This window comes from Trachinotus anak, unplaced genomic scaffold (genome assembly GCF_046630095.1).
Source record: "Trachinotus anak isolate AG129_WGS33_773 ecotype Australia unplaced genomic scaffold, CSIRO_AGI_Tana_v1 ptg000021l, whole genome shotgun sequence".
In the NCBI taxonomy this organism is placed as follows: Eukaryota; Metazoa; Chordata; class Actinopteri; order Carangiformes; family Carangidae; genus Trachinotus; species Trachinotus anak.
The window spans coordinates 19,780,447-19,919,072 of record NW_027273872.1 but is presented as its reverse complement, the minus strand read 5'-3'; the positions used below and the strand labels follow the sequence as shown (position 1 = coordinate 19,919,072).

The following is a 138,626-nucleotide window of genomic DNA, read 5'->3' as shown; positions in this document are numbered from 1 at the left end:
CAGAGCAGTCACCTTCACGTCCTGCATCAGTTATGCAACATAAGTTTAATAGTGGTCCTCACAGCAGTGATTCAGGTAAATAGTTGTAAATTGTGGGGAGGTTGTTTTGTTAGTTTGGCAGAGAGAATAACATCAGTTTTCATCAACTTATTGGTAAAATTAATGCTTGTTGTGATGTTTAATAGGTAATACTCAATTACATAGTATAATTCAGTCTGTTGTAAGATTCCATTTCACATTATGTTTGAATATTTTTTACTATAATTCATCAGGTTATGCTGTAAATTTTGTTGGTGAATGGTGTTTTGAAGCAGTGGTTCTCAAAGTGGGGTCCCCAACCAAAAGGGGAATAATTTATTTTCACTGTAAGTTTCATCCATAAGTAACATAATGACAGAATGTATGACGATTTTGCTCATGTGTTTCAAACAATTAGTCTAAATAAACATTGAAAAACAAAAATGTTATCAGATGGAGGTGTGTGGTCTAATTTGTGTCTGTTTAGGGGTCTTTGATGTGAAAACTTTTGAGAACCGCTGTTTTAAAGTATTGTTCCATATGCCCCATTTAACTTTGCACACCATACCTATATTGTGCTAAAACGCTTTTTGTGCACGTAAATGGTCCACAAAGTCACAAGGCTCAAAGTACACTCCAAAGGGAGTATCTCTGTCAGGTCAAAAACTACTTTTCTCATTTGCTTGAAAGACCTTTTTGGGGGTCCAGGCCTTACTTCCTAGATCTACTGATGTCAGTATGTCCCACAGTGCTGCCCATTAGCATCCTACAAAGATAAATTATCCACAATGTAGCACAAAAGCTTGCTAATTCAGATTTACCAGCATCATAGAGACATAGAGAGCCCCGAACTCTAACAAAGCACCTCAGAGAGAGTGAATAGGAAGCATAATGACTTGAGGAAAAAAAAACAAACAAAACAGCAGATTTTTTTTTAATGAAAACTTTTTCTCAGAATTCTGAGATAATAATCTCATTAATTCAGAAAATCAGAGCAGCTTTTTTTTTCTCAAGTGAATGCATTATACTTCCATAGAGTGTAAGATATGAAGACCAAAAAATGACATAACTATGAATGTAAAAAATGAATAATTGAATACATAAGAAAATACAAAATAAATATATTTTGGTCATGAAAAATGGTATTTCTGTGTTTATATCCTTCATATAAGATATACACTATAAGAAAAATAATGTGTTTTTGGAACACTGAAGCAAATCTGTTTTAGTAAACACCAATAATAACATATCAAACGCTAAAAATGGCCACAATGTGTACTTTTTAATACAGTTATTTAAAACCCTAGGCATAAGCATGAGCATGTCTACGTAGGTAGACAAGACAAAATGTGTGAGGAAGAGAAGAGAGAGCCTACAGAAAAGTAATCAATTGAACAGAAAAAAACAGAGATAAATCTCTGTTATAGGCAAATACCCTGAATAATTCATGTTTTATATGTTTTTATGTATTATAAACATGGGATTTTGGAGTTTTGGAGTGAAATGAAAACTGTTATCAGTGGATTTTTCTGAGACACATACAGGTAAAAGTATAAATCATATCATGGATCCCAAGGGAGCACAATGCCTCTTGGACCTATTTGTCATTTTTTGGGTTTTTGTGGTACTTCTGCATTATCAGTTCACAAAAATAACCAGAAAAGATGTGAGAGCACTTGAGCCAACTGAGTCTTGAGGACAACCAAGCAGTTGCCCTTTTAGGGAACTTTGGCCCCGCCTCTGTCAGAGCCATGGTCACACCACTACACACAGTCAAACCTTCCAGAGTTGTTTAGGGGATGAGTAAAATAGCCAAACAGAGCCCTAAGTCAAAAAACCCATACACTCAGAATTCAATAGTTTTTTGCTAAAAAGGAGAAAAGTGTGTAAAGTTTGTAAACCCATACGTACACTTTTTCACGGTGAATCTGTAGTGGACCTCACACTGATCTGATGATCAATAAATACATCACACAAGAAGAAACATTTTCAGTTATCCGTCATCCTTTCACATCGGTTCCTCCAGAGTCAATAATCACTCAGTTATTGTATGATAAACATCTTCCAAAGATGCAGATTGCAGTCCTCTTGTCAGACACCGAAAAAGAGGTTCAAAAACTCCCACAGCACCTCTGCAGCCCCTTAATCGCATTACACAGTCGCAAGATAACACATTTGTGTTGTTAATCTAAGCAGAGTTGTTCACTTACTTGTCAGCGCTGAGAGGTCATTTAATCATCTTGACAAAAAAACCCTCTCAGTGTTGAAACTGAATGCTTTGCTGTATGATTTAGGACACACATAAACAACTCTCAGTCACACTTTTCTACACCGCCCTGTCCTTCTCCATCACTCCTCTCATTCCCTGAGGATAATAACTCTCTTCTCTGGCTACATTATCCTTCACTGTGTTAATACATGAATGATTTATCACATCCACCGCAACAAACACACACGCTGCATCATTTTCCAGTGTGTTCCATTATGGGAGACTGTAGAGCGGGCACGCTGTAATATTAAGGAAAAGTTACTGTCTAAGGTTGACTGCTCCAGTGAGGGCAATCTCACAGCAAACTGAAACATTATCGATGCTGTCAGAGCCCGCTTTTCACCTCCACAATGTCAGGGTGAATAACTAGAGCAGCTTGTGATGAAAGTTTGGCCAGCGGGATTAACTCTGGTTTCCCTCCATCTGTACAGATTTTCATTAAAAGAGGTTCAAGTTGACAGTATCTGTCTCTACTCATTGGCCTTGAACTACATATGGAGCTGTAAATGTCTTTGATGGTGAATGGTTTTGATAACAGGTCTTTCATGTTCCTTGGATTTGAACTGATCTGATCATAAAAAATGCATATTTTTCATATTCAATTAAAAAAAAATCTTTATTTCATTGACACTGAGCTAGTTTTAACAATCCTAATCAAAAACATGGGACCTTGCAAGAATAATGCCCTTTGTCTGGCTTTCTATTGAAATAAAAATAAATAAATGGTGGAATTCTATTGTTTTTACACTGATTTTCTTTCTTTTACCATGACAATCATTGGGAAACGTGTAAATGAAGGTGCGTGTGTGTCCATTTGCCTGATAAAGTGGCAGCTGCTGACATGAGTCTGATGGAACGCACTGCCCACGATACCGTACGTACTTACTGTTGGCCCAAGATGTGTTTTAAATACAATTCATAGCTTCCATTTCATATGCTGTTCTCCTCCTGTTGGGTCAGGACTTTGTGTTGGATACCTTTTCTTACCAGACATTAACCATAAGCCCATAAGACCACACACATACACACTCACTGAGACGCATTTGTTAGTTTCCTCTGCTTTCCGGCCTCACATTATATCCATATCTGCAGCACCATATCAGGCTTCCGTTTACTCAACTGACAAGCATCTGTGTCTCATATTTAGAAAACACTGGGTGCATATCAGGGAATGCTGGAGGATATCACTGTGGTGTCACACAGATAAAGAGCATTTACATGGGGACTAGTAGCGACGAGGCCTGACAAGCCTGGCTGTCATGGGTAACAGTCATTTCTCCCTGTGTTTGTGTTTATTTATTTAACCTGTGAGATTTCCAGTTACGTAAAAAGGGGAACAGTTTTTAATGGAGCTGACCTATTCATGCACATTTAACATTAAGTGACAATTTTTGTCAAACGGTTACCGTAGTAGTTTAACAGTCTTTTGAGTTGTGATAACAAAGGGGATGGTTAATGTACACTTTCCATTTTAAAAGTCCTGTTGATGACAGTACTATACAGTAGTGAAGGTGCTGGTTGATAAATACATTCCCTAAAAGTCAATTCCTGCTCTCTTGTACACAATATGCATCACTGTGTAAATTCACCCTCCTCCAGGACTTTGTTTCAAACCAGACAGACCCATACTGCAGTGTTACATAAGGCACTGGTCTGGCTTTAGAAAGGTAGTAAAAATGATACTTGACAAAGCCACCAACAAATAAAATAGCTTACCATTACGAATACAATACACTGGAGCTGGCTCAGAGTCAAATTGATGACTTGGAGGCAAATTATGACAGTTATTTTGTCAGATAATTGAGGTATTAGGAGAGACAGAATAGACAGAGCTGAGGCACATTTTAAGTGGTATTATTACACTACATCCTCTTTGGCCTGTGTAAATGTGCCGATTTATTCCAATTTAATCCAAAAGTCATCCACTGGCAGCAGCAACGTGAAGAAAAAGTTAGATACAACCAGAAATATGAGGCTGACACTGGAAATTAAGGAGTAGCCTAAAAGAGTCCCTGCTGACTGTAAGCAGTTAACTTATTGTTTGACCACCCGCACACTCAGTTAATAAAAACCTTCTTGACCTCCTTTAAACCGAAGCCAGAATGCACTTTTCATCATAGAAAAACTCAAACAGATGTATGCAGTTATGAGTGTATGTCTGTTCAGAGTAGACAGTATGTGTTGTCCTCATTTGGTCTCTGGGAGAAAACACATCAGGAACCACTTCAACCTCATAGTCATTAATTTACAAAAACCAGCAGCCACAAGTAGGTATGAGAGAAGTAAACAAAACCAGGAGATTTAAAGCACTGTACCAGCACCAGCTTTCAAAAAGCTCATCATGAAATGAAATCTTCTTTATGGAATCACCACAATCAATGAATTTGCATACATTTCTTGGGTCAAGTTCAACTTTGACCACTGTCCAATAGTAAGCAGAGGGAATGGAGAATCAAGAATGAATGAAAATATTATGGCTGATTAGCTGTGTTACACCTTTCACTTTTATTTAACCACCTTCGAGTTCTCCACAGCAGGACTGGTTTGCAGAGAGTAATGAGACAGGAGCTGATGATACAAATACTGTATGTGTCTTGAATAAACTGTGTGAACCATTGTCTCATTAGCGACTGAGTCAATTAGCTTGCTAACTGTCAAGTTTCCAAGGTCCATAAAAACGACTCCATGTCATTGTGAAAGCAGTTTATGACGACCCATAATTACATTTTACTGTGAAATCTACTGGTCTTTTTTAGACATCATCAGTCTTTTTATCCAAAATCCAAGCGACAAAGCCCTCTAGCGGCCGCAGTAGTCAGGTGACTTTGTTCTATAGCGACAAACTCCACAGAGGGAGGAGCTTGGGGTGGATGGATGTGTGACTGCTGTTCATTTCCTCCTTCCAACCATGATCATTATATAACTTAACCATGTTTTTATTACTGTAACCATGACAACAGAAGTTATAAAATGTTTAATCCTGAGAACATATTTCCACAGGTGAAAAAAGGCAGTGCTAGCATCTTCCTGGCTTGCTAACATGTGAGATGTTAGCTTGGAAGCTAGAGTTTCACGGCTAGTGAGTAACTGGGATGAATTTTGCTGTGCCACTCACTGGTGTGACTGAGCCTGAAGAGGAAATAGAAGAAGAGGAAAAAATAAGGGGCATGTGTGGGACGAACTTACGTTCATGTGTCCCAGAGAGCTATTAAGGCATCATTCATTATGTGATTAACCCTTGACCCCCATATCCCATATTGGGTTCACATCACTAATGTCACATCCATCTCATTAATATCTTGGTATTTTGCCAATTGATTTGCACTCCCTGTCATATGAACATGGATGTGTTTCTTTAACTATAATGTATCTCTTTGCCAAAGCTCCTGTATTTAAGGAAAGGACTCGGAAAAGAGCTGACACTGTACAAGCCAGTCTTCATCTTCAAGGTTTGAGTCTTACAGAACATACAACAGCATAAATCATCTGACAAAGGCAATATACTCTTATATTCTGAGCCTGCATATGGCTGACTCCAGACAGAAAACAAAAATTAGCTTGACACAATGATAAATTATGTTCTTCACTGATCTCCTTCATTTGTTAGTCGCTTTGGATAAAAGCATCTGCCAAATAAGTAAATGTAAATGTAAATGTAAATGTTAATGAGTGCTACAGGATAACTGCTCTGTGGTTGTGGTAGTGACAAATAGAATCTATATAGCACATTTGAGAAGTAAAATATTTTTGAAGACGTGTTTTATTGCATTTTCTTTGGCCTTGAAAACCAAATGAGGCACATCTTTTGAGTTCATATTTGCTTTTATAACCTCAGGTCGGGTGGAGCTAGTTTTTCAGAGGGGGACAAGCTATGATTTGAGATGCGCCTATGCATGCGCATGTATCCACACTCACAGACACACACACACATGATATTTAGGCCCTGGGGAGTAAGGGGACTGCAGACATTGTGGTGCCTTGGTCATAGTAGTCACCAGAGTGCCAGGGGACTTATCGATCTATCAGAGTCAACATTTTCACATGCTCACACCCTGCATGCAGTATGTCACTGCCATGATTAACATATCTGAGAAAATAGTTATCCAAACCAAAACAGACCCTTTCTTTCCAGAGAGATTTCCCTCTTTGGTCCTTCTTAAAATTTTAACTGTGACTCAGACAACATGTTGGGTCGAGGTATGGGAAAATTGCCTTTTTATCATGCTCTTAAAGATCTGAGTCTTTGAAGCCTAATGATAGATATTACCATGCATGGGCCTTTTTGAAGGCCTCAACAGACTGTTCGCAAAATAAGCTGAGCATGATTTCTTGAAGTTTTTCTGTCAGTATTGAAAATTGGCCATCAAGGTCCAGAGAGCATGTGGCAGATTTTGCAGACTTATGTCTGCACACGTCCCTGTGGATCAGCCTCAGTGCACATCTAAACCCCTGAAAGACATGGAGCATTTGACACAACTTAAACTGAAATTCCTGTCTAACACTACAGGGGAAAACTTGGGCTCTAAAGGATTTAAGAGTAAGAGGAGGTGAAGACCGGGAGGGGGGCATGAATAGTGAGCTGCTTTTATACTATTTACTTAATCAAAAGTAAACTCTATTATTATTATTATTGTTATATTAGATTACTATGGTGACATTGCCAGATTAAAAACACATAAAAATAAATAGTAATCTGAAATTACAGATGTTGTTAGATTTTATCACCTGGGGCTAGCCAACTAGCTAACTAAGATAGCTAGTTTGTTAAAAATTACTAGCTGAATTTTTTTATGTTTCTAGCTGACTCATTTTAAAACAAGAACCCTGTAAAAGAATCTGATGCATTTGATGGATACATACAGGATATCAATGCTAAACGACTGAGAGCAAAGCTAACTAGGTCCCTGGTAACACCTTCCTCATAGCTGATGATCCATGAAGAGGGAAATAAAGAAAAACCATTGTGTTTGTTTTACAACAAAAAGCTATTTGATAAGACACGGAAAAACTGTTGCATTCTAAAGTAACCCTGTAACATAACACTATGCTTTACTTTCAACATTATGAAAGAGGCTTTAAGGACGAGGAGTTAGTGTACCTGTTTGTCTGGTAAATGTAATGGATAAGTTTGCCTCAGGTTGCTGGAGTGTTAATTGTGCATATCCAACAACAAGCAGAGCTGCTAGGGTTAGCTGACACAGTGTAGAAATACAACACGATGAATTGTAACAACATAAACTAATATAGTATGGCATTTCCTTGGCTTTGAAAGTAACTGTTACTTCTGTAAATAATAGGCTAGTTTAATATTTGCAGCGGTGTGATTAGTCCTCACTGCTGGTTGGGAGTCTCAGTGGTCTAAATTCACAACACCGTTTTCAGTCTTGTGAATATGTGTGTTGAAACTGTAGGAAGAGTGAGGTGGTCAAAGATAAAGAGATGGAGAGATATTACAGGATGTGCAGTATGTTCACAAACAGAGTATATCTTGCTAAACTACCTCCTTTTGGACCTCACTCTGTCACATAAGGAAAAGGAAAAGAGCAATGAACCTGTTGAAAGCACATCAGGACCATTTCATTTCAAAATACAGTGTCCAGTGTTGTCTGTTCACCATGAAATGTATGAACTCATTTACAAAACTCATTAGCTTTAGTATGTTGTTCGTTTGGTTTCTATCAAACTGCATGCATAACCATGACAACTACTCTGAAGGGTTATGCTTGAAAGAAACATGAGAAATGCTCTCCATTGCAGCTAAATGCCAAATATGAAGACATTTTTATGGCTCAGTATATCTCCACTGTCCTCCTCCTTTGGATTTCTGGGATAGAATTAGGTGCTCTGTAAAATCCATGATTAGTTGGAGTACTGCGCAGATATGAAGTTTCAAAATGAGAATGGAAACATTTTCATAATATCCTTTTCTGTCTATCAGTCCAGCTGGATCATAAAATAGACTGAAACTGCTGTCATTGTACAGGGCTGATGCATTCACATATCTCATCTCATATCTTATTCCTCAGGTTGTTTTTCATATTCCTCTCACTAATGATCATTAAGGACACATCAATGAGGACATTACATGCAACATGTACATAATTTATTTCAATACAAATGTTACGACACATACACTTTCATAAATACCACAGGACACCACATGTTGTAACAGGTTTCATTACCTTAACAAACAGTGAAAAAAAAAAAAAAAAAGACTTGTGCGAAAATAGCTTGCAAACATTTAGTAAACATTCAGCTGAGTGACGACTTTTTCACTCTGGCCACAAAAAGACGTTCACATATGATAGGTCTACTTGTCATATGACAGCTGAAGCAATATTTTAGCTTTCATCAGAAGATTCACATTTACAATAATCCGCCTTCATCAGCATCTGTGCTGAGATTCCACAGCGACCGTTTCTCACGACTCTTCATTTCGAGTCACAAACAGGAAAAGGAACTTCCACACAAATATTATGGTACAAGTTAATGGGCGTAACTCTTCAGCCTTTATTTATTTATAGCTTGTGAACTCAAAGGTGGATTCAGTTGTTCAAATAATTCTACAAATGTTTCATGAAAGTGCTATGCAGTGCTGCTGCAGGTAAGTGATGGACCTAATCTGTTCAATAGCAACAACAGTGGATCAGTGAGGACAGCATTAGCATTAGCCCACCTGAGCCCTGATCATATCAAAATGTGTCATAGATTCTTTTCTTTTACACTGAAGATGTATGTGACACATTTTGTTATACCTTCTAAGACTTGTCTGTAACCCAGAATCCACTTTAAACATTTTATTTTACCAGACCAGTAACCTGGGTCCAAACTTTGTTGGGAGAACTGACGTTATCGTATGCATCAGTAGGAATTGTATATGGTTCAAACCATCAGCTGTACTTGGAATGTTGTAGTGCCAGCTAATCATTGAAGACTCATTGCACATAACTGTTGTGTCCTCCGGCAAGGGGAGGTGAAGACATGAATTACATTCCTTATTAAACAGGTGTATTGATGAAACAGTAACCATTAATAACTCTGAGACAGCTGAGGTGCAAGGAGAGGCCACTGCCAGGAGGGAGCAGTGTGGATATATAGTTCACAACCTATTCCACTTGGAGAACAACAGATCACTTTGAAAGGAAATGTCACCAAAATCCACGAACACATCACCACAGATATATAGCAGACATGCAAACCATTACTTGTGAGGCTTCTGAAAATTACAGACGGCTTAAATACAGACCTTTTTTGTAATCCAACAGTGAATCATTAACACAGTGTCAACGCCTCCGTTTTCTAAAAATGAATAAATACAATAGATCTAGAATCTGGTCTACAATCTTCAACTGTTTTGTGCTGTACAGTAAAAATGCTGAAAAAAAACCCCTGGAAAACATTTGTTATGACATTCAACCCCTGCATTTACTTTGCTGTAAATCCATGAAAAAGAAAAACAAAAAAAAAGTCAACATACTGGAAAGCTTGTTTTTCACATGGCAAATACTGACGTATGATGACACTGTATTTACGTCTGTCCCTAAGGTCTGTGACAACAGCGCTGACTAAACCTAGCGATACAGTACATAGAGATTCCTCTGAGGGAACAAAGTTCACAGTTTTGACGGTGTCAGTCGACCTTACTCCAGAGGCAACGCCACATGCACTAAAACACAGGTCACTAACACCGATTTAGACTGGCAGAGAATCCCTGCTCCCCCTCCTGCCTTCAGTAGCCACATTTAGCATGCTGTCACTTTGATCAGAACATACTAGAGATCGCCAAACTGACTGAGTAAAAAGAGGGTACATCTGTGCAACACCTTCATTACTTCTCTTCTAATGATGTTGCAAGCCATTTAGTGTGGGAAAATGGGATGAATTCTCCAATAAAAGCCCAGCATGCTAAGTGCTCATTCTCCTCTCCGGGAGCCTGTGATCTTATGATGGGTGATAAGAAAGAAAGTCTCATCACAACATGCAGATTGGGAACTGTACACTTTGAAATCAACTTATCTACTTCAGTCTTGTTTTTAGTCAGGAGTTATCTGATTCTCCAGCTAAACAGGAGACATAATTGATTTATTCCATTATTGGGCTGGACTCAGCTAGATTGGGGAATTTCCTGGAGACTGCAAACTAATAAGTGTTTAAAGGTGAATGACTGAAACTGACTGAAACAACTGGAGCAGCTGAGACTCTGCTCTGCGGAGTCCTGAGCGTCTTATTCAAATGTTCGATTGATTTTGTTTACAATGAGGGGACTCTGGGAATTGTCAGGCAGCAGTGACGAAAGTGCACTGCTTTTCTGTTTTCCTGATGTCTGTTTATTGGCCTGAGCAGTCACCAGCAGCGCGTCTCAGGCCTGGAACTGTTATCGCTTGCCTATTTCGACGCACTGTTTATTATTTTGTGTGGCTTGTATCCTTGTGCCATGACTAAGGAAACAGCTTCTCTGATTTCAGTAAACACTGTACATGCTGAAACACAGCAACCACAAGATGTAATAAACAGACAGGGTTTGTGCAACAATAGGAACAACTGTTGCTGCTACAGTGCTACTGGCACAAAGAGTGGCCAGGAAAGACTAATAATTTGCCTTGCACGTTGGTAATGGCTATATATTGTACCTAATATTGGTTTACATGACGCGCAATAGCAAGTGCATTTGAAACTATACGTATAACAGTTACAGCATCTAAGTTATATACCCAGAAATACCCACATTGAACAAACAGTTATTTTCTTCCCCCTAAAATATATTACATATCTTTGATAATCTGGCTGACGCAGCCTATACAAATTTGCAGGTTTTCTCATGTGTCTCACACAGGACGGCCCCAGCAGTTTCTCAGCTTGCAGCATTGCAATGTAGATAACTGGGAACATTCATATCTCTGGTGCTATCTCCTGGCAACAGAAACTCTCATGCAACAGGCTGTAAAACACTAGAGCCGGGAGCAGGGCCTCACAACATTGCTGAGCAGTGAGAAGAGAGAGAGAGAGAGAGAGAGAGAGAGACAGGTTCTGCCACACCTGTTGTTGATCATCATTCACACTCAAACAATACATTAAAAAAAAAGAAAACAATATGAAGCCAAATTATAATTTTGGTTGAGCTGGAATGTATTTCTTAAAAAAAAAAGCACCAAAGAGACATCACATTTGATCCTTCAATATTTCTCATCCATTTTCTGGTGGAAATACTTCATATCCGTGCCAAATTGACATGTTCAAATGGATTTTGAACCATATCTAAATGATTTTCAAAAACATTTTATGATAAATTAAAAAATTGTGGGTTCTTTTGCCAAGAAATCTGAGATTTAAAAAAAGCCAGATAATTAGGAACTATATAATCCACAGACCCTTTTCTCGAGTTAATGAACAGCTGTGACACTGCCCTACAGTGCAAATCCTATGGACAGTGAGTTGTGTGAAATAGTTTAGATAGTCAGTTAAGAAATATTAAAGATGTGATGAGGTAGATGTAAATCAATATGCTAAATGTAACAAAAGGAAAAGTGATCCACCTAAAGTATCTATTCACTGTATTTGAAGAGAAAAATACTTTCCTCAGCTGGTCATGATTATGACCGTTTCTTTAAAGCAGTCTCTAGATACTCTGCCAGTCAGTTCGACTTGCCTTACCTTCATTAGTCAATTGGAAAAAAGTTTATGAGAGCAGTGTAAACATGTATGGACCACCCTGTTGACAGATGTCTCAGGACTCCAAGTTTAATGGACAGTTGTCACAGTCGTTAGACTTTTGTTGCAATTCCCGTTAGGGTCCACTGCTCTGTCCACAACACTGCAGACCGCCGCTTCTTTTCCCAGACACCCTTCATTGGCATCACTGTCCTCTGAGCTGCCCTTACTCCTCCCTTGCTGCTCGCTCTGCCAGCTGTGCCTGCTGTAGATGTATCCATTCACGGGCCCTGCGTTGCTCAGGTGGTTCCTCTTCATGCAGAGGATTTCTTTGAAGGCATACCTGAACTCAGGACTCCGGCAGTAAATGAGCGGGTTGAAGGCAGAATTTGCATAACCTATCCAGTTGAGTATCCTGAAGGTGATTTCAACGCCCTCCACCTTCCATATGGCCACCACAACGTTGAGCAGAAAGAAGGGCAGCCAACACAGAGTGAAGATCCCCATGATGATGCCCAGTGTCTTTAGGGCTTTGTGTTCACGCAGGCAAAACTTGGCTTTCTTGTGGGCGCGCCCGTTACTGGCCTCCAGAGATTTGAGGTTGCTGTTGTCGCTGTTATGAAAACGTCCAACACTTTGGTCAATCTTCTTCAGCTGGCGCTTGGCCTCCTGGAAAACTCGGCTGTAGACAAAAACCATGATGACTAAAGGGATGTAGAAGGAGATGATAGAGGAGGTGATGGCGTAAGCCATGTTGGTGTAGAACTCACAGCAGTCACTCTTCTTGATGCACTCCTTAGCCTCATCATCATCTGATATCCACCACTTCATGTGGATGGGCAGGAACGATATCAAAGCGGCAATCACCCACACCAGCACAACCACTATGCGAGCCTTGCACTTGGTCAGCATGGACTGGTAGCGGAAGGGAGATGTGATGGCTAAATAACGGTCTATAGCTATGACACACAGGGTCTCGATGCTTGCAGTCACACAAAGAACATCAGTCGCAGTCCAGAACTCACACCAGAAACTACCAAAATGCCAGGTGTTAAAGATGATGTAACAGGCACCAAAAGGAACCACAATGAGACCCATGACCAGGTCAGCACAGGCTAGGGATGTGATGAAACAGTTGGTGACATTTTGGAGACGCTGGAACCGGGCGATCGCTGTAATGACCAGGATGTTCCCAAAGACAATGCACAGGACAAGTAGGGACATGATCATGCCCAGCAGGATCATTGTTGAGTCACTGTAGCCCTCCTCATGCTTAGCAGGGTCTGATGACGAGCTGTTCATCTCAGCACTCGCATTGAGGTACACTGGGGGGGTTGTGCTTCCCATCTGAAGAGACCATATGTGGAAAACACACACACACATACATGCACACACACACACAGAGGTGAAGATGTAAGATGAAAACAGTTTAAATCTAAAAATGGCCTGATTAAAAAAAGCATCAAGAAAACTAACATATGTTCATAGAACTCATATGTGCATATAAAATTGGCACTAGCAAATTTGCACTCATCTGTCTGAATAAACAAAATGAGAACAGGAATTACAGCACCAACGCCACAAAACGCTTCAGCAAGCACCGCTTAAAAAAATATGTCAAACAAGCCAACCAAAAATAAAAGTACAAACCTCCACAGGTAGTTGTTTCCTACCTTCCACATAAAATAGAAATGTGACTGTTCAGGTAGTTCCTGTAAAGTATTCAGTGTCACATGTCCTTCTTTCTACTCTGTTTTTCTTAATCTCCGTGTGCCTCACTCACTCAGTGCCTTAGTTGAGCAGTGTTTCCTCTAATGTGTCTCCCAGGCTATTTGTCAGAGCCCTTATACCGTGCAGTGATGACATCATGGTCAGTGCTCAGCCAATCACAGAGCCAGCCTGCGGAGGGTGCTGAGAGCTCCCAAGAGTTTGAACACATTGTCCCCTCGGTTGCTGCTGCAGGGCTGCATGAGACAAAAGCTGCAAACACAACCAAAGACTTTTCCTGACTGTTTTTCCTTCACATGTTTTAAAAATATGCATAAAATTATCTTAAATGTCATGCATATATACACACACATTTTAGAACGAACTTATCCTGTTCAAAGTTGAGGTAAAACTTTTAGTTGAGCAGTCCAAGCACTGAGGGGGTTTAACAGCTCTTGCTTGTTAGTGGGTATCTGGATCATATTAAAAACAGGTGAATCTTTCTCTGACTCTCTAAAGTAAGGAGAAAGTTGGATGCACAAATGATCCAACTGGAAAATTAAACCAACTACATTCTATAATCTTTGACAGTGTGCTCTGCAGGACAGTAGCAAACTCTCAGAAATATTGCATAACAGTAGAAAGAAGAAGTTGTTAGGATTATGGACAAATTTGCATTTTTGTAAAGCTCACAAGGTCGATGCAAAGTCACTAACATAGCTATTCACTGAGAGGTTTTTGTTCATGTATGTATCTGAAATCCTATTCAAATGCTCAGACAGAATGAACTGTATTATCTGTGCATTTGTTAAACAAACATAGAGCTTTGTGTAGGTGCCGAAATGTAGCCAGTGACCTATGAAAAGGGCAGAGGGACAATAACAGATCAGCCACTGTGTGGTGTAAATGTTTTTTCATCATTTTATGCTTGTGTGATTGTATTGAGTCAGCAAGATGTCTCCCCACTAAATAACTATCACTCCGAGTAAGAGTTGTCATAAGTTTTGAATACAAGCATAAGCTGAGAGTGTATTTAAAGACTTAGCAAGTTAAGAACTACAGTACATTATCCTATTGAAAGCAATATAACTTTCAGACCACTTGGACTGGGGAATCATTAGAGAACTAACCTGCCTGTGGAAATATTGCACATCAACCGTTCACAGATATACTCTATGGCTGGTTCTGAAACTTTTTCATATCAAGAACCCCTAGACTCAGATAAGTTAGACCACGAACCCCATTTTGATAAGATTTTTGCTTTTAAATGTTTTACTACAGAAAGCGTTTGAAACCCATGACCTAAATAGTCATTTACATTCTGTCACTGTGTTACCTATGGATGAAATTATAGTGAAAATAAATTATTCCCCTTTTTTTGGGGATGCCCAGGAACCCCCTCAAGGATCCCTGGACACCACTTTGAGAACCACTGCCTCAGATGAAGAATTATTAATGATTAATTATGAATTATTAACTACATTCCACCTCTTGTCATGGGCTCATCTGTCTTTGCCTTTTGCTGGCTCCATTCCGAATTTTGTCCCAGTCATGTTAACACTAGATTACAGCAGTAGCATGATCAATACTCTGTCAGACATCTGTCATCAACAGATAAACATATGTTCTTCAGTCATTTTGGATGTGTAAAGATTTTGATGGATTTCTCTTTCTCTTATCACGAGTCGGGGAAATTTAGTTGAAATACAGTTTGTGGGAGGTCAAGCTTGTGAATAATATTGCCTTTATGATAGAGCATGGAATATAAAAAGGCCTTTGAGATAAGTAGGCGTTGTTAGTTCTCTCTGTCTCACTCCCCCGCTCTGTGTGTGTGTGTGTGTGTGTGTGTGTGTGCTTGTGTTAACCTCACTGGGGGAAGTGACGATAGCTTCCAGAGTTCTGACCTTCAGTGAATGCCTCATCCATGTACTTTACAATGAGCTCTCACACAGTCCATATGACTGTTGACACAACAACAAATCCAATCAGTAAATCTTTATGTTCCAAACTCAATAGTAAGCATTCAAGCAGATGTCGCAGATCATATTCTATATCCCACTTTTCATAATAAAACAAGACAGGTCAAGCGCCTGCCTTACTTCTCACTGATGATTTCTTAGATTTTGAGGCCTACAGACATTTAACTTATGTTGCCCCTCTTATACAGATTAATCCAACTCTTCAGTCAAAATCACACTGGGTATGGATTTCTAATGATGGTGGACTGATTGGCGACCACTGAACCTTTTGTGTAGTAACTTTGTTCCATGTCAACTTATCTTGGCAGGTTACCAAGAACATCCTAGGATGAATTCAAATGTTTTGATGATGATTTGCACTTGTGTCCAAGAAATATCAAAATCCTATGCATATAAAATTGACAAAGCACATTTCTTCTCCTTAAAGGTTGAGCCCTTGCTATTTTGAACATTCCCCCAGCTTTTCTCAAGCATCAGTGAGGTGCAAATGTCAACACTGAAACAAAGATTAAGATGAAACTTACTGAGCACATTAATGCTCCTAGTTGAACTAACGCATGTGATTTTAGTGACCCCGATGGTCTTATCTTTTGCACAACCTACAGGACAAACCCAACATGTTAAGCCTCACTCCTGATAAAGCTCTAAGAATAGAAAAACGGTCAGTATGTTGTCCACACCCTCCAAAACCCAGTATGTATTATGAACATTTCACCCTTTGCACTCTTTGCATGGTTGGTTGTACATTGCAATCTAGAAACTTTGCATTTCTCTGCTGCAGTGCTACATGAACTTCTTAATACTGGAGACTTGTATACATTACTTGTATAGTCGACTACTGTCCTTCTTAAACATTACTCTTGTGAACTCTGACTTAGAGCTATGTATATACCTTCAGCATAATGTAAATGTAATTTCTATTCAGTGTCCTGTTTTGGAAAGTGGGAGTCTGCATGTTCGATTAATCATGACTGGTTTCCTCAGTCTATGACATCTGTCTTCCTGTATCCTGTCAGTCCCAGGCAGAGCCAATTCACGTTTGGATAACACTCTCACTTGTCTTGGAACCTGTCTGCACTTAGATATTGTACATTTCTCTTTTTTGTCAAACACAGTTACAATAAATCTATCTCCTCTCCTCCACACCATCTGCTCTTGGAGTCCTACATTTCTTCAGAGAAAGTTGTGATGTTGATATGTTGACCCAACCTGCACCTCCCACCCCGACTATATTTTTCCTGTAATCTGTAAGGAACAATACCTGGAGGCATTGTTCATCCAGGGAAAGTTTTCATGAGCATGAGAGGAAATGAGAGTCTAAATACTCTCTCTCACTTGTTCTCTTAAATATCAGTTCACTTTGCTGGCATTACATTTGCCGTATTGCCACATTTGGAAAAATAAACAGAACCAAGGAAAGCTAACTCAGCTTCGTGCTGAGACTTAGATGAGAAGATTGATGTCATGATTAAATATGAAGCTTTACCCAGTGGGTAACCAGTTCTAAGGAGCTATTTGTGACTCTTGCTATTGTTACATAGCCAGCGTTAGCATTAACAGCTGTTTACATACCTCTTGCCAAGAGCTTCAGCCATTGTTGCGTTTACAAGACAAAAGGTTATAATAGGCTATGCCCTCTAAACAGCACTACTTATTCAGGGCAGTTTGGACACTGCAGTGACTCAGTGTCAGAAAGTGACGAGACAGTCGCCATGGTTAGCATGCTAACTTCAGTACAGGAAAAGTAATAGAAATAGAAGCTAAATAAGAGTTATCATTGGTCTGCCTTTCCCCCGCAGGGGACAGCTCTTGGTGAGTCAAGGAATAAAGTTTGATGCTGCACTCAAAATGTATCTTCTAGACTGGTAAGTAAACAGCTGTTAATGCTAACATTAGCCATGTAGCAGTGGTAAAAACTCACAAGTAGCGTCTTAAAATTAGGACTGAAACAGCTAGCCTGGCTTTGTCCACAATTAAAAATAAATTTGACCACCAGCATCTCTAAATGTGACAAAACAGAAATGTAAAATGACACATCGCAATTTTTATAAGGAGGAACATAATACAACTATTTCTAGGACAGACAGAGCAGGGCTAACTGTTCCCCCCACCTCCAGTTTGCTAAGTTAAGGTAACTGTCTCATGGCTGCAGCTTCATATTTGGTGTATATACGGAGGCTGTCTATGTTCTTGTTTAAGTCTCAACAAGAGAAAGAAAGAATAAGAGTATTTCCTAAAACATTGAAACTTTAAAGTTTTAATATTCCATGCCAGGAGAGTTAATTGAACACATTTACAATATTACATATCAGTTAATATTAGTTAAATGAAGATTTTTTTTTTTTTTGGACAATTTAAGTAAATATCAACAAATACATAAAAAAGTTAATGTTGTGTGTGATCGTATGTGCTCTGTCTTAATATTGGTGGCAAATATGCAAATATGAATGAAAACATCAGACAATGTTTTCAAATTAATTGTGATATTAATTGTGATACATACAGTAGGCTGTCTCTCTGCTGCTGACTGTTCTGTCATGTCCAATCCATTCGATCTCTGTCCAATTCAAAGAATTATTGTCCAGGCAAATCATGCCCCTATTTAATTGATTGGAACAAAGACATTACCCTTGGGATTAATCCAGAGCCTGAACCATTAATTGGGTCTCTTGTAAAGTCCCTTGGGGGACTGTGGGTGCGGTCTGGCCAAAAACAAATGGGTGTATGACCATTAAAGACCAAAAATGCAACACTGTTTGCAAAGCCATGCAACTGCAGTGTGTTACTGTTGCAAGTGAAATGTATCCAAGTTGGTATTACATGCGGTTTGGATAAACAGAAACACTGGAACAAAACTATTTTGTAGATTTCAATTAAACGCGACCATATATAGACTAAGCAGTTAAGGAACGGGTGTACGAGTCATTGTTCACTCAGTTTACCCCTGATAAAGTTCAGGCGGAGGAAGAGGTTGTAAAAACACTTTACTGTACTATTCAACAACGTTTGGGCTGTGGCTTCCAGAAAAAGCTCAGCATATACAAAAGATAAATAATGAAATGTCATTATAAGGGTCTGACCAATGTAACACCTATATTACACAGGATGCTGTCATGTTTTAGCGTGCGAACACAACAGATGACACTGTTTCAGAATGTAGATATGTGCAAGGGTTGAATTTGTTTTACCCACATCCTCTTCTGCTCTCTTCTTGTAGGAATGTCAAAATAATTCACCATCACAAGTCACCAAACATTTCCCTGCATGGCATTAATAGTAATGAAAATAATATCTATGCCAAGTTTCAGAAAACTCTAATGTAGTACACTAATGTAGAGGGCAAGGTCCCGATGTCTTTCTGTGCTTGGCAGGAAAATGACTGGTCTCATGAGAATCATTTAATTTATCTGTCTTGTTGATTGTGACACACAAAGGGAAACACTCACAGATAGTATTAGACTTATTATTAGGCATGTTTGAAAAAGTTAGAGGTTGAGTGTTGGGACTGGCCCAATGACCTACTCAGTTTACCAGAATATCCTGTTGGAAGAAAGGGATTCTGTGTTAACTTGCGGATGCACAGCAGGATTAATAGTGTGAATTAGGTAGTCAAGACCTGAGCTGAATTATGACCTTTGTTTGACCCCTATGGGAAGAGGCAAGAAAAGTAATGCCTTACTGTCCTTGTGAGGTTTTAATTAATGTATCAGTGCCATTCAGCAAAAAGGTCCCTCTAGACCTCTGGTCAGCACTAAAGGGAATTATCATCCATCTTTAAAAAAAAACAAAAAAAAACACCAGTGATTCAACCCTGAAATACTTAAATGCAAATAAAAGTTCAAAAATCCTGGATCCTCCTTTCTCTAATAATTAAACGGAATTTCCACAGAATCCTGCAGGGCTTATACTCCGAGGTCATGGTGCCATTTGAATGCTGATTGTTGTGCTGTCTCATTTACTGTTCATGGTAGGGAGTATAGTGAACGTCTGATGATAGCGGTACAGTAAATAGAGATATGAATAAAAGAACAGCTGCTAATATGTCTCCCTGAATGAAAGTGCTGGGCTATAGGCATCTGAGGGTCAATCCTGCAAATGATATTAACCGCCTATATGAATTTGTTGGAAACCAGTTAGTATTCATGGAAAGGAAATAGGGATGCATGGCCATTTTCTCTTCACACCTGGGTTAGTTTGTTGCCCCAAGATCATACCAATCCTTTCAGATATGTGGGGCACACTGTATGCTTTCTACTTGATCCTATAGAAAATTAATAATAATAATAATAATAATTTCTGGCCTGTTGTAACCCACCACTTGTAACTTTTCAGCATAAGGTTTGTGTTCATTTGCTCTGCTAAATTAGGAACTATTGTATCTTCGATAGTGTAAAAATCAACATAACTGATACAACTGGGACTAAGAGTTCATCCATAGGATTACAGTGTTTTGGTCTTCCCACTTCTACAATGGTTTATTCTCTGCCACCTTCATACTTGTGTTACAGTGATTAAACGCACAACAAAGTCAACATTTGACCTTTTCCACGCCAAAAGTGATATATGAAACTAACTACAGTATCTCTGGGTTTGTTTCTCACCGTAACTTTGGCAGGTGTCCAACTGGTATAAATAGTTTCTGTCTTGAATAGTCTCTATCCACTGAAGCCATGAACTGGGAATGAGACATATTCACAGGGTGCATTTGGTGTGAAAGAGAGAGTGGCAGAGCATACTGGTTGCGATAGGATCTGTATGTTTCAATGACGATATTTAAGAGGAGGGATTATCATTCCTTTGGCAGATTGTAAACAGAAAACAGATGAATGGAATCACATACACAAGCTCAGTAATTTATCACTTATTTATCGCTCATTTATGACTCTGTTAGAATGTACCACCCTTCTGTCTGACTGGCTGTCCCTGGCAGTCTGTTGTTTACAGCTGCAAATTATTAAAACTGGACTGCAGTGAGAAATGAAAAAGCCACATTTAAATTAACTTTGAAAGATTTCATGCCACCTCTCCGCACAACCCATCATTATCTTCTGATGCTGTTTTTAGTCAGTGCTTGTGTGTGTGTGTGTGTGTGTGTGTGTGTGTGTGTGTGTGTGTGTGTGTGTGTGTGTGTGTGATCGTGTATGTCTGCATTGCAGCTACAGTCATTAAAATGGTGTTTTTGCAAATTAAATCCTAACATTACAAGTCGTACATCTCCTGGCAATGTAAACACTTCTATTAGCTCATACAGACTTGCAGATGCAGTCAGAGATCAACTGAGGTTATATCAATATTAACTTAGTAATAATCATGTTATTATCTGATACAAAGTTTTAACCTATGAACTGCTGCTTTATTTTTTCTTAGTCAGCAAAACTTAGTGAATCTGAAGTCCACTACCAGGCCTTTTATGTTCTGTTCTCAACCATTATCAGGATCAGCCAGTTTGTCTCGCAGCTACATGTGTGATAACAACACAAACAGGCTGAAATTTGAGAGCTGGATTCAAAATATCTTGAAGCTTTACCCAGAATCCAGACCGTTAAAGACAGTCTGTCCCAACAGGCCTGATATCAAGTCCATATTTCAAAGGATTTATCTTTACTCTGTAATACAGTAAGCTGCATTTTATTTCACTCTTCTACTTTTCTGGAGATAATTACAGTCCAGCGGAGGCACATTTTGTATTTGCCTTGATACAAAAAGCAAATGGACTCTGGATCGAAGTTAATCATTACAAAGTGAGTCCCATTCTTTTGTGGCTTTCACTGTTTAAGATTACAAGAAATTTTGAAGGGTATCCATGACTACATGGTAAGACCAAAAAGATATCATACACATTACACGCATCTTAATTCCACTTTTCAGAAGCCTTTAAACTTTGTGTTTTTTTCTACCAGGTAAGTAACCTGTGTGACTTTCCAGTTCGTTCCAGTTGAAGCATGAAATTGGCCACAGGCTACAGGTGATCCAGTCATTTTGTTCAAATGAAGAGTAATGTGTCAGAAGAAGCATGAAATGTGACATTAATAATGTGACATTAATAGAATGAACTAGGAATATAATGACAGCAAAAAATTGTGAGAGTCGCCAAATACTTTATGTTGTTTTAAACATCTTGAGTCCTTTTTCCACACTTTTATGCCACTCACATGATACATCCAAAGGAAGTACTGTGAATATAAAGGGGATTCTTTTGTTTGGAATATCTCTGTTTTTCCCCCTGCTACATATATTGTTGGCCTTCATTACATAAAGCCTATTCATTTCTGCAGCTGTGGTGACAAGTTTTGACATGCTAACACAGCTGTGGTGGATCAGCCACATGTGTGAGCTATGTGCACTGCACATTCAAGAACATCCATGACATCCAAATCTGATTTACAGTGAACAGTTAAACTAAAGAAAAGTAAACTTGTGTTTTATGAGGATCACAATTCTTTTCTTTTGAAGCTTCTAAAAACCATTAGAAAATATTTGTTCCTCTGAGGCCCTGAAGCACTATAATTGCCATTGTTGAGTAATATAGCAAACAATGGCATGTCAGGAGCACACCATGAAAATAAGCATGGAAATGAGAATAACTTTGAATAAGGACGAGACAACAATTATGTAATTGTATTAATCTCAGAAACACTAGTTTTTCTATTGTCCCTTCTCTGCTTTTATTTTGCTTATATCTTGGATTCATGGTTATAAGGTGACGTGTTCTTAGTTAAACCTTTGTAAATCCTTTAGAGGACATAATATTTTTCATTCAAACGTCTGACAGCTGCTTCAACAACTCAATCATAGAGATTAGTCACATGACAAGAGATGTTTGCTGCCCTTTCACACACATTATGATGGAGATGTGGTGTGGGAACAGATGAAACCTGAAACACGAACACACAGGACCTACACACAGATGTGCACACACTCTCACGTGTCATCCTGCACAACTCTTTTCTTTCCTCCAAACTATTTTATTCAGATGCTGTCCATTTTTGCAGTTCAGGGTGCTATGGAAGAACAAGTCTGAACTTTCATCTTAAGGTTCATAGAAAAACTCAGTCTATACCCAGGGGAATATTTCCCTAGTGTCCCCTGAAGTAGCTTAAGTCTGATCAGTTTTCAGCACTGACAACTCTGCCTGTAGAGAGCTGTCTCCACTCTGTCTCTTCACAATGAACTGTTGTTGCCAGTGAGCCGTACTCCTGTCTGCCATTAAGATCAAAATAAAGCACCAGGTCCTTCCATTCAAAAAATACATAATTTCAATAGCTGCTGCTGAAGTTAAGAAAAAAAAAGTGATTGCTTTTCTGCAGGCTTTGTGCTATAAAGCCGGTGGTCATCCAAAAACTGAACTTATAATGCATCAGTGCAAATTAAAAGGCTGTCAGTGTAGAATGTCACTAACAGACCTCGAATTTGTGATGAGGGAAAGAGAGGAAGTGCGAAGAGTAAAGGTTCTTCACCAAATATCTACGTTCAGGTTCAAGTTAGGGACTGTACACAAATTATTGGGGTGGGAACACTTCAGAAGTGTTTATGAATTTTACAGTGGACTCTTCTCTTGAGCAAGAGATCAGTTGTAACAATCAACCTGTAATACATATTTATTTCACTATTAATAATGAAAAAAAACACCAAGAGTATAATATGGTGTATCCCAATTTAAACCTAAAAGTGAGATTATATAACTTTTGAGAGCAGGAATATCACATACATCCTGTTACAAATGAGAAAGTGGAATTCATTAGGAATAAAACAAACCCTTCTTCAATACAGTACCCTCAAGGGTTTGGCTGCTACAGCCTTATTTGGTCTGGTATGAGCAGTAGTTTCTGGTGGTTAATCGTAGCTACTGTTAGCAAACTTTAGATAGATAACACTGATATGACTGAGTTAGTCCACTGTATGACTCTGTACTTGTGCTTTTGTTATTATACTATGTTTTAACATGATCCGTTATCATGCAATTGTCACATGTTGCCAAAATGTTCAGGAAAACTTACATCCTGACTTTGAAATGTTAATGGTACATTTTTTCAGCACAGCCACCAAATGCTAAAATTATGAATAGATTGTTGTCTGTATATGGCCAAACACACATAAATGGCCTGTGGCGCAGACAACAGCCATGTTTTTACATGTGAACAATGAAATAAAATATTAATTGAGAATGAGAAAATGAAAAAAGACTAAGACTAGAAAAAAACAAAACAACTTTCTGACCCTCCACCACACATAAGCTAATTACTTTTCACACAATCCCTTATTGGTCTAAAGTAAGGGTAAAGTCTATGTTAAGGCTTTTGGATAGGCCAAATGAGACTGGATCTGTCACTATTGCGTGAGTGGCTAAATTGAAGCCAGTGCATGAGTGATCTTATTGACAGTAAATACTACATGTTAGTGAGAGTGAGACTCTTGATCATATCACACATACATCAGCCTTTTTGAATAAATCAAATTTCCCATCTACATTACAACACAAGATCGATGTTATAAATCATATTCAAATTTACCTGTTGACCGTGGAAATTGTCACACAGCCAAATGGTAATCTTTGCTGCATGGTGGGGCGAGCAGGGTCGACATTGTTTGTGCTTTCACAGCTACCACTTAGATGCTTGTCTGCGCCAGGTCAGCAGCAACCACGCACGTTCATGCTCAAAGCAGCCGTGAGAGGGGGTGAAAATTGACTGAGCAGCCAACACACGTGAACGCACACCCTGACCCCAGCTCTGCAGGTCAACAACCTCATTTGGCCTTTGACAAAACTGGTGATAAAAGCCGTCTCACTTCACTGATCCTGTCTCAGTAATGCAACAGAGATAGATGTAACATAGCTGTTCTCACAGTGATGAACCTCTGTAATCTTAGCCTGAGGGGGATGGGACAAGCCTGCAGGAGGAGGCTAATTAGAGGTCATTATCAAACTAATGACTTTATGGCACAATAACACAGCCTTGCAATTGTACAAAATAATGGGTTAAACTAGACGGGGCTTGTGTCCTTGGCTCTGTTTTAATAGCTGAGTGAAGCCAACCATTCTGCTAAATTTATGTTAATATTTCCTGTCTGAAAAAAGACAGCTTTTTTTCATTTCCTGCAAAACAAGAAAACAGCATGTTGTTTTCCTCATCATAGATACCATCAATTAATCTTTGACCCATCTGACAGCAGACACAGAGAGATGAGGAGAGAGCCGCTGCATTGATTTGGTTATATTTGGGGCTAAAGGCAATCTGGCCCACAATGAAATAAAATACATGAGAGAAAATAGAGAAAAGAGCAACAGGGCTTTAAAAAGTGGAGCCTCAGTCAGGCAGCTCATTGGCTGTGCATGTCCCTGGACAAGATTTAAAAGTTTTATTCAGTGTGAGTACAGCTGGTGACCACCAGAGTAGAAATATCTTTGTTAGACCTCTGAGCTTTTATTTCAGGGTAAATGAAATGATGACGTTTTGACTTTTCTGTAAAGATGCCAAGGAGGGTTAAATAAAACTGGGTTAGATAAAATTGATGAAGGCCACATTTAAATAAAGCAACTAACATGTTATCGTCTCATTTTACCAAAAGAGTGCTCTAATCATCCACAATCTTGACACAGGAAGGTTTGACTTTCTCTGCTACGTTCAGTGAGAGAGATCAGTTAGCTAGATAGTCACAAGCTACCAAGCCGCTGGGTCATCACCTCTGTGTTGGATATGCACCGCTTCCTGTGTTATCTGTCTGTCCTGTATGTGTTGTGAATTTTAGTCACAAACGGTGGCCCCCATCACCACCTGAGGAAAAAAAACCACTGAGAAATGCTTATAAAAAATGCATCTTAAAGTTATCAGAAAGGTACATAAGTTCATTTTTTTGTGAAATCATGTAACACCACTATTAAGATGGAAATGAATAGATCATCTACCATGCTCAAAAACAACACACTCCTTCACACATGTTAAACACAGTTATGTGGCTAAGAGAAGAGGTAATGAAAATGACAATGAATGAAATGAAATCGAATTACAAAAGACTATTGTATTATTGAGGATTGTTTTCTTTTTCCTCACCAAGAGCATGATGCACTAGTTTTCTGATAGATCTTTGAAGACGGCTTTGTTGTCTTCAAAATTCTGAGGTTCAGTCAATGTATGATCAACATGCTTTACAAAATAGGTAGTTCAAAGGTAGTTTACTAAAACTACTACTAAAAATAAGCCCCTTTATGTTAAAAACAAACACAAAGGAAGAGACAAACACAAATGTTGGGGGGTGGAGGGGTCCATGATGTGCATATATGTGTGTATGATCTTGATTGTGTGTTTATTTGCTGCATTAAAGGCCATTATAACATGTTCTATATTGTTATGTCTACATTTGAATCCTCTCTTGTCATGTGATTCAATGTCCAGTCTGATCTTAAAACATACAACTTTACACTCACTTTTTTTGTGCATCTGGTGAGGGGAACTTCAGTATCAGCCTCTGACGAATGCCATATGATTGAAAAAAATGCATGATAAAAAAAAAAAAAGAAAAAAAAAACTTTGTTCCCTCCAAAGGCACACAGGAAGTGTTGATTGCTAATCTTAGGCTGTTAAACCATGCCACTGGGAGGTGTTCTTTATTTTTTCTGCTTCGCCCTCACTCCTAGTTCCTCTTTTCTGCTGCCAGGAGACACACTGTTCAGCACTTATCAGATACCACCCAGAGGAAGAAGCAAATTGAGGTTGCATAACCACTTAGGAGGCAATGAGGTCAGTGACTTGCAGCTATAGCTTGGCTGTTGTCAGTCACCCGCGTTTTGTTGACCATTGTAAAACCCAGTCCGTCACTCAACAGACTAGTCAGTACCTCACTGTTTAGTGTGTATGATTCCTATTGTTTTTTGTGAGAATACTAAATACTGACCGGAGGAGGGGTGTACTGAGGTAAGTGTGAGTTTTTGAAGTCCGTCCTAAACCTCTGGACTAAGCGCTCTTCACCCAAAATAAACCTGTCAGTTTGCTGGCAGGTTGTTGCTTGGTAAAGAACAAAACATGGCATACCATAGTAACACGCTGACCTCACTTGCGAAACCACAATGGTTTCAAATGGTCTTGTACCTACAATAGCACTCAGAGATTTACTGGGCAACACCACCCCATAAAAACAGCAATTATAGTGAAATCCAGTGATCTCAAGTCTCTTATTTATGGAACATCAAAGAGTTGTAACATTTATTACAAGATGGAAATGTCTTCTTCTTCTTGCCTGGGTATTTGCTCAATGTTTCCCTATTATACTGTGCTAAAATGACCTTTAACTTTCTGCTCTGTACCTAAATCCAATATTATGGATTTTTTCAGATACCTACCACACACAGATTCCAATACCCACCAATTCTGCAATATTAATCAATCGCGTGGTTAATCTGGTTCTCTTCTTACATAAACACGTTCCTATACAGTAATTTTATTATATGTGCTGTAAATTGCAGTGATGCCATCAACTCTCCACATCACACGTCCTCAGCATTTAATCATTTTGTTACACTCTATTGATCACATCAAGATATCCTCTCTTGTCACTGGCATGGTCAAAGACTATGGTCAGAGAGAGCACTGTCTGCATAGCTGATAAAGATTTAACGCATTGCTCAAGGACACTTGCAAAATGCTTTTTTTGCATAAGGTCTCAAGAGCAGAGAGGCCCTCTCCCGACTCGCGTCTTTTTTAATTCTACTTTCATTTTAATCGACCAAATTACCATATAAGTGACTGGGCAGCAACATAAAGTGATGTACTTTACCTAACTATTCATAATATATGAGAAGGTCAAAGTTTTAAAGGAAATGATGAAGTAGATGAGTGACTGTCTGCTTAGAACATATTGTTCACATTCTTAACAGCGTGGACGGCAGTGAGGGCCGTGATCTGTGTCTCTAATTTTAAACATTTTATATAACAAGGCTGAGCCATTCAGTGGCTCTGTGGGACTGTCTTAGTTACATCAGCACTGAGACTAATGGGACTGTCATTTGATTAGCAAGACATACACTGAAGTACTAGAAAAATGGAAACTTTAAACTGATGATGCCACTAAGTTAACGGTAATTCATCCTGAAGTGAACACAAATGTGTGTACCAAGTTTCATGGCTATCCATCCAATAATTTTTGAGACATTTCCCTAAAAATGGTGACGCTAGAGAAGAGGTCAGAGGTTTGACCAAAGATCAGGGAATCATAAATATCTGTACAAAATTTCATGTCCATCCCTCCTCATGTCAGTCCCCATAGTCCCCCTACAGTTGTTGAGATACTTCAGATTATAGCCTGCCTAAAAATAATAAATCATTATCATGTGTTTTTCATTGCTTTTATCGCTTTCATGCATGATGCATTTTCGAACCACAACAGTATGAACAGATACAGATGCAGGAAGGAAGCATCAGACTGTGACATGGCAGGTGAGAACCACAAGGAAACTGTGGTTAAAGAGAGCAATGATTCAATTTGAACGTGAGTTCTCAGTGGACAGGGTCAACTGGGAAAAAGCTTGGAAAATATATGTCTCAGTATAAGTATAAGTGCATTTGGTCTTAGACAAAGACACTTAGGAAACTTTTCAGTCACTTTGTTTTTAGTTACTTTGAGTTACTTTTCCACATTTTGCATGTATCATACATGTATCACCACATCAGTATAAGCACTGACACAGTGTGTGTCACCTGGTCCTGCTTATGAACTTCTCATTTCCTTGTTTCTATACCATTGCTTCTACAGTTTAGCACAGCTATTCGTTTGTGTCCTAGCCAGCCAGCTGATTGTCCCATGGCATTAGAAAACAGAACAGAGAGCCCTGGAAACTCTTGGCTTTGGGGCGGAGCTACAATGTGTGTGTGTGCAAGTGTGTGCGCATGTGAAAAAAAACACAAAGACAGTTGGAGGGAGAACGAAAGACAAAAGAAAAGAATGGAGGGGTCTTATAACTCATGTCAGGTTTCAGTACTCGGGGATAGCAACACAACACGTGCCAGTTATTTCACCATTCCTTGGGGAAAGCTATGAACACCCATTGCAACACATTAGTACCACTTGAACCTGTATTTCTCTGTTGCACAGCCCCATCTGGTTTGCACACTGACCACAGCATAATTATTCTCCTTGTTTGGAGAGAGATAGGGTACAGTTGGAGCCTCACATTAAACCGTGACTGTAGCCAACAGCCTGGGTAATTGGAAACCTCATTTAGCAGAATGGTGACGTACAACAGTTAGTGCAAACGCTGACGTGCCTACGAGTCGGAAATATTCACACATGGGCACGCATATGCCAAGACACACACACAGTCATAAATCCTCCCCCTAGGATCACAGTTAGCTGGTAATGTTAGTACTGGTGAGAGGAATGGCAGTGGAGCAGTACATTAACCAGGACCCAGGACAAGGTTTAAAAATGGTCACTTCCTCTCAGTCAGTCTATTCCATACACACATAGCAAGCAGTTATTCTTTCGATAATGTAAGCTTCACTACCAGTCTGCTTAACTTCATTTATGAAGCATATTTCATCCTAAGAAAAGTTATTCACAAAAAACCATATCAGGCAAACCATAAACAAAATGGTTCAATAGATAGGAACCAAGGGAAGTCACAACAGGACACATGATACAATAATATAGGAGGAAAACAACTGTGTGCTGCTGTCATAGGATTAATAACCTTTAACACAAAAAAGAACATCATTGTGTGAAAAGAACCATGGGTCAGGTTGTTTTATCATTTGTATAGCAGCTCACACTACCAGTTACTGCCTCTGGCATTTCATATTACTGTTCCAACCATGTTGATTTAAAAATCTTGGGTTGAGTGTTTAGGACTAGGTCTGAATTTGAACTGGCTCTAGACACCCAACATTTTCATTTTGATGGTGATTGTTTTTTTTTTTATTTTGCAGCATACTGACTATATAAATCTGAAAATATATCGTATATATGAAAACATACTTGGCAATAAAACTGATTCTGATTCTGATTCTGATTCTGATATATAAAATAAAAATATCAATACCCAAAGCAGCCACCAACCCCATATTCTTAACACATGGTGTTCAAGTTATTTGCAGTCAGGTGGTGAATACACAGTAGTAAATACATGACATGGACAGGACTAACAAAAATGCCACTGCAGTGTCTAAATAATGAAAGCCAGACATAAACTCCACTGTGTGTCGTTGTGAAAAGTGTGAATATGTTATAAATCACTAAATGCTGGTTGTCATTTGCACAAATTATGACAGAAACATGGAAGTTAAATGACATGTTGAAGGGAAACATAATCATTCTTACTGTTACCTCATATAGTATATAGCTCTCCACAGCTAAATCTGCCAAACATTAGTTTTAGGTTTTGTGAGGCTAAACAGGCACCGGTTCAGCCAACTAACATTCAGTGCCACAAAGGCCATATCTCTGGGGGCTGCATCCTTTGAAAGAGGGGTCATTTACTGCAATTAATACATTGCTGAGGTTGCTAAATGTTGCAGGGTTAAAGACAAAAGCAAAACTGATACTCCAGTCTGGTCTTGGAGCAGCAGAGCCCTATGGTTTTACCCACTGAGACAGATGACCATCCTTTATACCTCACTGACATGGTCAATACTGCTCTATGAGACAGCGCTTTCATACAAATCTTAACCATTCATCAGATAGTGTGGCCTTTCATCCGCCCCTCTCCTATTACAAAACTCATCTCTCCTCATTATAAACACTGCTTGCATGAGTTTTAGTCAGAGCATCGTTCTTAATCTTCAGTGAGCTGTTTTTCAAATGAGCAGCTAGTTCTTTAAGATTTATGAGCCCTAGAAGCCAGACTCCAGGTCCTTTATAAACAGATGTTAGTTACTTTAGATGTTAGCATAACTATATGAGACTTAAATATTTGCCAACATTAGTGTGATTTATAGGAACTTTTTGTGAATGAATGGCACCCAAAAAAATCCATATTCATGAGAAGATTTTAGCCCTTATTTAACTGCACATAACCTGTTTCAAAAGCTTCTACAATAAAGGCAGGTAAAAGTGTTTTAGTGTCTTAATTTTAATTGGTTTGTTAGAAAACAAAAGGTAGAAATGTCTATTGTCATTATTCTCATTTTTACATTTGGATACCTATAATATAGATCATTCTAAAGATGTGAGGGCAGTACAGCAGGACGTGTGTTGATTACACAACATAGATAAATGGTTTCATTTAAGCAGGTTTTTCGAGTGCATGTTTCTCACATAAGAACACACTATACAAGTGTAACTGTCAATCATACAGTGGACAACAGGATGACAGTAGCAGCTACAAATCTGAGGAATGTTAAAACTGTGAAAACTGGCCTGGGTTGTGCAGGGTGCAGAAGGTCAGGGGGGTGGCACAAGAATGCCACTAACATAATTGTATTCCTCACAGTTACAGTAGCAACATTATCAACAAAAACAGCCTTTTAATTACAAGAATAAACAAACCGCAACCCCTGATCTGTCAGTCAGTTGACACTGTGCACTGCTGTGCACTGAAAGTGGGGGGTGATGTGTATTAATTGAAACGCAGTTGTGCATCATTCAGCCTGAGACCAGGATGTAGCTCTGACTGACTGATGATGGCTGATGGCAAAGGCTAGACTGGATCAGCTGGAGGCATGCTTCTATTGTTATTGGCTCAAATGATTTCATATTGAAGAGATATGATTAATGGGGAAAAAGAAAAAACAAAGATCCGGATAATTAGTTATCTGGATAACTGCTATACCTCCTAGAGCATGTGGGGTTGAGATGAAATTTGCTGATCAATAACAGTGGTAATGGCTAAGGCTGTAGCCATTGTAGCTAAAATGTGTGAAAATTTGCAGTGGTTAAACTTAATTATTTAAGTTTGAGTGAGCTTGCAGGCTTTATAAATCCAAATCTGCACGTTCAGGATTCTGTCTGAGCTTTGTCTATTTTGCAGGTTTGCATTCGGTACCAGGATTACAAGCTGGAAGGTTGAGAAATGTATGCATCGGTGTCTGTCTGCATGCAAGCTTATCTGCTCTATTCTAGGTTAAAACTTATTTGTAATCTCCTGTGATAGTAATAGTAATTTTTTTCTTTTTAGGTGTCAAAGATCATGATGATTTCACAGCCAATGGTTTTGAGTCTGGCTTTCACTTAGGTTGCAGAATGAAAACTTGTAGCTACTGTTGCTGCTGCACTTTGGCATGCATTTTTTTCCACATGATCAACTTGTCTGTCACACACTCTTGAATTGCAAAAGCAGGTACATGTCAACACTTGGAATTGTTGCCCAGGCTTACATACTCATCTGTCAACGGTGACTAAATTTATGCTTCCTAATATCTTCACAGGTTAGTGTTAAATAGCATGTTTCATAATGAAATTTGGAAATTAACTTAATTTTTCAAATACACACATGTTCATTGCATGTACCAACATCAACAAAAAATGATCATGAAATAAATGTTCTCTCATAATTATCATAATCATCAATCATATTTTTTCAGCCAAAGCTCAGTATTTCATATTTACTCTGTATTTGGTAATTCTATTTTGCTTTTCCTTTAAAATTGGCTATCATGCATTTTTTTAATAATTCATAGCAGTTTTATTTAGAAGGACTTTTTCATCTCGTGTGAGAATGCTTCAACTAATGTTAGGCCATATTCCCAAAGTTGAAAATTTATCACATCAGGTTGTGGATGTTGCAGATATAAGTGGAGGAATCAAGTATTAGAGGTGAACCATTTCAGAGCATTAATACCCCAAGGTCAGACACTAACAGGTCAGCATTGTATGAAGCATGTGGTATTACAGACTGTGTGAATGGTATTCACCCTTTTGTTCACCCCATCGTTTTCTCATCAATTTTTCCATAACCTTATTTCCTTTAGGCCACGGTCAGTTCCTCAGACCCACCCGTCTCTCTTGTTTTCTGGCCTCCATCATTCACACCCCCCAACCAGGTCACAGTTCCTGTCTGGTCGCCCGAGCTTGTGAATGGGTAATATAACTTGAACTTCTACTGACTCTGTATTACGCATTCATGGGTCAAACAGTAACTACACTAGATAGACAACAGATAATGTTGTAAATCGCAAGACAGTGCGCTATGTTAACCCTAAAATAATCCATACTGGTTTCAACACTTTATCCTTTGCTTGAAAACAAAACCAGTTACACAGACACAAAACAAACAAACCTCTCTAACCCTCTCTGTCACTGCTGCAGTGAAGTCTGCCTTATCTGAATGCGTGTTTGCACCTAGCCAGCTAATTAGCAATTCAAAATCTGTGAACATGATGTGCTGATGTAGATACAAAGCTTGGGTTCTTGGAAAAACCAATAAGAGTTAGTATCTATTAGCAAACTGTACTTTCCACAGGCCCAATCACATCATCACACATAAATTACGTAATGCATGTGATCAATTCGTCACAGTTATGATGTGTCTCACTCCTCCAATGTGAGGAGCTACAGTGTGAAGCAAAACGCAAAACTGGCTAATGGTAATTAATTATCCATGGGCTATAAGTTTGGGGGCCTGGGCTTCACATGGAAAATGTATCTGAGAGAAACACAAAGCTACAACAAAAAGACACAAAACAACCACAAACAGATGCAAAACAACTGATGAAGAGACACAAAATCACCACAAACAGCGATTCCTTCAGTCTGGGGGTATGAGGAGGGGCCCTTTCCTAGTGTGTTACCGAGGGCTCATTGTGCATCCATCCATACATGGATCAGATATATATTTATTGAAAGGAAACATGCACAAAACACAGCACAGAAAGAAAATTCAAATTAAAACTCCATTATTTTCCTAACAAGCCCCATAACCGATTTAGTCCCACAATATTATCTCTTTATCTAAAACAGGAGAAAACAGAAAACAGTCTCTGCCTTTGTGATATTTCCAGACTTTCATCATATCCTGACTGTCATTAAGAGTTCGTAATATCCGTAATCCGTATTATCTTCAACTCGACCTTATGAATCAGAAAGACTAATTGTATCAGAGGTGTAGGGAAACAGCAGATCAAATGACCTCACCTCCTCAGGAACTGTACAATCTGTTTCATATATCATTAACCTTTTCACTAGTTTCACAGCAAATGTCACAGTGCAGCAATTCACAATGATGCAGGAAACACTCGGTCAATACATGTGAAGACCAATAGCATCTGAACCTCTAATAGAAACACTTCTTACAAGTCAAATCATCTTTGAGTGCTTTACAAAGTGCTGTATAAATACATTTTTACTATTATTATAAGATGACCAAAGGTTTATTATAGCCTTTAGAAATTTTGTTTAGGTTTACGTTTTACTGAAAATATATATAATAAATATATATAAATAACCTCCTTGTTGCTATAGCTACCATGAAAAAAGTTATACTGACTATTAAATAGTGTGTAAATTTTAAGCTGCTCAAACATGTTTAATGAATTTATCACTTTAATTTTGATAAAACTATCATCCACGGTTATGAATGATAAATAATATCCCACTGATAGGACAAATAGTCTGGTAATCTCTTTATATTATTGGCCAAGTGACATGATATGTTGTCAAGACATGAGGTTTAAGTACCCACTCCCTACAATAAAAGAGCATCAACATTTTCCTATGCTTATAATTTTCCACTTACAGTACTCTAAACATTTCATGAGGCATAAACCCCATTGCAGAAGATAAGATACGATAAGAGTGTCTCCTCTGGCAGTAAAGATGATGGTGGTTTAAGAATGGGAAATGGGCTTCAATTGAAAAAATATACCCAAGTGGTTACATATAAAGCTCCATTCACACATTCGCTCCTTCACTGTGGGTTTTATCAGATGTAACTAACCATTCACTAAGCCCTTCCCCCTTTCAGCATGTGTGCAGTGTACAATGTAAATGGGGGGTAGATTTGTGTAAATGGGGACACCTGTAGTGATGAACCTATGAAGAACTATCACCTAAATCTGTTGCTGCTTTTGTTTTGCTTGTACTCACAGCTTGTTTCCACTGCTTGTGAGTTGCAAAAAAAAGTTGCTGGCAAAAAAAAGAAGAGAGAGTGAGAGAGAGAGCGAGAGAGAGAGAGAGAGAGAGAGAGGAGAGAGAGAGAGAGAGAGAGAGAGAGAGAGAGAACCAGGCAGGTTTAGAGTTTCTATCTTACTTTTATGAAAATGAAAACACCTGCAAAAGGGTCCTCAGGGTTTATGACATCTACATATACATTATCATGCTCCTCACTTAGTACCATGTAATGGTGCATCTCCTTATCCATTGACCATCCACATAGAATACATTGGCATGTACTGCTCTAACAATTCCAACATGTAAACCAATGAAATGATTTTGACTATGCAACACTAATTGCATGCTTCCCCTTGGCCTTGGCAGTAATGGGAGGTTACTACTGAAGGTAATGTGAGTAGGCTAGTTTGACAACAACAACAACAATTTAACTTTCAGGTTTTTAGTCTTAGAAACACAGAAAAATATGACAATACTCCAAATTAATTGGACACAGAGTATCACACTTATCAGAGCCCCATCCACACTGCTTTGGCATATTGAAATAGCAGTTTTTAAGATATGACTGGACAGTCACTATTCAAAGGTGGGGTTTAGCAAACTATTTAATAAATGCAGTTATTTTACGATATAACAAAGATTACAATTTAATGAATTCATATCCTAATAATTATCTCTTAATCTGCTTTATAAATCATCCTTTAGGCCAGCTCTCTGTCACTTTGTCTTCCTTCCCATTTTTTTGACAAGGGCCAAGCGGAAGCCCACCCACAAGTCTTTCAGCAGATGGAAAAAACCATACCAGATTGTTCCCACTGCAGATTTAACTATCACAGCAGCCCTGGCTGTTAGTGGAAATGTTCAGCTGGCCCCTGAGTACCGTGCCAGGTACCTCTGTGACACTGGTTTCCCATGGCTGCCCATCATTACAGCAACATGCAAACCTTGAACAGGAAAGGAAAGAAATATGGCTCTTGCTCACATGCGTACTCGAGGTGAGTGGGAGTCATAAGAGTCAACCTACACGCTGGCAAAAGTACAAGGTACCACTGATGAGGGTCTGGTCACAGTTGTGAATCACTCTCCCTTCTTGTTATGTTTGGTAATGGTGATTCACCACTATGACCCTGAATCATGCTGATCCGATACTTTCCACAAGGAGAATAGTAGATTGCCATACCGAAAAAGAAAGTTTACAGCAAAAGGCAAGAGATACTGTATTCTGCCACTGCACTCTGGACCTGGAGGTGAACTTCTGGTGACAATAGTGTGCCAAGCAGCTGGTTTGAAACATGACAAGTTTACACAAAGACACCGACAGATGGATGGGCAGCTTTTTAATGAGCTCTCTGCTAGCAGGGGTCCTGAAGGGGCTTTGTGATGGGAATGCATGGATACTGAGTTTGAGTGAGAGGTGAAAGGGCCTGTTTTAGTGTGAGAAAGGTTCTTTAAATGTGAGGAGAAAGAAACACTGTTAAGGGAGAAAGCAGTGAGACATGAGAGAGGAAAAGAGGTGCCGGGGGCGAATGCTGTGTATTCATTCCCTGGATGTAGAGTGAATATGAAGTGACAACCGACTGGTTTAAAGGAGTGAGGAATTCTTGTGTTGGGGAATTCATGTGGACACTTTAACTCTTTGCTTCTGTAGGTCTGCTGATGCACATAGGGTCCTGTTCAGAAGAGTTCCTAAGAAACAGGAATAAGACCCATTACATTTGTGCTATGTCTGTATCCACAGAAAAAGTGGTTCTTTATAACCCACATGACAAGTATGATACAACACTGGCATTGTTTAAAGTCTAGTGCTGGCTAATTCATCTGGAGCTCTGGAGCACTCTGACAAGTTTGGATCATGCAGAAAAGGAGCACTGTGTACAATCAACATAAAGAAACATTTATCTCATAAAATAAAGAACACTTGAAAATGTTTACAGAACGTCTGTCAGTTTTCTGTTTGTTACATTCAATGCAAGCTTTTATGTAAGCCTGGCTGATGCCATATGACTTAAACCCAGCGGCATGCAGTGAACTTTAGAGATAGGCAAAGCTGGAGTACCAACTACAAAGAAAAATATCTCAAAGAACACCCACTTCTATGGTAACTTTCAAAATATTTATTAAATATTATTTGAGTCCCATTCCCATTGGTCGAAAATCCGCTCACACATCTGGCTTTTGTCAGCGATGGAAAAGGATACAACTGGTATTCACTCCCAGGTCAAATGACTTGCAGGTATATATATCCTGCCGCTGATTTGCATTGATGTAAACACAACACCCAGGTGTGCACACAAATTTCCATCCCTCACCATGCTGTGAGGTCAATCACCGGCTCAGACACAGGAGCACCAACCTACCAATGAGACTCAACAAGTTAAATGCAAACAGCTAATATCACATCCTTTATTGGACAGATGTATGGAGAGATATTGCTTCCACTTTGGTATCCTTCTAATGGATGTTTTTTTTTTTAGCTTTAACTGGTCAGGCACTGCTGACCTTGCTTATCCTGATGGCACACCACTGCTTAAATACTGCATCAAAAGAGAAAGAGTGTATTCAGTTCTTGTTGTCACATTATGCTGCCTTGTAGAGGGTTTGAAATTCGAGGCAGAGCTAAAGACAAATGCTGCATGTGAAGCTCTGGCTGAGCCTACTGAGACTTTCGTGTGTTTGTGTGTGTCTGCCAGCTAATGCAAATTCTGCACACAAGCTTGGCTCCTGGATGAGTGTTGGTATGTCCATGTCTCTGGATGCCCGCATTTGAATGGTGTATAGCACTTATCTCCCCGCTCCTGGGCACATGATACCAGTTCGTCACCAGCAGACACTATATGCATTTCGATGAAATGAAACCTTGCACCCCTGAGTGTTCCTGATAGCTGCCAGTTCAGACTGGGACAGCAAGGGGCCAAAATTACTCCCAGACAGACAGACTATTTATACCGTGGGCTACTTCCCTCCTTATCACATGAGGGTACTTGAGAAATTACAATCACTGAGTTTAAAACCTGGACATACAGCACATTAGTTACGCATGTACCCTGTTTAACATTATCTTCTGCAACATTATAATGGATATACAGAATAAGAGAAAATTAGTTCCAGGTTTTTAGATTCATCATGGTTTATCTATAACAGTGGTGAAAAAGTAGACAAGTAGGCTAGAGCCTCAATGACAGAAATGTGTTTTGTCCTCTCTGAATACATTTCTAAAAGCACTTCATCGGTTCTGGGTCCTTACTCATACACTGACAACAAAAGCAAGAGTGACATGGTCAAGAAATGTAAATAGAAATGTCTTAAAAAAAAAAAAAAAGGAAAGGTTTGGCACTAAGACGTCAGCTCATGGTCTGTGGTGCAGTTTTCATGACTGAATGTTAACAACACATTTTTGTGTTGATGTCAGTCTCCTCAATACATTTTTCAACAGAAATGGTCCGACTTCAGAAGTCTTACATCAGTAGATTATCGATAAAATTTAGAGCTATCGGCATTAACGCGTTAATCGTGATGAGATTAAGGACTGAGCTGCCATGGATTCAACACCGTTACTGGTGCTGTTACCAAAGACTCTGGAGCGCTAATCTTTGGCTGCTACTATTTTGACCCTTTGACTCTCCCTTACTTGTTGTCAAGAAGCCAGAGACACTTCCTACAAAGATTTTACATGGTGGAGCAAGATACTTGCAAGTCATGTCTATGTGTCGCCCCTCTATGCAGACCTAAAGTGTTTAAATCCAATGCCTGAATCGTCGACTGAATGAGTTGGAAAATAAAAATATAACTTACCCAGAGCTCGTCTACGGATAAATAAATGATCAGACATCTTCATAATTACACATCAGACATGCTAACGTTAGCTTCTAGTTCAGACAGACTGACGGTTATTTGTTGTCAAGCAGGAGAAAACTGTTCTGAAAAGCAAAATAATTGGTTTTTAATCATGTGATAAAATATGTGATTAGCACGCAATTAACTATTGAAATTCAGTGATTAATCGCGATTGAGAAAAAATGAATCATTTGAAAGCTCTAATAAAGAATATATCTGTCATTCACCACCTCTGTCTGAAGGCGTCACTCCAATATTTATGACCTAGAACACTATGTGAGTAGGCAGCAGGCACGAATAGAAAGGTGTGAACAGGTCTGGCTGGTCTGCTGAGTTCCTGCTGTCTGAAACCAAACTGTGAACTACTACTACAAAGCTTTCAGGAAACTTACACCTCTGAAATAATCCACTGTGTGCACATGGGACAAGCAGGCATTGTACATATTTGCATCATGCATGTGCTAGACACATGCAAACATCAAAAGATTTTAAATGTGTTAAACGTGACATCGTTCTCGAATTCATACACAGCTGCAGCTCCTAAGGTACAACAACTATGAGTTTAAAGAAAAGCTGTGTTGGAAAGGTGGATTTAATGAAGCCAGTTTTGAACATATGCCTGAGTGAAGCTCTCAAATTGGAGAGTGCTCTGGTAATTGCGTTAGAGACATGCTCTTTTACCACGTGCTATCTCACTTCCCGCAGGTGTCAAGCAAGGCAGCCTTAAATTGCTCACATTTCTATTCGATATGAATTTTCTTTCAATAACGAGCAGAGCCCAGAAGTTCTCTAACTCAAAAAGAGTCAACCTTAAAACTTAGCATAAGAAAGTTACCCTAATAGATGTGTTCATCTAAACAGATATGAGTCATAAAAAGAAAGTTAGTTCAGTGTGGGTGTTTTACTGCCTCTCGGGTGTTCTGATAGGAATCAGCTGCTGGCAATTCTTACTCTCTGCACACATTATCATTGAAACAGTACAAACAGTACAGTAATGAGTGGAAGGATTTCTTCGTGAGAGAATTCAGAGTACACTGCCATTCTCTCACATAGGGAATAAAAAAATAAAACAAAATAAATAATAACAAATAACATATGAAAAATGTGTCCTAAATGTGTATGTCTGCACTGGTGTTGGGATCTAGCTGCTCTACTACTCTTCCACAAGCTTTTTCTTCAAATTGATTCGTACATTTGGATGTGGATGAAGATGACTCACTCCTTTCTTTTTCACTCACCTTTATTGCTGTTTTGCTTGGTTGCCATGCCCACATAGATGCACCCAGAGAGCTGGGGGTTCAGAAGAGACAAGCTCTGGTCTTGTCATCCACGAGGCTAAAAAGGAAAATGACAAAAGAGCAACAATTAAAGACTCCCTGGGCAGAGCAAATGTTACGTGCAAGGCGAAAGCATGGCCTTTCCTTATATTTTAAGGACATTTTCTCTTAAATGCTGCCATTAGCAGCAGGATGAGAGGCACTACATGATTCACCAGTCTCTCTAACTGCCTCACCAAAGTGTTGCATTGTACACTGTGGATGAAAGAAGTCACTGTGTAAAGCTGCAAAAACAGTTAAGGACTACATCTTCTTTTTTTCACCAAAGACAAGAGTGATTTTCATTTTCAAATCATAGCCCAGGATAGTAAAAATTAACAGATCCCTTATTTCAGGAGCAGACAGAGAACACTATCTACCTTTTAGGCAACCATGGAGAACCTACACTGCCATCGTGCAGACAAAGACAAAACACACATACACACACACACACACACACACACACACACACACACACACACACACACACACACACTCACACACTTTTGAACATAATGCATTCCCTAGCCCCTTGCCCTAACCTTAACCATCCCAAATGAATGCCTAACCCAAACCCTTACCCTAACACTAACCCTCAAACAGCCCTTTGAACATGTGTCGGAAAGTAAGGACTGGTGAAAATGTCCCCCGTTTCCCAAAATGTCTTCAATCTGTTCAGAAAGTACACACACACACACACACACATAAAAGAGTATATTATGCAGTCTATTATGCATTTGATTGAATTGTGGTCCATTTTGACCTATAAGACATACACCAAAGTGAAGAAAAAAACAACTTTCTGACTTAACCAATTACACACCTGAGTTGTTCATTCAGTGAGTTGTTTCTTTCAAAAGCTGTGGGGCAACTTGAGTCGCAGTAAACATACAGTAAATGAACTAAACAGTACAGTATGTGTAACAGAAAGCATTGAGTTAACTCTCTGTGGCTTATGTGTACCTCTACTGTACCTGCAGGTGCTTCACACCAAAGTCTTTCCTGAAATATCTCCTTACTTTCTGTTCTTCTATTCAGCTAATCCACGACATAGAGTATAATGCAATACAAAATAATTCAGGTACCACTGTCATCTCTATAAACCAAAAGCTCATAATGCTTTTGATATACAGTACGCCAAAGTCAGACTGGACTTGAAATGAAGGAAAAGTTTAGTCACCAAGGACATACTGATCGTTCTTTTTTTTTTTAAAAGTCTGGTCTATCTAGATTTTTGTACATTTTTCAGCGCTTTGTGGTCCCACTTTCAAACCTTGCATAACGCACATTTCAGCACAGGATGGACGTCATTAGAGCTCTGACAAAGCATAGAAAATGGGACCTTGTCAGAGAGGCCATGCTCCTATCTGTTTGATGAATAGTGAGAACAGCAACGTAGGAGTAGGAGAACATTTCAAATGACGGCGAGACCTACAGTTACAGTCATTGTTTGCTATTACATCCAGCATGTTGGAGTACAGAGCCAAAACAATAGGAAATGTGTCACCGCCTGATGCTGCACTGTTGATTTACTTAGTGGATATGTTAACCTGTACTGCTGAAGGACACGGGAGAAAGCAATGGTTCATTTATAGGATAATTTTGGTTCATTACAATCTGGATTACACTTACATAGTTCTGGCCTTTACTCCTATAACAATAGAAAAATAATAAGAGGATTGGATAGGTTTTAAACAAATCACCAGGTTAGTCAAACTTTTTTGGAAGAGAAAATGAAGGTATACAGACACAATTTCCCAAACTGGTTGCAAACATCCACCACAATTTACAAACAGACATACTGGCTCAACTGTGACCTGCTGTACTTGTACTGCTGTACTGCTGTAATTGTGCATCTGTAATCAGTTTGACCTACATAGTGTCTTTTATAATCAGGTTTATCTGTTGGCATATTTACAACTTTGACCCATACAATTTATTTGTGCTGATAACCAACAGGAATACTTGCCAAAACTTCAAAAATAAGACCCGGGTTATAATAAACTGGATGACTGTCGAAGTGTTACTCCCACTGTTGGCTAATCTGAGAATCTGTGGACATTCCTGTTACGCATGAGGACATTGAGTTCAGTGTTAATTCTCACACAGTATATTGTCGTCTTATCTTATTCATGAACAGATCGTGATTTAAGAATCATCAGGGCAAAGGTTCAGTCGTTAAAACCTCTCAGTTCTGCTCTTGCTTGAAATTGTTTTGTAGAAACAACTTAGTAACACTATCAGTGCCGGCATTGCAAAGAGACACGAGTGTTTGTGCACGTCGCCCATTCAGGAGAGAGGCATGAAACAGAAGAGTGGAGGAGGCCAGACGTGATAGAGAGACTGAGAAAGAGAGGTTCTGTTTTATGGTTCAGATAAGCAGAGTCCTCTGTCATTAACAGTGAGGAGCTGTTTTATTAAGCCGCCATCAAATGTGACCTTGCTGCTTGGACTTAGTTTGTGCTTAGAGAGCTGTCGTGTGTGCAGCTGCGCACCACTTAATGAAAAAGCACTGAAACATTTTGTACTCGTATACTGCCATATTGTTTTGTATATCAAGAGGACTGCTTTTCTTAATGTGTTTTCTAAAATTTGTAAAACTGTAATTTTAGCTTGACATATAACTGTGTTTAACAATCTAGGCACTAATTTTCATCCCTTTCTCTTTGATTAGATATCAATTAAATATTAATGAGTTTGGTGACCTGGCGGTCAAGCCTCTGCCGTTGCATTGCTGAAGTTGTTTCTCCTCAGTTTTATGGTATGCAGACATTAGATCATTCCACAGCTATCACATGAATATATTGTTTCCAAAGTGATGGAGTGAGCCAACATTAGCATAGCATTGGTGAGTAGGTGTGACAACTGTGAGAAAGCAGCTGTTAGCTTGGATCTTGACAGTTACAATAAAATACAAGGATGACAGGTTTTCATGGCAGAAAAAGTACCTTTCTACAGAAACTTTTAAAATGACTCCAAAGTCTAGCACATGTAAGGCTGTCCATCTATTTTACCAAAATGTGGGTATTTACACTGCTCCTGTGCTGTCGTCCCCCACAAACCTCAGACTGGAGCTCTGTCACAGCTCTTTAAGACTTTGAAAAAGAAAACTACAAACATTTTACAGCCACATTTCAGTCCAACATCTGGCAAGTGTTTGAAGCAGAGGCAGGTTTCAGAGGAGAATTTCACTTCTTCAATTCCTCAGTTCTATTTGTGGGTACAATATTGTTGCTAAGCAAAAGCTTGTGTTGGGCGTTTAACTTAAAGCATTAACAGATGGTATTTCTCACATTTTATTCCATGTGATAAATAAATGGTAATAATGTCATGGCCCACACCTAAATGCCATACAAGTACATAACAATCAGTTGTGCTTGTAAAATTGTAAAGTTTTTTGTCTCAAACATGCACACGTACACAATTTATAACATAAATAATATAATATAAGATTAAACAGGCTGACAGAATATAGCTCCACATTCATGTATTTATTTTCATCTGGCTGAATTATATGCGCAGGTTGTCATCCTTAGCTCAATTGTTAGTGTCTTAGCCCTCCAAAGACTGCTGCTAGCTCTGCTTATTTTTCTATAGCAATTAGCAAGGAAATGATCAAACCTTTCACTTGGACCAGTTAGTAGCTAAAGATAATGGCTAATGCAGTAGCTACTGACCTTGTGAGCACTGTTAGCCAAAGGACATTGTCATAGTCAGCCACGACTGCAAAGATACTAAAGTACCTCATAGAAAAACGTCACCCTGAAGGAATAAACTTAAAAACCACAAATCTATGCAAATTGTAAAGGTACGTTTTTTCTTCATATTTCTTTCCACCATTAACTAATTCCTGCAAAAGTGATAAATGTGAAGGGCAGCTTTTACGACACGAGAGGTAAATTTCCCCCCAAACAAAGCTAAGACTGAACCACAAGCCAAACATTTAACTACAGAGGGTATCATAGTACACTCTAACAAATGATGTGCTGGCTCAACTCAAAATGTAACAATTTCCATGGATATTTTTAAGTTATTTCAACTTAGCTAGTATTAAGTACATGCGACAAGACTTCTCTAGTTAGGCCAACTCAGTTACTTTAATACGATCAACATGATTTGCCTATTCCTCTACAAACTTATTTAAGTTAAACCAACTTAATTTTAATTGTGTTAAAATTACTCCTTTTAGCTAATCTAACTTATTTATTTATTTATTTATTTATTACTTATTTCCTTTCATTCTACTCAGAAATGTCCATGGAAATTGTTACATCATTTTTTTTATGTTGAGCCAGCACAATTTTTTTTTTTTTTTTTGTACAAGAACTTATTTATCTAAGTCAGAATATATCACACATTGAAATTCCAGTTTTATGATCTGTTTATTCAAACAGTCAGCATCTCACTTAGATGTGAACATTTTGGCAGTGTGACAGTTTCAGTTATAGCCTACATTGCTTTGAACTAGGTGTAAACTCAACAGTACACCTACATGCAGAAGGCCTATGTAAACAACACATTGCAAATAATGCAATATTTCCTCTTGCAGTAATTTGAGGATGGCATAGATGTCTAAACTCTCAACACTACACATACAGTACAGTAATTAAACAACACATTGCAAATACTGTAATGCAACATTCCCTCTTAATTTGAGGACGACATATATGTCTAAACTCTAAACATTACTATACAATATTAAACAGCACACAGTAATCAACACATTCCAAACAACATGGCAACATTTCTTTTTTAATTAGAGGACATCTTAGATACCTCTTTAACCCCTGACATTTTCTTTTTTAGCACAGCAGCTTATTTTTAAGTGTCATTACCTTAGGGCTTGCTTTGAGATCATCCAGCTCGAGCTCAAGACTTTGAAAGTGTTTTTTAGTTCTTTTGGGTAGCTGAGGTTGAGTACATATATTAGCCCCATTAGCAAGGCACAGGCTCTGGGAACATCCACGTCATCCATCAGGACCTCGGTTCCCTCCAGGACAATCTTTGCATGGGTTGCAGGTATGCCACCTGTTGGAACGAACTTCATCACTTCGCCTGTGATATCCCCATCACCATCCTGGTAGGTCAGCATAAATGTTTTAAGTTTTTTTGTAGAGGGAAAATTTCACATGCACACAGTTCTTTTATGTAAACACACCGCTTGCTATTTGTTTGTTTAATTGTAGAACACATTACACAGCACCACAATTGAGTCCTAAAAAAATTCACATTTATGTCCATAGATGGTGCTTTTGCACCACTGTGGGTCCACAAGGGGGGAGTAGCTGCCCTGCTCTGCTCATGCGCAGCTCTGTAAAAAGCACACTCTGTCTCTGTGAACTCAAAGTATCTGATTTACCCCCTCTTTAAAGAGCTCCTCCTCCTTTTCCCTAAGGTACACCATTAAGCCGTGGATGGCAACTTCCCTCCTTGCCTCCATAGAAAGAAAACAAATGTTGAACAGGAAGATGTGTTTTTGGTAGTTACATAAAGACAGAATGATGAGGTTTGTGAGGCCTAATGTTTTTATTTATATTTTTTTCCTTAGACTAAGGCATAAACAATTATCAGACATTATATTCCCTCATATGAAATAGAGTTGTCTACATCTAGAAAACAATAAACAATCTCACAATTGATGTTAAATTGCATTTTTGGTCACTTGTACAGTCATGTTCAAAAGTCTAATATCACCTTTATGTAAGTAACTTCATTTCATTTATTCATACCTTTAGGAGGATGTTCTGTAAATGCTGAATCTTCATTTTTCCAAACTTTCCTCTGTTTCTCCTTGTGGGTGAGGGGGTAAATAGTTCATTTCTGACTTTTTCGGCTTTTTGATGTTCTTTGCAGGCGCTTTGTCATGTGGTCTCTTCTTTCTGAGAGAGTCGACATCAAGTTCAGGGCATCCAAGCCCTCTGAGTTTGGATCTATAGTTCCCCATTTTATATTTCAGTCACTGTTGCCATCCATAACATCTGTTGTATGATCCTGCTTCTTTAAGGCAAGGATACTTCAGAATGAATGCTTCAGCAACATCTGCAAACTGTGAGCTTGATGGATAGGCTTTAGCAGATCTGTCTTTCTTGGTGATTCAAATTTGCACATTTTACTGGCCCACTTCATTTTTGAAAACTAGCAGTTCTGTTTAAATAACTTAAATTAAGGTCAATCAGAAGGCTATGATGCCTGCTACTTGAGAACAATAAATTTGATTTAACCGTTATTTTCAAGATGGAAAACTAAATAAAATTCACACAAACTACTGCAACAAAATGGGCAGTGGGCAATACACATGCGCTGTTAACAACCAGGTAACATTAAGGCATCAATGTTCTCATCGTCAATGCGGATTTTAGTACGCACTATTGGTGCTGCAATGGCTGACTAAAACAAACTGAATGTCTGCAGTCACCTACCTAGCCATGAGGCTATTGCTGCTTAAACACAACTGCAAATTAAAAAAAAAAAATTTTTAAGATACTTTTTTGGGCTTTTTATACCTTTATTACAGCTTAGTGGAGACTGACAGGAAAGGGGGTAGAGAGAGGGGAATGACATGCAGGAAAGTCGGGAATCGAACCGGTGACTGTCTGCTAAGAGCATCTTGCACTCAGCACGGTACGCGCCCTAACCACTCACTACAATTAAGTTACTGCTAGCTTACACAGTAGCCTACCACTGCTGACCAAGAAAAAGCACCTTGTGTTGTGTAAAACTATTTCTTATACTGACTACTGATTAGCTGCTGTGACTAATATGAGTCAATTTTTACTCACCAAACCAACTGAATACACCTATATGTTGAGTTAAGGCAGAAATATCTGTTGAAAATCCATGCATTATTGAGTTAAAACTATTTTATTTATTTTCAGTTAGACCAACTTATTAAATTAAGTTATCAACTCACTATAATGTATACACATAACAAACTTATTTTTTCATACAGAAAAAGCTGTTGGTTTTGAGCTGTACCTGAATCGTTTCTTAGAGTGTATTTACAAAGTGTAACCCGTTATACACAGTTGATGAGCGTAACCTGAAGTTGCAGTTTGCTGTTAGCAGCACGCGCACAACAGAATTTTAAACTAAGTTTAAAATAAGTTTAACCCTGTAATGCCCGACCCCAGAAATAATGGACAGAAAATTCTGATTTCTTGAATCTGGAACCTTTATTTGGCCCTTTCACAAAATTTGAAAAAAAAATTACAAAAAATTATTTGCATATAGGTTTTTCCAAATGTTATACACGATTGTACTACATACTAAAATGCAAAAAATCATGTAATTATAACTTGCTTCAACAGATTAAGTGTTCATGTTAGAATATTATTAAAAATTTAAAACAAAATGTCACTGGAAAATCGTAAAAATCGCAATTTTCTTTACCTTGATCCAGTGAGTTGGGAACTATCTGAAGGTGGCCAACTTGGATTGTCCCATGTACTGTGTTTGAATTGTTGTAGTGATAAAGGTATCCACCAGGGGTTGGAAGACAAGTATCAGATTGGATACAAGAGGGTTTAGAGTGAAGTTTTTACCATAAGGTGATGCAATAGGTCTCAGAAATGCTTGTATCAAATTTGATGCATTTGGCATTATAGGGTTAAGGAGTTGAAGTTAACTTCTCATGTTTTTTAATGTACACAGGCTTTTGACTCAAACTTTTTACCAGTGAAAATTATATACAGTAAAATTAACACACACATGAAACATGTATTTCTAATTTACCGGTACACATCCAAGAGAGGGGCATTAAGATGTCTTGTTATGTGTTAAACCCTCTTCACTTTAGACCGGCTCCAATCAAGCAATGAATGGCAAGTCTCAGTTCTTCCTCCGAGTTTCATTGCCAAGATCGCAGATGATGAATAATGCAGCGTTTTAATTCTGAATTTAACTGGAAGATGTATTAGCAGAACCTCTAATATTAGCATTGTGTTCCGGAAGAGAGCTGATATAATTATAGAATCTGATTGCTCTCCATCTCCACCATCATCTCTGACGTGTTGTTTACGAAATAGGAATAAAAGGGATAATAGACTAGCATGCACCTGCTCACTCACCTGCATATAAATGGGAATATTTAGCAAAGACAAAATTGCATCCCAAAGAAGCTGCGAGTGGGAGAGACAACAAAGAGGTCGATGCTCCAGGCTTCTTTTTTTTCCTCCTTTCACTATTCATCTTTCCATTTCTACAGCACATCTAATTATAACAACTAAATAGACTGATGTTAACTTTATCAGCATTTGACCTGGAATAATTCTGACCCAAGATTAGAATTAGAAGTAGTCCACTGTTAAGGCCAACATCATTAGAATGAGCATTGCTCAATGAGCATTATCTTATATGTCTGTGTGTAGCAATACAGAGATTAGGAAGGTATGTTAGGTGGGGCTGCTGCAAATACAGCAGTGAATTACTGCTGATTCAGATGAGTTTACAAAAAAAGACACAAACTCCTTAACGCAAAGTTCCTTTAAATGCAAAGGAACATAGAGTGTGCACCATTCAGGATGCTGATAAATGGTTAATATTCTTAATTTGTTTAAATGACCTGGATTGGTATGCAGATGATCTCAAACTGTTTTGTTTGTTAAATGATAAAGTAAGCAGGCGGTCTGAATCTAGTGTGATATACTTGGATGTTACTCTGTTGTGTGGGCACAGTTCAGAAAATGACTCCCGTAATATAAAGTGAAGAGAAACACTATTTATAATATACAAGCATCTTAATGTTAAGCTAGCTTTCATCTGTTCTCTCATCTAAAGCTGATAAAACTGATCTGACTGGTACAAGATGTTTTCAGTGGCTCTTCCAAATTTAAAGATGCTATGTGTAAGTTTTTACTATTGCTACATAGCTAACATTAGCATTAACAGCTGTTTACTTACCAGTCCATACGAAACGTAGCAAGTTCAACGTCAAGCTCCATTCCTTGACTCGCTAAGTCTCCAGCAGTGGAAAAACAACGTTAACACTTGTTTTTTCTTCTATTTCTGTCAATTCTTTTCTTCTACTGAAGTCAGTCTGCTAACCGGTAGCTCCATCCCACCCCCTCTGCCCTCTTTTCAGCATGAGAAGATGAAGAAGTAGTGCTGATCACAGGGGCGTACTCTAACTTGTTGTCTTATAAATGCAATGATGACTGAAGCGCACTGTAAGTGACGTTCATCACCACCAGCTGCTCCCGGAAAGGAACCACATTCAGCAGCAGAGAAAACTTGCAGGTAGAACCTTTAAGTTTTCATTTACTGACACTGATTTGAAGTTGTTTCTCAAACCGGATGTCAAACATAAAGTGTTCATAGGTGGTCAGTTATGTCACGTCAACCCAAGAGATCATCGAGCATCATCAGATATTAAAAGACCTTAAATGACACTCTGTACAAATATAGTGTGTACACCAGGGTGTTTACTGGATGTAGCTCAAGTTCTCTGAGAATGTGCAGCACTTGTCTTGGCCAAGACTTGGATAAGTGGAAATTTCACCTCCTTACAACATGGCCATGAACAGTACCAGAACAGCCAAGGCCTTATCGTCATTACTACTCAAAAGTGGACCAGAGGCCACCTGAGCAACTATAATCAGGTGCCAGTACAATGATAGATAGCTGGTGCAGTCCGACTCTGTGGACCAACTGTGTCATTACTGTGGAGGAAGGGGGATGCATGAAGCATGTTCCTCACAGATGCACAGACGCATCTATTCCTATTCAGAAGCTCTGTCATTGCTCGCTCTGGTGTGATTCAACCTGTGTTGCAGACTTACCAGGTCTGAATAGAGAAGGACTTGCAGATCCCACACCACCCTGTCAGTCCAGGTTAGACTCTTTCATCATGTGGTACACCTTACTGGCTAACTCTCTAAGATGGCAGCGCAAGTATGAGATAGAGCCTCCAACATATTCTAACTTAAACTGAATAAATGCACTTCTGGATACAGTGGGGTGAGTGGAAGTTAGAAAAAAAATGCAGTAAAAAAAAGAGGTAGAAAAAAAAAGTAATGACATGGAAATTGACTGAAACAGCAAACAGCAGAGTTCATGTCAGGGGAGAAAATAAGTGCACTAGAACTTGCATGAGTTATGACCATGGGAAAATTTTTTCTTTGTTGTCGCTTGACCTAAATGTCGTAATTGTGGGAAATACATTGCCTATTTAGATTTTTTTTTAAAATATTGACTGTTCACCCTCAGCATTACTGCCAAATTCAGTCAAGGACAAAAAACTGTTTCTGCAGTGTTGAGTCTGTAATATGACGGACAACTGATGAGTCCTAATATCACCGCAATGTAATCTACAAACCCCAACATGACAGTGCACAATGCCTGGGCGGGAAAGCTTGATGGTTTGCAGAGGTAATTGTATTTATGGACTTAGTTTGGAGCGAATAGGCACTGGAAGACTGTCTACAGAGGTGTATAATGGATGTTGTTTTTTATGTTCCAGGACGAAGAGCAATTGGTGTTGATGAGTCACATGAACTCACATAGCTCATCCTGACTCCTTGAAATTTAATTTATATACTATTAGTTTGTTGTGCAAGTACCTAAACAGAACCATAGAAATGTTTAATCATGCTATTGTTAGCAGAAGCACAGCGTATATTTAATAGCAAGGCTGGATATTGCATGGTGGACAGTGATATATGTTGTTGGTGAAAATCTTTCCAGATACAATCAGTAGCAACATTTCATAGGTTGGTGGTCCCTCTCTGCTCAAAAATATGATTTCCTTACTGTTACTGTCACAATTGGACTTTGATGCCAGAAGACTTTTTTCACATTTAATTGCTGAAGGGGAAAAGTTTGTCTGTGCTCACCTGAAATCTGAGTTTAACAATAATTATTAATTAAAGCAGAGTATTTATATGTCGGGAGATCTTTGAACAATTTCTCAAGATATGAAATCGAAAACATGATGCAGGCTCTATTAAGTTTCTTTCAATACATACAGTATTTTCCGTTGCAAATATATATATATATATATGATTTCTAGGAGACGGTGTTGCCTAGCTACTGATGGTCTGTGTGTACAAAAGAATATATACTCTCCTTAATGGCACTTTTTCTGTTTGTTTTGATGTCTACTTTCATGGCTCTATCTCTGCTATAGACCAGTATTTCACCCTGAAGCCCTGTGTGTTGCAAGCTCAATGAAAGGTTTTAAAGCAAAACCTTTGTCTCTTCCCTAACTTCTCTTTAGATTAAATCAAATAAGCAAACTGCATGTGTAAAAATGATTGGCAGAGGTAGAGGTCAATGATGTAACTACAATGAATTCTTTCCTGGAAGGGCCTGAGTTTTCAAATAGTTTGGACACGATCCCATGCGTGAGTCTTTTTCGTGCAGTTGCTCAAGCTGTTCATCATGAAAGACAGAGAAAACAATACCATAGCATGACCTTGCCTTTGAAGAGGCTGCGCTGTTGGACGTTTGGCATTCCACTGGCATGGCATCACAGGTCTACCTCTCCACATATCAGCTTCTGCAGCTCAGATAATACAGTATGGACGGGTCCAAAATAGTCTATTACTTTGATTGTGTTGGCCCTCACGAACACCAATTACGCATCCCCCCTCTTTGATCCAAAATTACACCTGAATGCATCTGAGATATGAAGTACTACCTTTAATCAAATGTACGAACTAACTGATCCTGCAGACCCCTCTTACTCTCTTTCCTTCTGTCTGTTATACACCACAAACTGTCTCTCCAGCGATACGCAACCAGAATGCATCCCACACCAGGTCTAACTGACGAGAATAAGCTGCAGCGTTTCACAGATGTTTTGTGTCTGTTCATGTAATCATCATTTCTGAGATTTTTGCACAGATGATTACATTCACAGTCACACATACTGTAAGCCAGTGTTCGCCAGAATTACACATCAACATGAGAGGCACAAACTGGGGCTCAGTGTTAGTCTGATACTACAAAGTGCTGTGTGTGTGTGTGTGTGTGTATGTGTGTGTGTGTGTGTGTGTGCACGCGCACATCCTCATACTGTCACTTCTTCTGTTTCAGTCCTGTTTATTGGCCTCCTGTTATACTCCACCTGTCCACCAGGTGTCCTGATTCACCTGCTCTCCTGTCCCTCATTTTCCTCATCTACTCACAGGCATTTATACCAGACCTGTTTGCTAATGTCTCTGCGTGGTCACTCTTCTGCTGCTCATGCTGTGAACTGATGGTCCCGCTACTTGTATGTGGTTGCCTGTTGTCACCACCTGCCTGTCCATCCGTCAGTCTGTGAGCCCGGCCCTCATCACTTCATCTATTTAAGTCCCTTCATTGCACCAGCCTGCCTGTTTGTCTGCGCTTGAGTCTTCCCTGCCTGTGCTCCTACCACCAGCCGTGACACATAAACAGAAGGACAAATAAAGTTGAGGTAATCCCAGGTTAAAAATAAAATTACCCTGAAGGTAACAACAACAGCCTTATAGTAGCCATCACCTAAAAAAAAAAAAAAAAAAAAAAAACTTGCATGGAGCTGAAAGAGCAGAATGGATTAATTCCTTTAGTCTCAGATTTCTCTGGCTTCACTTCTTGCTGAAAAGGGCTCCCAGGCAGAGTGCCAGCTCCCGAGGAGAGTCCAGACATTTGCCCTTTGCCACTGTGTATGGACACCAGAACAGGAAGAAACGCATTAATTACACAAAAAAATGAAAATGCATGAAAAAGGAAAAGCAACATTCATGTAGAGCTTGGCGCCGTGCCTAACACTCAGAGATAACAAGGAGGCCAGAGGTTGAGTCGTTCAAAGCATTCATTCAGCTGATGTCACAGTTACGGTTAGACACTGAAAATAACACTTAAAGGGAAGTGATGAGTGAGTCACTTAGATTATTTGTCCTCTTTGATTTTAAGTGTGCTCTCTTTATGCGCACACACACAAACACAAACAGTCATTGACCTCATGAGACTGTCTGATAATGTTGTCAGACAGAAACAACAACTTCTTGTGCATGAACCAGGGCCTTTCATGCTTTTTATGCTGCAGTACCACCCACGGATGGAGATAAAAAAAGGCCAGAGCTCTATCCCACACACCGTGGGCTCTTAGGAAGGAAAACTATCCTTCCTGGGAATAAAGAAGGACATTCAGAGTAAAAAAAAAAGGCCCTGTGTGATACACTGAAACTAATGCTGCACTTTTTTAATCTCACCAGTCTAAATCAGTGTTGGAATAATCCAAGTGTTTAATATTCAGTTGCAAAGAATAGAAATCCATTTTTTTCAAGCTGCCATATGCTTTCCTGTGAAGTACAACACTCTTGCACTCTATTTATTTTAATTAAAAAGTATGTGAAAGGGAGGAAGGTTACTAAATACTTTGTCTTCGTTCCTCCTCCTCCTCATGCCCCCCCTCCTCAAGGAAATTCAAAAATACCAATTATGATTTATAGTATTTTATAGGATATCAATCATAGGATAATGAACTCCTCTCCCTCCTGTCTTTACGACAAAGATGTCAATGTGCACTTCCCCATAATAATCTCATGCCTCTCAATGCACAATAGAAAAATCAATGTCCTAAACATTTTCTTGTGTTACTGTGTTCTTTAGTTGATTGTTCCCTTCCTCCTCTCTTGTCTGTTGAGAAAATCATCACTTCTGCTCGAGAATCTCGGGACAAAAAAGAAAAAAAAAAAAAAACACTCTTTGTTAGGCACAAAAGGCCTCTTTGTAGCCAAACCATTGGGCCATTTGATGGACACTTTGATCACGCTGGTCTTTCTTAAGCTGGAGCCCTCCCCTTACTTAAGAACAACATTGTAACAATCACTGTAACAAGTTTTTGGTGCGAAAACTGTGCCAAAACTTAAATAAAGTTATTTTCCTCCCGTGTTTGAGGGAAACTTTATAGGTAGTCTGGAAAAAGGTGATATAATATATATAACGCCAGAGAAAATCCATCCACCAACCCCTTCTCTCTGGCAGGCTACCCCTCACTGATCCTGTTCTTCTGAGAGGGGACGATAAACTGTGCAGCACCTGCCTATATTTTCCTGCGAGAGGGTGATAGAGCCTGTGGCACTGTGGGACACTGGTTTCATTAATAGCTCTTCATCTGCAGCAAAAGTCGTAGTGAACTTGGTGAACTCACTGATTCACTCTGAGGGTATTTGTTCCCCTCTGTTTGAGTACTATCAAGTGAGTGATGATTTGATCTAAAAATCAAACATAGACATTTTACTGGGGAGGTCAAATATACAGCGAGCAAAAGGACACGTGGCCTCTTTAATAGAGTTGCTGGGTGCATCCCACTTGTCAAATCTATCATACAAAGGACACAGAGGTGAGACTTTATAATTGGCAATTATTCAATGTGACATGTGGAAATTGATTTTTTTTTCACTCTTTTTGTTTGAGCGTGGCAGGGTTACTGTTATTTGTGCATGTACAGAGCACACAATAAAACAGCTACATGATAACAGAATTGCTCTTCTGTATCTTTGCCGTGATAACAGCACTCTCTTGAGATGGCAATGTCAGTCTGTCTGTCAGCCAACTGGTCCATCTGAAATATTTTAACAACTGACAGCCTTGATTTGGAGCCTTGAACTTTTGTACAGACATTCACAGTCCCCACGGGATGAAACCTACTGGCCTCCTTTTGATCCCCTGAATTTTCCTCTAGCGGGACCATGTATTCAGAATTTTAATCTGGCCTATACTTTGGTTTATGATCAAACACACGCAGAACTCTAACATCTTATTAGCATAATGTTAGCTGCTAAAGCACTAAACTGTAATGGTGACAATGGGAATTATTGTACCTGCTAAGTACGTTAGCGCTGTCATGCAAACAAGCTAGCATTAGACATGGAAATCACGAATCCCTTTGCTGATTCAAATCACTTCCATCAGTTCGGTTTCTCTGTCTTCTAATATTCTGTTAATGAGGAAGTAAAAATACAGCGTATCACGGCTAAGTTGACCATGGTGCCCTCAGTCACCAGTGAAGGGAGCTCTGGTGCTGAAAGCTACTGATTCTTCCAGCGAAAATGGTGACTCTCAGTTACAGGTTGTTAGAATATTTGTCAATCCAGATTTTTTTGTAGTTATCCTGAACATGTCATGTCAGCGTGCAGCATTTGCCTCCAAGCATCGCTGTAACTAACCTCAGCCTCACAGAGCTGCTAACATGGCTGCAGGCTCTTAGTCTTGTTTCGCGATCAGCAGGAATCAAAAACAGTGGAACGTTCTGAAGATGCCTTGAATTCACTGTGAATGTCTTAAAATGGAAAAAAAAAAAAAACTTGTGGAAAAAAAAAGTACTGTTAAAAACAAAAACAGATGAAGACATATTTCTGCTACAGCACAGTGATCCAGTAACAAGACTCAACACGTTCATTAAACTTGAACCTCTAAATGTCCCCCATGTGGGATCAGAATACTGGAGGAATGAATGGGAATCAAAGAGTCCAATATCTGTACCTGCTGTGACTGTGCCTCAGCTCTGTTTAGTTCAAACTTTCTCACTTGTGCACAATACTTTAAATTCCATACTTGACAGTTTAACATCATTGTTATTAACACAATAAATCTTTACTGTGGTGATGAGTGCTTCACTGCTAAAAGGAATGTTAAAAGCAGGAACTACAGTGCAGCATGTGACATCCCACCTCAGAGAGAGTTCATGAATCTGTGAATCTGCATACAAATTCAGTCTCCATTCTTCAGACAACTATCAAGGGATTTCAGACAGAATTTACATAAACACAGACACACACACACACACACACATACACCAACCAAGCTTCAAGAAGGCCAACCAAAACAAATTAAATGCCACCGAGGTCTGTCCGTACCGAAAAACAAATCTGCCGTAGCTCAGAATCACAACAGGCTCAGTCAATAAGAGATTGGCTGCAGAATCCACCACTTTATATGACTTGACCTTTCTGTACCTCAGTCAGCTCCTTTCCTCATCCCTCTCTACTTGCACACACACACACACATGCACACACACATTACATCATCACTGTCTTCTCTTGTTTTCTTTTGTTCCCTACTTTCCATCCCTCACACAGATGAGATCATAGCACTGATTTCATTCCAGCTGTTACAGTTTGGGGGCATCTGGGAGACATTCTAGTGCACAGCCACAGATCACAAGCCCATGTAGAGCCTCTTGCCGAGCCGTGTAATGCTCAACAGCTGCAGAACATTGGGTTATAACACTTGAGCGAGGACATCAGCTATACTCAATTAAGTCTCAATCTGTACTAGGTGAGTGTGCACATGTGCATGCATGAGTGATGTAATAGTATTGCTTAGACTGGCCGGACCACAAGGATTTAATAAGTGTCACTTCTGAGCTATAACTTCAACTTGCTTTTCATTTCAAGAAACTACTCATCACTTATCTTACAGACACACACCTGTAATCCTCTGGAGACATCTAGTGGTCAGACATAAATACTACACAGGAGACATTATATAAATTTGCCAATTTTTTCCCTTAAATTTATTTATGACACCAACAAGAATTAATGAATAATCTTCTGTAGAGAACTTCTGAAACATGTTATCAGTTGAAAACCATGTTCAAAAAGTTTTCTCATACAATAATGAGTTTGTTTTTGGAGCTGAGGGTCAACAGGTTTCAGGAGCCAAAAAAAAACGTTCATGCACTTTACACATGATAATAAAAAAAAAAAATTGCACTACTAATTGATTTACCTGACTCTTTGAAATGATTGATCTCCTTTAATATTTACAAAAGAACGCAAGTGACAAGCAACATTAAGCATCCGGTTAAAGAAGGCATGTACATTCCTGTGTGTCTTAATGGGATTTCTGTATTTGTCCACAGACAGGAACACAGGCTTTATACACAATTCCTCAAATGATTCTCAGTAAGACTTAAATTTAACTTTCAGGATCTAAGTTCCCCAGAAGGAAGTGTTAAATGCCAGTGACTGAGCAGATTTCATTGTCAACGTGCTTGAAAAATTCAATGTATATTGTACACAAAATACACACGTACTAATCCAATTGGCCACGATGCATCAAAAAGGGAACGTGAGTTATGTTCTGCCTGAACTCTGACTTTCAATGTACAATCATCTACAGACAGTGAAGGTAATGAAACTGAGACCAAAAGTTTCATTACTGCATGTGTTTGTTTCTGCCTAACATGACCCATGGCACACTAAAACCAACACAATCAATCATACACAAGGATCATTTTGGAAATACTGTAGGGATTATACTGAAAAGTACAGACAGAGAGAAAGTCCAGTCTCTAGAATAACTAATAACCTTCAAAACCTGATCTAACAAGCGGACCAAACAGTGGCTCAGTCTAACTCCTCAATACATAAAGAAATAATTAATAAAGGAAAGCAGAAAGCAGAAGGTTACAGTGTGCTTCTTTTAAAATAAATGAAGTGCAGGGCATGACTCAAAATCTTAAATTATTCTCAGTTTTTAGTTCATTTCCTTTGGGGGTCCACCTTTCTGTATCACTGTGCTCTGCCATTATTTATTATTACAATTTGTGAGCAATATACCTATATCTTCAGTCATTGGTTCATGATCTATTCAAAACGCTGTTATTTAACTAATGTCAGAAAGTCACATAGAAACAGACCATGAGAAATCCAGTCTTCCCTTTTGGCTTAGATCTTATCTTCTGACATGCTCATGTTTCTTTTCGCTTTTCTTATCTTAATATCTTTGCCCCATTTGCTGTGCTTTTTATTATTCTGTCATACAACTGCCAGATTATCAGTCCTCCAGACATCACACTCTTCTTTGACTTGGCCAACCTATTTAATTTTCTTCCCTTCCCTGGTTTCACTTTGAGGTTGTGTTTCTTGGTGAAAGTCTAAAGGATGATGGTGAACAGTGCCCTGGGCTAGGCTGGGTTTGTTACCTCTTCCCCAAATGTAAAGTGTCGCCTGTTCCCTTGTGTTTATTTTGTTACAGTACTGTACACCGCGTCACCTGTTGATTGCTCTCTGAGAGGCAGAGTTTTGTGTGGCTATAACTTGCGGATTGTCATGTGGGATGACACACACCACTAAATGGCATGTAGACTGACAGGTTTTGATGACATCATTGTGATACTGTAATGATAAACAACATGCTATTATATTATCAGATGCTATCGTGAATATAGTTCATAGATATAAGGAATATTGAAGAAGAGGCACGTGGGGTCTTTACTATTTCATCTAAGATTTCAACGTATTAAAATCGGAATCGAATAGAAATTGAAAAGAGCTGAAACAAAAACAAAAAATAGAAATTAATAAGTCGTGGAAATAACTTGCCACAACATGCTACAACACATCAGTGTGCACATGTGCATGTTCTCTTTTTAATGCCGCTTTTAACCTAATGACTCTTCAATGGGAATTTGTTTGATCTGATGGAATTTTGCCTCAGTCTATAAAAAACAAATGGCAGAAGTGTCACAATTCACACAACACTCTAATGTTTCCTCATAATAATGGGAATACAATAACATCACTAAATTGGTAAAAGCACCTGACATACGTGCACACACACAGTGTTAACTGACACCAGAGTGGGAGAGAAAAGGAAATCTCCACGACCATTACAGTCTGTCATGTCCAAAAATCTCCCAGCCTCGCCTCCTTCTGTACTGTACACATGGGAGTGTTGCCTATTGTTCATCGACGTGTGATCCAAAAACATGAATAGACAGTAGACATCTAGGGGAATGGCTGAGAATTCAAATGGGGAAACAGAAAACATCATCAAAATACCATGATGTTGTTTAGCAGCATAGAGCAATAAACCCAAAGTGACCGGAACACCTGTGCTGTACAACGAGTGAGGTAACATCAATGAATGGATGAATAAACAATATTTAATTTATTCATCTGTGTTTAACTCATAGACCACTTGTCAATCAATTAAGATCTAGATCTACTTTTATATCTCTTAAAATTGATACAAAAAAAAAATAATAATAAAGCACAATTTTGTGATAATTTGAAGTTTTCTGCTATCAATTAGCGTTTGTGGCGAACGTCCTTTTATTCTGACGACTTGACCGGAAGTGTTACTGTTGTTGCTGGTGTGCGAGAGCAATTAAAGGACGACTGAATCTCCCGGGATAACGCAGCAGCTTTTCCTGGGAAAGCTCCAAAGTTCAAAGAGGACACCAAAGTACGTATTTTTTTTTAAAATTATTATTATTATTTTTTTTTTTTTTTAACTTTTTTAACTTTTCAATTAGAATAATTTCTTCCCTCAAACTCAGGCCCAGTGTTATGACGTAGCCTGTTTCCTACCTGTGTCATTATATTGACTAGGTGATGTCGTAGATGCACGTAGACCTAATTTCTTCTAACATGATAGTTGATGATAAAACTTCTAACAGTTTTTTTTTCCTATGCATGTTCAAGTATTACTACACATATGGACATTTATAGCCCATATATCTTTTTTTTTTTTTTTATCTCTGTTTTCGTAAGAGAACTGAAGTGTAACACAACAAAAAAAAAAAAAACCCTGTGTCATGGGAAACGGTTCAAGGAGACAGAATTTTTTAAGGCTTGGTGTTGAACTATTGCTCGCAGCCACGTCTTTCAGGTGCCACTCTAACAATAGGTCTTGAAAGTGAAATAGGAAGCATCCTGCCAAACCTGAAAGTAAACAAACAGGTAGATTACAGTACTAAGAGCTCGCAAACAAAAGTAACCGTAAAGTTGCCCAGTAACACCCACGCAGTAATTGTGTTTTGCGGTGTGTCAGGGTCATAAAAAAAAAAAAAAAAAAGGATTAGTGCATTAATCTACGAGTCTCTCAAGTGGGAAGTGAGTAAAAAAGGTGGCTGAATACCTCTGTTCATGTGGACGCCCGCCTCGAAAGCGAAGTCCCTCTGGACTTTTCTATTCTGGAGCATATGGGGAAATTTGGCTCTGAACTGTCTCAGTGTGTCACTAACATAAAAGTCAGACTGAAGGCGCAGAATCTCCATTGATTTTGGACGCAGTTGACAAGGTAAGATGACTTTTGACTGATGAGTTAACCGGTTACTTGTTTAACTTTATTTAATGTTATGGTGCGAGATCAATCGATTGATTGGTTGATGAATTGATTGATTGATATTAAGATATCAGGCATTATGACGCCAATCAGCTGGTTTGACTTTTATCGTCAGGATAATGTGATAGAAATTGTCAGGATCCTGAAAACGATTCCTGGAGATTTTCTATCTATTTTTCTTTACTGTAAATGCAGTTTTAGTTTTTTTCATTAAATTTTTCTTCTTGATGTAGTAAAACATAATTAGTGTTTCTCTGTAACTTTGGTATAGGCTATGATGTATGAGTACCATCTCTTGATTTTGATGTCACGTTGGTTTTGCTTTATTTGTTAATTTACCATCACTTTGACAGTGCCGATGTTTTATATTATAGTACTGACTCATTACAGCAGCAATTTTATGGCTTTTTGTCCTGTGAAATCAAGCTGTAATGTCTGTGGGAGTGTGCATTCAAGGGACATTTCTGCACCAATTTTGTTAATTTGTTGTTTCACTTCTTCTGGCTTCCTTTTCTTCCCCTTTTTTCTTTTCTTTCCCCTCTTCACATCCCTGTCACCACCACTGTCTCCCTCTCTGTCTGCTCTCCAACGTTCAGATGAAGTTACTTGTCTGTAGCATCTTCATGTCTGCATTTCTACAAGTCTTCTGCAAAAATCCCAGGAGCTACTGGACTCTGCTCCCCAACAGTAGGTTTGATCTCTATGAAAGTATATTACTCCAACTTCAAATAATATTACATTACTTTTTTGATGTTTGTGTGTGTGTGTGTGTGTGTGTGTGTTTGACCCCTGCTAGTTCTGGTTGTGGAGGTGGATGGCTCTTTGGGTAAACAACCCCTGAGCTGCTTGGGGTCACCGGAGGAAGTGATGAGGACAGAAAACAAGGGGCAGGATATTTTTTGGAAGAAGAACGAAGTAGAGGTGGCACAGAGAGGAAACTCATACTTAGTGCAGCTGGAGGAAAGCTTAGGAGGGGGCAACTACACTTGCCACAGCAAGGACGGATCTCTCATCAATCACACTGTGGTCCTGATCCAAGAGGACGACACCAAGAGGAGGAAGATTCTTGTGAAAGATGATCAAGGTACGGTCTCATTTAAGACAGATTTAAGACAACCACTAGAATTGGGAACATTTTTAAGTATTTCAACTGACTAATTACCTCTTGTTTGTTTTGTGTGTCTTGTGTTGGCGTGTTTGTGTGGCTTCTTTTCATTAGACGATTATTTGAAGTGCTCTGCTCAGAATTACAGCGGAGAGTTCCACTGCTCCTGGACCTGGCACAGAAGTCGTGTTGGCAAAGTAGCATTTATCAAAGCTTGGCGGTAAGTTCACAAACCGCTGAAATGTTTTCTGTTTCCCTCTCCAGTAATAACACAGTGTTCAGACTCATGTCAGAGCTGAGACTACACAGCGACGTCCATAAATACCTCCTCATGCAAGGAACCATAACAAAGTACTTTTTATATTTTTTTGAAAGTCATGTCCATGTCTTGAGATCTGATATTTTTGCTTCTGCAGTACTTTTATCAGTATATGCTCCTTGACCTGTTTTTCCTTGAGAAGTTGTTACAGCTTCTCGGTATAAAAATCAAAGCCAAAACTACAAGATCTGTGTCAGCTGAATTTTTATATATCTATGTATATACTGTATACACACACACACACACACACACACACACACATATATATATATATATATATATATATATATATATATATAAAGTATCTTTCTTCTATTTTATGCAGTTTTTCTGATGACAAAGAGACCCGGTGTTCTTTGGACACCAGTGTCCAGCATTGGAGATGCTCCACAGGTCAGAGTAACTTCAGCTGTTCAGTAGACGAGAGCGGACACGGGATCTCCTGCTTGGAAGAGCAGCACTGTCCCTTCGCTGAGGAGAGCCAGCGGATCTACATCACTGTCTATGTGAGGACTGAGCACTTCCTGGTGGAGAGCTACTCTAAACATTTTTTCCTGTCAGAGATAGGTGAGACATCTCTGGGAAAACATTTTCTTCACATAACAGTGTTCTCTTTCATTTGTTGTTTTGTTTCATAGTTGTTTCTCTTTACGTTTTTTGTTTTCATCTCAGTCTTCAATCTTTTGCTTTAATCCTTGATAGTGAGACCGGACAAGGTGAAGATAGGTAAAGTCAACACATCCATGATAGAGTGGAGTTACCCGAGCTCCTGGAGCAGTCCCTACTCCTACTTCCCCCTCACTTTCCAGATTGCACAGCTACGGGGGGGATGCAGAAGGTGCGACAACCCTTGCACTGACTCAAAAGCACCAAAGGTAAGAGGAACCCACAGAATATTTGCATCAAACGATAAGAAATCCCTCAATTCATAACTGAACTGCACACAAAAAATCATGACAAAGGGTAAATATTGAAAAACATTAGTGACTGATATGTAATATTTCTTTCTTAGACCTTGACAGACAATTGTCAATTTGAAGTCAAGCGCAAGGCCAAGGCTGTCTGTGTCCGAGCTAAGGATGCTCTCTGTAACTCACAGTGGAGCGAGTGGAGCCACCTCGGGTCAGTGCCTCCCAGTGGTGTATCATGGGACATTTACTTACGCTCTTTTTCCCATAAGTGGTACTCTGTGTTAATGCCTTTTGCCTGTGGTGTGACTCTCCTCCTGCCTGCAAACTAAACTCTATTAACCGGTAGCTGCTGTATTGTCTGCTGTCTGTACCTGCCTGTTCCCGTTGTTGTTGTTTCTTTACTCTTGGCTTCTACCAAAGACATTTCTCTATTCTCTGTGGTGTGTTTTGATGGTCAGAGATTCAGTTGAAATTCTGTGAAAATGAATGTGAGTTTTGCTCTTGTTATGAGACTGTTGCCACACAGTTAGAGCAGCCTTCGCAGCATCAAGCTAGGAGGTTGTAATTTCTGCTACATAAATACATTTTGCTTGCTAGCTTTGAGTATGATTAGATTTATTTCTGACTAATTTCCTTATTATCTGTCTTCCTTTACAGATTGAGGAGAAACAAGAAGAACAAAAAGAACAAACATCAGTAAAGCAAAAAAACAAGAGCAACAGAGGCAGGTGAATCCAAACATTGGTCATCTCAAGAAGTTATATTTATTTACATGCCTTTATATGGCCCAATTTATCTCATCTTATATTATGGCATTTGTAATATGTAACTGTTCTTAAAAGGTGAAAAAATAAAGTGAAATTTAGCAGTCATTTTGTTGTTTGCCCAGACATCACTTTGCCACACATCCTTTTGCTGAGTATTGGATTCTCGTTTGTTTTTTACAATAAAAATCTGCAGCTTCATCCTAGTCCAGGCTGTAATAGGAAGATGTAGTTTAAGATATTAAATATGAAGTGTGTTCCCAAAGACTTTATTCATTCTTTTGATGTCTATTGCACCAAATTTTCATAAATCCCTTTCAGCAGCCTTTAACGAGACCTGTTATGTACAGTCCAAACATCCTTGTACCTTTGTGTAGAGAACAGAAACCTAAATAGTTGTTTCTATTCCACCAACAAGCATCAAGTTTTTAATGTCATCAGCTTTCTCACGGTTTTATGGCTTTTCCCTGACCAGTAAGGTGAGAGTGTGGTTTTTGGTGGAAACTCTCCTCCTCTACAGCAAATCACAGAAGTGTCGTTAGGCTTTGGTCTGATGCCTGGTCTCGGGATGACGATATGGTGTGTGTGGTTTTTCCTTTGTTGCTTGCCAAGAGACAACAAAGTTTTGGTGTTGCATTCTTTCTCAATCTTGGTCTCACTGTCATTCTCCTGGGTGCAACTATGGACTGGACAGATGTACCGCCAAATCACAATTTTAAGACACACTGTCTCATCCTGCATCTGCATTACATTTTAAAAAGCATTTAGGGTGATGAACAGTTACACGGTTTTTGCTTTGGATCAGCTGACAAAAATCTGTAAAATTAGATCCTATAAACTAATGTAAATGAGGAAATGGTCAAGACTATTACGACTCCTTGAACACACCGTGAAATGAAAGCTGAGCTCAGACAGAGTTCCTCAATATGTTTTGTTTCAAACATTCCTGTGAGGGGAAACTCACCCACAGAATATTGATGGTTAAATGCAAATAGCAGGATGCTGACCTCTAAACCACAAAAGGGGCTGATGTGTCTGCTGCTATAAGTTAGTCATTGCTTTCAACTTTAGTACCACTGCTCTTTTCTTTTTTCACTGTGTGTTTCTTAACTTTCCACAATTACCTATCTATTGTTATGTATTACTGCCAGTTACTGGCATCGCACCTATTATTAGTAGCTATGTCTTGCTAAGATTTTTGGCTTGTGACAATTTAACATAAAGCGATGTGTATTTACCGCTCATCACAGGTCGTGTCCGCAGTGTGGACGTGAATTGTGAGCAGACGAAACAATTGGCGATTTCTGTCAGATTTTTGTGAGATTAAATGAAAGTAACCAGAAAAATATGAGCATATATCAACATAATGTTAGTGAAATAATAATATTGGTTTTCGTAGAAATCCCTTGCATTATACCATTAACTGGTGACCATACTCACCAGGGACTCATGTGTGGATCCTCTGATCTGATTAAGATTTATCCACTGAACGATGAAAGTTCAACCAAAAATAACGACAATTCCTTCCAAAGCCTGGGAAGGTTGTAAGACAATCAAAATTGAAACTGGGAAAATCTGTGTCTTTTCAACTAAAACCTATGTGATCATCCATTTACAGAATGTTCTATAATTCAGTGGATAAAGTAAATATACCAGACACAAGTAAGATGAGAAATGGTGCATTATGATCTGAATTTGTATTTCTTATAACAGACATTAGAGGTCTTAGAGACATTTTTGATATATTAACATCATCTTTTTTTGGCTACCAGTGAAAAAAGAATAAGTGTTTTGGAAAATAGTTGAATCCACTATATTATTGTTCTATGACAACTAATTACCCTTCAGAGACAGAAGAAAAAAGCAGATCCAAACAATGTGAAATTCCAGTGTAGTTATTTGTAAACTGGATACACAGATACGTTTATTACCAAAATTCCTTGTCACATGTAAGAAAAGCCCAAATAAACAACAGGACAACAAGACCTACAGACCCACACTTCCCAGTATTGGTCTGTAGCTTGGCTGGTCAGGAGGTTGTGGTTAACCTTCTCTTCACTTCCCTGTCATAAAAGCAGAAGAGGTTAAGTGATGTAAGCACTTTCAGAGCGTACCAAATATGTTAAACGTTACACTGCTGACCTTTGATTTTTATAGTGTGCTTTATATTACAGAGAGCTGTTGACACATTTTTGGGAAATGTTGCTGCTTTAGTTTTTCCATTTTCCCCCTGGGAAACATGAGATACGTGAGTTCTGTGTGGCACTGCTGACGGTAAATATTCTGACATTACATCTTATTACATCTAAATCACTGTATAATATATCACAACATGAATCAAATTTCAGTCTCTGATTAAATACTAATAGTGAAATGTGTGTTGGCAGCTTTACATAGGGCTGCAACTAAGGATTTTTGTCATTAATTATCAATGAATCTGTTTTTTTGTTTGTTTGTTTGTTTTTTTAAATAAATGAAATAATTGTGTTGTCTAAGAATTATCAAAATATAGTGAAATTTGCCTATTCTGATTTTCCAGAGCCCAAGTTCACATATTCAAATTGCTTGTTTTATCTGCTCAACAGTCCAACTAATAATAATAATAATGATGATAATAACAAAAAAATAATAATAATAATTGTTCAGTTTACTTTTACATATGACAAAGTAAAGCATCAAATCCTAATATTAGGATTGTCAGATGTTTGGCGTTTTTGCTTGAAATATTACTGAAATGATTTAAGTGTCTAATCATTTAATCTCTAGTTTACAGTATGTTTAACAGGACAAAAGACAGGATAATCTAAAACAAGCAGTAATCCAGCAACAGAAGCGACAGTGATGTAGATAATTCGTTGTACAATATGACTATAGGTGAATCAGCCACGACCTTGGCTCGAGTATCACTATAACAATTTCGTGTGTTCAGCATTTCCGCACATGTGATTATTATTCAGACATACTGCGTGTTTTTTCAGTGGTTTCACTGAAAAAACACGCAGTATAATATAGGCCAAAGGGTACAAGTGAAAGCACATTGCTTAACATAGAACACAGTGGTGATAGTGGTGATGGGATTCCAAGTCCTGGTGATGCCAGTTTAACACTGAGCTCTTCCTGTTGAATTGCTGAAGAGAAGTAACCTTGAGAATTGTGGACAAACTAGAGAGAAAAGGTTTTTTTGTTGTTGTTTTTTTTTTGTTTTTTTTTTTTTTAACTTCAGTTAAGTGGGCTACATAAAATGCAGTCAGAAGAGAGCTCCAAACCTTGACGAGGCAAGGCTGTGACATATTTTTACAAATATGAGAAATGTGAACATAGCTAGATCATGCTAGATGATGTGGGACATCTTTCACAGTTGGAATTTTCAAAAATTGTTAAGTCTAATTAACCAGAGTAATGAGGAACTTTCAGCTACTTTTACCCAGTAGTCACATTCATGAGTGTCTCACTACATGCTATAGAAGAAATACTGTACTGTATATCCATTTAGTAAGAATAAATGTCATCATTTTTTCCCCTCTAACCTTAGATTTTGCTACTGTATTGTGGGATAAACCTCGGTCTGTTTGGCCTCTAAAAATTATTTAATACAACAAAAATGTGGCAGGTAGAGCTGCAATTAGACACTGCTTCATTCTAAAGCGTCACAAGCCAAAGAGGTTAAACCGGTCAAAATGAAGCCTCAGTCAGTTTGAGTCCTAAAAATACCTAAAATTGTATTCATTCTTCATTAGGAACAACATAATCTGTTACAATTCAAATATTTAGTATGGTCAGAAAAATGGTCCATGTTTTAGTCATGCTGAGCTCAACCTCTGCCTTCACTGGTAACTTTTCCCTACAGAAACTGAAAACTCAACCTATCATTGACTTAAAAACTTAACTCAAAACAGAGAAGTATCCACTCAGAACAAGAACAACACAATTGAGAATTTTGGGGAGGACTTTGGTAAATTCCCCTTAAACACGTTCGGTGTTACATCTGCTGCTATGGTTGGTGGCTGGAGGGTTAAACTGGATCCACATGATTTATTCTAACAGTTTACCTTCTGATGTTGCTTACAAGACCAATTACATTCCCAACTTGTTCTTCTCATGAATCTACGCTCTCATTGACCTTGTTCACATTTGTTGACCACAGTAATTAATGGGCACAGAGAAACAGCAATTTGGACAGATGGCATTTATCTGCATGCTACTTACTATGCAAGTGCTACATTTGAGAATAAAACTGAACCCGTGGATGTTGATAGTGTGTTCCGTCTTGCAATGTCTCTTCAAGAGCACTAGATGGCAACATTGCACCAGGAACTGTCACCGAGGGGAGGAGGGGTTGTGCTTGATAGATCCTCCAGTGACCTGAAGTTAATGGGAGAGGTCACACGTAGGAAGTTATTCCCAATCTGTTATTTATTACAAGTTGGTTATAGCTATTTTTCATTTTCCTTCATTTTTAAATCTGCATTTTCTGTCAGATTAGTAGCGGAGAAATGTTTCCTTGCATGTTTTAGAAGCTGTTTAAATATACACACCCACGATAACATTGGTCTTTTATGTGGATATCAAAGAAATCACACTCTGCTGGTATCTTGTCTACATATTTAAATAGTTAACATCTATATTTGTCTCCTTTCATGTCGACTAGAGAGCATATTGTTAGACATAAGGCCCATTCTCATAAGCATATGCCTGATTTTTTTTTTTTTTTTTTTTTTACAACTAGTCATTTTTAGGAGTCTTCAATTCAATCGGGCCATTATTATCATCAGCTCAACCTTTTGATTTACGAGAACATCTGGTGGTTGTGCAGGAGGCGGACTGCAGCGCCCACTGCGCCTTTCTGATCATTTACTTCAAAATGTCTAATAGAGTTATAACGCAGCGGATTTTTAATAGCCCTCCCATATGTGGACACTTGAACATAAGTCGTATACACACATATACAGGCTACACACACACACACACACACACACACACACACACCTTTGCATCGTTTACATGGCGTGCGCATTCCTGCCTCTGCTTAATAGCCAGAGATATCTTGCAAACCTTTATGTCTGGCTACCATGGAGTTAGTAAATCACAGCATTAACATGTCTGGATCATCAGGCCCCAACTGACATCTCTGTTTTTGGACACTGAGGCAGTGATATTTGGGCTAACAGTGTGTGTTGGAGCTCGGGGATATAAATATATGCCACCCCAGGGGGCCCGAGTGTTCGCGCCGGCCCGCATGCCGACCGAGGCAGACAGATCATGGCGAGAGACCCGGCCACAATCAAACAAATGTGCTGAAGGATAACTTTGAACGTATGTGTGTGTGTGTGTGTGTGTGTGTGTGTGTGTGTGTGTGTGTGTGTGTGTGTGTGTGTGTGTGTGTGTTTGTAAACCCGAGGCAGTGTGTGTGAGCATGAGAGACATTTTATCTCGCGTTGCTTTTATTTATCACTATTTATTGTATCTTGTACTCATGTGGGTGCTCACATTTCTCCTCCCACAGCAGGAGACATAAATAAACAGCTAAAGACAATGATGAGACGATTGTGGGGGTTTGGTGTCTAACCTTGACCGTTTATGGCATTTATCAGACTCTGCAACTGGCTGGGACCCTCATGTCTCAGTCTGCAGGGTGGACACTAGATGAGGATGTAGGTGTAATTACAAAAAAAAAAGTATACCATACCATAGCTAAAATGAAAGTAAGAGTCGATTCAGATTATTATAATTACAAACAATATAATTATATGCAAAATTGAACAAATTGTGCTGGAATTTTTTGCCATTTTTTGAGGCTTTCATTTGTGCATTGTCAACGACGTGTAAAACCAACAATATCAACGTGTCAAGTTGATTCAGTTCAGGAAATCTTGATAGAAATCTTAATTTTCAGAGATGCCCTCCTGATAAAAAACAAAAAAACAAACAAAAAAAAAACGCTCTCTCATTCTTTCCATTTCATTATAATTAACCAAACAGTACTTATTGAACAGATGGCCCCCAGACAATTCAATTTGACAATTTAGAAATGACTCTGTAATGATGAGGGGGAAACCAGGACCGATGGTGAACATGAGGAGAGCTGCAACATCCTCTGCAAAATGGACTTAGAAGCAGTTTTCATGCGTGTAACCCCGCTGTGCAGTTTCATGCTACCGTGAACAACAATGCAAATTTTTTGTTACACTTTTTTTTTTTTCGGTCTTGTTATTGAGCAGTTATTTTTGAGTGATTGCTAATTTTTTGGACAGCGGGACAGAGCACAGTTTAGCTGTAATCCTCATATTTATGTTGGATTCAACACTTAGTCCCGCAAGATTTATGTAATGCATCTAATCAAAGCTAATTTCAAACCATCGGGCTGTAACAGAAAAATGTGTGCAGCGGCTGCCAGGCTTTTTGGTGAGCTGAAACTTTTCTTAAGCTCATAATCTGCCAGAGTTGATACTCTGAATGAACACTTGGACTGCTCGACACAGTTGATTCAGCTATTCCGAGAGAATACAACATTTAAATTCCATTTTATGTTCAAATAAAGTCAGTTTTGTATTTCTTCAAAAGTGGTTCAAGTAGAAACGCCCATGCGCAACGGGGAAAATTAAGATATGGATGTATGAGTTGGTGATTTTGAATTAATGTAACACATATGCGCATAAATGAACAGTTAAATCTGCACACAAGTGGTGCAGCTGTCCCTCTAAATATTGTTCTCTCACTGTGCTCTGGTGCGTTTTTGTCTCATAATAATGAGACAAAACAGGTTTTATCTGACGCGCATTTAAAAATTTGATCGGATTCTGTTTCGTCTTGTTTTGCAGACAGATGCGGGAACATTTTCATATCTGCAGCTCCAGTGACAACGCAGCAAACAGACGATAGATGTTGCAACCTGCCCGGGTCTCCCCTTCACTCTGCCCTTCAGTCTCTGTGTGCAAACTGGACGGATTAAACCAACTCAGTTGGTGTTTTGATAGTCGAGGTTACATTAATTGTAAACTCTAAAGACGTGCACAAAAAGGCACACCGGCACACATGAGCGCGCAAACACACACACGCACACACACACACGCACGCACACACACACCGCGCACAGCTTCTAAGTGGCTGGGGCGGGACACTGCGTGGGACGAGGCGGGGACAGCAGGCGGGCGGGCGGGCAGCATGCTGGTCGGGTTGGTGGACAAGTGATTGTCCGTGTTATTAACTGTGTTTGGGGGGCGTTCCTGCTCTCCTCGTAGACCACGCCTCCCTCACCTACTAGTTCTCTCCTGTTTGGCATCCCAGAGATGGTCCAAAGTGATTCCTCAGGGAAGAAAAGAGCGCAAATCACCCGAGCAGGAGCTGACGCGGAGCGGAGCCGCTGTTGCCCAGGACTGCCTCTTAATTGCGCGTAATCTTCCGTTTCATTCATCTGAGCAGAGGAGAGGACTTTGTAAATAAAGAAACGGAGCGAAAGGAAGGTGAAACGTGTTTCATCTCCTGGCTTTCTCTCTCACTGTGGACTGTTTGTTACAAAAACTGACATTTCGCTTGTGTTTTTGTCAGCTGCACCTTGATCCCGGGGACTGTCGCCAACTCAGTGCAGCCTCTCATCCTGCGCTCCCCCTTTCATCGCTCTTACGTTGTTCATCTTCAGAGCTGCTGCTTCTTCCCCCCTCTTTTTTTTCTCTCTCTCTCGCTCTCTTCTGGAGTCGCTGACATGAGGTGCAGCTAACCCTGGATGCTGACAGCTCCCCTTTTCCTTCCACATGCCGCATCTTTTGTTTACTTTGAGAAACAACTAAACGCCAAGTGAAATAGACCACGCCACTTTGCTCCTCTGACAGCGCGATCAAACAGACGCAAGCGGAGGGGAGGCAGGAGGAGAGAGAGAGAGAGAAAAAAGGAGGGAGCCAAGGAGAGGAGGATAGAGAGAGAGAGAAAGAGAGAGAGAGAGAGTGAGAGAGAGATAGCGACAGTGTGAAGGTGCGTTTTGATGTTTGGCATCCACGAGAGCATCCAGAGGAGTGGGAGTAGTATGAAAGAAGAGCCCATGGTGGCCGGGATGAACGCAGTTCGGACATGGATGCAGGGCGCCGGTGTGCTGGACGCCAACACAGCCGCCCAGAGGTGAGCCCGAGGCGGCCTTGGCGCTGCGCTGACACCGGGGCGTGGAGACCGGGGGGAGACGCGTTAAGATCCGCGGAGCTAAAGCTGCATCACTTGGGGCAGCATGCGTTCCCAGAGGACGTAGAGTTGTTGGATAACCTCTGTTCCCGCCGGCTTTATAAGTTTTTAGCTCAAAGTCCGATATGATTGAATGGTGTATGAGGCTCAGAGTGGGTTAACACATTTCTGGACGGAAAGCACCGCTGTCTCAAAGCACTTCAGGCTTTCAGGGTTTAAATGTGGGGCTTAGGTTAACTTTAGTGCGTGGAAAAGTGAGCTGCGAGTTTGTGTTTAGGGCTTTTCGGCTCACTTAGGTGGTTGTCTCTCTCTTTTTTCTGGCTGTGATCAAGTAGACTGGGTGACTTTTCATAGACTGCAGGCAGAAATATTTTTTCACGGTTGAATTTGGCAGGTTTTTTTTTTTTTTTTCTTACAAAATAAAATAAAATGATAGACTTTGAATTCAGATGGTGAGTTTTAAAATGAAAATAATCACACTTTTATCGACTGCAGGCCCACCACCGTGACACCAATTGATCTGTCAAAATTATGCTTGCATTATAAATTAATATATTTAACAGGTTCGGGCCTGCAGCGTGATATTTTATCTGATCTGTTTATTTGTTGCTGATTAAGCTGTAACGTGTGTTTGCTCGCGGTAGAAAGATGTTTTAATTAAATAATAAGTAGTTGCGGGTTTTATCATGGACAGTGGTTGAAGCATAAACAAGCTTGGATTTTAAAAGCGGGTCTTTTTCTCATGTTTGTATTTCTGACTGAATTGAATTGATTTTAATCGCTGTCGTTGTGGGCGCTGCTGGTTTGTGCTTGTGTCCGCAGCGGAGTGGGTCTTGCTCGGGCACACTTCGAGAAGCAGCCGCCCTCCAACCTCCGAAAGTCCAACTTCTTCCACTTCGTCCTGGCTTTATACGACAGACAGGGTCAGCCGGTGGAAATAGAGAGAACCACCTTCGTTGACTTTGTAGAGAAGGAAAAGGTGAGTTTGTACCTTTCGCCACATGACAGTTTATAATAAAAACGATGTAATCAAGCGTATAGTGTATAAATAGTGGCTGTGCGTTGGCTGATGTGTGACACATTATTCTGGCCTGTTAAACCACAGTGATAAATTACCAGACGTGTGTTAACAAAGTGGCCAGACGCACACAGCAGGGATCACTGGTCCTGAAGGCTTCCCTGATGTGATTTTTACATGTGGTTTCCTGAAAGACTTACACACTTCAAATTATTTTTCCTTTTCTTCACAATTACAAAACCTTCAAAATCAAATTTGGACTCGTTTACACGACGGTGTAAATCAAGTTCATAAAAAGAGACTTTTGTACCCAGTTGCCACTAATGATATTGACTCATATTTTTTATGACAGTTCAGCACAGCGTGTAGCCTAGTCCTGCAGGTGCTGTCAGTCGAGATGTTTCATTCTTTTTAACACCCATCAATATAAGTGTTCGAGGCGTCGATCAACTGTAATATTGATCTGTCTACAAGTGGCGTTAACAGCTTTTAGATGTTTGTTTTATTCATCAGCTTTTTTTTGCTCAGTATCGGCTTGTTTATTAATAACTAGATCCAAATGTCCCTCCACTGTTGCTCTATATTAATAACACGTTCTAACATAAAGCTGTGATTTGTTGGATATGGAAATAATAAAAATGTCAAATTATTTTTATTTTATATATTTGTTTAAGTGTCTGTGGCAACATCAGAAACAATTTGTATTTCCAGTGAAGGTTAATAAAGTTATGAATAGGTCTGTTTTGTCAGCGAAGTGGGTTTTTTTTTTTTCAAAATATCAAATCATTAAGAAATATATTTAAAATAACACAAAGAAAAAGTTGTTCAAGTTGTAAAGTGCAGCTATTTTTCTTTGCTCTGGCTGTGTGGATGATAGAAACGAAGTGAAGTGATTTAAGTCTTAGAACAGTTAGAGGGACACAACATGTTGGAAACCTATAAATATCAAGTTGTGGAGGCGCAGTAAAAGTCCCAGGAGGCGATGGTTTGCTCGCTCTGACCCGGTCTGTTTGGTTTAATTTTCATAGGAAACGACGGGGGAAAAGACCAACAATGGGATCCATTATAGACTTCAGCTCCTCTACAGTAACGGTGAGTTTGGATTCCATAATTTTTATGGAGCAGTAACAAAAGCAGTGAGTGAACGATACGCCAAAGCAAAGTGAGGAAACTTAGGAAACAAATGTTTCACCAGCTCAGACCGTTCTTCTTTGTCTTTTATTTATTTAACTGAATTGTTTTCGTGAAGGATCAGAGATTGTTTGTCTGTTTAGTAAAACTGCTTTAAATTTTGATATTTACACTTTACTTTTATTAGCACCAGATTATTATCATTATTATTATTATTGTATGTATTACATGTTATATATAGTAATAATAATAATAACATTATTATTATTATTATTATTGTTGTTATTATTATTATTATGTTGTGCTTGCTGCTTTCTACAATAAACATATCTTCTCTGGTCAGCCTACTTTGGCAGCAGTATACAACCCAAGGCAGCAGAATAAAATGCTTCCCATCCTCCTTTTTAATGTTTATTTTTTAGTCATGGTGCCTTGACTGAATAATACAATTATATTAATTTTAAATTAGAAAAAAAAAGTGTGATCCTTCCTGCTGTGAACATTTTCACAATTAAGTTCTTATTATATTTTTTGGTGAGATAAAATCAACAAGGTAAAGACTACATTTAATTTTCTGACAAACTGACAGCAACAAATAGTGAAAGTTGTTATTAAAAGTGTGGACGCAACTCATTCTGTTTTCTCGAAGTGCCTCACAGGGGAAGTCAGAATGAATAGAACTTGTGATATGAAATGTCCCCTCAGATGTGTCATGAAATCTGCGAGTTCCCTTTTAACCGTGACTCTCTCTTTCTCCCTGCAGGCATCAGGACAGAGCAGGACTTATATGTTCGTCTCATCGACTCCATGACTAAACAGGTAAAAGACACAGAATTAAAACTCTGCATCAGTTCGGCTGTTGTGTTGGTCTGAATGTTACCCCCACCTCCAACCACCCTCCCCCTCCTCCTCCTCCTCCTCCCCCCTCGCCCCTGCTGCATGCCTGTGTCTGAGACCCTCAACTTCAGCACAGCACAGCCGCCTTGATAAACGACCTGTCTTACCTGTGGAATACATTTACAGAGGCCCAGAAAAGTAGAGGACATGTGTCCTCATACTCTGCCTCTGCACAGCAGCCAGTAAGTGGGGATGGTGTGTGTGTGTGTGTGTGTGTGTGTGTGTGTTTTTACAAGCGTCAGGCAGCATAGATGTGTATGTGTGGTGTGTGAGACTGTGTGATTGTGCACATATAGTGTGTGAATATCTCAGTGAGGTGCAGAAGCAGTTGTGTTAGTGTTTGGGAGAGACAGTGATGCATGCCAGCTCACTCTTTGAGGACCTTGACCCTCATTTCCTCAATGTGAAACAGAACAAACTATCCCAGAGTGTGTTATGGCCAATTCAATCACACAAAGAAATACAGAGCAGCACATGTGGGCTGGCGCACACTGAGGGAATTCTCCGTTAGGATGAATTAGATAACGAAGGAAATAAGCCTCTTCAATGCTGTTTTGATATCAGGTCTTTTGTTTTGCCAATTCTGCCTCTAGTGCCATTAGGCTTGAAGAGAGTTTGCCTTAGAATGAAAGGAGTAGGAGGGGCTGTTGTGCACATGGATGTGTGAATGTGTGTGTTTGCATGTTTATGGCTGTGTGTGTGCGTGTGTGTGTGTGTGCGCAGGGTGATCACAGCCCTGGAGAGCATGTTGAGTGGGGTTGGAGGGGTAACCAGACTAGATTTTTGGACGCTGTGCTGTATGGACCAGATGGTGCACTATACTCCAGTCTGGCAGTCCAACTGCTCACTGTACACTGCATATAAACACACGTGCACACACAAACACAAATGCACACGCAGGAGTACACATGCACGTATTGGCACACACACACACACACACACAAACAATTTCTCTGTTACTGTCTCTGTCAGAACAGAGCGTTCCTGCTCAGGAGGACTGGATTCCCACGATACACACATTTGCCAGATTGACAACACTACTCCCAGATGAAAGACACACACACACACACACACACACTTGTGTTTTTTATTCATGCCTGCATCGTGGTTGACTTATTTTTTCCTTCCAGCATGCCTCATAAAAAAACATATAAATCATTTTCATTTGAATTTTCTGTTATTTTCTTCCATCTTCAGGCAATCATCTATGAGGGCCAGGATAAAAACCCAGAGATGTGTCGGGTTCTGTTGACCCATGAGATCATGTGCAGGTAAGACAAAACACACTCAGCTACCACTCGCTTTTTTCTGCGTAGTCGAGATCAAGATGAATGTTTTCCTCATGTTGGAGGTGTCTCCGTAGGTGTAAAGAGGGGGCAAAGACATGAGGAGCACTGTTAAATTACAATAGAAATCTTATCATTTTCCTCAAAGTGGGTTGTTGAGATGGGCTCTGGCCTATTTCTGTTGGTAGGCGTGTGTGTGTGTGTGTGTGTGTGTGTGTGTGGGGATGTGTCTGTGTATATGTGTGTGTGTGTATCCCTCTCATGTTCAGCTAATTAGGACAAGGAAAAGCTCATTACTCAAACCCATCCTCCTCAGTCTGTGTAATACATGCAGTTTGCTGTGTCCTGACAGTGAGCTATGTGCAGAGGGGGACAGACTCGAATTACACATAAAATACAGACACACACACACTCACCCACGCGGGCTCACTCAAAAGTAGTAAGCAAGCAAAGCCCTCACAGTCTGTCGCGTACATTTAGAATCAATAGAAGCATTGCACGGCTTGTGATTGTCTCTCACAAACCAGCCGTCTAGAAATACATGCAGAGTTACGTGTAGAAAAATGGCTGGTGGCAAAAGTGTAGCCACTTCCTGGTTATCACACAAGGCAATTTAGACCACTTGTTTTCATATGCTGCAGGAAACGGTCGAGATCAGAAATCTGATCTGGCTCTCCAAGCCTCCTGTCCTGAGGGACTCAAGAAAGTAGGGGGGAGGGTCAACCCCCCCCCCCCCCCCCCCCCCCCCCCCCGCCCATCTTCTCTCACTCTCTTTTATGTCTCTCTCCATCTCCTCCCACACACATACAGTGGATGCACGCATGCAGTCAGACACAGGTACACACAGACATGCAAACTGTACACGCAGACGGGCAAACGGAAAAGAAAAGGTAGACGTGATGATTTTTGGGGGGATTGGGGAGAGGGGAGGGGGAGGGGGCGTCTCACAACACACTGTTACATTGTGCCGCAGTCAAATGATTCAGAAAGGACTCGTCACATCAGTATGCAACCCCCTTCTACCGAGCATGCACTACTCCCCAGGTCCAGTGGGACCACTCTGTGACCCACTTCTGAGAGAGAGAAGGAGAGAGAGAGAGAGAGAGAGAGAGAGAGAGAGAGAGGTGGGATAGAGGGAGGGGACGAGCACTGAGGAAAAATAGAGAACATAAGATGTCTGGTTGTGTGATGTCTGACAGAAATGGAGCTAACCTGAGCCCTGGAGGCTAATTCAAGTTTGTACCCAGCCCCATTCAAGCTCACTGTTTTTGCTCTTCCCCTCCAAACTTTCCCTAAAATCGCCCCGTTAATCTCACCTGCTGTAAGCGCTAGAGCCGCCGTCTTACCTCCACAAGCCTGTAAGAAATCCAAATTCCTGCTTCTCCATAGCCTCCACAAAAGTCTCACGCCCCCTTCCTCCCCTTTTTCTTTCCTGTACGCTCATCTGACTTCCTCTGCCTCTCTTCCTCTGTCTTAGCCTGTACCTTATCTTGCTCTCTCTGTTGTTCACATCTCGGTGACTAACTCCCCCTTTGTCTCTGACCCCCCCACCCCCTTCTCTTCTGCCTCTGCAGTCGATGCTGCGATAAGAAGAGTTGTGGCAACAGGAACGAGACCCCATCAGACCCTGTCATCATCGACAGGTAAGCAACTTTGGCCTTTTGACCTCGGCTGACGTGATGATGCGCTGTCATCGCAGACACAAACACAGCACGTATGACTGTTCCAAAAACAAGATGTGCGTGCAGAATACAAGGGCAGCAAATGTTGCAGAGATTCACCGCAGATATAAAATCATGACAAAATTTCACTTAGCGAAATATGCGGACAAAATAAAAGCAACTTTTCGACTTGTGATTTGGCCGAGAAAATGTAACCTGCAGGCCACAGGTTGTTCATATTCCAACAACCGTAATCGTGTGTGTGAGCAAAATGTGTGAAACAGCAGTAAATAATATCCCAGTGGCACTGGTGTGATTTTGAGGAGCAGTCGCAGAGCAGTGGAGCTCTGCGTCAAGTGTGGTCAGACAGTGTTTGTGTGGTTGGGCTGATGACTTCGCTGATGAGCAGTTAGGGTTACAGCTACAGCCCCGCGCACGTGTGTGTGTGTGTGTTTATGTGTATAAATCTCACTCTGGGACGGGGTGTGATACTGAAGGTTGCGTGCTGCTTTTGACACTCACACACTTTTTCTTTGAGTGTACACCTTTCCCCTTCTTCTGTCATAAACTACCTCTGACTGATGCAGCAGCTCACATGATTTACAGGCCAGGCAGCAGAAAAAAAAAAAAAAAAAGAAGGGCCCTGTAGATTTATAGTCGGGCTCGTGCTGTGTGCATGTGTGTGGCACACATGTAGACAAACAGCGTGAGGGAAATTATTTGTTTATACTTGAGCAACTGCTGAAGCGTGCAGATTTAAGGCTGCTCTGATCAGGACGAGGAGGAGAGCACAAACTTACATGCTGAAGTGATTTTCCACAGAAGAGTCAGGGGTTCACCTTTTCACTGTCTTATGATCTATAACATTTTCAAACAACTACATCATCAGGTAAATAGTTGTAGGTGCTTTAGGTTTTAACATGTGATTTGAAGTTGTCACATTCGAGTGTATTTGTGTGAGTGTTAATGAGGCAGTGACCTGTGCTATCTGATGAACACAGCTGTCCTGTTCTTACTGCTGCTCTGTCAAAAGCCACTCTTTACCTGTGTGTGTGTGTGTGTGTGTGTGTGTGTGTGTGTGTGTGTGTGTGTCTGTGTATGCATGTGTGTATGCATGTGAACGTATCTATGTGTGTGTGTGAGCCACCCTCGTTCCGCTCCAGTGAAGCGGAAGGCCTCACCTCAGCGCTCCCTGAGACAGCTGCACCCCACCACATGGCCTCAGACAACACGCCTGCCCATCACTCTGTGCCATATTTCTGATTTTTGTTTTCCTGTGTGCAGACTTGTTGAGTTTTTCTCATCTGTGTCGCTCGGCCTTTTGCGTGGGCTCAAAGTCCTGCCCTGCCATGGGTTTAAACTTTCCCCTCAGGTTGCCGTAGTTTGAGCAGATGAAACTTGGATGAAACAGGCTGATCTCTGACGTGAACAGCTTTCCCACACTGAGCATGTGTTGTGGCCGCTCTCTCGGCAGTATTCCCCTGACGCCCAGTGGCTCAGGTGTGAGGGCAGCATTAACGAACAACAAATTAGAACAGGGGGAGGGAAAAACAACAGCAATATCTCAGTTTTTCTCTCCAGCGAGCAGCACTCTTTCTGGACAGGAAAATAGGTCAGGTGAGAGGAGAGCGGTTGGAGAGGGGGGAGCAGAGTTGGTAGCTTGTTTTAAAGAGGGGGAGAGGAGGGTTTATACGTTTGCTCATTTAGTACCAATATATTCTTGGCAGTTGTAATAATCAGAGATTCATAAACAAACAAACAACTGTGAGGGTGAAACTGACTCAATTACCATGAGTTCCCCTCCTTCAAATTCATAAAGAAATACCATCAGCAGCCCCTCTCCACCCTTGAAGTTATTTAGTTCGTTAAATAAGGGCTCGTTAGCCCTCTGCTGTTTCACAGAGATGATTAGATTTTACAGCCCTAATTAGCTGGGCTAGCTCTAACTCTTCTGGAAGAGTAATGGGTCTGATTGCCTAATTAGCTCTCTCTCGTTAAGATGGGAGAAACAGGCCACTGCAGCAAAACCGCAGGAATGAGGAAAAATAAAGTCAGCTAATGAGAAACTTATTTGATTGTTAGGAGAACAAATCTGGTACAGTGTGGATCGGCAGCGCTCTGGGTACTGTGCTCGCTCAACGAGAGAATCTCTCTCACTCTTCCCTCTCGCCTCCTGTTGAAAAGAGGATGTGTTTGGGCTTTAAAGCGTCTACAAGGAGCAATGTGGATTAGATTTTAATTATGAAGCATTTGTTTGTGGCTATGGTAGCAAAAAGCACTTTAACGTTACTTAGATTCTTACTGAGGTTGAAAGAAACATCATAAACAATCTGTCCTGCTTTCTGGCAGTTTAGGACTATTATGGCAGAGCTGTTGTCATCTCTGACTGTCTTAGATAAGTTTCAAGGTCCATCTGATCTGAATCACTCCGCGCTCAAGTTGAAGACAATTCATGCCATATTTTATGTATTTAACCTCCAAGGTGGTGAGTCCATGGAAATTCAGGCAGGGGAAGCAGCTGAAAGGTGAGAGAAGGTGCGAGGCTCCTGTGCGCCTCTCTGTGTCTTCCCCAGGGAAACACGTGTGGTCCACTTTAGCCTCTTACAGAGTCAGGATAATATGAGGGGACCCCCCCACCTCCACCTCCACCTCCATCTCTCTCCGTCACTTCTGGTTACCGTGGGGTTAATCATATGCAGCCACTGCCAGTCAGTCTATCACGCGCCTGGATGGGCCTCAAATCACAAACACATTTCCCTCTCACCCGTGCACACTCTGCATAGCCTCTCTTAAATTTATCTTTCCACAGAACTGTTGTTTTTAATAGACATCCATATAATTGAGGACTAATCTCTCAGTCCTACCCGCTTTGGGGGTATGACTGTCCTTCCGGTCCCATGTGTTCCACTACCACCTGTGTCCTGTGGCCCCTTTCTTGCCCATCCAGCTCCCCCAGGCCTGCCACAGGGTGTCCCCTAGGCAGGGAGAACCTCTCTGGAGGAGGGAGAGAAACTCTCTGTGACCACAGATAAGGATCCACTGGGTAGCCCTGCATATCCCATGATCCCCATTTCCAGTCACAGTGTATGGAGGGGGTGGGGTGAGGGGTTTACACACGGTGTTATTTCAGGTTTATTGCTGTTTTTTGAGTGTGTGCTTGTGTGTGTTTGCGTTTGCACACACTCCTTGCAGCCCGCTGTTGATGTGGCTCATTTCCTTGCATGCGTGTCCGTGCCTGTGTATCCGCGTCGACGCTGGTTATTTCCCCAGAAGTGTGTGTGTGTTGATAGAGGCCATTTCCTGGCGAGTGTGTGTGTGTCTTGAGTGAAGAATGTCAGGCAGGAAGTGCTCCTCCCGGGGAGGATGATGTCATGGCCAACAGTTTCCTGTTCTGTGAGCCAGTGGAATGGCCTGAGTCTCAGCTTCACGGTGGGTAGTTAGGACTTGTGGGCCAGAAACACACTAAATGGTTTTAGTTCACCTCTCAGCTGCCTCTGGTCTGCACCTGGTTTGGTGTTAGCCCAGATCACCTGACACATCTGGAAAGAACGAACAAACTTTGCCACTCGCAGTGTTTTGAGGATTGTTGCATTTTCCCAGCTAATGTGTTGTTTGTTTGTCACTCTCCCCCACTCTGTCTCCCTCTCTAGTGGGGAACCCCGTCATTGTTTTGGTTGTTATGTTTAGATGCACTTCCTGGGGTGAGAGGTCATGTGTTGTCTTGGCTGGGCTAACGTGCGCTAGTGAATAATGTATGTCATTGACTTTATGTCAGTCCTGCCAGCCCCCCAAGCCGAGCCCACCCATGTTTAATTCATCCATCTCATTTGTGTGTGTGTGTGTGTGTGTGTGTGTGTGTGTGTGTGTGACTGCAAACATGTATGTGTGTGTGTCATTTAGAGGCCCAGTCTGCACCTGTCCAGCCATTAGCCCCCTTCTCATTTGCATTTGATGCTAATGTGGTTTACTGGCAGCGCCTTCCGTCCCCTCAGTGTAGTTTCACTTTCATATCCATGACTGTGCTGGTGAGAAGGTGAAAACACACTCTTCTGACTGTAATCTCCTTTTTATCTGCTGGTATCCAAATATTGAGGTCTCTGTTATCTTATCTTATCTTTTCCACATCTTTGTTATGTTTTATTTCATGCAGGATCGTCATTCTTTTTCCCCTTTACTTCACTTTTTTTCACATTTGGTTTGCTGCTGTGTCTCTGACCACCTTTCACTAGCTTGACAGAAGCTACAAACAGAGTCACAAAACTCTGAGAGAAACAGTGTCACCCATATGGTGGGATACAGGAGCTACTCTGCACCAACTTCTGATCCTCCTTGAGCTTGTCTTGGTGTTTCTCTTTAGGGGAGGAGAGATCTTCTCAGACTGTGCCGTGATTGTCAGCATGGCCCTTTTCTCTTTAGAGGGTGTATGCTCTCTCTTTTCCTGCAGTCTTCAGGGTGGGGGGGAGTGGGTGGGGGGACAGCTGCATCAGATGTTATGGGAGGCTTTGAAAAGGACTGGCCCTGAGCTGGTTGTGGTGTTTGTGCAGGGCTCAGGGGCAAAGAGGCAGAGTTGCTGGCTCATCGATATGCAGGCAGAACTCCCCTCCCTCAGGTGCTGGCTGCCTCACAAATCTGCGTCACACTCGCATAAGAACACACACACATACACACACACACACACACAGGCACAGATGCAGCTCTCATCCTCGGATAAACTCGTACACAATACACAAATACATATGCAGACGCATGCATGCACAGGCCCAAGAATCCACAGGCGTGCAAAAATATAGCACACACACATATACACACTCACACATTGACCTGCAGCTCTCTGCATCTGTTTGGTTGTGTTCTTTTTTTCCCTGCGGTGGTCCCCCCCCCCCCCCCCCCCCCCCCCCCCCCAGGGTTGGAGGAAAGCGTGGCCCCAGGGGACGGACGGCTGCGCTGATTGACAGCAGGGAGTTTGGAGGTCGAGGAGCCTCTAAAACAGCGCTGCGTCTTTCTCTCTCATCCAGACCTTCAGCTCTCTCACCCCCCAACTACAGGCTCGCTTTCATTTGTGAACACCCCATGACAAAAAAAAAACAAAAAAACACTATACCTGTATTTGTTTACACCAATATGAAATATCAGGTAAAACACAAGCTGTTTTTTTTTTGTTTTCTGGTGAGGAAACAATGAGGAACACACTGGAAATAAGTATTTTTAATGCTCAATTGTGTGTGTGTATTACATTGTGTTTTAATTCTTTCCCCCAATAAACTATAACAGAGCTGCTATCACACTTTATAGGTAGTTAAGATAATGCTCCCCAGCTGAATGCAGGTAGCAATAAGTTTATTAGGGCATATAAAATGCAATTTACAAATGTCATTACAGTGAAACATTCTGGGTTTCATGACATGGGGAGATTTTTTTTTGGCTGGAGCGACTGTAAATAGCTCAGTTGTAGCTCTATTTTCTCTGTAAACTGCTTTGTCATTACTGCTTGACATTCCCTGCCTGACCTGGCCGCTCTCCTTGGCCGTTCCCTCTGCCTTTGTGTCAGTGTTTGTTCTGTCCCAGAATGAAGGGTTTTGGCCGGCCAGAGCTGACCCAAATGAGTAGCGTCCTACTTCTCTCCGAGCTATTTAAGACATTTTTGGTGTTGGAAATTGCAGGACAGAGAGATAGAGATAGAAGGGGGAGTTAAATAGAATGAAGATATATTTACCATATGAAAAGGTCTCATGTATGACGTGTGAACGTGTGTGTGGTGCTGCAAGTGAGGAAAGAGTAACGTTTTCCAGGATTTAGCCCGTGACTCGCCCTAGAAGATGCGCTCAATTTGCTTTTCAAATGAGGCGTGAAGAGTGCGAGTGTGTGCCTCTCAGTGTGATGCTATACATTTGGACATGCATGGTTATGTGTGTGTGTGGCAGGAGCAAGGGCTTTGTTTTCTCAATGCTCTGATGTGTGTGGACAGTCTAGCGCAAGGCCCACTAAGTGCTCTCTCACAGCCGATGTGCTACACGGCTCCCTGTGTTGCTGCTCGTAATTGAATAGACACACCAGCTCCTCTCTCAGTGAAGGATACTCAGGCTTCCTCTCCCAGCAGGCTGAGCCAATGTGTCATCAAGCAGTATAGCTTCCAGCCGCCCTGATCTCAGCCCTCACTGATGATTCATTGTTTACTGATTATTTCTGCTAAGTGAGAACGCAGACAGTATGCTTCATGCCAGCCCCATACCCCCCAACCTGGCGTCTCACTTCCTATCGGCCAGTTTCCCTCCCAGAGCCTCTTCTGGTACTTTACCTCAGCGCTGTAGCCCAGGATGTACGTCCAGGTGTCCAGGATGAGTGCCGATGACCCGCTGTGCCCGAGCAAGATGTATAGTCTGTTGATTGTTTTCCATCAATCTGTCCAGGAAGAATGGATCGCTGGCCAGGCGCTGTGATCGGCGCTCTCAGTTTCACACACCACAATGGAAGGAAAACCTGCTCCACACTGGGGGGGACAGGGAGGGAGAGATATGTAGTGTGATAGTGGTGGTGGGACTCTGCAACATAGGAATGGGCCTTTTAAAATATTCGGATTATTTTATGTGAGATGTTGCTTTCTTATCTTTTTCTCTACAAAAACACTTATACTGTACTTACATTGTTAATACTATTGTCCTATCAGTAACCATATCATCACTTCCAAGTTCAGCCTTTTCATATCTGTTCTCATATATGAATATTGTGACACTGAGCTTGACTAATTCGAGCTGTAACATTAAAAGACAAAAGGAAATCTTCAAGGAAGTGTCTCTGTCGTAATTAAACGTAAAGCGGGGACGTCAACATGCAGACAATTATGGTCAACAGCATTGTTCGATCAAAGGGATGATATATTCTTACTTTCCTAATATATTCTTGTTACTTTGCATTAATCATCAACAAATGAGACCCAAGCACATGTCACAGTTCCACTTCAAAAAGCTGAGCTGAATTTAAAGGCCTTTGTTTGTGTTTATGTAAGTGATGAGGGGAGACAAAGTAAGGCGTAGGCAATCGACTGAGACACTTTGTTGTTTTACACCGCCTCACCCCCTTTGTGTGTGTGCTGCTAACGCTGTTTGTTTGTTTGCCGAGTGGCTTGACCTCGCTGAGAGGAATGTTCACTCGTTTCCTTTCCTTCAGTGTTTGCCTCTCTGATTTTCTCCATCCTTGTGTCCCTCCTCCTCTTCTTTTTCTTCTTCTTCTTCTTCTTCTTCTTCTTCTCTCTTCCTCTGTCTCTCTGCCCCTCTGTCTATGTCTTTTTCTTTGGTCCTCCCACTCAAAATTCCCGATTTAACTCTGAAGGTTTTTTTTTTGGTTAATCACACTTGGAATCTTCCCCACGTTTGAACGCTCTTCCTCGGCAGCGTGTTCTTCCTCGATCTCGAGTCACGCTAATTATCCCGGTTATTGGCTTCTCCAACACAGGAGCAGTGATTTACATGAGGTGACATTCAGTTCAAACGCAAAGACCTTCGCAACCTTTTTCTGGAAAACAATTAACAGCACAGCTTTCTCCTCTGCTTCCCTCCTGTACCCTCTTTTTTCTCTCGCTACACCACTCCCTCTCTCTCTTCCTCTGGCTATTGTCTTCACACAAACAGTGAAGATTTACTGCCAAAAGCGTGAGGGTGTGCAAGGAGAAGAAACTGTTAGTGCACACTCTGTAACAAGTGATTACTTGGTTTTTAATTGACAGTTTTGGAAGATATTCAGAGAGGAGTTTGCAGAAGTGGTTGAGTGAAACCGACATGGAGAAGGTTTTAACTTTTGCAGGATTGTATCTGATGTTACTTCTTGAATTGTAAAATTGAGTTCATCCGTCTCCTCCATGTGTCTGCCGTGACCCCAGAAAATTTAAGATACACCCTTTTACACACACACACGCTTATAGACAGACATATAGCACACGCACATGCACACGCACACACACACATGTTCAAACACAAAGGCAAACTTGCAAGTGCACCGTTAATGAAGTGCATCTCTGTTCTGTCATGACGCCCATGTTAGCATGACAAGATGTTTACACACACAATCACGGCCGCGCCTCTGATGTGGGCCGGGATGAAAGAGAGATGAGAGGAGAGGGAAAAGAGGAGGCAGAGACGTGACGGCGAGCGTCGGGTATGGACTGCTTTTCTCTGTTTGACAGGAGGACAGGTGTAACAGTACCCCACTGAGAGAGAGAGGACTTAGAGCGATAGATAGACAGACAACAGCGAGAAAGAGAGAGAGGGAGAGAGATGTACCTGGAGGAAAATGTTCTGAAAAGGAGAGATGTTTCTCTTCTTTTTTTTTTTTTTTTTTCCTACAGAGGACTTCTCTGAACTCAAACACATTCTCGAATCCGGAGGAAAACAATTAGATCCACCCGCTTCCCCTTGTCCCGCAGTGTAGATTACAAATGAGCAAACCTGGCATTTATCACATTACTACAAACATTTATTAAAGCCGGTTCCCCTCTAAAGCTGCAGAGATAACAGTGGGTAATTGCAGAGACTGGCTCTATTAGTTAAGTATGCCTAATGTCACTGCCTCAGAGCATTAATGGACGCCGTAGTATTATGTTCCTGCGCTCATTACCACCCCACTCCCCTTCAAACAGATATACACACACATACAATCATACATACACACATACACACACACACACATATTCACACTCCCTCTCCCCCTTCATTGACCCTGCAGCAGGAGTCTGTGCCATTCTAATGAGAAATGGAAAACACTGCTCCGCAAGCTCCAAGACACACACACATATATGGACACACACACACATACACAGACACACGGTGGGAGCCATTACAAGGGGACAGAGGGGTACAACAGTATAATCACACACGCCCAGGGAAACAATTGTGCCGTTATCAGAGTGATCACATTATAAAAGTTTAATAAACACCAAACGGCCTAATGGTGAATTAGCCTGCATCTGCCCTGTGTTGTGCCAGGCTATAATTAGTGATTTAACAGAGACAAAACAAATGTTTTTAGCCACAGCTTTTCACAATCAACAGATTTTCAGTTGGACATAAATGATCATGTTTGTCCACAATTAAAAGAAAATGTGTGGCTGAGATGATGAGCGAGTTTTTTTTTGTTTTTTTTTGTGACTCCAAGACACCAGAAGTCACACATGCAGACAGTTGCGCAAACACTGAACCACTGAGAGGAGAGTTTGGCTCAAGCCCGAGTCTGGTTTTCTAAGTGGCACTTGAGATGTGTATGGAGAGAGGCGGATGGGTGCTTGAGATTGTTGAGGAGGTGGAGAGAGGGAGGGAGGAAGGGAGGGGGGATGGAGAGAAGAAAAGAGACAGGAAGAGATGGTGGTGAATGACGTGGAATAAGTTAGTCAAGAGGAAGAGAAAAAAATGACTCTTCTCCTGCTCTCCTGTGTCTATTTTGATACTCGTGTGTGTGTGTGTGTGTGTGTGTGCATTTGCATGTGGGCATTGACATTAAATCAATAACACTTTATAATTTACAATCACAAGGACCTATCACTTTTTATAGGGCCTCCATCCCCGCTCATCAATATTACATCAGGACCCAGACTCTCAGTGTGAAGGAGCAGGAGGGTGAGGAAACGGCTGAGGAGAGTGAATATGGCTTTGGTCCAGTGTGTGTGTGTGTGTGTGTCTGTGTGTGTGTGTGTGTGTGTGTGTGTAGGGGGGATGTGGGCGGAGGGGGAGAAGGAGGGCATCTGCTGAGGTTGTAGAAAACATTGCTCCCAGCATACACAAATGTGCAAACGCATACCCTGCCTCGCTTGTGTGAGAGTGTGTGTCTGCATCTGTCCAACTGCTTTTGTATGTGTATGTATGTGTGTGTGTGTGTGTGTGTGTGTGTGTGCTTGCTAGCTGAGTGACAGCTTAGTATTGATCTGTGGGAGGCCCTGGTGTCATTAGACCCAGTATGGACCAGCAGGCACACGTGGAGGTCAGGGCACAGAGTTTGTGTGTGTGTGTGTGTGTGTGTGTGTGTGTGTGTGTGTGTGTGTTTGTGTGTGCGTGCGTGTGTGTGTGTGTTTGTGAGGCGGAGTGGGGGACCAAGTGTTCAGTAGTGACAGGCTCAAGCCTCTGAAAGAAAATCAATCGTGTCATAAGAGGAAGGTTTCCTCCAGCCTCCTTCTCCTTCTTTCTCCCTCCTCTTCCTCATCTCATCCTTTCTCCCCTTTCCTCCTTTTTTCTTTTCATTCTTCTCAGTTGGGAGATCATCCATAGAGCCTCCATTTACTCTTTTATCCCTCCCTTCTTCCCTGCCTTTCTTAAGTTTTTGAGCATCTCTGTTTCCCCACTAAACACACACACTCACACACACAGATAGCACTCCTGGGTCAGGACGGGGGTTGCATGTGTGATGTGTGGATCAATCTGAGGGGTTATCCTGGCAAAAAGGAGCCATTAGTGACATAACTGATCCTGGATCAGCCCTCATTAACTAAAAGGGCACAGGGGCTGTATGTCCAGATGAAAGAAATGACCCCAAACCAGGGCCAATTAACTCAGAGGGTACAGACTAGGTGAACTGATGGCATGTGTTGTTTTGTTTAATTGAAGTTTGATTCAGAAAGAAACTGATTAGACTTTGTTTAATTGTGAATTTGGGCTGTCCTTCAGTTATTTATTATTAAGCGTGAGCATACACACATACACACACACACACACACACACTCACACACACATCGGGCAAGCATCCACCTGTTCTCCTCTCTCCTCTCTTGCCTGAGGGGACTAGTATGGTAGATAACAGTTTGAGTGGGCCTGCTGCAAAACACTAATCAGACCTAACACTGCCTAATTAGCACAGAGTCCACTGATTGGCTTACAGCAATAATTAACACAGGTGAGAATAATTAGCTCCCCATAGACCTGTTTGTGTGCCTGGGTGTGTGTGTGTGTGTGTGTGTAGAGGATGTTATTATGCAGTCTTGGTCCCCAGTGAGACTGAGGAGGCAGAGAGAAGAATCAAACTCATTACTGAAACCAGGCCAACCTGTGTTAGGTGCTCTGCTTTCCCACACCCAGAGAATTAGCCACAGAGATCCACCTCCCATCTCTCCCTTTCTCTCTCTCTTTTCATGTGTGTGTGTGTGTGTGTGTGTGTGTGTGCCTACCTTCTCTCTTTTCTTTCTGTCTCCCCCCCCCCCTGCTGATGACTGAAGGTGCGTTTGAGGAATCTCACCGCTAGGTGAACTTACTAAGATAAGATGAAACACAGACATAGGGCATCTTCCTATCATATTCTGTCTCTCCGGTGGTCTGCTTCTCTCTTTTATCCCCCGCCCAGCCTTTTTTCATTCTCCTCAGAGTCGTAGGGATAAAATAGTCAGAAAAATGTTGGCGTGCATCTTCCTCCTCATATAAAAAGCTTCAGCATATAGCTTTGCGCTTCCTATGAAACTGTATACTGTACACTCCACGAACTACTACTTAGTGCCTGGCTGTATACACAAGATCCTGAATCATGCTCAGCCAATGCCTCATGTTGCTTCTTCAACAGAGAGAAAGAAAGAGATAATGAGAACGACTGAGGAGGAGAGACAAAGGAAAAGAAAAGGGGGACAGTGTTTTGCTGAGACTGGCCGTCGTTCATCAGTCTGTTAGCAGCATGGTGTCCTCCATCTCACTCTCCCTGGTTATTTTTACCAAAGTGCTGCTTCTTTGATCAAGCCAACATCACAGGAAAGAAGACGGGCACGCAGACATTGAGAGGGGGTTAATATTGGAACACAATTGACGGCTTGTCACTTTTAGCTCCGAGGCACCAACATCACCGAGCAGTTAGTTAGGTTCTGGAGAGGGAGAAAGATGGGGGTAAGACACACACATACACACCATCAGGGGCTTTTTGTGTGCTAAATAAATAACAAGCGACGATGTAAATTGGTGTTTTCCTGGAGTGTGTGGCTGCTTCTGGGATGTGTTTTTCATGTCAAGACATCTTAGAGTGGTTTAGGAGTGCAGGACGTACGGATAATGAATTTAACCCCCCGAACTGTGCACAAACATACAGTTTTGCTCTCATACATCCACACAGAGAGCAGAGCTGAATATTCACCTGACCACAGGTGCACCACAGCATTAATGCGAGGCACACTCAGGCTGACTCCCACCCCCCAGCTCACTCTTCAACACCATTGTTCTCCACACACCAGGGCCCAGGGAGGTGCCAGGGGCAACATCAGCCTATAACTGTACACCAGTGGAGACACAGTGGGAGAGGAAAGCTTATCGTTGGCTGACTGATCTCCAGTCTCGCGCTGACAAGCCTCCCGTGTTCGCTAGATTTGTTTTTTGTTGTGTGCGCTCCTGGTAAACACTTGCCTCTCAAAACAAGCCGCTACTACCTCTGTCACACATGAGGCTGTCAACACAACACTCACCCGCACTGTACTCCACATCATCCCGAGCTGTAGCTACAACACGCACAGACAGACGCACACCCAGAGATGTATGTATGAGCAAAATGGATGTACTCAAAAGGCAGCTAAATGCATATAAGAGCTGTTAAAGCAGTGTTTATGGGAGGCATTTGCATAGTGTTCATAGCACTTTCTGCCTGTCTCCTTCCCATATGCACACACACACACACACACACGCTCAAAAGCTGCACTTTTCCCCCTCAAACACTCTCAACATGCCTTCCTGACTAAAGAAACAAAATGAAAGGAGGTTGATTGAGGCAAAACAAGGAAGGTTGTTTTTTTTCATATTTCCTGTTTCAATAATTAATATGCATGAGTTTTATGGCCGCTTAAGATGCGATCAATTATTCATTAACAGCATGTTAATTGCATCCACAGTCTTGAATATTTAACCAAACACTAAATCAATGGGGTCGAATGAGCAGCAATATGGACATTTTATAAGCTTTGCCAAAAATTAGGTTAGGCTTTAATGAAAGCGGCGGAGAGCGGATTGAACAGGGGACAAATGTGAAGGAAGAACCAACTTCGTGAGAGGAGGCTTCTGTTTAGAAAGCTGACAATATGAATAAATGCAAGGTTGTTGACTCGTAATAGTATAGTCAGTGACTCTTAGCCTTTTCTTCTGCTTTGTCTCTTTATTCTCATCTCCTCCTTTTTTTAAATGGAGTGGATGTAATCTCTTCATCTCTGCCCACTGTAGCCAGCCTTTTTCACTCTCAAAGACTCCAGACTCCTTTGTCCTGGATCTTTGTGTGTGTGTGTGTGTGTGTCTGTGCAGCTCTTGTTTGTGTGTGTGTGTGTCACAGCGGTGTCTGGACGGTGACATTTCTCTGCTTGGATAACCATCGCGCCCTCTGTCCCTCTGTCCCACCAGCCATGACGCAGGGTAATGTCACCTGTCAGTCTCAAACTCCTACTTACAACCACTGCCCCCCCTCTTAACTCCCCCACCCCACACGCACATGGAACACCACCACCACCAGTCTGCCACCCTCTCACCCTGACCCTAAACTGCTCCTCCCCTGGACTTCACCTGGGAGACAAAGCCCTCACCATCTCCCCTTTCCCCACACTCCTTTTGTCTCTCTCCTTTCCAGTACCTCATATGACTCCATATCCTCCTGCTCTTTCACTGCCTTATATCCAAATGGCAACCCCCACCCCTTCCTCCCCCTTACATTTCCCCCCAGGACACCAGAATATGGAACGGGAAGACAGCACATATAGTGAATAGGAAAGTCAGGGGTGGGAAGTTGACTTTTTGCCTGGACCCCGGTGCGTTCTGTGCCTGTTTTCAATTACTCTCCCGACACAGGCAGGGTGGAGGTTTATGCGTTATATGGGAATGTAATTGACTATAACTGCCCCCTTAACATTAACCAGGTGTACTAGCTGAGTGTGTGAGATTAGGCCCCGGGTCTTGGCTGTAATGGTGTGTGTGGACCCAGTCTCTGCGGTTGTGTTGTTGTTGATGTATTTATGCCCTGCTCCTGTGAGGTGCTGCCCATTAGCACCGCATTTAAATCTGACATTTTTCCAGTGTGTTTCTGCGCACGTGTGTTTATGTGTGTGCACAGTACAACTACTTGTCCCTTTGTGTAAGTCCCATCATACATCTGCCAGTGTGTGCATATAAGAATGAGAGGGAAAGTAAAAAAAAAATTAAAAAAAAAAGAGGCAGGATACAGATCCAGCCTGCTTCAAGGGGGGCCTGACTTTACAAGGACAAAGTCAAAATGGGCCCATTCACAAGCCTGACACACTGTGATTTGTATGTATAGTGCTGTGCAGCCTGCGGGGCACTAGCCCAGGGGCTATCACAGACACCCAGACCAGTGCACGAGCAGGGGGAGGTGGTGGAGGCAAATGCAGAGTGCATGTAGAAGGAGAGGACTGTGTGTGTGTGTGTGTGTGTGTGGTGGGAAGAGAAGCATCAACAGGCTGTCAATCAAGCCCCGGCCACAGCCTGTCACTCCTCGATAGAACTCGTCCGGGGGAGAATGGGAGTCCCTGGGACCCTGAGAGGAGAAAGGAGGAGGAGGTGCAGGAGGAGAGGTGGAGGCAGCAGGGAGGAGGTGACTGTCTGTCTGTCTCAGTGACTCCAGCTTGATTTGATATTTGATACCGAGCATGTGGCATTTGAATGCAAATCTGTTTTGATTGTCCCACCGTCTGATAGGGTTAAGAGGAATCTATAGGGGATATGCATGTATGCATTGTGTACCAGATGAGGGCTGGTTGGAGATACACACACACACACACACACAAAATCAGGTGGAAAATTATTCAGATGGATTATATTACTCACCAATTCACTTGCATCAGGCAGGTTTCCCTCTCAAAGCAATATAAAGCTATTCAATTAGAGTAAATATAAAAGATAATGGGTCAGAGGTCACAGAAATGTTTTGTCCTGTGATTCCTGTCTCCTTGTGGTTGAAATACTTTTCTTTACATGCAAAACTTGGTGCTGGGCATATACATCCTGTACATTGCTCTGCATGTGTGTTTAAAAATATGAGCTCATGCAGGATAATTATTTTCCCTGCGTGCCTGTGGAGGATTGTGTTTAAAAGCAAGCATGTCAAGTAGGTAGACAGACGGACAGATAGACGGACGGATAAAGCTGGTATTACTGCAGTATGGAAATGTGAGGCTCAGTTCCCTCCCAATTAGAGCAGTGACTTCTGAAATGCCATAATACCCATTAATTAGCAAGCTGCTATTTTCTCAGTGATTTGGCTAATTAGTCTGCGAGGCTCTACACTATCTGGACCATTATTATTGGGTTGAAGCCATGCAAACACACTCTCACACACACACACACACACACACACACATTCGAGTCGATGCACAAACACCAGCATGCTCACGTTCACATACATACTGTACAAGGGGAAGCGATACACAATTTCCCACAGTTGAGTGACCCTAATTTAAGTGACACCATTATACGCTTCAGTAGCAGCATAGCACAGCATGAGAGAGTTAATGGTGAAGAAGGGGATGTTGTTGCACAGTTGCAAAGCAGCCTCCGTCTTCTTTAACTATGTGCTCCTCTTAACATGTTATTATATACAAACAGCAGCACTGCCCCATCCTCCTGTGAGCAACAACAGAGGAGCGTTTCAGCCCCCTGTAATGACTTGGCATGTGTGTGTTTGTGTGTGTGTGTGTGTGTGAGTGTGTGTGCACGGCGCTCTCTCTGCTCTCGACAGTCCATCAGTGTCTCCCACCGGACAGACAGGCCACTGACACAGCACCATGAGGCCAGGAAACCTTTTCAATCACTCCCTCACTTTTCCCTCTCTGTCAGGTGGCAGAAAGGCGTGATTGATCTGTTGTTTCTCCACGGTGGTAAAGGAGTGGAAAGAAGTTGTGTTGGGTAGAGAAAAAAAAAAAAGGTCTGGCATGTGTGACAACCACTTTCATAAGTTTATTAATCATCTTCATCAATAATGCAGCCACGGCCCTGCTGTTGGTCGTCATGCAGCCTGTGTGTGTGTTTGCTTGCATGCGTGCGAGTGTGTGTTCACACTCCTTGCAGCCCGATGAACTTCATAAGTGTCCCATCACCACTTTAATCAAATTACTTATGAACCAAAATTGACAGTTTTCATTAATTATAAAGGATTATTCTAATTGCGATTCAAATTTATTCATTTAGAACAGACGGCATTCAGTAATGTTTCAGGAAATTTGCATATTAAATGGAGAGGGTAGGCCATTAGCTATGCTAATGTATGCATGATTCCTTATTTTGTGATTGGTGGGCCATATGTAGCAGGCTGGGGGTGTGCAGGTGAGGAATCTAGAAGGAGCTGTAATATGTTTGATAAACACAGAGGGATGCAAGGCCAAAACACACACACACACACACACACACACACACACATGCTCACACATACACACTGCAGGAACCATTACATCTCTGTTCAGTATCAGTCTCCCTCCGTCTTTCCCTTGTCAGACACACACACAGACACACACACACGCACACACACACACACTCTCTCTCTCTCTCTCTCTATCTCTGTCTCACATTTTCTTGGTCTCTCCCACTCTCTGCTTCCATATTCCTCCCTCAAGACCCATTGGAGGGAACAACTTTTTTTTTTTTTACCCGAGAACAAACACGGCACACTAATTAAGTTTCTGATTTCTGATCCTGCTGCATTTAGAAACATAACCTTGAGTCTGTGTACAGTCACAGTCATAGTTATGATTTAATACGGTGCTTAAATGGAACAAAAAGAAAGAACTTTTGCAAGCGGCACATTCATCCCCACAATGTATGGGGCTGGTCCCGGGTTGACACAATGCTCTTTATCAAGCTATATATAGTCGATGCATTATGCATTAAGTTTAACATGTGCTTAAATCAACACTATTCAATATGAATACATCAGTCTTCAACTAAGGTAGAGAGGAGAACATTTAGGGTAAATGACTGCACAGGGAGGCACGCGGGCAGACATAAGCATGCAGTCACACACACACACACACGCACGCGGTCACACACGCCCTTTGGCTGTGCGGTGGCGTCTACCCAGGCTGATGACAGGGCCATTATTCACTGGTCAGTCCCACGAGGGCAGGGTTTGGTCTGGACAGGGTAGCAGAGCGTCCCAGCGTGGCAGGACAGCGCTGAGGTGAGAGGGACCAGGACCCTTCATTAATCCCATGGTTTGAAGGCCTGGAGCCTCTCTCTCTCTCTCTCTCTCTCTCTCTCTCTCTCCCTCTCTCTCCCTCTCTCTCTCTCTCTCCCTCTCTCTCTTTGTCTCTGTCTCCATCAGATTAATGGGCCGGGCCTGACAGAGGAAGTGTTTCAATCAGCACCGCCTGCCAAGCTTGTCCATCACCCAGACAGCCTCTTATTCATCATGGCTTTGATACACACACACACACACAAACACACACACATGCACAGATGTTTATTTGGTCCCATTTTTCCCCAGTGCTCTGGTGCAAAGCCAGGCCACAGGTACCGATGTTATCAGGCTACAAGTTGTTGAACCTAGCTACGCCTTCCTCCAGCACTGCTCAGGCTCACAGCCTGTCTTTCAATGCTCCCTGCACGATTTCTCAGTTGAATTTTGAATGATCCTTTTCGGATGAAATGGATGAAACACAATTGGTTAAGTGTCTCTGGGACTTCTGTCCCCTAGCTGAGACTGGAGCTCCGGCTCCAGGGGGAAGCGAGGAGCGATCTCTCCCAAGTGGGGCCTCTCCCCAAGCAGCGAAGGCACAGCACGGATTCCCCCTGACCCACCATCTCCCTCCTCCTGGGTCCATTTGTTCTGAGAAATATTTAACGACGGGACACATCCAGCTGACATGACATGCACACACATCGAGCAGATACAGACGAGGAGGAGGATGGGACGATGCACAGAGTGAGCTGGAAATGAATTTTTCAGTGCAGTGAGATGTTCTATTTGAATAAATCATGATACTTAAGATAGACATGAGGGCAATATAGAGGTGCTTGCCTCTACTTTAGTGGCACTCCTCAGGAATGAAGCGAAGTGTGTGTGCGTGTGTGTGTATGATGGGTTATGTTTTTATCATCTGCCCCCAGGTTCCAGTTGGTTCAATATGTGATTTTACATGTTTTCTTTGTTTTGTCTTTTTTAGTCCAGGTTTCTTTCTGTGTATCTAGCTGTCTGTCTGGTATGAAACTGGGCCACTGTTACAGCCTGGTGTCCGAAGCCCAGGGCCAGTCCCAGAGACAGACCTGGTTCTGGATTATTAATGTCCCCCCCCTGTGGAGCCAGGCCCCCTCCCCCACCCAGTGCCCCCCTACACCCTTGGGGTCAGCCTGCATGGCTCCTGGTGCAAGGCCCCCCTCATAAATCTCCCTAAATTAGTGTGTGCATGTGTGTGTGTGTGTGTGTGTGTGTGTGTGTGTGTGTGTGTGTGTGTGTGTGTGTGTTCTTCCACGCTTAAACATATACTGCAGGCAGGGAGACAGGTCACCATGAAAACAAGCCAGTCAGGCTCTTGGTTGAAGTGTCAGTGATGCATGGCGTAAAAGCGAAAGAAAGAGTTGCAGAGAAGAGGAAGAAAACGAGAAATGAAACACAAGGGGAGGAAAAGAAAATACACAGAACAGGGGCTGAGGAAGGTATTTGATTCTCTGAGAGAGCTAGACTTCACCTTTAGTTTAGTCTTCTATTTATCACTCTTTTTTTCTGCTGTAACATTATATTTGCTTACAAATATTTACACTTAATTTGAACCTGCTTCTGACTTCATTAGGATTGATTTCCTGAACAAATCTTAATGCTTAATTGCTAAAGTGCAGGATCCTCCATCGCTCTACCTGCCTAGATTAGTTCAACATGTCCCACGGTGGTAACAGGCATGGGGAAGTGCTGTTGTGTCACTTAGTTAACCCCCCGAGACAAATGGCTCCCCTCTGGAGCACAGTGAATTACACACCTCATGAAGCATATTAGGAGCCAGACACAGTGCTTTTCTTCTGGAGATGATCTGTACGGCAGGAATGGATGGAGGGAGAGGGAGAGGGGAAGGCTGAGTTATGGCATCACCCACAGCCATTTTTACAGCACGTCGGCATCAGAACAAAACAGAGAGAGCAGAAAGAGGAGGGGCAAAGAATAAAGAAATGAGACACAAAGATGTATAGCGCAATGTGTAACAAAAGGCTGAAAAGATGAATAAACTAGAACCACTGAGGACGATAAAAGCACACAGTTCTAAAGTTATCCATGTTAAATTTGACAAGGAAAACAACTCTTTACCTCATTTGTGGCTAATGTAGGAAAATTATTAGAAAATATAACAGAATTGTCCCTCGGAGGCTTCCATGCTGTTAGCTAATCGCTTAGACAATCTTTATCACTACAGTAATAATATTTAGATGCTACAGGGATTACTTAAAAGTTGTGTTATAATTGCTTTCCTTGTTTTGTTTTTTATGGGCACGGGGTGATTTTGTGTTTAATTGCTCCAAAGTGACAAATAATGCCCGTTATGATATGATGAAAGTGTGAGATCATTAAATTACTACGGTGACCGGCTGCATGTGTTTATTCGTTCGTTTTCGCTGTTGCAAATTTATGCCATGAGGCTTCAAGAGGCCAAGCAGTTATTTACACAAATTCACTTCCACAGCCATTCCTGGATTTGGGGGTAATTACGTGAGAGCGAAATGGTTTTATTTCATTTAATCCGGTCGGTGCAGCAATTTGCACTGGTAATATTTGTAGCCGCAGAGTGTGCACAGTAAAACAGCTTGAGACCAGCGAGAGTCTCATACAAATAAGGTCCAGGAGGCAATAATCAAAGCAAGAATCAATGCAGGAGGCAATATTGTCTATCGACTGAAAATTGATGTTTTGAGATGAGATGCAATTTAATTGTTGTTTCATTATCTGTATTTTGAAATGTCATATGCAGGGTTTGAGCCAGGATATTAGAAATACTGAGGTAAGGAGTCTAAATGCCCCCAGCACAACAGATAAATGTGCGAATAAATACAAAACTGCCTACATTTTCTGGGTCTTATATGTTTTTTTGTTCTATTTTATTCATTAATATAAGTATGTATATGTGTGCATTTTATCTCACTGCATACTGATCGACATGCTGTTTGTGCATAATTTATGTGTAATTGCGGAATGTAAACAATTGCTCCTAAGACTGTTAAAATCCCTGAACTTCCAGAGAATATACCGATGTAACCGTTTTGTCCTCTATGGCAATGATCATACGGTTGTCAAGTCATGATGGGAACTGATGAAATATTGCAATGGCAACAAAAAAAAGCTGATTTCATTCAGAATTTACTGCTCTCAAATGTTATGTTGAATATTTGTGCCGTTGTACAGAATAGTGATTCCCAACCAGGGGGTACATGAAACGACTGTGGAGTAGGTCACATGGGCTATGCTGTATATTTAGAGTATATTAACAGATTTGTGTTTAGGAGGCAATTAGGGAGGACATTTTTTGGGGGGGGCTCATGATTGACATCCTATTACGATTACAAATTTGTGTGTTTTGTCACAATAAACAGTAAGTGGCCCACTACACACCCCACACCAACCTGAGTCCACCAAACTGGGAGCCACATGTTTCCATTAAGGTTGCATGAAAACTAGTTGGAAGGGGGCAGAGAAGCAAAAAGGATAAACGATTTGAGTATTTAGCTGAATGTAGTGGATAAAGAGTTGAAACAGTTCATCTGACAGGGATGTGGAGCTATATCTGACAAAAAAAGATTAGATTTGCTTTTGTATTGATTAAAAAGTGAAGTAAACATGATGATAAAGAGCTGAACAGACCGAATGAGAGAATTATAGGCTATTGTCAGCTTCCTGTCCATATTTACCGGTCAGCTGTCAATCAGATTATCCATAAATCCTTATGGTAATCTCTCTCTATTGCATATCAACACACACTGCTCTTTATCCACCCAGGCTAGCCCCCCACCCCCTCCTCCAAACACCCACACTCTGTTGAGCCATGTAAATGTGTGAAATGATTCCTGTCCCCCAGCTCCCGGGGAGATGAGACAGAGCACCGAGGAATCAACATGCTGCAGTTTTGTAATGTTTCCATGCGGCTGACTCCAGACACCTTAAGTCATGTAAATAATGAATCAGGTGATCCACGCGTGGAGGAGATCGAGGGGACACGCTGACATATGGCACAGCGAATGAGGCGTGCTGACTCTCGCTCTTCTTCTTCTTCTTTTTTTTTTTTTTTTTTGCACTCGTGCCTCAGCCCTGTCTCACTTTTCCTTCTCCACCATCACTTCCTCCTTTCTCCCTCTCCAAACTCCAATATTTAACCTTCTCATTTGGTCACCTCTGACTCTGGTGCCCCTAACTTTCCTCCTCCCGTTTATCCATCATCCGTCCATCATGAATACCTCAGAGGGAGAAGGAGAAGGACAGCTGGGGAAAGAGCAGAGTTGATGAATTAAACAGGAGGTGCAGCGAGGAAGGTGGAGTATGTTGGACAAGTGGATGTAGTCCACAGCTGTCTGCCAGGTTGCTCTTTGACCTCGAGGAGATAAGAAAGTTAGGAGACCCCTAGCCTGTGGGGTCCAACAGCCACTGTAAAAAAAAAAAAAAAAAAAAAAAAAAAAAAAGAAAAACCTCCATCTCTCTTCTTCATGAATTATTGAGATATTGGCCTACAGCTTCTAAAATATACAGGAGGGTGGTCTGTCTCTCCTTTCAGATTTCACATACCTCATCCCTCTGTCTATCTTTCTATCACTTTCTCCTATCACTTTCTACCTCCGTGCCTCTCTTTCTCTCTCTTCCCTTTCTCCTCTTCTCTCTCAGATTTAGTGTCTTGCGCCAGCAAGATTGTAAATCAGAACACAAACAAAGCTAAAAGAGAAAAAAAAAAAGAAAGCACCAGAGAAGACAGTTTGTTATTCAGATCATAAGAGGCTTTTTCTTCTCTAGTTGAAGAAGTGCATCTACCACTAACCAGCTGTCATGCATTTAAAAGTTGTCAAGGATAAATTCATGAGTTCTTGTGTTACATCAGATGCTTGTAATGCACACAGCAGTAGGCTGGCCCTTGAAATGAGACAGAACTCTGGTCTGTCCATTTATCTTCTTCTTTTGCTCTCATTTTTTTTTTTTTTTAGATGAAGCAATTGTCCAAGGCACGCTGCTGCTTACTGTGTTTCTCTTGACATGTCTCTCTTTCTCTATGTGTGTGTGTGTGTGTGTGTCATGCGTTTGCTCGTGCATGATTATATCCAAGGCAGTTGGCTCCAAACGCGCTGCCCAGTGCAGAATCCTCGCCATAACAAATGAACAGAGGGGAGAAAATAAGACATATGAAAGAAAAGCTGAGCAAAGGAGTGATTCTCTCTCTGGCTGGTGGAGATCTGTATTGTAAGCAGTTTCAGCTGTCAGCACTTCTTTGAGCTACCTCAAAGGGAGGAGGAGGAGGTGGAGGGCGGGAAATGTTGTAGTTTTATTTTCCCCCTTTTGAGGGTTCCTGTTTATTTGTACACAGTGCTGTTTATTTTCGCAGTTCATTTGATATAGTTTTTTTTTTTTTTTTTTTCAGAGAGACAGACAACGCAAAAGGGAGAGTAGAGAGATGTACAGTACTGTAGTTTCAGTTAAAGAAGAAGTTGTCAGGCTTCAGCCTTGGGGTGGGGCTAGGGAATAAATTGTCAGCCGTCCCCTTTCTGGTTTTCAGGCCTCCGGTGCACCCCACAACACATGCACACACACACACACACACACACTCCCCCTTTACTCCTCCGACCCTCCCTCCCTCCCTCATTAAGTATTGATGTGGGTAGCCATACTTGCCATCTCAGCCTATTAATAATGCATGGCAGGTGCTGTTGACGTGGTCTCTCACACTGAGATTGAGAGAGGCAGGAATGGCAACACTGTGCTGCATAGTAGCTACAGCACAACCTCCGTCACACAGCTCTGCAGCTGAGGCTGCGTCTGCCCCGGTGAGTTTATGGCAAGCTGTGACAGCAGCTCGGAGATGGATATACAAGGTAGCATCTTACTCAATATCCCGGAGCTGTTTTTTCATAGAAAACTGCCTTTGTCATAAACAACTGATGGATGAGGGCGGGAGGGTGTGTGTCTGCCACGGCTGTTTTATTTGTTTTATTTGTGTTTTGTGTTTTATTAAAATGGCTTACGCTGTGCTTTCATTGACAGACAGATGCTCTCTCAGTAACTCATTGTTTCCCCCTGTTTCTCTCTATTTTTGCGTATGCAGGTTCTTCCTCAAGTTCTTCCTGAAGTGTAACCAGAACTGCCTGAAGAACGCAGGGAACCCTCGAGACATGAGGCGTTTTCAGGTGAGACACCTCTGTCTGCAGGCATACAGGAAGTGATGCACCTACGTAACTCATCAAACATCAAACATGACGACAACATAACCTCCCTGCCCCTGTAGTATCCACCCCACAGCATTCACAGCGTCTCTCTCTTGCATATTTGATCTCTATGCTTCTGCAACACCTTTAACAAAGTTACAAACTGCTCCACACTAGCCAACATAGTCTCTACAGTGTGTTCTAGCATTGCAAACAACACAGCAGCCCTGTTACACTCCTGTCATGACAACTTTTCTTTGAGCACATTTATGCATGAAAATAAATTAAACTTTAGCTTTAGAAGAAAAAAAAGTGTCTACACATTTACTTTACACGTATTTAAAGCAGCTATAATCGATAATAATGACAAGATGAAATGTGACAGGGGACACCTGTGGTGATGAACCAACAGAGAATCTGTTCATAACTTAACAACATGCACACTGTAGTAAGCTTCAACGCCAACGTGAGATTTATTGTTTTTCATGGTGTTGAATTGTCTCACTCTCAGCGCCATGGTTTCATTCCACCTTTCCCTCTCTCAGGTGGTTGTGTCGACCACAGTGAGCGTGGAGGGTCATGTCCTGGCCGTGTCTGACAACATGTTCGTGCACAACAACTCCAAACACGGGCGCCGAGCTCGAAGGCTGGACCCCTCGGAAGGAACTCCATCCTACCTGGAACACGGTATTAAAATCAAGAACAAAATACCCAGCAGACTCTCTCTCTCTCTCTCTCCCTCGTCTAGCTTTCTTTGTCTACCTCACTTTCTTTCTGTCTGTTCAGCTCCCCCTCCCCTCACCCCCTCTCCCCCCCTCTGTCTGGCTCTGCACTCAACCCCTCTCTGTCTCCACTCTATCCCTCTCAAACCTGCTCTCTTGCTTTCTTTCTTATCTCTCCCCTGCTTCCTCCCGGATTCTCACTTTCCTCTCTTGTAGGGTTTCTAACTCACGCTTAGAGAGGAGAGAGTGGTAGCTAGTGAGTCTCTCGTCTCTCCCTTGTGGCTTGCTCCCCTCAGGTCTCTGCCTCTGGCCCTTCTACTCTGCCTCGCATAAGCACTATGTGTCTTATGAGGTCTGTTCTGCTTAAAGCCAACACTGGCTTTATTTCCTCGGAGACCTGCTTTTATCCTCCAGCCCTCCATCACTCCCCATCCCTCAGGTTTTCAAACACACCCATGCACACACACAAAAAAAAGCCCATGCACACACACGTACACACCCCCGCATGCACAGTCAGACCCAAACCTTTAATACTTCATAATGACATGTGCACATGATTTAGGAGCCCGCACTGATTCCCAAGTCCCTAATCCAGTTATTTTCTCATTTCGATTTCCCAGACATTGAATAAGAGAAACATATTTTTTTTTTCGTTGAGGAAAGTCAACCTCAGGGATGATAATGACAAAAAACTAAGAAGGGATTTACATGATGGCCTGCAGTAGATTGCATTAAGATTGAATGTTATGGTTAAGTCTTTCTAATGTCTATTCTCCAGAGGTAGGTGGACCACTTGTCCCTGCGACTGGTCTCACAGACGATTAGAAAAGTTCACAAAGACGAGACATATTGGAGACGTCAGCAAGGCTTGGATCTTACACGGAGAGAAGAGTACCCACAGTACGCTAACAGATGTTCCCTGTGTCAGAGAGATTTGTTTGGGAATTTCCTCTTCTCTGATTTTCTATTCTCCTGATGACGGCGGGTTAGAAGGAGAAACAGGAGAGAAAGAAAAAGACAGACAGGGAGATGGAGAGATGTAGGTGTGATGAGAGGGAGGAAGGAAATGTGCATGAAAAGAAAAGAAAGAAAAGATGAAATGATAGGAAGGAAGACAGAAGTTTCTTTTTGTTTTTTTTCCCCCGCTCCCCTTCCCTTTCTAGTGTGTGTTGAGTTTGTGTGCAGGATACACAACTTTGGGGGCCCATTTCAGGCGGTAATAGATGAGCAGTGCATAGAGTCGAACAGATGGCAGTGAGGAACACCCCAAAGTATAATCCTATCACATGGATTCACGTTCCACCATCTGGTTAATCCACACACACACACACACACACACATAAACACACACATGCACAGAGAGCGCACATAATATCAGCGGCTGTGAAAAGGAGGCATCTTAGGCCATGATTACGGCCACAGATTGCTGCTCAGTGAACGTTGATCTCTGCAGGCGTATCGGGGGGCTAAATATCATTCCAGCTTGTTGGGGAGGATCAACAGAACAGGGAGTCAGGCAAAGAGCAAAGGCTAGGCTGCAGGGAAAAAGTCAGCCTAGTCTAAAGTGGATTATGCCGCTTTACAGAATTACAGCATGTCTGACAAGCTGCATATCTGTTAAGGAGAGGAGATTTAGCTTGTATAAACATGTATTTTCCCAATGCTGTTCTTTTCTTCAATCACATCCAGTAATCTTCAAGTCCATAATACCCAGCAGATAAGGCCAAAAAGCACATTGAATACCAGTTATTGAAAATGTGGTTTACCATTGTTATTCCATGTACTTTGTCCGATAAGATATAAAGAATATGCTTTAAGAGAAAACACAGACAGCTTACAAAACAAAACATGTTACAAATAAACTAAGCGGGAGCTGAGACAAGCCTGTGTGGCCATGTCCTCGGTGGCCGGGCGCTGATGTAGCCACACAGATATATGAAACAGACAGCTGAGCAAGAGCTAAGTGTTTGCTTAATGAAGGCGGCGTATTCAGAGGGCAGAGCTACTGTTGGCTCTGCTCTGCTCCCCGGTCGCGTGGCCTTTGATCAGACACTCAGCACACCTGACATTTACACGCCCGCACGCTTTGCCACGTGTCATAAAACAAGCGCACTGCCGCTGCCCTCACACACAGGGCAGGGGTGATGTTTAATAACGGGGTGCGTATAATCACTCTGATTAGTATTCCTCGCTCGGCCCCGACCCTTGGGAGAGAGGAGAGAGGTGATGTGTGTGTGTGTGTGTGTGTGTGTGAGAGAGAGAGTGAAGGAAGAAGAGGGGACCGTACATGGTGCCAATAGCAAAGACCTTTATGGTCTGTCATTAGGCCCGTTAACATCTAATCTATTTTGTCTGAATCTTGCAGCAACCCCCAGCATCAAAGCCATCAGCCCCAGTGAAGGCTGGACCACAGGGGGCGCTACGGTCATCATCATCGGGGACAACTTCTTTGACGGCCTACAGGTCATCTTCGGAACCATGCTGGTCTGGAGTGAGGTTAGTCACCATCTTGTCACCTGAGAGGACATGTGCATATGTGTGTATCCTGACCATATTTTAAAATATTAAAGGGAGGCCTTCTACTGGACTGTAAAGCAATGGCTTTGCCTTTTGGCCCCTTTATAATGAAGCAATGTCCACTTGCATGAGCTGTGAGGACACCAGTGACTGGTTTTTTTCCCCTTCTCAGATTTCTTTGTTTGAAAAAAATCAAAGCCCTTACAGAGTCAAAAATGTGTAATGTATCATAAAAAACCCTCAGTGCTGAAGTCAAAAATGGCTTAGCGGCAACAATTATCAGAAGTTTATCGCTAAAATTAGCTGGTTGTAGTTACTTATCAGTAAGTAACTGTCTCCTTTAATGTGTTTTACATCATTATAAATTCAATCGATTTGAGGTTTTGAACCTGTTCAGACATAACAAGCAAGGATGCCACCATGGCCTCTGGAAACCTGCAACTGGCATATTGTTGAATATTTTGTAAACTAAAATTGTAATGAGGTAATTGAAATAATAATGTATAGATTAATTAATAATGAAAGCAATAACTAATTGCCCTTTAAGCCTATGTGAGAAATATTTTACAATCTGAACAGCAGCCTGTTCTCTCATCTGTGGCAGCTCTTATTTCTGCTCAGCTCTCCTCCTGTCTTTTATTATGTTAGTATCTGCCTCCATGGAATATGTGCACACTGTACAGTATGAATCTCTTTGTAAGGAGCATCTGCCACATGACTAAAATGTAAATGTAGTGTATGTGTGAAATTGAAGGTCAGTGAGCGGCGCAGCTAAACAGCTTTCTCTTTAGTAAAGAAATAATTCTATAAAAAGCTCCTATATTATCTCGCTGAGAGGTGAGTGGGGCCAGACAATGGTAGAATGAAAGCCTAGCTAAGTGAGCAATGAAAGGGACAGTTAGACACACACACAAACACACACACACACACACACACATATACACACACGTACATACACACACACATGCACATACACAAGGTACTGGCAGCAGCATTGATAGCTTTTGAGCGCTGCTAGCTTTGAGTGCTAGTTCACTATAGTGTGCCGAAAACGAGCACTCATTGAGGTCTCATCTGTGTTTTGTCTTGTTACCGTTTTCCTTCAAAGACCCTTCAGCATGCACGCACACACATGCTGTACGTGGCGAGTGGTCTCATCAACCACACTAAGTGAGCCTGTTTGAGACACAGTGGTGCTTTAATGTGGCTAACGGCAGCTAGACAGCCTCAGCTGACAGACACAGAGACAGGGGCAGCGGAGACAAGCATATTATACGTTTACTTATACTCTGTAATAGACGTATGCAGGGGAAGGTGTGTTTTATTCATAAACACATAACTGCTTTTGAACCCGTCTTACAGAGCCCATGTCAGCACTGATAACCATTCTAAGCCTCACAGTGACATTGCCTTGGGCTACGAAGCCACCTGAGAGCTTTGGCGCTAACACACCCTTTTCAGGCTGATTATTGCAAAGAAAGAAAGTCAAAAGCTGCAGAGGAAAGGTCCGCAGCGAGTTAAGAATAGTCCCCTGAGTGCATGTTTGGATGTGACGTTTCATTGCATTAATCTTCCTGTCCTCTCTGCCTCTACATAGCTGATCACCCCCCATGCCATTCGTGTGCAGACTCCACCCAGACACATCCCCGGGGTGGTGGAGGTCACGCTGTCCTACAAATCCAAACAGTTCTGCAAAGGCACACCTGGACGCTTCATCTACACAGGTACTACCTGTACTCTAACACTTACTGATAACACTAATTTACAGTGTAATCTAAAGCTTTAATGCAGCAAATCTACCAATCTGCCATCTGACAATAATCCAGCTTTAGCTCTACTGATGCAATTTTCTCCTGAATTGTGCAAACAACAACATATACCTTTGGAGTAATTTGAAAAAAAAAAACAAGCTATAATCACATAAAAATTCTTCACCCAGTGGCTTTAAAGTTTCATCAGGTCTGTATATTTGCAATATCTGCTAAAATCTGGTACAGTTTATAAACTGTCACTTTCTCCGCGCTGATTCTGGAGAAAAAAATGTGCATGCTAAACAAGAACATGACTCAATAATTCAGTGAAAAAAAAGCCCAATGATCAGAGGAGGAAAAGTGTTTGCTCTCTTTTATGAAGCAGGTGAAGGTCAGGCGGGAGGTTTAACCTTTTGATTAGTGGGATTATTGAGATTTAACCCTGTCAAAGACGTGACACAGAGAGGAAGAGGTCCATGCAGAGAGTGTGATTTTTGAATGCCGTGGCATGAATAGCTTGGGTGTTACATCAGACCGCATCGGTGCAGAGTTATAGCCGTGCGGTGAAAAGAGCGGCAGAGAGAGTGTATGTGAAGCGGTGATTAACCAATGCGAGGCCACAGGTCCCAGGAGAGACCGTGAATCACATAAATCTGTCTGTAATCTCAACCACTGATAGACTTAGGCTGTAAGCCCCGGCTGGAATTGCCAACATTTGACAAAATCACAAATGAGAGAGAATGTGTGCGTTGTGTCGCCCGGCCTGCATTTTCTGCATCTCGTGTGTGTCCTAATTACTGCGCGTGGACAAAACTCATGTCCATGCGTCATAATGATGACTCTGTGTTTGTGTACTTATGGGAGAGGCTGTGATAGGCCGCCTGTGTTTGTTTGGATATATGTGTAAACGTACTCCAAGCACACACATGCACGTCGACAAGTAACTGCATTACTAAGACAGAGGGCAGATGGGTGGGCAGTCTTTGCCATGCCAGAGCTGTCCAACAGCCAGCACTCTGCCAGACTCACAGAGCTGTGTGTATATAAGTGCGTGTAAGTGTGTGTGTGTGTGTGTGTGTGTGTGTGTGTGTGTGTGTGTGTGTGTGCAGCCTTTAAATGTGCCAGACATGTGGGAACCGTATGCATAATCGCCCTATCTCTTCCCAGCCCTCCACTCTTTCACCTTGTCACATTCACTTATTCAAAACTTGCTTCTTTGAATGAATTCATCCCCTCTCCTCTCCTCTCTCTGTCTGCCTCTTGGCTCCTGTGGATGCACATAGAAGAATCTCAACAGGTGAGAGGTAGCAAGAGGTCATCCACTGGGAGCTGAACACACACTGTGATGCTGCTCGCCAAGCGCTGGCACCTTCACAGTGACACAGTCAACCGTGTCGAGGCATAGATCCCAGTTTTACTCTTCACACACTTCACTTCAGCCACTGCTCTGTACCCTCAGTGGGTATTTGTACGTCTCCCATAGCTCCTTTATCAGCCCTTTTCCATCGTTTTACCTCATCCTGGCGAGGAGGAACCTGCTCACATTTGGGATCTTGAACGGAGAGGCAGAAAGCTACGGGAGGATGAGCAGAGCATTTGGACGGAAAAAGCAATTGATGAGAATGGAGAGACAAGAGAGGTAGATGAGAAAGAGGAGGGAGACAGGGGAAGGATGGGATGGAGGGATGGAGGATTACCATGGGCCATGTTGCCCTCCTGGGTCTGTTTGGCACCAGTTTGAGCCCAGTTGCCAGTGGGTACTAATCATGGAGGATTGGCAGCACTGCGTGGCAGCTGGCAGCTAGCACACACACACACACACACATCAACACAGCCCCATGCTCACACACACACACACACACACACACACACACACACACACACACACACACACACATGCATATACTCCTATATTACATGTGCACACACATGCGCACACTGAATTACATTGGGGACAGCTGGCATTGCTAATCAACTTCTGCTGAGGAGAGGAAAGCGAGCAGCTCACAGACCTAATTAAGTCAACACATACCCAATACTGCTGCTACTGCTACTTTGCAAACATACCCAACACACACACACACAGTCTCTCACATACACACAAACACACAAATATAACCCATCTATAGGTTCACACCCCCCTCGCTCCTAAGCATGATCATTGATACTCCACAACCAGCCACCGCTGTTGAACGGAAACATTTCAGCTGTAGTTTAGGACAGAGGAGACAAGCAGGGGACTTTTGGTGCAGAGGAGATTCAGAGAGGAGCTATTACAGTAATGTGTCCTCTGCTGTCTCTGAGGACTCCTCTGCTATTAGACTTCAGAAAGCTCCAATTAGACTCATCAAAGGCAATTAAGCTCTCCACTGATAAGAATAAAAGATTTTTTTTTTTTTCATTCTCTGCTCTTCTTCTGTCTTTTTATCCCCTTATCCCCCTTCTGTTCCTCTCTCTGCCCTCTGCCTTACCCACCTCTGGGGCCGAGAGCTCTCTCTAATCTCTCTCTCTCTCATTATCAGGTCAGCCCCCCCCCCCGCCCGTACAAATGCGTCTCCATGTTTGGTTGTGTATCACCTTCTACTGGATTGCTGTCTTTGTAACATTCATCAGAGAAGCTCTCCCTTTTCTTTTCTCCATGCAATATAGAGTGATAATGCTCTCTGCCACTAGGACCCATGTGTGTTTGTGTGTGTGTGTGTGTGTGCGTTTGTGTGTGTGACACAGGGATACTGGCCATAGATTGGGGGAGTTGATGAATCACCCTTGTCGTTCAAAAGGCAATCCCTCCCTCCTCAGTATGCAGCCTTGTCTGCTTAGTGCTTCCACTACAGCCTCTGCTGATATTAAAAGGCTCTGCTGGCTCACATTAAGGCCGGCACCATGCGCACCGACACGCATCCGCACACACGCACGCACAAACATTAGGGGTAGTTTTTCAGCGCTGAGTGCAGATTAGGTGTGTAGGAAACATCACTCAGTTGCGAGGAGGAGCAGGAAGAGCAAGGGAAAAGACAAAAGTCAAGAACAGAATTTAAACCAGGCGGGATGCTGCTGACATCTCTCTCCGTCTCTCTCTGCCTCTGAGCTCCAAATTAGTTTTAGGAGTGGAGGAAGTTACTGTCAGTTGTCTGTCATAGTGTACACCGCAGACACTTCAGCGGAGCACACTAAGTGTTGTAAGCACGAACATGCTCTGTAAAGTTCTGATTTATTTCAGCTCTAATTAAGTTGCTGCACATAGTGATGAAGTCAGCTTGTCACACACGTTGGGAAACAATGTTTTGCCTCAACACTTTCACATTTAGAAACATACTTGAGGGTGATTTTGTTGATGTAATTATTTTGGTGCAATTTTTATGTGATAATCAGCGAGAAAACATTTGAAGTTAGCATAGATTTACATACGTGTTCTACACATGTAGTACAACAACACTCATGCATGAGCACATTCACACATCACAGAGTGCAGCATGTAGTCATCTGGCAATAAAAGTGGGGTGCAGCCGAGAGCTGGTCAATTACTTGTCTTGCTCCTATTTGTGAATGCTGTCTTTTATTGAGCTTGGGTGGAGGCCTGCTGTTGATTAAAACGGCCGCTCTCCAGCTGGAGACAGGGCCAGCTGAGATAGCTGCACACATTCACATTTACTGCACACAGTCTTAACTGCGAGGAAATTCACACCTCTATTTGAGATTGAGATTAATTTTCTGCACCATGTGGCTTGTCTTCCCTCTTTAGCATGCTCCCTTCTTATTACAGGAGCATCTGCTCCATGATGATGATGTAAATGGATTTCGAACGTAGATTATTTTATACCCTGCTGAAACGAGCGCTGTTCACCAGGGGGAAAAGGTTTCTTATGTTTTCTTATATCTTAATTCAAGCGTACACTTTTCATCCAGATTTTTTTCTTCGAATTTGCATTCTCCCGGTGAGGATCCATGCTGTCAGGTATTGTTAACTGTCGACATGCACTTTTTGCAACAGATAATTAGAGCGTAGATTGTTGTAGCATCCACACCTCCATTGATTTGTAGAATCTCTTAGCCCACCCCCCACCCCCCCCACCATGCTCTCCTCCTTCTCCTCCCTCAGCCTTAGCCTCAGCCTCTCTCCCTTCCTTTAGGAGCAAAAAGCTCTACTCATCTGTTTTCTGTGTATGAATTTCCAGCCGTGCATTAGTCTCCCTGACATGTTCAAGCGATGCTTTATTTAGCTTGTCGGATTCTGCAAATAAACGCAATCTTGGGGTTTATGGAAAAATGGATAAAAATTAAATTGTAAGGTATTGATCTGGATTGTGAGTCGTCGGTGGGGGTGTTGTATGTGTGTGCGTGTGTGTGTGTGTTGGGGGGGTGATGAGGGGGCAGCTCTCATCTGTGTGAAGGAGGTGGGTGCAGGGTTGGGGGGGGATGAAGCCGTAATTCAGGGCTATTGAACCCCCTGCCACTGGCGGCATCGATCGCCAGGCAGCGCTTATGAGATCACACCTGAGCACTGGAGACTGCAGAGGGGAGGGAAAGGGGGGAGGGGGGTGAGGAGCGAGAGGGATGGGGGGTGGGGGTGGGGGGTTTGCAGGAGTAGAGAGTGAGAAATAGAGAGAAACAGAAGGTTGTGATATGATCAGCTCCTTACCCACTGTCTGAGGGCCTGTTAAGGTGTTAACATCAAGCCTCAGAGCCAATTACCTAACCCTGCAAGTATACTACACACACACACACACACACACACACTGACACACACACACACACACACACTGACACACACATGCACACACACACACACAGTGTTGTGACACAGGAGAAGAAGGAGACAGGGTTACTGGACACTTGCTGTAGTTTCCCCTCCTCCTCCTCCTCCATCTCTTCTCCTCCTCTCTTGTGTTTCCAGGATGACTCCACCACTCTGACCTCTCAATCATGCCTCAACTCCCTCCCACCCCACCCCCACCCCTCACCTCCTACTCTTTGGGCCCCAAACACCCACCCCCTTTTTACTCCTCCCCTGAAGCTCGTACCTCTGACACCCTTCCACCCACTCCACCCTAGCCTCCTCTCCTCCTTCTCCTACCCCCTCACCCCTTCATACACACTCCCCCTGCGGCTCTGTGGGTTATTATAGTGAAATATGAAGCGGTGTGGATTCTAGGCTTCATGAAATTTCCATGAGCATTGATCTGATCTGATGTGGGTGATTGCTAGGTGAATCCCTCCAGTCCAGGGCTGTTGCTCATCTATTCATTTATTTATGGCAGTTATGTTTTACTGGCTTTGATTTGCTCTTCTGGAGAGCGACAGCTAAGGATTATAAATATACCTGTATAGGAGCGTGTGCTTTGAATCCCGGAGTGTACCTGCACACCACTCCTCTTTCGAGGCAGGAGAGTTTGGTTTTTTTTTCTCTTCTTCCGGCACTAATTCCTGTTGTGAAATGTGAGATATTGAGCATAGATATAAGGGCATAAAATGCCAAGATAATCCCCAAAGAGACACAGCCAGGTAGTTAGTGGTGTGCGTTGTCCCCCACATACTCCTCCCCTGGTTTATGGTCCTTGAAAACGAGCAGAGACAATATCACTTCCTCTCTCAATTACCAAAATTGTCTCTTTATTTGTAATAGGGGGTATCTCTGTATGTCTTGGGGTTTTTATGCTATTGTTCACTCGAGGCTCATTTGGCACATTGTAGAGAACTGATAAAAAATTCATCATAAAAACAAAAGCCTTTGAGACGAAAGAGAGGATGTTGTCGGAACAATCCCCTCCTCAAACTGCAGGCCTAATCCAGGGCAAATCCTCCTTAAGGCTTTAGAGAGATCAGAGCATTGGGAAGTAATGTCAAATATTTGTCCTCAGAAATAATTCATACTTTATTTGTTGCATGTGATCATCTCATTGTTTTGGCTTATTTTATCAGTGGACCAGCTGGCCTGTAATGTGTGTCATTCTTCAGAAGTTGAGCCTGCCTCTGGCGTCTCTACTTCTACTTTTTCCCCTCTGTGCCGTCTTTTCTTCCAGCTTTTCACCTTTCCTTTCTTTCACTCTTATGGATTACTGGAAAGGCCCGCTGGGAGAGCTGTCCAAATACCTTTGTGTTGCCAAAACAGAGCATCACGGACTCCTGCTCTTTTGCTCTCTTTTCGGTGTGTGTGTTTGAGTAAGTGGCTCAGGAGGCGCCATGGTGAAGTCACTAGAGGTCCAGCAGGACAGCTTGTACTCATAGCCTCTAGGGGCCCTTTTTCTGAGGGCCGCCTAGTCAGCCTGGCTGCTCAGATGTGAGGCGAGCAGGGCATCAGCCCTCAGGAAACGTCCAAGCTGCGACCCACAGGGGAAACAGACGGACAGCACAGACTCATACAGGCAATCCTCATGCATAATGGCTCCTTGTCTTTCACTTTTTACACGCATGCAAGTACAAATACACACATGTCAAAGCCACATTTGCTGCCACAGACTCTTTACAGAGGCAGCATCTTATAGGCTGCAGCCCAGAAAAGTAGTCACGGCTGCTATCCATGTATGTGCATTGACTCCCCGGGCAACCCACAAAGAGACAGGGGGGAAAAGACAGAGAAGAGAGAGAGAGGGAGAGAGTACATTAGGAATGAATTATGTGGAGAGAGCACTTATCCAACAATCCTCCTCTGAAGTGTTTGTACTATAAGCCTCAGATCTTCATTGTATTTATTCTAATGTTTAAATATTCATGGTAAATCTTCTCATATTCAATTACCGTAGCACGACCACAGCATGCTGAGAGAGTGCTTTCTCCCTGCTGCCTGGATGATCTGACTCTGTGTGTGTGTGTGTGTTTGTGTGCAAGCGTGTGCAACTGTCTCTACGTGTGTGTGTGTGTGTGTGTGTGTGTATGTGTGTGTGTGTGTGTGTGTTTAGCTTGTTCCCCGGAGCGATCAAGCCTTTGTTATATTGGAACCAGGCTCTGTAATTGCTTATATTAGTCGCTGATCAACGCAAGACCACAGGACACACACACACACACACATTCACACACATTCACACAAATACACATACACATACACTCCTGATTCCTGACAGTCTTTTTATTAACCACCAAAGCAGGCGACAGAGAGAGATTCATTACATCACAGGCAAACAAAGACACACACCAGAGTTAATAGAGAACACCCACATTTTCAGTGTGTTTAGTTTAATGTTGAAATATTCATGTAAAAACCGCACTTAATTCAGTAATTTCTACCGCCACTCCATTCTCCTGCTTTATCTTTCAGTTGCTCTTGAACAGTAGGCGTTTTCATGATTAAGAATCAAGCATTAAACTTTTTTTTTTTTCTTTCTCCATCTCTCTTCCTGTTTGTGCTTAGCGCTCAACGAGCCAACTATAGACTACGGCTTCCAGAGGTTACAGAAGGTCATCCCCAGACACCCCGGAGACCAAGAAAGATTACCCAAGGTACAGTGCCTCCACTCCTCTCATGTGTCAGCGCTTATGCCGGTTGCCACATGAAAATATTTTATAGCAATTTGTCTTGGTAACACTGGTACAGAGACGTATTGACAACTTCTAGAGTTTCATAGCACATATGGTTATACATGGCACAAGGTCAGCATGACCTCACATACAGAGGGACGACTGTGTGTTACAGACAGTGGGCCATACAGGACACACCATGCAGTATGCACATAAACATTTTATCATATGTTCATGGTCATTTTCTGCTCAAACAAACACTTTATTTGCGCGGCGAACACACAAACAACTCTATTCATCCTTCCACTGAGTATAAGGTCATTTAGACTGGCAAAGTGGAAGAGAGGAAGGGGATAGATTGAGGGAGGAAAAGAGGGAAAGAGAGAGAGGAAAGGAGGTTGAGGGGAGAGAGGAAGAGAGAGGCAGAAGCAGGTTAGGTGATCCATCATAGCTGTCCAGTCTTACCTCCTGCTGGGTCAGTGGATCGAAGTCAACCCCGGGTGGACTTTATTACTTCCAGCACACACACACACACACACACACACACACACACACACAAACACAAGCCAGCGTACACACACATGCATGCACACACACAGAAATGCGTATATACGCTTCCCTGCGAATGTGCGTGCACACACATAAACACACAGTGGAGGGAAGTCACCATGAGGCAGAGATGGAGAGCCCAGGTAGATGCAGAAGGAAGATAGAGAAATCACTTGTCCTCTCCGCGTGTCATGTCTGGTGGATACAAGACTTGTCCTGGTGAGTTCTGGTCTTTAGCCTATCAACCCCCTGTATCTCTTTAAATATCTTCGTATCCATCCATCTCTTCTCTCCTCCTCTTCCTCCCTCGCTCGGTGGTGTCTCTTTCTCTTCTAAATGAACAGTGGTAGCTGGCAGGCCCGGTTGTTCATTTCAGCTGTATTGATTTGTGCCTTTATTGAGGTAATAACAGTTTGTTGACCACACTTCTCTCAACTGTTGGCCTCAATCATTACAGAGAGAGGGGCAGGAGAGGGGTACACACTGGCAACTTCTTGAGTAACAAATGTCTTTTCACGGCTAGCTTAGCAAAGCCTCTTTGTAGCTGTTCTTCAGTCAATTTTTCATGGAGATCGAATTGATTGGGAATATAACGTATTCCGTTCTAGTGGCACCTTTTGCAAGGGGATTCTTAATGAACTCTCGCATCCATACACACTAGACAGGAAACAAGCAGGATATCTGCCAATGCCTGTTCTATCTCTGTATGTTGTGGTAATGATCCAGTGTCCAGCTGACAACAGCCCCCATACGGTGTTGTGGCTGATAGTCAGGCAGTCATAGTGAGGAGGCACAGCCAGACTGCCGTGTGTTTAGCTAAGGCTGTAGTGTAGCTGGGGGTCTGGGGCCGGCTAATGAGTGACCGCCCTGCCAGACGAGGCCAGGCTCTGCTCTGGATCAGGTTCCCCTTCCTGTTGACGTCTCTGTGGGCCTGACTTTACGGGAAGAGACCCTGCGCCCAGGAAATGGTCTCCCCTTACAGCATCAGAGCTAGGGAGGCAGCACGGCGCTAACCACATTTATCTGTTTATCAGAACGACTCTGGAGCGCTGCCTAATCGTGTTTAGCTACTGGACAGATCCCTTTGCTAACGAGAGACTGATAGGTACAGACAGGGCACAGGACCACAAGAGAGTGATTAATAGAGAGAAAGAGGAAAGAGAAGAAGAAGAGGGAGACGAGAGAAAGTAGTTTGGAGGCGCAGGTGAAGAGGAAAGAGATTAGAAGAGGAGATGCACAGACAGTAAGGAGCATAGGCCCTGAGGAGAATGAACTGAAGGGCTATGAGACTCATGGCTGCTCAGACAGAGGCAAAAAAAAAAAGAAATTTAGATGAAGTGATGTGTCCTCCCTGAACACCGTTACACTCCAGCTGTGGATCTGTTTGTGTCCTAATGCCTCACACTTCCCTCATTTCCCCCTCCTCCCCCCCCCTCTTCCACCTCCTTCTCCTCTCCCTCCCTCTCCCTTCATCCATCCATCCATCTATCTAGCAATCCCTGGGAGGCACAGGGCGTCGAGGAAAAGCAGAGAGAAGGAAGCGAGGAGCGGAGCATACATACTAAAGAACCACTTACCTACCTAGGGCCTCTACATCTCTCAATCACCACGAGCAGGCCTCCTCTCTGGTCTCCCCTCTTTCCATCCCCCCCTCCCTGCCTTTGCCTCCCTCTCTGCTTCCCCCAGATAGTGCTAGTAATGGGAGGTTAACACAGAGGCAGCGCTCCCATTATTGAGTGAATTTAGCACCTCGGACAGCGCTCTACAATCTTTATTGCTTTGCTGACCCTCTCGTCATGTCCTGGGCGTGCTCGACAGCCTCCACATGTGCGTGGCTGCGTGTGCGGTTGTGTGTGTGTGTGTGTGCGAGTGTGTGTGATATGAGGTCTGATTGAAAGGCGGTGTGTCACGGAACAGAGAGCACACATGCTCCAGGGCTTGTTCACAGCGAGGGATACACTCAGGAGGGTATAACGCACAGCGTGTGTGTGGAAGAGAAGGAGGGAGAGAAAGAAACGAGGGGAAGGTTGGAGGGGAGGGGGCTGCAATTTTCTGGTTGTCGCGCCTCCAGCATATATCCTCGGCCCGGCACATTAACTTTTAAAAAGGGTTTCGTAGGGCTGTAGGTGTCTACATCACACACGCACATATAACGACTGCCTGGAGTCACACACTCATACACTCAGAGAGGAAAGAGAATAGAGATGGAGAGAGGAGAGAGAGGAGGGTAAGCAATAGAAAATGAGCGCGGAGAAACAGCAACACCACGTTAGGATAAATGTTTGATGTGGGGAATTCCACTTGGCGGTCTTCATCTGAGCAATGATGTTCTACATTTATCACACAAAGTGAATGCAGGACTATTCACTTGGATCATTACCAGGGTTAATACAGGGCAGGAGACGGGTGTGTCCCAGCTGACGAGGGGAGTTGTATAGCCGTCAACCTGATGATATGTTGTGTTAAATGAGATTGATGCGTGATCATGTGCAGTAGATTCATGATCCAGCGCTGACAGTAGGGAGGAGAAGATGTAGAAGATGGTTGACTGATAGAGAGATATAGGCTCATGTTTTATTCACAGATAACGGTATCTTCCCCCTGCTCTCCCAAACTGCCCAGCTGGTAACAAAGTGCCGGGACAGGCCCATTTCTCTTCTGCTCTCTTCCTCTGCCTGCCTCTTTCCCCTCTTGCACTCGCTGTTCTGCATTCACAGCATAATGCAAGAAGTGAAATGTAATAAAAGTGACTGAACTCTTTGAGCTGTCACACCGATGATCAATCCCCTTTGTCTTTCTGTGCTTGATTGTAGGAGGTAATTTTAAAGAGAGCAGCAGACCTGGTAGAGGCCTTGTACGGGATGCCTCACAATAACCAGGTAAATGCGCACACACACACACAAAAAAAACCCCACACACACTCAGAAGCATGTACACAAACATCAATATCTTTTCTTAGATAGAATTATGTCTGTGGTTAGGACCACTGGCAGCATCAAAGGCGGTGTCTCCGCTGGCCCCACAGCACCCTGCTGTGTTCACGCAAGATCTGGGACCCTGAAAGACACACATGGGAATATGTGAATACCATCTTTCATCAGCTCATATGCTGAGGAGGAAGGGAGGAGAATTACAGTGAAAACTAAAAATAGAGGGAGGAGAGGAGAACAGGAAGAGGCAGATGAAGGGGAGAGGTAGGATTATAGCACTGGACTCTGGAGGAGGAGGAGGAGGAGAATGGAAGCAGGGAGGACGAGAGGAAGAGGCAAGCTAAAGATTTGATGAGTCTGTTAATGAGCCTTTCTTCCATTTACTGGAACCAATCCCACCACTCCCTGTGACCACTGATAAAAACCACTCAGCCTGCTAGGTTTTACATGCGCAATATCTCGAGTGGAGATCTAGCATTCTTGTGAGAGCATAAAGCCTCCATCAAGGGTATATTTTCTCTTCTCTTCTCTTCTGCGTCTGTTGCTGACCACAGCTCTTTTTTTTTATCCCTCATTGTCAGGAGATGATTCTGAAACGAGCAGCAGATATCGCAGAGGCCCTGTACACAACAGTGCCACGAGGGCACAACCAGCTAGCCAGTCTTGGCAGCGGCTCCGTCCATGCTGGCATGATGGCCGTAAACTCCTTCACCGGGTCAGAGGTGGTGCAAACGGCCAATCAGGGTGAGCAAACCCAGGAGGAAACAGTCAAAGTCTATCATCAGGGGAAATGTGGTGGTGATTTATTTGTTTTTTTCTTTTCAGGATGGATTGTAAAGATGAGTAGTGCGATAGGGAAATTTTATTTTTCATGTGGGAAATTCAGAGAGGGTGATTTAAGAGCACGGAGCAAAGAAGGAAGATTCTGAAAAAGCAGGGCGGGAGGAGGAGGGGAGGTGGCAGAGAGAAACAGGGAAAACTTGAGAGGAGGAAAGAACGAAGACGAGAGAGTGAAGAATGGAGAAAAAGAGAGCCATGGATGGAGTACGATGGAGAAATATGAGTGGGTCCTAGGGGTGTGTATATTAGACTGGGGTCGGCCCCTGTCTGACAGAGAGAGATGTGGGTGCAGTCAGTGGTGATTCATCACATGTATCAGGGGAAGGAGAAGAGAGAGGATGGACCAGCCTCTGGACGTGTCTCAATACTTCCAATGAGCTTCCTCCCCTTTTCCTCTGTCTTTCATCTTCATCTGGAAATATCCTCAGATATGAAGAAAACAACAGATATCAGCTGCTTCATTTCTGGCCTACTGTTCTCCAACTCAGAGCAGATGAGAACAGGGAATTGGTGGTGCCTAATTCTAGAAGAGTAGGCCACTACCGTATTGAAGTGCAGCCCTTATTGCACCAGAAAGTAGAAATTCCTGATGTTCAATTCCAGCTGTTTTTTTTTTTTTCCTCCAGTGTCAGCATGTTGGACCTGAGATGTATTTTTATAGTCGTCTTTCTATTGCGTCCTCCTTCTGTTCACTGCCCCTGTAAAGCATAAAGGAGAGAAAGGTCCTGTCAGAAATACTGGCTTCATTCTTTATAAATTACAAGAGAGCTGCAGAGGCCTTTTAGTCTTAATTGCCTTATCAATATATCTAATTTTGGAGAGGAGCCAGTAAGGCCTCTTTTTTAAGGAGCTGGATTGTGGCTTGTTCCCTCTCATATCATTCTTCCTCTGCTCTGTTCATTCTTTCTCACTCTGCCATATGCTGTCTAAGATTTTTCAAAAATTTCTCTTGGCTGATATTGCTATGTCCATTAGCCATGTAAGGAAAAGAGTATTTGGCAGTGCTGCATGTAGGCTTTCTTGTTTTGTTTTGTCTGCCATCTGCTATATCCCTAACACCTATTCTCTCTCCGTCTCTCCCTCTCTTTCCCCGTCCATAGGTTTCAGTAGGAGTACAAGCAGTGTGTCCCCTCATGGTTATGTCCCCAGCTCCACTCCTCAGCAGAGTAGCTACAGCTCTGTCTCCACTAGCATGAATGGCTACGCTAACTCTGGCATGGCAACCTTGGGCACTTCGCCCAACTTCCTCAATGGATCTGCAGGCAACTCGCCCTATGCTAGTGAGTAAATACACCACATCCGAGATCCGAAACCAGGAGGGGATGACAAAATAAAGGCAGGGCAGGCAGAAAAGATTGAATCGGAGCCTTTTGAACATAAAAGAATAAGTCTCTGACAGGAATTGAGAAAGGGAGGTATAAACAAGAAGTGACACACAAGAGAGAAAGTCTTTCAGTTCAGCTGGCTCATCTGTTTCTTTAAGAACAGAGTCAAACGCAAATCCCCACTTTATTGGCCAGGGGAGCAGACCGACTAGCACCCCCTTGACACACACACACACACACACATATACACACCACCACCTCTGCTCATACACACGCACATTCACCCTCTACATTAAAGACCCTTGATTAAATCAATAAACTAATTGCTAGAGAAGCAATTCCATTTCAGCTCTTTGATTCCTGGGTGTTAACAAGTATTTTAACAGGCTCATCGGCCCCACACAGACACTTTCAATCAATGGCCCCTCGGCCTGCCTTTGTAGGTCCAATTTTCATTAATTGATTAGTTAGGCCCCTTCATAAATGGATTATGACTTTATTGCGAGGATTTGTCAGGAAGAGCCATAAAAGCTAAGTGTTGGATAATAACAACAATAAAGGCAGAAGCAGATATCAGAGGGCAGGTGAAATACGACTCGGCTGATTGTAAAATCACTGAAGGGGAAAATGCTCTTAGTGTATTAGCAGACAAAAGACAAACCCAGGAGAAGTGGATGGATGGGATGATCTCAGAAGGAGACAGGGTGTTGGTTGTGACGATAACCTTCTGGTCATTTTTGTCTGTACACGAGTCTCATGAGTGTGACTTACAGTAGGTGGTAATTTGCAGTGAGAGTAAATCCATTTAACAGCCTTCATTTCACAAAATGTAAGTTAAGCTCCTTTCAAAATGCAGTTGTGCTGTGAAACCTTCACAGACTCTAATCCAGAGCTCAAGAAATTATCTGAAATTGAAGTTGAGAATTTCACAGATTCAAAGCTCCAAGTCCTGGTCACACCAGCATTTAAAAAAATAGTAAAAACAGTAAAAGTTAGAGCCCCAGTCTATTCCAGTGGAATTATGGTGATAATGAAAGTTCAACTTTGGTTAACTCAAAGACACAAAATTGCGCCAATAGCGAGCAGCCTTGACAGTGCTGCTGGAGATTCCTAAATGGAGGAAGCTATTGTAGCTTATTAGCATAGAGTCACCATCCAGTTTCATTCAACCCTTCTGTCTGCGTATAAACTTCCCGACAACAATGACATAATTTCCAGACAGTTATGAGATGAGTTGATTGTACAGTCTTACTGTCCCATTGGTAATGATGCTATTGAGCGTTTTTTTTCTCTAAGTGATGCAGTTAGCAAGCCCGTTGGCATCGAGATTTCTTTACCTCTTCGAAGAAATTCTGCATTGAATTAAATGTGATAAAATCCAGAAAATAAAATGTAAGTGGTGAGGAAACAGCTCAGTTCAGAGAAAATAAAGAGAAGCTCACATATAGCTGTTGTTATTGACTAGAGCTAAAATGTTAGCAGTTCACCAACTAACCTATCCATGTGAGCAGCCCCTACATCACTGTCAGCTTTTACAACCAAATATTTTGTGAATATTTTGTGGATAATTTTGGCTGTACCACTTTCCGGTGTGGCTAAGCCTTTAGCCTTCATATTATTACACAGATTACAAGGTTGGACATATGACAAACAACTGACAAACCAATGTTTAAGATGATGGCAATACCATTGCAAACAAGCAGCGAAGAAATGCGATTTCTATCAAGCAGCCCATTTGTTGTATTTATTGGAACCACTGGCTCTGGCTGTTGAATGAAATCTCTTGCATGGTTATCTGTGATAAAGCAGATGTGGTTTGTTTGTAAATTGCACTGGAAACAAATTATGGGTAGAGCACCCCAAGTTTGTGAGATGTTTATAAAGTTGTTGCAACCCTTGAGCAGAGGATGAGTCATCAAAACAGACTGATCAGGGCAAGAAAATGCTTCGAGCTGTTTTCAGTGCCAACTAAACACATTTTTGTCTTAGCTATGGAATATCTTATTGCCAGGTGATTACTTACCAACTTTAAAAAAAAGTCTCAGCCAGCTGATCTGAGTCCAAAATATTATCCCTCCTGCCATCGTCCATTGACCAGTCCCTTTCTGTTCGTCCCGTCTGCCTGTCCTCTGCCCACGGTCTTCTCTCTAACCCCGTCTCTCCCCCTTTCGTCTTCATCTTTCCTCCCTTCTCCCCTGATGCACTCCCCATGACCCCCTTAACCCCCACCCTACTTCCTACCCATCTCTCTCCTCTCAGTCGTCCCATCAAGCCCCACCATGGCCTCGTCGACCAGCCTCCCCTCCAATTGCAGCAGCTCCTCCGGCATCTTCTCCTTCTCTCCAGCCAACATGGTGTCTGCCGCCGTCAAGCAGAAGAGCGCCTTTGCCCCTGTCGTTCGACCACAGAACTCCCCTCCGCCCACGTGCACCAGCACAAATGCCAACAGCCTGCAAGGCAAGTCACTGAACAAGTAGCCACCTGGCATTATTTACATACTATCCAATGAATTTGTGAAAGATTACAGTAGCTAAAAGTATATTTACTCAGAAACATTCATCGTCAAGCTTTAATCCTGCTCTTCTTCACCTCCTTATGGTAACAATTTCTCACTTTTGCTCCCACTTCTTCCTCCGATCTTCCTTTTCTACCTCCTCTTCACTCCCTGTTTTTCCTTTCTTTACCCTCCTTGAACCCTCCACTCTCCTTCCTCACTGTAGATCAGTCTTTTGTGGACTCTAGCAAGTACTCATCAGCCAGCTCTCTGCAGGGCCTGGCCTTCTCCTGAAGTACGTTAGCCCTCTCTTTCGTCTTCTCTTTTTCTCTGTTTTCTTTCCACTCCACTGTCCCACCACTCATTTGCGAGCACCAGCTCATCCTGCCCTACCCTTCCTTCTCTTTTCTGTTTTTATTTGTCACTCTTGACTTGTCAGAGAGACGGCATGCCACACCATATGTGTTCCATTTCCTGTTTTCGCTTCCTGCTTCCTGCCTGTGCTCCAGTGGGTGTCTCTGTAAAGACGTGGTGGTGGTGGCTGTGGGGTAGGGGAGCGTGGGGGTGTTTTGCCAACGAGGGTCATTCTGTTCTCCCATTTCCATCGAATGCAGCGCGGGGTCTGTTCGTCTGGGCAGGATGTTGTATGGTGTTGAGATCCTGAGAGGGAGAAATGATGGATGGGAATCTTTATCAGAGCCCCAAGCTAAGCACTTCCTCACTTCCTCTGTCGGCGTTGATGAGCGCTGACCACGGTGACCCAGGGGCTGGTCACCACTGTGCGCTGATCACACTGACGCACACACAGTACACATGCACACACACACACATACACACACACCATTCTGTTAATCCCAACAAGCCGGAGACACTTAGGAAATAACCAGGGAATTAGTGGATTGAAGAGGGAGGGGAATCAATAGAGAGCCAATATGTTATATGAAAAATTCCTCCCTGTGATGGCTTCTCTGTAAAATGGGGGGAAGGGAAAGGGGTGAGGGGGAGGTGGGAGTGAAGAGGTGAGGATAGGAGCTAGTGGCAAGGCAGGGCATGATATAAGAAGGTAAAAAAATGTGAATGACGCTCCCCGTGAAAGGCTCATGGATTCCATCTCCAAGTGACGGGTGTAATTTCATCACCTCTGTCATCCCACGTCACTGTGTATTCTCTCTCTCATGTCTGAATTATGCTCCATGATGCACAATGGGCTTCACAAAGTAACTGTTAACAAATAACAGTGGCAGCTCTTGCATGAAGCTATTCAGAAAACCTGCGAAAAGTTGAATGATGTTGTCGGTGCGCGCCAAGTTCGCGGCGCAGCAGGGGAAAATGTTTTGATTTTGGGGCCTCGGAATGAAGAGATAATGAGGGAGAGTCGTCTTTGTTCGCCAGATGCTGGAGCACATTTCTGGTATGTGACTGTTGTGATGACAGATGAAATCCAGCAATCACATGACTGACCGTTCTCTCTTTTTTCTTTCTTTCTTTCTCTACCCCCACTCCCCAATCTCCCATTTCTCTCCCTCATCCTCCCCCTCTTTTCCCACAAAGCAGCGATTCCTGGGATGATCGTTCCACCCATGTAGAGGATCTGGGATAGCTGGAGATTTGGGAATGCTGAGAGGAAAAGACACAGTAACAGAGTCTGGCGAGTCTCTGTTATGCTCCGGAGCTGAACTGAAGGAAGTCAAGATAAGACGCAGGACTCTGTTAAACTCAGGCCTTTCCATTGGGATTTCATCTGAAGGGATAGGGGAGGAGAAAAAAAAGGGACAATACGAACCTTTGTGATGTTATTTCCCTCTTGGTTGAATTAGTGTAGCTTCTCTGACACCGCGTTGGATGGAGTGTATAGAGACTGATAGTTTGCCCACAGTGTGACACTGACCTCATGAAAAGAGCATTTATTTATCTTTATGTTTATGCCTGTAAGTTTGGGTTTGATTACTGGAGGCCCCACGTCATCTTGCAATCCATAACTAGCACAGACAACAGTGAAGTGTTGGTTTGGCCATGAAGTTTACGTAACCTCTGTCACAATAGAAGATGCTTTCCTTAGCTCAGCCGGCTTACAAAAACCACATAGCAACACACTGGCCAAATGGAACTAAGGTCAACAACACAAAACAGCAAAGAAATACACAAAAGAACAAAATAAACCCCTTAATTTTGCTGCTAATTATCCCATAGAACTAAAAATGGTGTATCAAAATCGCCCTGTGCTATATCCAACATCAAAATCATGCCTTTCTCTCTTTTCTTTTCATTTTTGTTTGGTTTGTTTGTTTGAATTTTGATAAAACTGTGAGGATTGAGCTGTTTGCAATATGCTTTTCTGCTTGTCATGTGAAGAAAAGGTGATGATTTAGCCAAAATTGACATTTTGTCGGAGATTTTAGTGAAGACTTGAAAAGCCAGAGGATGTGTGCGTCCAGCCAGCACTGTACTGAAGGAGTCTAGCAAATATCAGATTAGAATAAATGCGTGATATATGTGATATATTTTTGTATATAAAAAAATGTTGAATTTTTCATTTGACATTTCTTTTCTTTTTGCAATAGCTATAGTTTGAAATGTAAACATTAAATGTCTTAAGGCAGCTTCTCAGTACAGAAGATAGATTTACTGTGTGTTGTCAATATCTCATCTGCTAAACATGAGAAACATGGATTTGGATACAAAATGGGGATTCCTGTAAAATATCCTATAAATAATGTATTTATCCCTTGTATTTGTACATTGCCTCTCACCCCCATTTAGTTGTGTTGTGTAAGTTTAATACAGTAAGTGAACATATTTCACAGTGTTTTGTTTCATTATCTACTGTTGTCTCTCACTATTTAAATGTGACTTTTTTATCTTTTTTTTGTTTGTTTTGTATGTTGATTGTTTTGCATTGGTATACCATGCTTTCATTTGTTGATTCAAAACATGCCATTGTCTATTTTTGTATGATTTGTAAGTTAATAAAAAAAAATTCAGTTTTTTTCCTTATGAAAACGTTTATTGTATGGCAAAAAAGTAGCATCTTATTCAGAGTATTTGGTTGAAGTAGATTTTTTAAGAATATATACACACATTAATATATACTGTAAATCTATATCTTTTTTGTTTGAACTCTTTGAGGCTTTCAGATTGATACTGTTCTTGAACTGATAATATGCATGGGTTCTTCTCTTGAGTGACACTTTCTTTTTTTTGTGTGTGTGGAAACCAAGAGAACTAAGAAATTGCTCTGTGTTTTTCTTTCTTTGTGTTCCTCCTTTTTCCCCCTCTGTTCTTTCTTTTCCTATGTTATTTATGCCTGCTTACATACTGTATCTATATACTCTTTCTTTTTTTCTGTCACTGTAATCTTTACCAGCAGTCTAGATGCCTTAACAATGCAAACCCATTCTTCATTCAATCACGTGTACAGTTTTCTACCCTCACCACAATTGTCTATTGCCACAGAGGAATTCATGGGAACTTGGGGACAAAGCACAAACCCACTCTGGTGGTGAAGCCAGACTAGAATACAAAGAGCCATAATTCAACAATCACACACACCCCCATGTACTATAATACTACAGCAATGGCATGCTTTGAAGGACAGTCGACGCTGAGAGGCCTGTCTCAGCTGTGCTCATTGCACTTTAGTGTTCGCAGAAACACTTTGTCTTTTTTTGTAGCGATTATGTAGCTTTTTCTTTTTTTTTTTTTTTGATTAATGAAATCATTTCAACAGCATGATGGTAATATTTCTCATTAACCACAGGATCATAACGGTATGACAACACAGAGCTGTTTTAATTGTAGTACAAAGGGGCGCACAGTGAAGACAAGCACTGTCACAGCACAATTTTAATCTCACACATGGAGTCATAGGCCTGACTTCAGTATCTGACAGTCGATCCCCCAGTCCTCTCCCTGTATTTGCCTTCGGACAATACAGCTTCATTACAAGCCAAACAGAACAAGAAGAAGTGAGGGAGCATGAAAGGGCGCTCCTTAGCCCCTCAGCCATTTCTGTAGTCTTTTCTTTGTGTCTGCCGTGTGTCTTCAAGCTGTTGCTGGACAGAGAATAGGGCTTTTCTCTCTGCTTTTCTTTTCTAGAGCCTGGTTTTGTTAAGTGGATAGAAAGGACCGTTTTAACAGAGGCGCCTGCTGACAGACGAGTGTTTTTCAGGCACTTGTGTGCCTGTGCTGGTCTGGGCCAGGGCGGGAGGGGCCGCACCATATCTGTTTCAAATGAACTACAGAGGTCTGTTGTCATACAATGGCTTCTTTGTAAGCAAAGTTCCATCCTGATTATAAATATTGGTAATGGGTGACAAAGTTTTGTATTTAGGTAACAAACAACAAAAAAAAAAAAGATGCAAACCAAATAGCTGGTGTCTATTTTTTCCTCTGTTTTGTCTTTGACTGCGAATACACTGAACAGCTCTATGATATAAGGGAAGAAAAAAATTCTACTGTATAGATTGTTATTGTTTTTGATGAAAATTGAGCTGTAAGATAACTTTTGGACTCTCACAATGTTGAATTAAAGTTACCTCTTGTCTGTGACTTATGTTGTCATTTTGTTATTTTGAAATGTGCCACATGTCTGATTTCAGTCATGCGATCAACAGATGTAAAATGAGATGCAGTGGCTTCAGAAAGTATGCAGACCCCTTCACTTTTTCTACACTTTATTGTGTTATAGATGCAAATTGAAATGAATATATGTGACATTTTTGCCCTATGGGCTACATTCAAAAACCAATGATTACAAAGTGAAAAAAATATCACATTTACACAAATATTCAGACACTCTGCCGTGACACTCCTAACTGTGGTCAGATGCATCCTGTTTGCTTTTATTTTCCTTTAGATGTGTCTAGAACTTAACTGGAGTCTGTGGCAAACTGAAGTGATCGGACATAGTTTAGAAAGGCACATACATGTGTTTATAAGGTCCCACAGTTCACGCTGAATGTCAGGATGAAAGCCTGAAGTTCAAGGAACTCTCTGTGATAAAACTGTGGCAAGGCATAGCTCGGGGCAAGGGTATAAAACCATTTCTAAAGCTTTGAATGCTCCCAGGAGCACAGTGACCTCATTAGTTGTGAAATGGAAGAAGTTTGAAAGCACCAGGACTCTTCCTTGAGTGGACTGTCCAGCCGAACTGAGTAAACGGCCAAGAAGGGTCTTGGTCAGTGCGGTGACAAAGAACTGTGGGAGCAACTTCAAACACTTGTCTGGTGAACACCAGACCCTGCTCATCACCTGCTCCTATGGTGACGCATGGTGGTGGCAGCATCATGCTATGGGGGTAGTTCTCAGCAGCAGGGACGGGAGACTGGTCAGAATTGAGGGAAGAATGAAAGCAGCCAAATACAGAGTGGTCCCTGAAGAAAATCTGCTCCAGAGTACACATGACCTGGTACTGGAGCGCTGGTTCACCTTTCAGCAGTGACCCGAAGCACACAGCCAACACAACACTGGAGTGGTTTCAGGACACATCTGACTGTGCTTGAGTGGTCCAGACCTAAACCCCATCGAACACTTGTGGAGAGACCTGAAGATGCCACTTCACAGACAAGATGACGGAGCTTGAGATGATCTGCCAGGAAGAATGGCAGATCCAGGTGTGCAGAGCTTGTAGAGACGCAACCAATTTGTCATGAAGCTTCACTGAGTGTAGATTCATGGGCAAAAATGTCAATTATATCCATTTAAAATTAAATCTACAACACAATGAAATGTGCAACAGTGAATATTTTATGTCACTGCTGTACTTTAAACCCATGGAGCACCGGTGAGGATGGCTTTGTGTATTTATTCTCTTGCTCGACTGAAAATGTCATCACCAAATAGCTGACAGGCGGTTGACTAAGAATAGAGGAGGACTGGCAACGACTAATTCCACAGGTCAGAAACAGGCCTGCATCCCCTCCCCCCTTCTAGGCTCCTTGCTCTAATGAATCTAATTCATTAATGCATTACTGATGGCATGGTGAACATGGTTAGCCTGACAAGTTTCCTCCTAAACATATTAGTTAATGATGATTCCAAGGTTATTAATTGCAAACGCACCAGCCCACCATAATTGAGTCATCATTTGCATACCCGGTCATCAGCAGAAAATTAATTTCTTTTTTATTTTTTGCATATCTAATTTAAGGGGCTGCGATTGGATTAGCTTGTGAAAATAGCGGATCCCAGGATTCTGCTGACCTCAAACTGTTCCAGGGTCTCCACGGTAACTGGAGGCTTCCGTAACGCCAAGGGGGAAGAGCTAGATGACCTGGAAGTACTGATGAAATAAGGACTTGTAAACACGGTGTGTGCTTGTGTGTGTTTGCCTCCTTAATTGCCCAAAGCTTCACAACTGCACAGGGCTTTTTTTTTCTCCCATACATCTAATAACAGAGTTGATAGTTTGCTGACAAACAGTAAAGTGGGTTGTAGTGTACACGATTTAGCAGTAAGAGGTGGGATATTGAATTATGGAGGTTACACACTCAGTGCTCGGGAAAATGAGTCCTGGAGCCTAATGTTTTTGATTAGCGAGCCGAGCACCACTGCTGTGTTGTACTGCACAGCTCCAGGGATTCGGCTACCCCAAATGCAGCTTGCAGTGCAACACACACGCATTCAAACACACATACACACACACACACACACACACACACACACACACACACTCATAAATCATAAATACACATAGACAAAAGGTGAACCCATTTTGCTCTTTATTTCCAGCTGCTTTTCAGGCCTAGATAGACTGGTCAGTGTGGGAGGAGGACAATAGGAGTGGAAGGCTGAGGGCAGCGTGGAGCCAGCGGACCTCAACCCTCTGGAGATATAACATTAAAGACGCTATTTCTGGAGAACTACTCCTCTGGATACAGACGGGAGTGCCTTCACACATCAATAGAGGTGCTGTTCAGGAGCTTCTGTGCTACTAGTATCCTAATGAAATATATTAATGCACATATTCCTTGCTCTCCTTCTCCTCTTTCTCATTCTCCTCCCTGCATGGACACATGAAGGGAGGAAGAGTGGAGAGGCGTATTTGAAAGAAAAACAGGAGTCCCCATGGGGATCCCGGATAAAGAAAGGAAAGGAAAGAAATAGAAAGGAGGGTGGGGTGGTGTTGGGTGGGGGGATATTCAGAATGGAGGCAGACCTAGACAGTGAGCAAAAGACAAGGAGAGGAGGAATGAATATTAATAATATTCTGTGCAGGAAAATAGTCACAATGGACATCATAGAGAGATGTAGAGAGGCAATGGGAAGCAAGTTCCTGGCCTTACTTAATGTATGTGTATTTGCAGATGCACACAAGCCGCCTTTCTACATCTGTGTATGCATGTACACGCCTGCCAGCAAGACAGAGCATATTTGAGTACAGGCGTACCTAGAATGAGTGTGCACTCACATTCAGGTTTGCGCTCTCGCTTATACGAGGGTGTGTGGTCGTTTCCCACAGTAATTATCCCGGTGACTGTGGGTGTCTGTCTATGATCTGTGTGGTACCTGTCAGAGGGAGCCCGGCAGAGCCCATGCTTTATATTCTCTGTAATTGCTGCTGCTAATTTACTGTGCGTTGGCCTAATGAGTAGGGAGGTGAGGGGCTGGGGTATGTAATGGATGTTAGAGAGATAGAGATAGAGATGGAGAGATGGATTTCACCACTGCCGGCAGAGAGAGGTAGAAGGGGAGGGGGCCGGCGAACTGTGTGTGTTGAGCAAGCATGTAGAACACTTATCTTTATTGTTCTACTAAAATGAAAAAAACAAAACAAAAGATAAGCTGTTTGCCCCTCCCATTCCTACTTTCCCTCTCTCTCCCTCTCTCTCTCTCTCTCTCTCTCTCTCCCTCTCTCCATCGTCCCCTCAGCTGATGCTACAGTGGCGACTGCAGCGAGCGCATTAGACAAGCTTTTTGTTATGTTGATTAATGATAAAAGCAAATCCATAAATAATATAGATTATTTATTCCATTTATTCACATGCTAATTAGAGCTAGAAGCAGATACCTCAGAGAGATGGCATTTTTTCATCCTCATCTGTTCCAGTGCAACCAGATAGACCAACTGACATTCAGACAGAGGCAGAGACAGTCACATATTAATGTCATTCACACTTTGAAGCACCAATGGTATCTTGTGATGGGGACACATCCACCCTTCATTTCTCCCTAATGAGGTCATGATAGAGGCCAGTGGTTTCAGCACACACACGCACACCCTCTGTTTTCATACACACACACACACACACAACCTCTCTGCACACTCTTGATGAGCGCTGGATTGACAGGGTCGTCTTTGATTGATGCACCGCGGTTCTTCCACATGTTCTACAGCTCAGTCATTTAATTATGTTTCCTAAGCATCATTAAGTACCATTATATTCTATCATATTCTAATGAGAGAGGTGGCCAGTCGCAGGACAAGCTAATTGGTGATTAATGTTGTGTATCAGTGAGAGACAACGCAAGATTGGCCATTTAATGGCACAACACTGTATTTAAGTGCTGAATATGTAAAAACACAAACAGAGGGGGGGAATTAGAGAAGCCGTGATTGAAATCAAAACAGATACTGGCTCTTAAAGGTCTAATCTCTCACTTTTTCCCTCTTGGCCTCATGCCTACCTGCTATCCTCCCCCCTTTACACACACACACTTCCTGCATTATTCTGAATTGTTCACCTCTTAGCCGCATTACACACACTTACTCAGATAATGCAGGAAGCTGTCTCTGCCGGCATAACTCTCCTGCTCCTCCAGATTAAACACTAACTCAGTATTGACGCACTGCTTCACAGGTACGTACACACATGAGAGCACGCACACACACACACACACACACATACGCAACACACAGACACAAACATCCTCATCTGGTATTGACATGGCACGCGGCTGTAGGTGTTTCCATTTAAGGTCAGTCGATTGCCTTAAGTATGTAATGTTAGGAGGGGGGTCCGTAAACATGTCAAATTAGCATTAATGAATGACCAGGCACCAGCAGGGGGAACTGTCAGGGTGCACGCCCAGGACAATACATTACCCTGAGTTATCCTAGTCTGCCCTCCTCTAACACACACACACACACACACACACACACACACTGACCGAGCAGACACGGGGTGTAAACTAGTGGGACCCATTCAGCAGTCACACACTCTGCTTTAATGGGCTGTGTGGCTGATTGGTGTCCAAGAGATGAAAAAAAAAGACCTGAAACAAGCAGGAGACACAGTGTTAGAGGATGGAAAGTTCAGGGGAAAAGGGGGAAAATTGAAAGACAGGCGGGCACAACCGGGATGATAGAAAAAAAAAGAAAATTGGAGAAAAAAAATGTATGAAAATAGATAGAGAGATAGATAGAGGACTAAGCTAGAGGGAGAGAAAACAAACTGTGGTATTTATTTTTTCTTCTCAGTGTTGAAACAGGAAAAGGACCTCTGGTTTAATAAACCATGAATCCTTTCACAGAGGGTTTGTATGTTATTCTTCAGAGAAACAGATACGTGGGGAGGGAAGGGGAGACAGAGAGAGAGAGAAGCAGGGAGCAGCGGGGGGTGGGGGGGTAAAGAGATGCTCTGCAACCATATGAATTTAGTTCTCCCTCTCACCAACGCACTCTCTCTCTCTCTCGCTCTCTCTCTCTCTCTCTCTCTCTCTCTCCTCAGCCAACTTCCAGGCTGTATGTTAGTTTTGGGTTAGAAGTGTGTGGGATGGAGGGGGGGGGGGGGTACACATCCTCTTCAGTCCAGCCTGAGAGAGAAAGAGCATAAAGAGAAGTAAAAGATATACTTTCCATCTGTAAATGATTAAAGCCTTCTCCTCTTCCTCTCAGTATCTGACAGTTTGTGAAAATGACTCTCTAACATATTCGCCCCTCGCAGAAAAAACCTTCAGCTCACCGCAACAATGCCTGTACATCAGTGTGTGCTGCATGCATAAGCAGAATGAAACTGTCCACTTGAATGCCTCCCCTGTACTGTATGCACTGTGGCTATAATGATAAATAAAGATGTACACAGGCATGAACCTACTGTCTTCGTATGTCGTCTCCTTATCCCTTCCTCCCCACCTCTCCTCTCTCTCTCCCCCTCTCCTTCCTGTAACAAAGGTTACATTGATCATGTTTCTAAAAGAGACTCTGTATTTCCACATGGCCCTGCCTCTGATATGTTTTTCTTGGCAGGTCGGGCTTCTACTTTTGTCATTCACTCAGCATATTTTAACAAATTAGAAACATTAGAAACCAGGATCGCTGCAATGTTTTGGTTTGGTTTCGAAACTCTTACAGTCCCCACAATTATATTTCAAAACATGAGCGAATTGTTTGACAGCCGAGCGGAATAAAACCCTAAAACAACTTTTTCATTAGAAACACATGCTCTCGCAATTAGAACCTAGCATTATGTTAATGTATGTTTGCCCTGGTTCATTTGTTGTCGTGTGAACGGTGACGCCGTGAGAGTCTGTGTAGGTTTGTGAGTGCATGTGTGTTTGCGCGCACATGCATGTGCTTTTATATGTGTGAGGGTGTGTGAGTGACTGTGTGGTTGCCGCTGTAAGTGTGTGTGTAAGGGACAAAGGGACACAGTGCTCCACATAACAGCATTACAGATGGCTGTTGTGAGTGGTTGTGACAGTGAAAGCGAGTGAGTTCCCACTCCATACAGATGTACTCTGAGTGACCTTACAAACACAGTGGAACTAAAACAGGCCCCCTACCTCTCGCTCTCACTCTGGCACACACTGTCAATTCTCACTCAGCCCTTGCGGGGCACTAAAAGTTGTTTCCTGAGCCAGGAATACATCAAGGGCCAAGAATATATAAGCAGGGAGCAGGAGAGATGCATAGCTAGGGTCCAGGAAAACATAACTTGGACTAAGTAAATATTGGACTGAAGGATTAGTAGCTTTTGCCACCTATAAAAGCAAGACCGGTATGCCAGCCTGAGTTAACGACCACAGGCTCTGACTTTACCCTGGATTGTTTTACCAAGGAGCTGCTCTGGACAAAGAGGACATTTCAACAAGTTCACTTTATTGAGGAAAAGGGGGAAAAATTAGAAATGACTTTACTTAGTGAAACAATCACCCCTTTCCTTTCACTTACTTAAGGACTGTACAAAAATGAATACAGCTTGGAGTTCTTTTAAATCCTCCCCTTGAGTAACAGAAAAAAATGAAACAAACTACCCCAGTGGTCTCAAAATAATATTACAGTAATAAATTAGTACCATGTATTGGCTAAAATTGCCTGAAATCTGACAAGTTTCCTCAAGTGATGTCACCTGAGTCAGTGCTTGAGGACCACTAGCTTGAGATGAAAAACATCTTGGGGTGAGGAGTCAGAAAGAAGTTAGCTTAGCAGACCTCTGTACCCCACTCCTCATCTCTGCTTGACGCCACATTAGCTGCTACTAGCATAACTCACCTGAATCTCTGACCTCTGAGCGAGTTGCATTGTGGGTAATGTAGGCTCCACATTTTGACAAGAAAGAAGAATGTATGAAATAATAATAATTTTAAAAAATGCTATCTCTTGATTGATTTTGTTAACTTTTTTACAACTGTCCAACCATTTTATGGGAGCACGATGTTAAGTCAGCGTATTAATCTTTCAGTGATTTTCACATGCCCACCAACTGCCAAAATTATGACAGGATTCTTGCCCTCTGTGTATGACCAAACACACATGTGACCTGTGGCGTAACTTTTTTTGTTTTGTTTTGTTTTTAATTTTCAGTAAATCTCACAGGAAAATTGGAAATAAAATATAATTCTAGGAGGCTATTAAAAACCTTTCAAAATAGGCTACTCCTGCCACCTGCTTTCTATAAAAAATGACAACCCTCTTCTCAGCAAAAGGGAAAAAAAAAACATAACCCTCCACTTTACTGACCCTGTAATAATTTTTCTACAGTCCCTTATTGTGCCTGTCTCTTTTTGAAAATACAAATATATTTCTAAAGGCTCTTTCTCAGAGCATTTCTCTGCTTTCTGTGATGTTGAAGCTGATTTTGATTTTTGTCTTTGCTTGCTCATTCTTTCATTCCTCCTCTGAGCCAGCTCTTTTCTGGTGGTGGATTGTGAAACAACAAGAATGTTTTTTATTCTCGTGCGGTCTCACCCACAACATTTGTTTCCAATTTGACAGATTTCGGAACAGAAATTCTTGGGAGAGAAAATGATGGTTGCATGATGGCTCAAAAATAAGCTCTTTACAAAAATCCTCCACCTAACCTCTAAGGCTCTCTCTCCTTTACTTCCTTCACCTCCTCTCCTCTTTCCTCTGTTGGTTTAAGTCCAAACAAAGTCACCTCATCGTGTATTGTGGGAGGGATTGTAAAGTTTTCATTGAGCCCATGTGGAAGTGATTTGGCAGTAATCTCCAGTAATTGTGACTGTAACACAGAAACAGGCTGGAACAGATTGGCCTCATATTTTTCTTCAGGGTCACTATGGGCTTATCTCAATATTTAGCATCTTGCCTGATTGAGTTATCATATCACATTTGCTGTTAAGAGCTGAGTGATGTCAACAAATGTAACCAGAGACCACGAAATGTTGCTTTAAATCACAAAGAGGAAGGTTCCTGTTTAAAGAAAGCACACACATCAGTGTCAGCTCGACCCGCTGAGACCTGACTTTTTAAAATGCATGACATTTAAGAGCGCTGTAGAGATGTGAAACAAAAATGCTGGTTAAAAAAAAAAAGAAAAGAAAAAACACCATTACAGTGTGACCTATCCCCGATCTGAACCCAGTTTCCATGTCACATGTCACATGTCTCACTATCTCACACACACACGCACACACACAGACAGAAGTCAGGAGCACTCTGCCCAGTTGCTGCTGAGGTGCAAATGGTTTGTCTCTACGCATCACTGACCCAACGCTGCTCCTTCACCTCCTCTCTCCTCTGTCCATCAATGCTCCACCTCAGTCACCCCACTCTCCTTTGCACTTTTGTCTCTGCGCCCTCTTCCTCCTCTCTCCCTATAATTTGTCTCTTTGTCCTCTGTTCATCATAGTTTCCATATTTCTGACTCATGATTTGTTTTCCCGCTGCTCCCTCAGCCCCGTGGCCCTCGCGCTCACACATGCTGATGAATGAGTAATCTTGTTGCATTGTACCCAGCCATCCTTGTCCATGTTCGGTAATGGCTCATTTGATTCTTTTCTATCAGTGTTCCGTTGAATGGCAGCAACTGAGAGCTGGAAGCCATGCAGTTATCATAAAGAGCATGTCAACTGCGAAGCCACAAAGCCTACAAGTGATTAAAACCCTTCAACTCAGGGTTACTTCATCACAATCATTAGTCTTTTCGTGTCCTACCTTCTGGCTGTAAAACCCACAGAGCCTTACCCTCCCCGTCCGTTAATAATATTCACTCTGCCTCTGATACATTAGCCAGTGAATGATAGGGCAAAGCCCTGGCCTAATTGCTTTCTTCTTGTAAAGTCTCAATTCGTTTTTGCTGAGGAGACACTGAGATGTGTGCCAATAGCGTGCACATACATGAGCCGACACATGGAGACGCACACACTTACACACACATGTGCACTTACACACAACCCAACCTTCCTACTGCCATTTTATGATGGATGAGGCTGAGAATGCATGTGTGAGGAGGAGAGAAAGACTGTAAGACTGTGTGTGCATGTCTGTGTGTGTGTGTGTCTGTGTATGTGTGTGTGTGTGTGTGTGCACGGGCGAGTGTGTGTGTTGGTTGGAAAGAAAGAAAAAGGAAGAGAAAAGGAGAGAGAGAGAGAGGCTGAGCTGAGGAGCTCTGATTAACGACACAGAGAAGGGGTCCCAGAGGAGCTGGGGGAAGAGCAAAACTATCTAGGGCCAGCTGAGAGAGAGAGAGCGAGAATGACTGTGTGTGTGTGTTTGTGTGTGTGAGAGAGAAAAAGAGAGAGAGGGCACAAGAAACAGAGGTAGAAAATGGGGGTGGGGGGGGGGGGGGGGTGTTTTCTTTTCATACGTTTCATTAAAAGAGATTCACAAACACATGAAACGCTGTATATCCATCATCATCATCATCTGCAAATAGGAGTCTGGGCTTTATCTCCGTTAGCTCTGCTGCTACACAATGCATTCCTTCTCCTCTGCCTTCCAGATACGACACACACCCTTCAGATTAAATCTTCTCGCCTTACCTACGTTGCGATCCTGGAGCCTGCTGCCCTGGGCTTCTGTCCACAGTGCTGTCAGTGGGGGAAACAGGGTGTGTGTTGCCAGAGCGCAGGCCATCACCTCTCCCTGATTGCACATGAGAGTAGAGGTAATGGGAGTGTAATAGCACCTTAAGTACCCTGCTCTCACTGACATTGGCTGTATAGCATTACCCCTTGGTCTGAATGTGTGGCAAAGTGTGTGTATGTGTGTGTAGATGATGAGGGGGTGTATGCATTGGCATATGTGCAAGTTTTTCTTGTGTCAATCCATTTGTCTGCCTTGGATAAGTGTCGATATGTGTGTGTGTGTGTGTCTCTACTAAAAGAGGTCTGACTGAGGTTTGACTGTGTTGTGTTTTCCCTGAGGATCGTCTGAGCCGCAGCGATCAAAGAGAGAGATGGAGGTTAACTGACCAGACCTGAGAACCTCCACAGAAGGACCTGAGGGAGTCCTTTCTGTTAGCCCAGGTACCAATCATCTGACACACACACACAAACACACAATCAGTGGAGTGGTGAGTGTAGGAGAGGGCATTTTGAGTGATCCGGGGGGATTTAAAGATCTGTAAGGCCCAAACTAACTTTGTCACTTCCCTCACACAGCCGTAGCCCTTCACACAGTATCCATTACCTCAGATACGTTCACCACAAAACATCAAATAACTTTATCCCAACTCCTATCTCAGTGCTTTCACAGATAGATGCCTTCCACTGATATGGAAGTCCTGTAAAGTGAGTATAAGTTATATAGCAGGGGTCCCTGGAGAGAAACTCAGTGACTAGTCTTCTACGAGAAAGTTAGAGTGTATTCGCGAGTAGCTCAAAGGAACGACTCCCGCTGAAGGACTGAGAGTGGTGCACTACGGCTGGAAGTTAAGCTGGAAGTTGTGTTGTAAAAAAATGTAAAAAAAATAGGGAGAGGGAGAAAAAGAACAAGCATGCTCAAGTGTGTGAACGTGTGCAAATGTGCAAATGTGGAAGTGCATGAGTTGCAGGAGTGGGTGTGCAAATGTGTGGGCGTGCACATGTGTGTGTGTGTGTTTGAAAATGAATGAGAGATAACCATCACAGGCAGCTGCCGTGGTGAAGAGAGATGACTAGCACCAGCTAGATGCTGGAGGGAAGTTTTCTTGAGAACAACATTGACTACTTGTTGATTCCAATGTAGAAATCTCAAATTTTGTGAGGGCTTTAATTCCACACAGCCTTTCATTTAGACGCTCACATCACAGTTCACAGGTGGAGGAAGTATTCACATCATTTACTTAAGTGAAAGTATCAAAAACACAATGTAAAAACACTCAATCAAAAGTTACCATTCTGTGTTTTAAAAAATTATTATTTATCTTAATGTACAGCAGTGCTCGCCTCAAAAGTATTACAAAGGGGAGAATGGCCTGTTTCAGGGAATTGTATTATTATACAATAATTACAATGATTATCACTGCTGCATTAATATGTCAGCAAGACTTTAACCGTGAAGATTAAAATTATTGTCAGCAAATCCCATAAAGCAACAAAAATTCAGCTCAGTTTATCCCTCAGTTTATCCTGCTAACTAGTTTTGTCTGTGTGGCCAAAGCCTGACATATCTTATTCCTTTGTGCTTCTGTACTGGATTGTTGTCCAAAAAAGTATAAAAACACATCAGTGAGTCACAGTGTTGTACTGAATGACATGTTCCTTCATTACTCCAAACATGGACACTAATTTCAGTCGATCCCACTCACACTGACCTGCTGCCATGAATACTTACTAGAACATCAATTATGTTTATGTACAGTACTGAAAATAGTCACCCAACAAATCTCCTATGTACTCCTTTTATATTACAATCTTTGCTAAAAAACTACAATGCCCAGCAGTTTTTTGGGAAATGTATTTGAATGTTTTTAGAGAATTAAACTTTACATTTGTGAGCTGCTTTTTAACAACGTACGTCTTCAGTAAAGATGAATGATATTGATTCTGAGCACTATACTTTGTGGGTTTGTTTGTTTGTTTTCATGACATTTGTTGACAGGGTTAGGGTTGGGGTTAAAAAAGTGGCTGTTAAAAATAATGTGGGCCTAAAAGCCTGTGGGCGTATGATAGCCTCCTCCTGGCTGTGTCCCACTGTGTTAGCAAAGAAGCTGTCAGCACTCGCAGATATAACACTAAGCTGAGAAACATTGGAGAAAGCCCTGCGCTGAAACGTGTCAGTTTCTTTTTCCTGCTGTGCATTAACTTAACTATATTAAAAGTGTTATAGACTTATCTGCAAGTGCTGACGACTTCTTTGCTATTCCTGTGCCTTTTGGGTCGGCATCCATTATACTCTGAAGACATTTGAGTTGAGTGCGCTATTTCTTTAGTTCGCTTCCCGCTGCCTCCCTGATCTCTCCCTAAGAACTCTGTCTTTTGTGCGTCTTTATAATCTTGACACAGTGAATCGTACAAATGGGGATAAGGGCAGACATTCTCTCCTGAAAGGCATCCATGGTGTTGCATTCGGTTGTACACAAGAAAAGTGATGGTAGTGGATCAGTGAAGAATCAAACCTCCAACCTTTCCTTTACTTACATATGTCCGTATAGCTGGGCAGTTGCTGTGTAAAGTGTGTGCGACTGTCGATTGCCTGTTTCGGAAAGTTACGAAATTGTGACTTGCGACCCCTACATTTTGATGTCAGGTAAGTGTGGAGGGAGGGGGTTTCAGATGCTTTATGATGATCCTTCAAACACTTTATTTGAAGCATACTGAGGCACTTAACTGTTGTAGCTGGTAAAGGTGAGGCTAATCTTGACTTGTGCTGTATACCTTTTTTTAATTTAATCCATAATAAAGCATAAAGTAAAGTAAATTTAGTTGCAGAAAAACTATACTAATTCAGGTATAAGTATGACAAAATGTAAGAAGTATATATATATATATAAAAGTATAGAGCAGTGTAAAATGGGGAGAGTCAAGTAAATTACAAGTACCTCAAAATTGGACTGCTGCAGTGTAGTGTGACTGTTGTTGTGTAGTATGCTGTATTTCCTGTATGTGAGGAATGGTCAACTGTCCTTTCCCTGCCATAAACAAAGCATATCCTCTTCTCTCAAGTTAAACATGACCCACATGATGACATTGAGAGCCAGGCTGTTTGTGTACGTGATGCTGGTGTGTGTGTGTGTGTGTGTGTGTGTGTGTGTCTGACATGGGGGATGGGAGTGGGGCAGAGGATCCTGCTGCTGGGTAACATCTCTGTCAGGACGGCTTTGCTCCATCACCACCTCACTTCCACACACACACACACACACGTACGCACACACTCCATCAGCACTCGGTCAGGGCTCATCAGTCGCAGTGGAGCACATGTGGCCGGAGTATTCCAAACAAAGCTTTATAAAGAGCTCAACTAAGACGGCCCGATGTGACAGTCAGGCTACTAATGACGCCTGGAGACCACTAAATATGCCACTGACAGACCAACA

At 41.9% G+C, this 138,626-nt stretch overlaps 3 protein-coding genes across 8 annotated transcripts; 2 read left to right on the top strand and 1 right to left on the bottom strand.

Annotated features, from left to right (window-relative positions):
• Window positions 1-8,373: 8,373 nt before the first annotated feature.
• Window positions 8,374-13,755, bottom strand: adrb2a (adrenoceptor beta 2, surface a). The gene is made up of 2 exons (XM_071457857.1): window positions 13,586-13,755; window positions 8,374-13,282 (listed from the first exon to the last, which is right to left on the bottom strand). Exon 2 carries the CDS (start codon window positions 13,280-13,282, stop codon window positions 12,026-12,028), a length of 1,257 nt encoding a protein of 418 aa, XP_071313958.1. The 5' UTR covers window positions 13,586-13,755; the 3' UTR covers window positions 8,374-12,025.
• Window positions 13,756-58,819: 45,064 nt separating this feature from the next.
• Window positions 58,820-63,146, top strand: il12ba (interleukin 12Ba). Of its 3 annotated transcripts, none has more exons than XM_071457723.1 (8): window positions 58,820-58,964; window positions 60,443-60,533; window positions 60,643-60,930; window positions 61,066-61,171; window positions 61,596-61,837; window positions 61,973-62,145; window positions 62,283-62,392; window positions 62,839-63,146. In XM_071457723.1, the coding sequence occupies exons 2-8, from the start codon at window positions 60,443-60,445 to the stop codon at window positions 62,879-62,881; spliced, it is 1,053 nt and encodes a 350-aa protein (XP_071313824.1). In that variant the 5' UTR covers window positions 58,820-58,964; the 3' UTR covers window positions 62,882-63,146. The 3 variants fall into 3 exon arrangements, with proteins under 3 accessions (XP_071313824.1, XP_071313823.1, XP_071313825.1); XM_071457722.1 differs by lacking the exon at window positions 58,820-58,964 and adding an exon at window positions 59,007-59,801; XM_071457724.1 differs by lacking the exons at window positions 58,820-58,964; window positions 60,443-60,533 and adding an exon at window positions 59,007-59,801.
• A 6,941-nt stretch (window positions 63,147-70,087) lies between these two features.
• On the top strand, window positions 70,088-125,535 carry ebf1a (EBF transcription factor 1a). 4 transcript variants are annotated; one of them, XM_071457718.1, is made up of 17 exons: window positions 70,655-71,054; window positions 71,934-72,090; window positions 73,158-73,221; window positions 74,024-74,079; window positions 75,355-75,428; window positions 77,018-77,086; window positions 100,308-100,389; window positions 100,953-101,094; window positions 103,495-103,625; window positions 105,244-105,370; window positions 112,743-112,831; window positions 116,212-116,277; window positions 116,910-117,072; window positions 118,269-118,448; window positions 120,753-120,950; window positions 121,214-121,282; window positions 122,542-125,535. In XM_071457718.1, the coding sequence occupies exons 1-16, from the start codon at window positions 70,921-70,923 to the stop codon at window positions 121,279-121,281; spliced, it is 1,800 nt and encodes a 599-aa protein (XP_071313819.1). In that variant the 5' UTR covers window positions 70,655-70,920; the 3' UTR covers window position 121,282; window positions 122,542-125,535. The 4 variants fall into 4 exon arrangements, with proteins under 4 accessions (XP_071313821.1, XP_071313819.1, XP_071313820.1 ...); XM_071457719.1 differs by having other exon boundaries at window positions 122,539-125,535; XM_071457720.1 differs by lacking the exon at window positions 121,214-121,282 and having other exon boundaries at window positions 70,088-71,054.
• The last annotated feature ends 13,091 nt before the right edge of the window (window positions 125,536-138,626 follow it).

Coding starts and splice junctions, on each gene's coding strand:
- il12ba (XM_071457723.1), top strand. CDS start 60,443: ATGAAGTTACTTGTCTGTAGCATCTTCATGTCTGCATTTCTACAAGTC. Junction 60,534..60,642: donor CTGGACTCTGCTCCCCAACA/GTAGGTTTGATC, acceptor GACCCCTGCTAG/TTCTGGTTGTGGAGGTGGAT. Junction 62,393..62,838: donor AGCGAGTGGAGCCACCTCGG/GTCAGTGCCTCC, acceptor CTTCCTTTACAG/ATTGAGGAGAAACAAGAAGA.
- ebf1a (XM_071457718.1), top strand. CDS start 70,921: ATGTTTGGCATCCACGAGAGCATCCAGAGGAGTGGGAGTAGTATGAAA. Junction 77,087..100,307: donor GACCCTGTCATCATCGACAG/GTAAGCAACTTT, acceptor TTGCGTATGCAG/GTTCTTCCTCAAGTTCTTCC. Junction 103,626..105,243: donor CCATGCTGGTCTGGAGTGAG/GTTAGTCACCAT, acceptor GCCTCTACATAG/CTGATCACCCCCCATGCCAT.
- adrb2a (XM_071457857.1), bottom strand. CDS start 13,282: ATGGGAAGCACAACCCCCCCAGTGTACCTCAATGCGAGTGCTGAGATG.